General features: G+C 31.4%; 3 protein-coding genes, 1 long non-coding RNA gene and 3 pseudogenes across 5 annotated transcripts; 6 read left to right on the plus strand and 1 right to left on the minus strand.

Annotated features, from left to right (window-relative positions):
• The first annotated feature begins 1,371 nt into the window (after nucleotides 1-1,371).
• Nucleotides 1,372-3,401, plus strand: LOC128180534 (uncharacterized). The gene is made up of 3 exons (XM_052848654.1): nucleotides 1,372-1,414; nucleotides 1,772-1,969; nucleotides 2,214-3,401. Exons 1-3 carry the CDS (start codon nucleotides 1,372-1,374, stop codon nucleotides 3,203-3,205), a joined length of 1,233 nt encoding a protein of 410 aa, XP_052704614.1. The 3' UTR covers nucleotides 3,206-3,401.
• Nucleotides 3,402-10,292: 6,891 nt separating this feature from the next.
• On the plus strand, nucleotides 10,293-13,591 carry LOC128180490 (uncharacterized). The gene is made up of 4 exons (XM_052848613.1): nucleotides 10,293-10,515; nucleotides 11,030-11,107; nucleotides 11,384-11,620; nucleotides 13,347-13,591. The coding sequence occupies exons 1-4, from the start codon at nucleotides 10,293-10,295 to the stop codon at nucleotides 13,589-13,591; spliced, it is 783 nt and encodes a 260-aa protein (XP_052704573.1).
• Nucleotides 13,592-46,116: 32,525 nt separating this feature from the next.
• On the plus strand, nucleotides 46,117-51,711 carry LOC128180489 (uncharacterized). 2 transcript variants are annotated; one of them, XM_052848611.1, is made up of 4 exons: nucleotides 46,117-46,339; nucleotides 46,807-46,884; nucleotides 47,175-47,411; nucleotides 51,457-51,711. In XM_052848611.1, exons 1-4 carry the CDS (start codon nucleotides 46,117-46,119, stop codon nucleotides 51,699-51,701), a joined length of 783 nt encoding a protein of 260 aa, XP_052704571.1. In that variant the 3' UTR covers nucleotides 51,702-51,711. The 2 variants fall into 2 exon arrangements, with proteins under 2 accessions (XP_052704571.1, XP_052704572.1); XM_052848612.1 differs by having other exon boundaries at nucleotides 51,476-51,681.
• A 4,743-nt stretch (nucleotides 51,712-56,454) lies between these two features.
• Nucleotides 56,455-73,039, plus strand: LOC128180535 (uncharacterized; annotated as a pseudogene).
• Nucleotides 73,040-80,546: 7,507 nt separating this feature from the next.
• On the plus strand, nucleotides 80,547-98,808 carry LOC128180536 (uncharacterized; annotated as a pseudogene).
• Nucleotides 98,809-105,254: 6,446 nt separating this feature from the next.
• On the plus strand, nucleotides 105,255-110,179 carry LOC128180537 (uncharacterized; annotated as a pseudogene).
• Nucleotides 110,180-118,356: 8,177 nt separating this feature from the next.
• On the minus strand, nucleotides 118,357-119,507 carry LOC128181713 (uncharacterized). Its single transcript, XR_008243354.1, has 3 exons — nucleotides 119,161-119,507; nucleotides 118,861-118,986; nucleotides 118,357-118,455 (listed from the first exon to the last, which is right to left on the minus strand). It is a non-coding gene; the product is annotated as an uncharacterized LOC128181713 (long non-coding RNA).
• Between the last annotated feature and the right edge of the window lie 20,324 nt (nucleotides 119,508-139,831).

Below are 139,831 nucleotides of genomic sequence, written 5' to 3' on the forward strand. Positions count from 1 at the left end.
TAAATCCTTTGGTCCTTAGGACTTTGTTATAACCGAGTTTTACTGTATAAGACTGATTCTTTTAGGGGAAACATGAAAACCGTTCATAATCACGATGTACTGTGTGCTGTTTGTCTAATTCGCCAACGATCAGTTATTCAGATGTTTCCAGGTGAGTGATGAAAACATGTCTCACATATATGTTGACGATATCTAAGCATTGAATAATTATTTTTGAAAGATGGAGATTTAAGGTTTTTCAAACCATTTTCCTTAGAGGTAGGATTGGGCCACAGTGAGGGGGTAGGGTCCAATTTTTTTACTTTGTAATTTATGGAACAAATCTTCTTTTCAAAAACCGTTTGGTACAACATATGATTAATGTGCCTTCAGAAGCATCCTTATGTTTGTAGATTCAAGTTTGTTCACATCATGATCCCGGGAGTATATATACGGTATTGCAACTTTTTGGGGAGGGGTGATTTTTGGTATATAATAGTATAAGGTGGACATATAGAAATCAATCTATAATCATCGTTTTCTCCAAAACCATTTGACAAGAAATGCTGTAACTTTTGTTGAAGCATTTTCAGGTAATAAAGATTTACGTTTGTTCAAATCATATCACTTCATATGGGAAGCTTTGGGTAAAATGGAAAAGGGATGGGATGGGGGCGGAAGTTATGTAAAGAATATTTAAATAAAACTTGAAAATCTTTACAAAGATAAATCCGATTATATTTTTTCTAGATATTTTGTATTTGATACTCAAAAGAATTTTTTCCGATCAGTAATAGCTATTGTTGCTCATGTGATCAATATACTTCCTGAGCCTATTGATAAATAAATATAATGGCAACAACGTTGCTGAATAAAAAAATGTTTTATTTTTTATCTTTTGAGTTTTCTTATAAATCATTTCTGTTTTTAAAAATCATCTTTGAATAAACGATAGTCTTATTTCCGTAAAAATTTTCCCCTCACTAAGTTAAAAAAAATAGCTATTAAATTCAGATTTCTCTATCTATTTTATAGTCTCTATTAAACTTATAAGATTTTTCAGAAGAAATGTTATTGACTTGCAGTAAATTAGTTAATTAAATTTTTGTTTAATTTATTATTAATGTCTACGTATGTTCTTCCATTTGCGTATTCTATACATGTGTCATAAAACTACCCTGCCACTTTGTTACCGCCTGCAGTGCCTGTTGCTGACCGTAGTTGCTAATTTTAGACCACCCGGCTTTGTTTATTTGCCTCGGGGGGTCCTTTGTTTATTGGGTTGGTCAGCAGCGCTAGTCTCGGGATACTGTGCGGTAATATTACGTAACCATGAGTTGTTAGTTCCATCGGGTCGCCTTGGCACTTTTTCTATATTTAAAAGGGGTCCCGATGGATCTTGGCATGTTGGCATGGCACCAACCAATCAGAGGCCGTGAGGGAATTCTAAATTTGCGCCCACTTCCCTCTCTCTCTTCACTTTCTTAGAATTAGTCGAAGGGCAAGGCCACGCCATTTTCCTTAAAATTTTCTAAGCATCCAAAGCAATTGCAATCCTTAATAGGGAAACTAAACTGGGCTTCATCAGTTGTCTATGGTGGGAGAGTATTCCTTCGCCGCTTGATAAATGCTATGAACTCCCTTAAACATAGTTCCCATAAACTTCGCATAAGTCAGCATATGTCCCAAGATTTGCATTGGTGGCACTCATTTATGGTTCACTTTAATGGTAAATCATTGCTCCTTGATAAGGTCCCTGTTACTGCAGTATATACAGATGCCTGCTCTGCAGGTGCTGGGGGCCACTGGGGGCACAGCTGGTTTTACCTTAACTGGGAAGTAGATTGCCCAGATGCGCTGAACTTGCATATAAATGAGCAAGAGGTTTTAGCTGTGGCCTTCGCTGCACATTATTGGGCACATCATTGGGCCAATAAACGCATTCTTATTTTTTCAGACAATGCAGTCACAGTTTCTGCCCTTAATAAGGGTACATCTCGCAATAATACAGTTATGCGGTTCTTGCGATATATGTTTTGGTTGTCAGCAAAGTATAACTTTCATATCACAGCTAGGCATATTAAGGGTACACATAATGATAGGGCTGACACAATCTCTAGGTTGCACGAGCGCTCATCATTCATAAGATTCTTAAGTAAATACCCCTGCCCTATGCCATTTTCCGAATTTCTACTACATATGTCACCAGCCTCACTGTCATTTCTTTTGTCTAGGCACCTCACCGGAATCTCAAACCCACTCTCTGGATTCTAGGGTTGTGTACCTGAGGACTAATGCCTATGCAGCTTCCACACGTCGTACTTACCTAACATATTTACACTCCTTTCTTAAGTTTTGCTCAGACAATAATATTGCACCTGCGCCAATTTCCTCGGCTAATCTTGGTAGATATATTGCTCATTTATCTCTAAAGTTGTCCTTTAGTTCATTACGGAATTACCTGTCAGTTGTTAGAATTCTGCATTTAGAAGCAGGAAAACCCAACCCCCTTGATTCCTTTTACATTTCAAGCATTTTAAAAGGGGCCCGGCGGGTGTTAGGGGAAGTCTCCAAACCCAAGTTACCTATTACAATTGACATACTTAAGCAAGTGTTTTCCTGCATTGACTTGTCTTCCCCGCATGACATTTGTTTTTGGGCAGCTTGTCTAGTAGCATTTTTCTCATTTTTTAGAAAGTCAAATCTTTTAGCCCCATCATGGGGTCACTTTGACCCTAACAAACACCTGTGTCGTTCCAATATCAAGTTTGGTGCTGATGGGGTTATCATTACTGTCCACTGGTCTAAAACCATTCAGTACAGTCAAAGATCCTTGGAAATTCCCCTACCCCTGATTCCTAATTCTCCATTCTGTCCGAGCACAGCCTTAATGCTGCTGTTTAAATCTACACCCTGCTCTATTCAATCAGTGCCAGCTTTTATATTTAGGCAACAAAGTTCTACCAAATTAATGACATATGGAATTTTTGTTTCACGACTTAGATTTTTTTTGCACAAACTGGGTTACAACCCTAGTCGTTACTCTGCTCATAGCTTCAGGAGAGGTGGGGCATCCTTTGCCTTACAGTGTGGACTGCCTCCTGATTTAATTCAAACTCAAGGGGACTGGCGTAGTGATGTTTATAAAACCTACCTTGACCCCTCTCTCTCCTTCCGACAACAAGTAGCAACCACCTTAGGACAAGCAATAGGCAAAGTACTGTAGTTATTTTAACTGTGTAACTCTCATGTGTTGGTTATTACACAGTTTGGCTGTTTAGTTGCCTTATGTATATACATTTAGTTAAGATCCTCGCAATGTACATTAGGATGTATAATTAGATGTATTTGATCATGCTGCTGGCACCTTGCACTGTATATATGTTACCTTGTATTTTACTATATTTTGTGATATATCTTGCCAAGAGTACACCTTACATATATGTGTGTGTATTTCCGTTGTGAATGTCCTGCGATGGATGTCCACTTGGTGATCTGGTCAGACTTGCAATCAGCCCGCCGCCAACTCTTACACTGCTTGGACACTTTGCGTATACCATGCGCGCACATAGACTGTTGTTCCTCTGTCTAAGTGGCCAGATGATGTCCGTCCGGAAACTGTTCATGTCCTTTTCCGTCCGTGTGTCCGACTTCCTAATTCCCTCCAATGGCAGTGACCCATCATCAGACTATCTTGTAACCATTTTATGTTATCATGTGCCAAGTACTTATTACAACAGTACAACACTTTGTTACTAAGCCATTACTTATTGAATTCTAATGTTTAAGTTATTATTTATATACTACATATATCTACTCCCTACAGGCTTGGGTGATTGGAGTATGGTTTTATTTTACTCATTGGTTTTTTAAATGTAGTACACGTGAACTGTGTGATATTTTACTATGTGTACTAATTTATTACTCATTCAATAAAACCATGGATTTGATTTCACCCAAGCCTGATTTACTGGTTGTTTTTTACTGATGCTATTAAATGCAAAATGGGCAGGGAGTCTCTGGCTTACATGAGTTTAAAGATTAATTAGTTAATTAAATTTTTGTTTAATTTATTATTAATGTCTACGTATGTTCTTCCATTTGCGTATTCTATACATGTGTCATAAAACTACCCTGCCACTTTGTTACCGCCTGCAGTGCCTGTTGCTGACCGTAGTTGCTAATTTTAGACCACCCGGCTTTGTTTATTTGCCTCGGGGAGTCCTTTGTTTATTAGGTTGGTCAGCAGCGCTAGTCTCGGGATACTGTGCGGTAATATTACGTAACCATGAGTTGTTAGTTCCATCGGGTCGCCTTGGCACTTTTTCTATATTTAAAAGGGGTCCCGATGGATCTTGGCATGTTGGCATGGCACCAACCAATCAGAGGCCGTGAGGGAATTCTGAATTTGCGCCCACTTCCCTCTCTCTCTTCACTTTCTTAGAATTAGTCGAAGGGCAAGGCCACGCCATTTTCCTTAAAATTTTCTCCCACCTACCCTCCTCTTAGACATTGATTAGTTTTGATTAGCTTAATTAGTTAAATTAGATTTAGTTCTCGTCCATGGATTTGCACATCTGCACTCGGAGTTTACTGCTATATTGTTATACGCATGATGACCTTTAGGTCACTTTACTTGCTTTGTACGAGTATAGTTTTATTTCACTCATTGGTTTTTTAAATGTAGTACACGTGAACTGTGTGATATTTTACTATGTGTACTAATTTATTACTCATTCAATAAAACCATGGATTTGATTTCACCCAAGCCTGATTTACTGGTTGTTTTTTACTGATGCTATTAAATGCAAAGTGGGCAGGGAGTCTCTGGCTTACATGAGTTTAAAGATTAATTAAATACACAATGAAGCTTCAATGTCTTTGTAGCAAGAAAAACGTGTTACAACGGATGGACACTTGAATATCATGGTTATATTATGGCGGGTTATTATGACAACGCAGCTGTTACAACCCTCACATGTGTTGACAGTCATCCTGACACCTTACACGGTGGTTCTAAAAGTAAAGAAGGTTAGCTTTTTTACTTGGTCGAGGGTACTTTCGAGGGTATATCTTTCTCAGTATCTTCAGATGTCAAGTATAGTGTCTTCTTTGGCAATTGTATTTGCAGCAAAAACACTTCTGAAACTGGCACATCACAGTTAAATCATGTCATATTAAATGAAGCAGGCTAAAATTCCAAGGTTCTTGGGGGCATTGTTTTTTATTTATGTTATTTCTCCGAGCATACAAATACAGTAGCATACGCATTTTCAAAGCGGGATGCAGAACCAGAGCATACTAGACTTGTATTTTTTTAAATTTTGAAGTTAAGCATTTTATTTCATAGATATTTACAAACAATGAAACAGAAAAAATAATAATTTTTTGTTTTACTCAAATGTACATAACATGTTTAAAATTAAAAAAAAGAGGAAAAATAAATGGGATTCTTGAAAATAACGTAAAACTTAAAATTGAATAAAAATACCAATTTTACATAATAGATAATCATATTTAAGAAAACAAAATGTTTTCGACAAGTAAGATTTGGTAGGGGATACGACATTAGTTGAAGGAGGGGGTGATAATCACGTCAAAAGATACCGGGATGCTAAAAAAATGTGTACAATATATTTGCAACACATGACGTGTATTTTAAGAGCAAGAAGCCATTTTCAACAGACACCAGAGATTCACACCTTATGTTTGAAAAAATGACGATACCAGATGCGTTTAATATATTTTCAACACCTGCTATTTTAAAATAATGAAGCCCATTTCGATGGACATATGAGCTTTGCGCCATTTTAAATCACATTGTAATTTTGCCTCAAATTTGATGATTATCAGCACCATTATGTTCAGATATAAACTAGTAAATTTTCATATTTATTAAACTTCAAATAAAATGCTTCATACTTTAATAACATTTTAAATGTCCTTCTCTGTATCTTCTTTAGATGTTGGAACATTATCATTAACTTGGAGGATCATAATAAATACCCTCCCGATGCACTGAGAGGACTGAGACAATCATCAGATTGTTTAAGCAACATGGAGGAAATATTTATGTAACACTTACCTGATAGTCGTCATTTTTCTTTCCAACCTGTCAATGGTCGCAACAAATTTCAAATAGTAAACCCGTTTCTGCTTGCGGCCTATGCAAACAAAAAGCACGTTCTCTATTGGATGATTTATTAATGTGATCATTTGAACATTTAGATAGGCGTGGAATGGTATTTCGCATAAGAAATGCTATTGATTTTTACCTTTCTCTTATAATGTCGAAAAACTCATTATAAAGCCCACAAATTGTTATTTTTAACATATGTTTTTTATTTAAGTGTACTTTTGGCAAGACGGATATTAAAAATGTTCTTACTGATTAAAATAATTGACGGATATTAATCATATTTTAATGACGGAGGACATAATTGAAAAAATTGTTTAAGACAGACGAATGTTTCGTAATATATAAATGCCGACTTTCTGGCTTTTTAATAAGAGGGTTCGTAGAAAGTACTTTATCTTCATATATAAGATTAAATTGCAAAATTATGTTCTACAAAATTGTGACAAGCAAGAATACTTACTAATTCTGCATGGTGTTTGTTTAAATGGAGCTGTTATAATGGCTTGAACAAAATACGATCATGGTATTTAAAAAAAATATGGATTCATCAATGCAACAACGAAATTCATAGAAATATCGACTTAATTTTGCAGCTATTTCGGACTTTGTTTAAATGACGACGGCAAAAGAGACTAGCGGGTCAGGGTTGAACAGCATTATTTGGTTTAAATTGTAGAATCCAGAAGTTGAAATTCAACTAGTGATCGGATGCAATTTTGTTGACATGTATATAATCTGTTGGAAGTGAAAAAGTTGCCACAAATCGAACGATTAGATTTATCACAAAATGTGAAGTTGTGAAATATAAGCGGAAATTTATTAAACAGAAAATGATTTCTTTTAAATCTTCTTGAGTACCTAGGAAAAAACCCAGGATGTTGTTTAGCTTCTGACGTAAATAACTTAAACATTATATATTGCATTGTAATTTCATGGCATACGTTACGACTTATCATACGAGCTGAAGGATGTAGAATTATCATGTCTGTATGTACACTACAAAATAGGCATTAATGTTTTTTGGGAAGAAAAGCAATATATTCGGATATGAGAGAATATTTACAATTTTTATTGTTGCAATGCTGTAAAGGAATAAAGTGAATTAAAACTGCAGATAACATAATTATACGGTTTTAGCGCGGTGCAAAGTACTCAATTTGCGAAAACATATAAGATGCTACAATTACCTAACTGTAAACATAGGATTAATTTTCTGTTGTTTGCAAATGCGCAATTTCGTCTTGTATTAAAATCCAAAAAGTTACAAAAGACTTAGTAACGGTAAATGTAGATTATACAAGAAACTTGCGGATATAAATCTACTTTTTCTCCAAGTAAACAGTTTTCAACCATAATTCTTACTCCTCCAAAAATGTTAATACTAAAACTACGATCGCGGTTATGAATTAACCTGCATAACGATAAAAAGTTAGCTTTGTTTTTATGTCTAAGGAGTTGTCTCGTAAATGCTACTAATTTAAACATGCTTGCAGTTTCTTTCTCTTAAATTGCCCTTGTTTGTGGTTCTGATCAACCCCATTCATTTATTTGAACCAGCCTGATATATAAAAAGGTTCGATAAGTTTGAGCTTTTTCGAATTCAAGCTGAAAGTGCTAAAATATATGCAAGCCATGTAATATTCCTTGTTAAAGCAGTTAGAATTACACTCTCGTATACGACTAAAATGGACAGCGAGGGATAACCTTGGTACACATACATATTCCCTCACGTTCAAGTTCTTAGAATATATAATTATACTATTACGTAATATAATATTTGTCTACAATGTGAATACGTCACACAAGTCGTCGCAGGAAGGCTATACAAGTCAAAAGCCTACGTCAATCTATTAAGATTTCTTTAAAACATTGCCATTGGACAAACAACTGATAATAAACAGCTATCATTTGGGAAGACCTAATTAGATAAGGGCAATTCATGAATAGTAATTAACATTTTCCTCGCAGTTTCTTAATTAAGTTACCTGGCTCCCACTTATTTGTCAAAAGAGTTGTAAATGTGACGACAAAAGTAAAAAAAAATCCCACCAAAACACGGAACGGTATATATAGAACCATGTTTAATTTATTGGATTTAACATTTGCCAGAATAAAATAAAGATAAAACAGTGAACGTATAATAAGTCATCACAATTGATGTATTTTTCTTTCTTTGAGAATAAAGTGGTTTTTAAAAGAAACATTACATCCTAACTTTTTTTAAGTTTAAAGTTTTTCATAAGGCAAGTGTGATTGTATCTATTTTGGGATGCCTTTTTATTTTTTGTACAAAAAAAATCCATATTTTAAATGTGAAAAAGAGAATGCGGTTTTCTATACTACTATATAAAAATAATAAACTCGAATTGTTTGGCTTTAATACCGAGAAATCGGAAGTGTACTGACTTTCATTTTATATATCTTAAACATCATTGGTACTTGAAAAATACCACTTTTTAGTTTATGTTTCCACGATATCACATTTGCATGAATAAACTCAGAAACGATATTACAAATACATGTAAATTTTCATTATGAAAAATCCCGAAAGTTTCGAAAGGGAACATGGTGTATAAATTCGGAGCGAGTAAAAAACGTTCGTGAAAAAGTGTTGAATTATTCATAAATATGAATTAAATTTTGAGATGAAAGATATTTACAACCTCAAAATGGTTTGTTATGAACGTACGGGTTAAAGTCCAGTTAACAGATATGATAGCAAGGTTTTGTATGAGAATCGATAATTGCAATAAAATATTCACATCAAAATAAGTCAGGTGGGCGTGGTTGTTTTGTGCGTGTTTTAACTTGTTTTTATAAGTATGCTAGTGAACATTTGTTTGAATTTATGACAAGCAGCAACTGTATGTCAAATCTGTACCGATGAGCAAACGTGAATCCAATATCCCCTGTTTGAAAACAAAATTATTGTATTTTTTTTAAATGGAATAAGCTTAATTATTATTATTATCGGTTAAGCAATGATAATTTTTTTTGGATTGATCTTAATCCTAAACAAATCTTTATTTAAAGATAAGAATGTACATTAATATATTTTTTCAACTGATGGAGGTTTTCGATTATAATTATCTCGATTTTCAATCCAAGAGCCGTTCATGTAGTAAGGTGATAGAACTCTTCAGTCTGTTACTTTATATATACAATCAAGATAATTATATTCACGTACTTATGTAATTCATTTTAAAGCTTAAAAAAAATGTTTTGTGAAATATGTTTAATAAAGTTTAGGATCTAAAAGAAAACAACAAACTGTGTTCCTTTAAAAAAGTCAAGTGTTTATTTATGATTTGAACACGACATACCACTACTTTCCTTCAAAAACATGTTTTTATTAATAAATGAAAATTACCATGGTTAAAAAATTACAAGCATCTGAATCATCAAAGAAAACGCACTTCACTGCTGGTTTTTATTAGTAAAAACAATCAATATTAGCTGTAATTTAGAACCAGTTTCGTCGTATCAAGTTGAAAATTATCAATCAATTAACGTATTAGAATGACGACGAGAAAAACTGTAACTCAACAAGTCCAAATATGATAGATGTATAAACATCTGAAAACAGTGAAATTGTTTTAAATATTTTAAATTTGTTTGTATATATTCAAAGAGAAAGGTTTTGTAATTAGTGACTTGACTGAAAATCAAAATAATAAACGTTTTTGTATTTTATCTTTTTATATCTAATTAAAATAGTTTAATTGTTTTAGTCAATGCTAAGTATGCGCAAATAAAAACGAACTTGATTGCGAGAATAATCACATCCTTTATATGAACTATTGATAATGTTTCGTTTCACATTTCAATTTGATTATGATATTACGTCTGTTTTGCAGTGTCATGTTTACATTTATGTTTTTCAAATCATATAAATAAATGAAGTGGGTTGAGATTATTTTACTGTAAAACAGACGATAAACAACACTCCTATTAATACGTTCTAAGGTATTATAACCGTTACAGGTTATATATTCTATTTGTTGATAAAATGCACGAATGTCTAAATTGCACAGTTCCATTCAGTAGAAATACTTATTTGCATTATGATAATAATTTAGAAGTTTGTTCCTACTGCATTAGAATTTGTGATATGTTCAGGATATGCACTTTTTTTTTTTATAATTTGTACTTGTTTTTAATTGTTCCCAGGACGATGGCAATCTTACTGGCGTTATTGCTCGTTGCTGCTACTCAGGTTGAGACGAACACCGGAAGTTGTAAGGACATGTTACAGGGTTACCTGTCCGGACAACTGTCGTCTGCTCTTGGAGCGTACGAAGTAAAAGCGTTGAGACGGGAGTTCAAAAGTTTTACTGATGTCATAGAAAAATCGATGAAGAAGTTTAAGAAAACAGTGAAATCCGAAGTAAATGCACTTACGTAAGATAAATGTTTTTATCACATATACATCAATTAATTTTCTATCATAAATATATTTATTTACAAAATCTAGCCAGATTTTTCCGCTTAACATAATGTGATTTTCCGAAACTACATCACCTCTTTCTGAAACTAAAGACTTATTTAATAGTAAATGAAATATGCTTTCCCGAAAGTTTCAAAAGGGTTCCTTTGAAAATTGCCTTGCTTGATAGGTGAACGTTGTAAAATACAATTAATTCCGAAAAGATAATTTATTTAATATTATTATTTCTTAATATAAGTGTATATTTTAAGGGTACTTAAAGAATTGATCATCATAACAGTCACTTGATCCAAATCTCGGGGTTACGCCTTGTTACCAGGCTTCGCGTCTTGTTTGATTTGATGATCCGCGCCTGTTAACTCAACTTGATCCGATCCTTAATTTTGATCGAGATACTTTACTGAAATATATCTAGGAGCCTGATAATGAACTGTTAGAAAATTAGTTTATTTGTAATTTAACAGACACCAGTAACAGTAGTGTAGTTTACACCAGATGGGGAAAGAAAACGTGTCCATCTACTGCCGAGTTAGTTCAATCAGGTAAGGAAAGTTATCGCTGTCCGTTGTTGATAATTCTTAGTCTGGTAGATATGTAAATACATGTATTATTCTCTGTACTTCATTGACTGAAATTAATATTTAAAAATAAACAAGTGTGGACGAAGAACGGGTCTGAATCAATATTTAACATTTCAATTTAATAATTTTAGCTGAATTATTTGCTGAACATATTGATACAGAAATTATTATATAAATAAAATCATTTTTAGATAACCTAATTTTACAAGCTAATTGTTTAAAAATAATTTTTTGTAGGGTTAGCTGGAGGCTTGTATTATACCTACAAAGGAGCAGCTGTAGAACCTCTCTGTTTACCGAGAAATCCAGAATGGGGGATGTACACTGATGGGTTCGATGGATCCAAAAATTACATTTTTGGCACAGAGTATCGAACAAGTTCTTTAACAGGCAACGTCCAAAGAGTTAATAACCACGATGTTCCGTTTGCTGTTTGTCTAGTTCGCCAAAGGTCCGTTGTTCAAATGTTTCCAGGTTAGTAAGAAACTTGAAACTGATGTGTGCCTTATAGATATGTTACACTTTTATATATATCTACTAGAAAATTTTTCTCTTGTATAATAACTGCAAAGAAAATATTATCAAACAATTTTTAATTATCATCTTACGCTTACATAAGTTTTTATCTGATACTATATATGTAGATCTAGAGCATAAGTATGCAGCTGTATTCAAGTTGTCTAATGGCACGAGTAAAAACTGCTTTGCATATCTAAAAGGGTTTCCCAAATATAATTCAAAGCAATATGCATATATTGCTACGGGTGACGAAACGTGGGTTTATTATTTCGAACCAGTAACAAAAATTGGAAACAAAATATCGCGAACTTAACACGGTAGAAGGTCCGTATTTGCCAAAAAAAACCCATATGCATAACCAAGGTTCTTTATTGGATATATTCTACTCATGTGACTCGTACCTAGCGCTTTTGGCGTACCGTGCCGACACTAGAAAAGGCCCCTGAGACCCGATATGTTGTTTATTATTGCAAAATATATTTGTTAAATGAGTACTTCACTGCAGCTCAAATTAGTTAGGTGGCAGGGGACAGTTTTTTTGATACAATTCATTGTAGCCAAGGGATGCATGTCTTTGGAACTCTGTAACTAGAATTTCCTCAGTTCCCATTCAGCACAAATACCTTTAATTCACTCTTTATAAGGCCAATCACCAATTTCTGGAGAAAATTACTAATCAAAACCTGTAAAATTCTCTACATACTGGTTTTTATGAGATTTTGACCCTTTCATATTTTGCAAATTTTTCATGATTTTTCAGCTTTTTAGACCTCCCCCAGCTAATTCCCTGCAGAGGGTTGACCTTCCGTACCTCGTGCATGTTGCACTATCACATGTCACAAACTTACCGGTGTATAGTTTTCAATGTCCCATCCACCTACTTTTCGTGTTATTTTACCTCCCGTCTGTAACTTGCAATTTCACTGTGTAAAGTCAGCACAACAGTCATAGCCGCAGGTTTCGCATTTTACTTCTGATTCTCGTGTACCTAACATAAGGGGCCTACATATTGCATATCAATTTCAACAAGAGACACCCCTCTAACTAATGATAATCATTAAAAATCATTTCATGAATTTTAGCAACACTCATAAGCCTTCAAGTACAGCAACTCTCAATTTTACAAAAATATTGACGGGTACTTTATTCGAAACTGTCCCTTGCTACCTTAATGTATTACACGATACCAATCATGTTACGCAGAGGAGTTTTTTTTTCTATTTGTCTCTTTGTATAGAGATGTGAACCTGATATGTTGTTACTCATTGCAAAATATATTTGTTAAATAAGTACTTGACTGAAGCTTGTTAATTTTTTACACGATACCAATTATGTTATGCAGAGGAGTTTTTTTTTCTATTTGTCTCTTTGTATGTAAAGAAATGTAATTTTCTTCTTATACTAATTTTTAATTATATTTTATAAAAGCACGAACAACCTTAATACATAAACGTTTTATTGCTATAAAACAAAGGGTTGTCTTTTATTTCTGTTTTTGGGGGTTAATTTTACATTTCTAATATGGTTTGCTTGCATATCAATTCCCGTTATGATAGATAAAAAAGACGAAAAAGATCATTTTTATTCTAATGATATAAATCATAGTTTCTGTGTAATAGTCTTTGATTGAAGTTTACGTGTACTGAAGGTAATGTTTCATATTGCTTTAATGCCTTTGTAGCAAGAAAAACGTGTTATAAAGGATGGACGTTGGAATACCATGGTTACCTTATGGCGGGTTATTATGATCATGCAGCTGGAACCACCTACACCTATATTGACAGTCATCCAGACACCTTGCATGGTGGTTCTACCTTTAAGGATGGTAAACTCTTCTATCCTGTCGAGGCTTCTTGTGGATCCTTGAAATGTCCTCCTTATGTAAAAGGAAGAGAACTTGTGTGTGTTGTTTGTTCAAAAGAATAAAATGTATAATTTCTGAAAAAGCACAAAGATTTTGTATTAAAATATTTAAGAAAGTAATTTGTCATGTATTGATGAATTCATAGTATTGTATAGTTGTATAAGGACAATATTTACTGCTAAATCTCCCTTAAGGATGACGTTTACTCAGAATGAAAAAAAAATTCCACTGATGATAATAAAAAACCAACTATTGTGTGTTATAGAACTTTTATTGTAGTGTTATTTTTTATTTTCAAAAAAGTAGATCAATGACCTACTTTTTGAGTTAATGGCCATTGTATATTTTTGGAAAATTAAAGGAAAATCACTTAACATTTCACAGGGCGAAAAACCATCTTTAAGCAAGTCCTTAAAGGTGGCTTAAAGGTGACTTAAAGGAGCTTAAAGGCTATACAACCTTTAAGCCGCCTTTAAGTCACCTTTAAGCAAGTGCTTATAGGTCCTTAATGTCCAAACTTCTTTAAGCTACCTTTAAGCCACCTTTAAGCCACCTTTAAGCATCTTTAGGTGGCATTTACGCTCTCTTTACACTGCCTTTACACTGTCTTTAAGTGGCCTTTAAGTCAATATTGATCAAGCTGAACAATAAAAACATATATTAAATGCAAAAGCTCTTTTATAGAGATGGGAGGGGGTCATCCGAGTGATAATATAATTTCCAAGGAAGGGGGGGGGGGTTCCAGGCGGTTTTAATCGTCGCTCCATTAAACACAGATCGCTATCATCAGCACCGCTCCGATGGACACAGATTGCCGTTATAAAATTCTTTATAATTTTTGGGGGGTTTCAAAATTATTGTAGGGATGAGCGCAGTCTCTGTATCTTAATATGTGCATAAAACTAATTAACGTATGTTTGTTTCCTATTATAAATTAATCGGTGAAAAAATATCTCTCTCTCTCTCTCTCTCTCTCTCTCTCTCTCTCTCTCTCTCTCTCTCTCTCTCTCTCAGTTCATCTGGTTATTAAACAAAATAAAGATAATGAACCAAAAATGCATGATTTAATTTGTTAATCGGTTTAAGGTTTGTATATTTTTTTTTTTACAGTTTTCATTATTTCTAACTCTAGATCTGCTAGATACATGTTAAAGATGAAAAGACTCTCAACTGCCTTTGTTATATCGGGCAGGATATTACTGCTTTGTTTGTCTAGACATAGTTTTGTTCGTTTGTGTATATCTAATTAGAGTCTATTGTTTGTCCAACTTAAGAAAACCCCTGGAACTAACACAGAATATACAAGATATACACAAAAGTTGTGTCGTGTGCCCAGGTGCATGTTTGTGTATATCTAATTAAAGTCTATTGTTTGTCCAACCTAAAGAAAACCCCTGGAACTAACACAGAATATACAAGATATACACAAAAGGTGTGTCTTGTGCCCAGGTGCACGTCAGGGTTTCTAAAGGCGTTGAATCTTAGTATGTACGAGTATACGATAAGTCTAGTGAATAAAAGTTAATTAGGGCTTTTCGACTTTCGGTCGAAAAGACCTATTGTTATTCTGATGTTTTATTAGGGCTTTTCGACTTTCGGTCGAAAAGACCTATTGTTATTCTGATGTTTTATTATTATTATTATTATTATTATTCTTTTTCTCGACAGAATTTCCGTCAGCGATTTTTTGAAAACGGAAAGGATTTCAGAAATAACTATACAATAGTCTTATAGCATTTTTTAATGTTACCAGTATGTAAGGTTTTGGACTTCCGGTTCCGGTACTTCCGGTTCACACAAGCAAAATAGTATAAATTAAATGAATCAATATGTTGTTTCTATTTTTAAAGGAAATTCGTTGTAATTTTAGAGTTAGATCAACCATGTCGAGTTGTTTAAAAAGTAAAGCGGCGGCGAATTTCTATCTTTTATCAGTTTTGAGATTTTAGGCCTCAAACTTGAGAAAAGGGGGAATGAAAAAATAAAAAACTCAGAAAAGCTTAGGAATGTTCTAAGACGGATATATATTGTTCAAATAGATGTAATTAAGATATATTCCAAGTTTCATTGAATGGTATTGAATACTTCCGGTTTTATGAGCCGATGAAAATTGTCTATGGGAGTTTCTATGTTAAATTGAATTCACGCATGTAAGGTTTTCTCAAACAGTTTTCAAGCAAATATTTTCATATTTTGAATTTGCAATAAGGGACCTAATGCACAGACCGGAAAAGGTCTTGGGAAAAAAATTCCGAAAAATAAGGGACCTGAAGGGGTCAATATTCAAAACGGCTCTTTAGCTGTAACTTTTTTATTATTCACCCAATTTTCAAACTCTTTTCAGTTATTAGTTTAAAATAAGGAGTTCAATTTAAAAATTATGGTCCAAAGAGCCAATTTTGACTCCTTATAGGGGTTTTAAGGGCCTGAAAATGATAACTTTATCACATTTTAAAAAAATTAAATTCAAGAGTTATCTCGCTTTGCTCAATGAATGATTAGCATTAGAGCTTTTGGCATACCAAAACTCTTGAATCTTAAATGCGTACTTTCTTATATAAGAACTTTTAGAACTTTTATTTCAGGAAACAAACGATATAGTTGGATAAAAAATTCTGAAGTTGTCTTTCTTTTGGCATTTAATTTCTTAAATGTTAACGTGTGGGTATATGCTCATGATATTTTCCTCATTTTGAATATACAGATTCTGAGAGAAAATATGATAAATTTAAATAAGGGGTTTTGAGGGCTGTCGAAAAGCCCTTCCTTTTTGTTGGAGACAAAAATAGGTCTAGTTATTATTATTATTAGGGCTTTTCGACTTTCGGTCGAAAAGACCTATTGTTTTTGTTCTGTTTTATTAGGGCTTTTCGACTTTCGGTCGAAAAGACCTATTGTTATTCTGATGTTTTATTATTATAAGGGCTTTTCGACTTTCGGTCGAAAAGACCTATTGTTATTCTGATGTTTTATTAGGGCTTTTCGACTTTCGGTCGAAAAGACCTATTGTTTTTGTTCTGTTTTATTATTATTATTTTTCTTTTTCTCGACAGATTTTCCGTCAGCGATTTTTTGAAAACGGAAAGGATTTCAGAAATAACTATGCAATAGTCTTATAGCATTTTTAAATGTCACCAGTATGTAAGGTTTTGGATTTCCGGTTCCGGTACTTCCGGTTTACACAAGCAAAATACTAGAAATTAAATGAATTAATATATTGTTTTTATTTTTAAAGGAAATTCGTTGTAATTTTAGAGTTAGATCAACCATGTCGAGTTGTTTAAAAAGTAAAGCGGCGGCGAGTTTCTATCTCTTATCAGTTTTGAGATTTTAGGCCTCCAACTTGAGAAAAGGGGGGATGAAAAAATAAAAAACTCAGAAAAGCTTAGGAATGTTCTAAGACGGATATATATTGTTCAAATAGAGGTAATTAAGATATATTCCAAGTTTCATTGAATAGTGTTGAATACTTCCGGTTTTATGAGCCGATGAAAATTGTCTATGGGAGTTTCTATGTTAAATTGAATTCACGCATGTAACGTTTTCTCAAACAGTTTTCAAGCAAATATTTTTATATTATGTATTTGCAATAAGGGACCTAATGCGCAGACCGGAAAAGGTCCTGGGAAAAAAATTCCGAAAAATAAGGGACCTGAAGGGGTCAATATTGAAAACGGCTCTTTAGCTGTAACTTTTTTATTGTTTATCTGATTTTCAAAATCTTTTCGGTTTATAGTTCAGAATAAAGAATAAAATATAAAAAATATGGTCCGAGGGGGCACTTTTTGACTCCTTGTAGGGGTTTTATGGGTCTGAAAATGATAACTTCATCACAATTCAATTTTAAGAGTTATCTCGCTTTGCTCAATAAATGATTAGGATAGATATTGTTTAAATAGACGTAATTAAGATATATTCCAAGTTTCGTTGAATAGTATTGAGTACTTCCGGTTTTATGAGCCGATGAAAATTGTTTATGGGAGTTTCTATGTTAAATTGAATTCACGCATGTAACGTTTTCTCTAATAGTTTTTAAGCAAATATTTTTATATTTTGTCCTTGTAATGAGGGACTAAATGTGCAGACCGGAAAAGTTCTGAGGAAAAAAATTCCGAAAAATAAGGGACCTGCAGGGGTCAGTATTAAAAACAGCCCTTTAGCTATAACTTTTTTATTACTCATCCGATATTCAAACTCTTTTGAGTTATTAGTTTAGAATAAAGAGTACAATTTAAAAATTATGGTCCAAAGGGCCACTTTTTGACTCTTTATAGGGGTTTTAAGGGCCTAAAAATGATAACTTTATCACATTTCAAAAAAATTAAAATTCAAGAGTTATCTCGCTTTGCTCAATGACTGGTTAGCATTAAAGCTTTCGGCATAACAAAACTCTTGAATCTTAAATGAGTACTTTCTTATATATGAATTTTTAGAACTTTTATTTCAGGAAATAAACGATACAGTTGGATAAAAAATTCTGAAGTTGTCTTTCTTAGGGCATTTAATTTCTTAAATTTTAACGTGTGGGTATATGCTCATGATATTTTCCTAATTTTGAATATACAGATTCTGAGAGAAAATATGATAAATTTAATTGTTTTCCCTTGGACTGAAATGTCACATTTTCATTGGTTTAAACATAGCACGTGATTGCCTCATATATCTCTATATTTGTTCTGTGAGAAATAATATTAGGCAATATGGCCGTCATTGGTCGACGCTTCGCTTACTCATTTCGACATTTCATAGTATTTTATACATAAACTGCATGCTGTAAGTTCTTAAAGTATTTGGAGTTGTTGCCCTTTGAATTTTTTAAAAAGTAGAGTAGTTGCCCTTAGAATATTGACGTCACGTTGTTTTGTCTGGAGCAGAACAAAATGGCAGCGTCGAAATTTGCTCAAATCTCTGCAGAGGAAAGGGAGAAAACATTTGAAATTGAATAGCAACAAAACATTGTAAGTAAACATGGGTAAAGCAAAGATTTTGAAAGAGTATTTGAAAGGTGAGATTGAAAATTTTGAAGAGTTTAAATGAGTTGGACGAGATGTAAGGCATCTTGTACATGGCTTTGCGTAGATCATCGCTATTTGTGAATAAATATGTCGCTTGATAGTCCTCGAGAAAACAAAACACTTATTAGGTTAGTTACTAACTCACTACGGAAATATATTGGGTTGATCAATCTCATAGAAGGCTCGGCTTCGCCTCGCCATCTATGAGATTGATCAACCCAATATATTTCCGTAGTGAGTCAGTAACTAACCTAATAAGTAATAATAATGGGTTTTAAGGGCTGTCGAAAAGCCCTTCCTTTTTGTTGGAGACAAAAATAGGTCTAGTTATTATTATTATTATTATTATTATTATTCTTTTTCTCGACAGAATTTCCGTCAGCCATTTTTTGAAAACGGAAAGGATTTCAGAAATAACTATACTATAGTCTTATAGCATTTTTAAATGTCACCAGTATGTAAGGTTTTGGATTTCCGGTTCCGGTACTTCCGGTTCACACAAGCAAAATAGTATAAATTAAATGAATCAATATATTGTTTTTATTTTTAAAGGAAATTCGTTGTAATTTTAGAGTTAGATCAACCACGTCGAGTTGTTTAAAAAGTAAAGCGGCGGCGAGTTTCTATCTCTTATCAGTTTTGAGATTTTAAGCCTCAAACTTGAGAAAAGGGGGGATGAAAAAATAAAAAACTCAGAAAAGCTTAGGAATGTTCTAAGACGGATAGATATTGCTCAAATAGATGTAATTAAGATATACTCCAAGTTTCATTGAATAGTTTTGAGTACTTCCGGTTTTATGAGCCGATGAAAATTGTCTATGGGAGTTTCAATGTTAAATTAAATTCACGCATGTAACGTTTTCTCAAATAGTTTTGAAGCAAATATTTTTATATTTTGTATTTGCAATAAGGGACCTAATGCACAGACCGGAAAAGGTCCTGGGAAAAAAATTCTAAAAAATAAGGGATCTGAAAGGGTCAATATTAAAAACGGCTCTTTAGCTGTAACTTTTTTATTGTTTATCCGATTTTTAAAATCTTTTCGGTTTATAGTTCAGCATAAAGAGTGCAATATAAAAAATATGGTCCGAGGGGGCACTTTTTGACTCCTTATAGGGGTTTTAAGGGACTGAAAATGATAACTTTATCGCAATTCAATTTCAAGAGTTATCTCGCTTTGCTCAATAAATGATTAAGATGGATATTGTGTTAATAGACGTAATTAAGATATGTTCCAAGTTTTGTTGAATAGTGTCTAGTACTTCCGGTTTCATGAGCCAATGAAAATTGTCTATGGGAGTTTCTATGTTAAATTGAATTCACGCATGTAACGTTTTCTTAAACAGTTTTCAAGCAAATATTTTTATATTTTGTACTTGTTATAAGGGACTAAATGCGCAGACCGGAAAAGGTCTGAGGAAAAAAATTCCGAAAAATAAGGGACCTGAAGGGGTCAGTATTAAAAACAGCCCTTTAGCTATAACTTTTTTATTACTCACCCAATTTTCAAACTCTTTTCAATTATTAGTTTAGAATAAAGAGTACAATTTAAAAATATGGTCCAAAGGGCCACTTTTTGACTCCTTATAGGGGTTTTAAGGGCCTGAAAATGATAACTTTATCACATTTTAAAAAAATTAAAATTCAAGAGTTATCTCGCTTTGCTCAATAAATGATTAGCATTAGAGCTTTTGGCATACCAAAACTCATGAATCTTAAATGAGTACTTTCTTATGCAAGAATTTTTAGAACTTTTATTTCAGGAAACAAACGATATAGTTGGATAAAAAATTCTGAAGTTGTCTTTCTTTGGGCATTTGATTTCATAAATGTTAACGTGTGGGTATATGCTCATGGTATTTTCCTCATTTTGAATATACAGATTCTGAGAGAAAATATGATAAATTTAAATACGGGGTTTTAAGGGCTGTCGAAAAGCCCTTCCTTTTTGTTGGAGACAAAAATAGGTCTAGTTATTATTATTATTATTATTATTCTTTTTCTCGACAGAATTTCCGTCAGCGATTTTTTGAAAACGGAAAGGATTTCAGAAATAACAATACATTAGTCTTATATCATTTCTAAATGTTACCAGTATGTAAGGTTTTGGATTTCCGATTCCGGTACTTCCGGTTTACACAAGCAAAATACTACAAATTAAATGAATCAATATATTGTTTTTATTTTTAAAAGAAATTCGTTGTAATTTTAGAGTTAGATAAATCATGTCGAGTTGTTAAAAAAGTAAAGCGACGGCGAGTTTCTATCTCTTATCAGTTTTGAGATTTTAGGCCTCAAACTTGAGAAAAGGGGGGATGAAAAAATAAAAAACTCAAAAACGCTTAGGAATGTTCTAAGACGAATATATATTGTTTAGATATATGTAATTAAGATATATTCCAAGTTTCATTGAATAGTATTGAGTACTTCCGGTTTTATGAGCCGATGAAAATTGTCTATGGGAGTTTCTATGTTAAATTGAATTCACGCATGTAACGTTTTCTCAAACAGTTTTCAAGCAAATATTTTTATATTTTGTATTTGCAATTAGGGACCTAATGCACAGACCGGAAAAGGTCCTGGGAAAAAAATTCCGAAAAATAAGGGACCTGAAGGGGTCAATATTAAAAACGGCTCTTTAGCTGTAACTTTTTTATTGTTTATCCAATTTTCAAAATCTTTTCGGTTTATAGTTTAAAATAAAGAGTACAATTTTAAAAATATGGTCCAAGGGGGCACTTTTTGACTCCTTATAGGGGTTTTAAGGGTCTGAAAATGATAACTTAATCGCAATTCAATTTTAAGAGTTATCTCGCTTTGCTCAATAAATGATTAGGATAGATATTGTGTTAATAGACGTAATTAAGATATATTCCAAGTTTCGTTGAATAGTGTCTAGTACTTCCGGTTTTATGAGCCGATGAAAATTGTCTATGGGAGTTTCTATGTTAAATTGAATTCACGCATGTAACGTTTTCTCAAACAGTTTTTAAGCAAATAGTTTTATATTTTGTACTTGTAATGAGGAACTAAATGCGCAGACCGGAAAAGGTTTTAGGAAAAAAAATTCCGAAAAATAAGGGACCTGAAGGGGTCAGTATTAAAAACAGCCCTTTAGCTATTACTTTTTTATTACTCATCCAATTTTCAAACTCTTTTCAGTTATTAGTTTAGAATAAAGAGTACAATTCAAAAATTAGGTCCAAAGGGCCACTTTTTTTACTCTTTATAGGGGTTTTAAGGGCCTGAAAATGATAACTTTATTACATTTAAAAAAATTAAAATTCAAGAGTTATCTCGCTTTGCTCAATGAATGATTAGCATTAGAGCTTTTGGCATACCAAAACTCTTGAATCTTAAATGAGTACTTTCTTATATATGAATTTTTAGAACTTTTATTTCAGGAAACAAACGATATAGTTGGATAAAAAATTCTGAAGTTGTCTTTCTTTGGGCATTTAATTTCTTAAATGTTAACGTGTGGGTATATGCTCATGATATTTTCCTAATTTTTAATATACAGATTCAGAGAGAAAATATAATAAATTTGAATAAGGGGTTTTAAGGGCTGTCGAAAAGCCCTTCCTTTTTGTTGGAGACAAAAATAGGTCTAGTTATTAGGGCTTTTCGACTTTCGGTCGAAAAGACCTATTGTTATTCTGATGTTTTATTATTATTATTAGGGCTTTTCGACTTTCGGTCGAAAAGACCTATTGTTATTCTGATGTTTTATTAGGGCTTTTCGACTTTCGGTCGAAAAGACCTATTGTTATTCTGATGTTTTATTATTATTATTATTATTATTATTATTATTCTTTTTCTCGACAGAATTTCCGTCAGCGATTTTTTGAAAACAGAAAAGATTTATGAAATAACTATACAATAGTCTTATAGCATTTTTAAATGTCACCAGTATGTAAGGTTTTGGACTTCCGGTTCCGGTACTTCCGGTTCACACAAGCAAAATAGTAGATATCAAATAAATCAATATATTGTTTTTATTTTTAAAGGAAATTCGTTGTAATTTTACAGTTAGATCAACCATGTCGAGTTGTTTAAAAAGTAAAGCGGCGGCGAGTTTCTATCTCTTATCAGTTTTGAGATTTTAGGCCTCCAACTTGAGAAAAGGGGGGATGTAAAAATAAAAAACTCAGAAAAGCTTAGGAATGTTCTAAGACGGATATATATTGTTTGAATAGATGTAATTAAGATATATTCCAAGTTTCATTGAATAGTATTGAGTACTTCCGGTTTTATGAGCCGATGAAAATTGTCTATGGGAGTTTCTATGTTAAATTAAATTCACGCATGTCACGTTTTCTCAAACAGTTTTCAAGCAAATATTTTTATATTTTGTATTTGCAATTAGGGACCTTATGCGCAGACCGGAAAAGGTCCTGGAAAAACAATTCTAAAAAATAAGGGATCTAAAGGGGTCAATATGAAAATCGGTCCTTTTGCTGTAACTTTTTCATTGTTTATCCGATTTTCAAAATCTTTTCGGTTTATAGTTCAGAATAAAGAGTACAATTTAAAAAATATGGTCCGAGAGGGCACTTTTTGACTCCTTATAAGGGTTTAAAGGGTCTGAAACTGATAACTTTGTTAGAATTCAATTTCAAGAGTTATCTCGCTTTGCTCAATAAATGATTAGGATAGATATTGTTTAAATAGACGTAATTAAGATATATTCAAAGTTTCATTGGATGGTATAGAGTACTTCCGGTTTTATGAGCCGATGAAAATTGTCTATGGGAGTTTCTATGTCAAATTGAATTCACGCATGTAACGTTTTCTCGAACAGTTTTTAAGCAAAAATTTTTATATTTTGTACTTGTAATGAGGGACCTAATGCGCAGACTGGAAAAGGTCAGAGGAAAAAAATTCCGAAAAATAAGGGACCTGAAGGGGTCAATATTAAAAACAGCCCTTTAGCTATAACTTTTTTATTATTCACCCAATTTTCAAACTCTTTTCAGTTATTAGTTTAAAATAAGGAGTTCAATTTAAAAATTATGGTCCAAAGGGCCAATTGTGACTCCTTATAGGGGTTTTAAGGGCCTGAAAATGATAATTTTATCACATTTTAAAAAAAAAAAAATTCAAGAGTTATCTCGCTTTGCTCAATGAATGATTAGCATTAGAGCTTTTGGCATACCAAAACTCTTGAATCTTAAATGCGTACTTTCTTATGTAAGAATTTTTAGAACTTTTATTTCAGGAAACAAACGATATAGTTGGATACAAAATTCTGAAGTTGTCTTTCTTTGGGCATTTAATTTCTTAAATGTTAAGGTGTGGGTATATGCTCATGATATTTTCCTAATTTTTAATATACAGATTCTGAGAGAAAATATGATAAATTTAAATAAGGGGTTTTAAGGGCTGTCGAAAAGCCCTTCCTTTTTGTTGGAGACAAAAATAGGTCTAGTTATTATTATTATTATTATTATTATTCTTTTTCTCGACAGAATTTCCGTCAGCGATTTTTTGAAAACGGAAAGGATTTCAGAAATAACTATACAATAGTCTTATAGCATTTTTAAATGTCACCAGTATGTAAGGTTTTGGACTTCCGGTTCCGGTACTTCCGGTTCACACAAGCAAAATACTAGAAATTGAATGAATCAATCTATTGTTTTTATTTTTAAAGGAAATTCGTTGTAATTTTAGAGTTAGATCAACCATGTCGAGTTGTTTAAAAAGTAAAGCGGCGGCGAGTTTCTATCTCTTATCAGTTTTGAGATTTTAGGCCTCAAACTTGAGAAAAGGGGGGATGAAAAAATAAAAAACTCAGAAAAGCTTAGGAATGTTCTTAGACGGATAGGTATTGTTCAAATAGATGTAATTAAGATATATTCCAAGTTTCATTGAATAGTATTGAGTACTTCCGGTTTTATGAGCCGATGAAAATTGTCTATGGGAGTTTCCATGTTAAATTGAATGAACGCATGTAACGTTTTCTCAAACAGTTTTCAAGCAAATATTTTTATATTTTGTATTAGCAATTAGGGACGTAATGCGCAGACCGGAAAAGGTCTTGGGAAAAAAATTCCGAAAAATAAGGGACCTGAAGGGGTCAATATTGAAAACGGCTCTTTAGCTGTAACTTTTTTATTGTTTATCCGATTTTCAAAATCTTTTCGGTTTATAGTTCAAAATAAAGAGTACAATTTAAAAAATATGGTCCGAGTGGGCACTTTTTGACTCCTTATAGGGGTTTTAAGGGTCTGAAAATGATAACTTTATCACAATTCGATTTCAAGAGTTATTTCTCTTTGCTTAATAAATGATTAGGATAGATTTTGTGTAAATAGACGTAATTAGGATATATTCCAAGTTTCGTTGAATAGTGTCGAGTACTTCCGGTTTTATGAGCCGATGAAAATTGTCTATGGGAGTTTCTATGTTAAATTGAATTCACGCATGTAACGTTTTCTCAAACAGTTTTTAAGCAAATATTTTTATATTTTGTACCTGTAATAAGGGACTGAATGCGCAGACCGGAAAAGGTCTGAGGAAAAAAAATCCGAAAAATAAGGGACCTGAAGGGGTCAGTATTAAAAACAGCCCTTTAGCTATAACTTTTTTATTATTCACCCAATTTTCAAACTCTTTTCAGTTATTAGTTTAAAATAAGGAGTTCAATTTAAAAATTATGGTCCAAAGGGCCAATTTTGACTCCTTATAGGGGTTTTAAGGGCCTGAAAATGATAACTTTATCATATTTTAAAAAAATTAAAGTTCAAGAGTTATCTCGCTTTGCTCAATGAATGATTAGCATTAGAGCTTTTGGCATACCAAAACTCTTGAATCTTAAATGCGTTCTTTCTTATATAAGAATTTTTAGAACTTTTATTTCAGGAAACAAACGATATAGTTGGATAAAAAATTCTGAAGTTGTCTTTCTTTGGGCATTTAATTTCTTAAATGTTAACGTGTGGGTATATGCTCATGATATTTTCCTCATTTTGAATATACAGATTCTGAGAGATATTATGATAAATTTAAATAAGGGGTTTTAAGGGTTGTCGAAAAGCCCTTCCTTTTTGTTGGAGACAAAAATAGGTCTAGTTAGGGCTTTTCGACTTTCGGTCGAAAAGACCTATTGTTATTCTGATGTTTTATTATTATTATTATTATTATTAGGGCTTTTCGACTTTCGGTCGAAAAGACCTATTGTTATTCTGATGTTTTATTATTATTATTATTATTATTATTATTATTATTCTTTTTCTCGACAGAATTTCCGTCAGCGATTTTTTGAAAACGGAGAGGATTTCAGAAAAAACTATACAATAGTCTTATAGCATTTTTAAATGTCACCAGTATGTAAGGTTTTGGATTTCCGGTTCCGGTACTTCCGGTTCACACAAGCAAAATAGTAGAAATTCAATGAATCAATATATTGTTTTTATTTTTAAAGGAAATTCGTTGTAATTTTAGAGTTAGATCAACCATGTCGAGTTATTTAAAAAGTAAAGCGGCGGCGAGTTTGTATCTCTTATCAGTTTTGAGATTTTAGGCCTCAAACTTGAGAAAAGGGGGGATGAAAAAATAAAAAACTCAGAAAAGCTTAGGAATGTTCTAAGACGGATATATATTGTTTAAATAGATGTAATTAAGATATATTCAAGGTTTCATTGAATAGTATTGAGAACTTCCGGTTTTATGAGCCGATGAAAATTGTCTATGGGAGTTTCTATGTTAAATTGAATTCACGCATGTAACGTTTTCTCAAACAGTTTTCAAGCAAATATTTTTATATTTTGTATTTGCAATGAGGGACCTAATGCGCAGACTGGAAAAGGGCCTGGGAAAAAAATTCTAAAAAATAAGGGATCTGAAGGGGTCACTAGTAAACACGGTCCTCTTGCTGTAACATTTTTGTTGTTTATCCGATTTTCAAAATCTTTTCGGTTTATAGTTCAGAATAAAGAGTACAATTTAAAATATGTGGTCCGAGGGGGCACTTTTTGAACCCTTATAAGGGTTTTAAGGGCCTGAAAATGATAACTTTATCACAATTCAATTCCAAGAGTTATCTCGCTTTGTTCAATAAATTATTAGGATAGATATTGTTTAAATAGACGAAATTAAGATATATTCAAAGTTTTATTGGATGGTATCGAGTACTTCCGTTTTTATGGGCCGATGAAAATTGTCTATGGGAGTTTCTATGTTAAATTGAATTCACGCATGTAACGTTTTCTCAAACAGTTTTTAAGCAAATATTTTTATATTTTGTACTTGTAATAAGGGACTTAATGCGCAGACCGGAAAAGGTTTTAGGAAAAAAATTCCGAAAATTGAGGGACCTGAAGGGGTCAGTATTAAAAACAGCCCTTTAGCTATAACTTTTTTCTTACTCATCCAATTTTCAAACTCTTTTCAGTTATTAGTTAAAAATAAAGAGAACAATTTAAAAATTATGATCCAAAGGGCCACTTTTTGACTCCTTATAGGGGTTTTAAGGGCCTGAAAATGATAACTTTATCACATCTAAAAAAAAAAAATAAATTTCAAGAGTTATCTCGCTTTGCTCAATGAATGATTAGCATTGGAGCTTTTGGCATACCAAATCTCTTGAATGTTAAATGAGTACTTTCTTATATATGAATTTTTAGAACTTTTATTTCAGGAAACAAACGATATAGTTGGATAAAAAATTTTGAAGTTGTCTTTCTTTGGGCATTTAATTTCTTAAATGTTAACGTGTGAGTATATGCTCATGATATTTTCCTAATTTTGAATATACAGATTCTATGAGAGAAAATACGATAAATTTAATTAAGGGGTTTTAATGGCTGTCGAAAAGCCCTTCCTTTTTGTTGGAGACAAAAATAGGTCTAGTTAGGGCTTTTCGACTTTCGGTCGAAAAGACCTATTGTTATTCTGATGTTTTATTATTAGGGCTTTTCGACTTTCGGTCGAAAAGACCTATTGTTTTTGTTCTGTTTTATTATTATTATTTTTCTTTTTCTCGACAGATTTTCCGTCAGCGATTTTTTGAAAACGGAAAGGATTTCAGAAATAACTATGCAATAGTTTTATAGCATTTTTAAATGTCACCAGTATGTAAGGTTTTGGACTTCCGGTTCCGGTACTTCCGGTTTACACAAGCAAAATACTAGAAATGAAATGAATCAATATATTGTTTTTATTTTTAAAGGAAATTCGTTGTAATTTTACGGTTAGATCAACCATGTCAAGTTGTTTAAAAAGTAAACCGGCGGCGAGTTTCTATCTTTTACCAGTTTTGAGATTTTAGGCCTCAAACTTGAGAAAAGGGGGGATGAAAAAATAAAAAACTCAGAAAAGCTTAGGAATGTTCTAAGACGGATATATATTGTTTAAATAGATGTAATTAATATATATGCCAAGTTTCATTGAATAGTATTGAGTACTTCCGGTTTTATGAGCCGATGAAAATTGTCTATGAGAGTTTCTATGTTAAATTGAATTCACGCATGTAACGTTTTCTCAAACAGTTTTCAAGCAAATATTTTTGTATTTTGTATTTGCAATAAGGGACCCTATGCGCAGACCGGAAAAGGTCTTGGGAAAAAAATTATGAAAAATAAGGGACCTGAAGGGGTCAATATTAAAAACGGCTCTTTAGCTGTAACTTTTTTATTGTTTATCCGATTTTCAAAATCTTTTCGGTTTATAGTTCAAAATAAAGAGTACAATTTAAAAAATATTGTCCGAGGGGGCACTTTTTGACTCCTTATAGGGGTTTTAAGGGTCTGAAAATGATAACTTCATCGCAATTCAATTTCAAGAGTTATCTCGCTTTGCTCAATAAATGATTAGGATAGATATTGTGTTAATAGACGTAATTAAGATATATTCCAAGTTTCGTTGAATAGTGTCGAGTACTTCCGGTTTTATGAGCCGATGAAAATTGTCTACGGGAGTTTCTATGTTAAATGGCATTCACGCATGTAACGTTTTCTCAAACAGTTTTTAAGCAAATATTTTTATATTTTGTACTTGTAATGAGGAATTAAATGCGCAGACTGGAAAAGGTTTTAGGAAAAAAATTCCGAAAAATAAGGGACCTGAAGGGGTCAGTATTAAAAACAGCCCTTTAGCTATAACTTTTTTATTACTCATCCAATTTTCAAACTCTTTTCAGTTATTAGTTTAGAATAAAGAGTACAATTTAAAAATTAGTTCCAAAGGGCCACTTTTGTACTCCTTATAGGGGTTTTAAGGGCCTGAAAATGGTAACTTTATTACATTTAAAAAAATTAAAATTCAAGAGTTATCTCGCTTTGCTCAATGAATGATTAGCATTAGAGCTTTTGGCATACCAAAACTCTTGAATCTTAAATGAGTACTTTCTTATATATGAATTTTTAGAACTTTTATTTCAGGAAACAAACGATATAGTTGGATAAAAAATTCTGAAGTTGTCTTTCTTTGGGCATTTAATTTCTTAAATGTTAACGTGTAGGTATATGCTCATGATATTTTCCTAATTTTTAATATACAGATTCAGAGAGAAAATACAATAAATTTGAATAAGGGGTTTTAAGGGCTGTCGAAAAGCCCTTCCTTTTTGTTGGAGACAAAAATAGGTCTAGTTATTATTATTATTATTATTATTATTCTTTTTCTCGACAGAATTTCCGTCAGCGATTTTTTTGAAACGGAAAGGATTTCAGAAATAACTATACAATAGTCTTATAGCATTTTTAAATGTCACCAGTATGTAAGGTTTTGGACTTCCGGTTCCGGTACTTCCGGTTTACACAAGCAAAATAGTAGAAATTAAATGAATCAATATATTGTTTTTATTTTTCAAAGAAATTCGTTGTAATTTTAGAATTAGATCAACCATGTCGAGTTGTTCAAAAAGTAAAGCGGCGGCGAGTTTCTATCTCTTATCAGTTTTGAGATTTTAGGCCTCAAACTTGAGAAAAGAGGAGGGTGAAAAAATAAAAAACTCCGAAAAGCTTAGGAATGTTGTAGGACGGATAGATATTGTTTAAATAGATGTAATTAAGATATATTCCAAGTTTCATTGAATAGTATTGAGTACTTCCGGTTTTATGAGCCGATGAAAATTGTCTATGGGAGTTTACATGCTAAATTGAATTCACGCATGTAACGTTTTCTCAAACAGTTTTTAAGCAAATATTTTTATATTTTATATTTGTCATAAGGGACCTAATGCGCAGACCTGAAAAGGTCCTGGGAAATTTTTTTTCAAAAATAAGGGATCTGAAGGGGTCAATATTAAAAACGGTCCTTTAGCTGTAACTTTTTTATTGTTTATCGGATTTTCAAAATCTTTTCGGTTAATAGTTCAAAATAAAGAGTACAATTCAAAAAATATGATCCGAGGGGGCACTTTTTGACTCCTTATAGGGGTTTTAAGGGTCTGAAAATGATAACTTTATCACAATTCAATTTCAAGAGTTATCTCTCTTTGCTGAATAAATGATTAGGATAGATATTGTTTAAATAGACGTAATTAAGATATATTCCAAGTTTCGTTGAATAGTGTCGAGTACTTCCGGTTTTATGAGCCGATGAAAATTGTCTATGGGAGTTTCTATGTTAAATTGAATTCACGCATGTAACGTTTTCTCAAACAGTTTTTAAGCAAATATTTTTATATTTTGTACTTGTGATGAGGGACTAGATGCGCAGACCGGAAAAGGTTTTAGGAAAAAAATTTCGAAAAATAAGGGACCTGAAGGGGTCAGTATTAAAAACAGCCCTTTAGCTATAACTTTTTTATTACTCATCCAATTTTCAAACTCTTTTCAGTTATTAGTTTACAATAAAGAGTACAATTCAAAAAAATGGTCCAAAGGGCCACCTTTAAACTCTTTATAGGGGTTTTAAGGGCCTTAAAATGATAACTTTATCACATTTCAAAAAAATTAAAATTCAAGAGTTATTTCGCTTTGCTCAATGAATGATTAGCATTAGAGCTTTTGACACACCAAAACTCTTGAATCTTAAATTAGTACTTTCTTATATATGAATTTTTAGAACATTTATTTCAGGAAACAAACGATACAGTTGGATAAAAAATTCTGAAGTTGTCTTTCTTTGGGCATTTAATTTCTAAAATGTTAACGTGTGGGTATATGCTCATGATATTTTCCTAATTTTTAATATACAGATTCTGAGAGAAAATATGATAAATTTAAATAAGGGGTTTAAAGGGCTGTCGAAAAGCCCTTCCTTTTTGTTGGAGACAAAAATAGGTCTAGTTATTAGGGCTTTTCGACTTTCGGTCGAAAAGACCTATTGTTATTCTGATGTTTTATTATTATTTTTCTTTTTCTCGACAGAATTTCCGTCAGCGATTTTTTTAAAACGGAAAGGATTTCAGAAATAACTATACACTAGTCTTATAGCATTTTTAAATGTCACCAGTATGTAAGGTTTTGAACTTCCGGTTCCGGTACTTTCGGTTTACACAAGCAAAATAGTAGAAATTTAATGAATCAATATATTGTTTTTACTTTTAAAGGAAATTCGTTGTAATTTTACAGTTAGATCAACCATGTCGAGTTGTTTAAAAAGTAAATCGGCGGCGAGTTTGTATCTCTTATCAGTTTTGAGATTTTAGGCCTCAAACTTGAGAAAAGAAGGATGAAAAAATAAAAAACTCAGAAAAGCTTAGGAATGTTCTAATACGGATATATATTGTTTAAATAGATGTAATTAGGATATATTCCAAGGTTCATTGAATAGTATTGAGTACTTCCGGTTTTATGATCCGATGAAAAGTGTCTACGGGAGTTTCTATGTTAAATTAAATTCACGCATGTAACGTTTTCTCAAACAGTTTTCAAGCAAATATTTTTATATTTTGTATTTTTAATAAGGGACCTATTGCGCAGACCGGAAAAGGTCCTGGGAAAAAAATTCTAAAAAATAAGGGATCTGAAGGGGTCAATATTAAAAACAGTCCTTTTGCTGTAACTTTTTTATTGTTTATCCGATTTTCAAAATCTTTTCGGTTTATAGTTCAGAATAAAGAGTACAATTTAAAAATTATGGTCCGAGGGGGCACTTTTTGACTTCTAATAGGGGTTTTAAGGGTCTGAAACTGATAACATTATCACAATTCAATTTCAAGAGTTATCTCGCTTTGCTCAGTAAATAATTAGGATAGATATTGTTTAAAAAGACGTAATTAAGATATATTCCAAGTTTCATTGAATAGTATTGAGTACTTCCGGTTTATGAGCCGATGAAAATTGTCTATGGGAGTTTCTATGTTAAATTGAATTCACGCATGTAACGTTTTCTCTAACAGTTTTTAAGCAAATATTTTTATTTTTTGTACTTGTAATGAGGGACCTAATGCGCAGACCGGAAGAGGTCTGAGGAAAAAAATTCCGAAAAATAAGGGACCTGAAGGGGTTAGTATTAAAAACAGCCCTTTAGCTATATATTTTTTATTACTCATCCAATTTTCAAACTCTTTTCAGTTATTAGTTAAGAATAAAGAGTACAATTTAAAAATCTGGTCCAAAGGGCCACTTTTCGACTCCTTATGAGGGTTCTAGGGGCCTGAAAATAATAACTTTATCACATCTCTAAAAATTAAAATTCAAGAGTTATCTCGCTTTGCTCAATGAATGAATAGCATTAGAGCTTTTGGCATACCAAAACTATTGAATCTTAAATTAGTACTTTCTTATATATGAATTTTTAGAACATTTATTTCAGGAAACAAACGATACAGTTGGATAAAAAATTCTGAAGTTGTCTTTCTTTGGGCATTTAATTTCTAAAATGTTAACGTGTGGGTATATGCTCATGATATTTTCCTAATTTTGATTATACAGATTCTGAGAGAAAATATGATAAATTTAAATAAAGGGTTTTAAGGGCTGTCGAAAAGCCCTTCCTTTTTGTTGGAGACAAAAATAGGTCTAGTTATTATTCTTTTTCTCGACAGAATTTCCGTCAGCCATTTTTTGAAAACGGATAGGATTTCAGAAATAACTTTACTATAGTCTTATAGCATTTTTAAATGTCACCAGTATGTAAGGTTTTGGATTTCCGGTTCCGGTACTTCCGGTTCACACAAGCAAAATAGTAGAAATTAAATGAATCAATATATTGTTTTTATTTTTAAAGGAAATTCGTTGTAATTTTACAGTTAGATCAACCATGTCGAGTTGTTTAAAAAGTAAAGCGGCGGCGAGTTTCTATCTCTTATCAGTTTTGAGATTTTAAGCCTCAAACTTGAGAAAAGGGGGGATGAAAAAATAAAAAACTCAGAAAAGCTTAGGAATGTTCTAAGACGGATAGATATTGTTCAAATAGATGTAATTAAGATATACTCCAAGTTTCATTGAATAGTTTTGAGTACTTCCGGTTTTATGAGCCGATGAAAATTGTCTATGGGAGTTTCTATGTTAAATTAAATTCACGCATGTAACGTTTTCTCAAACAGTTTTGAAGCAAATATTTTTATATTTTGTATTTGCAATAAGGGACCTAATGCACAGACCGGAAAAGGTCCTGGGAAAAAAATTCTAAAAAATAAGGGATCTGAAAGGGTCAATATTAAAAACGGCTCTTTAGCTGTAACTTTTTTATTGTTTATCCGATTTTCAAAATTCTTTCGGTTTATAGTTCAGCATAAAGAGTGCAATATAAAAAATATGGTCCGAGGGGGCACTTTTTGACTCCTTATAGGGGTTTTAAGGGTCTGAAAATGATAACTTTATCGCAATTCAATTTCAAGAGTTATCTCGCTTTGCTCAATAAATGATTAAGATGGATATTGTGTTAATAGACGTAATTAAGATATGTTCCAAGTTTTGTTGAATAGTGTCTAGTACTTCCGGTTTCATGAGCCAATGAAAATTGTCTATGGGAGTTTCTATGTTAAATTGAATTCACGCATGTAACGTTTTCTTAAACAGTTTTCAAGCAAATATTTTTATATTTTGTACTTGTTATGAGGGACTAAATGCGCAGACCGGAAAAGGTCTGCGGAAAAAAATTCAGAAAAATAAGGGACCTGAAGGGGTCAGTATTAAAAACAGCCCTTTAGCTCTAACTTTTTTATTACTCATCGAATTTTCAAACTCTTTTCAGTTATTAGTTTAGAATAAAGAGTAAAATTTAAAACTCATGGTCCAAGGGGCCACTTTTTGACTCCTTATAGGGGTTTCAAGGGCCTGAAAATGATAACTTTATCACATTAAAAAAAAATAAATTTCAAGAGTTATCTCGCTTTGCTCATTGAATGATTAGCATTAGAGCTTTTGGTATACCAAAACTCTTGAATCTTAAATGAGTACTTTCTTATATATCAATTTTTAGAACTTTTATTTCAGGAAACAAACGATATGGTTGGATAAAAAATTCTGAAGTTGTCTTTCTTTGGGCATTTAATTTCTTGAACATTAACGTGTGGGTATATGCTCATGATATTTTCCTAATTTTGAATATACAGATTCTGAGAGAAAATATGATAAATTTAAATAAGGGGTTTTAAGGGCTGTCGAAAAGCCCTTCCTTTTTGTTGGAGACAAAAATAGGTCTAGTTATTATTCTTTTTCTCGACAGAAATTCCGTCAGCGATTTTTTGAAAACGAAAAAGATTTAAGAATTAACTATACAATAGTCTTATAGCATTTCTAAATGTCACCAGTATGTAAGGTTTTGGATTTCCGGTTCCGGTACTTCCGGTTAACACAAGCAAAATAGTAGAAATTAAATGAATCAATATATTGTTTTTATTTTTAAAGGAAATTCGTTGTAATTTTACAGTTAGATCAACCATGTCGAGTTGTTTAAAAAGTAAAGCGGCGGCGAGATTCTATCTCTTATCAGTTTTGAGATTTTAGGCCTCAAACTTGAGAAAAGGGGGGATGAAAAAATAAAAAACTCAGAAAAGCTTAGGAATGTTGTAAGACGAATATATATTGTTTAAATAGATGTAATTAAGATATATTCCAAGTTTCATTAAATAGTATTGAGTACTTCCGGTTTTATGAGCCGATGAAAATTGTCTATGGGAGTTTCTATGTTAAACTGAATTCACGCATGTAACGTTTTCTCAAAGAGTTTTCAAGCAAATATTTTTATATTTTGTATTTGCAATAAGGGACCAAATGCGCAGACCGGAAAAGGTCTTGGGAAAAAAAATCCGAAAAATAAGGGTCCTGAAGGGGTCAATATTAAAAACGGCTCTTTAGCTGTAACTTTTTTATTGTTTATCCGATTTTCAAAATCTTTTCGGTTTATAGTTCAAAATAAAGAGTACAATTTAAAAAATATGGTCCGAGGGGGCACTTTTTGACTCCTTATAGGGGTTTTAAGGGTCTGAAATGATAACTTCATCGCAATTCAATTTCAAGAGTTATCTCGCTTTGCTCAATAAATGATTTGGATAGATATTGTGTTAATAGACGTAATTAAGATATATTCCATGTTTAGTTGAATAGTGTCTGGTACTTCCGGTTTTATGAGCCGATGAAAATTGTCTATGGGAGTTTCTATGTTAAATTGAATTCACGCATGTAACGTTTTCTCATGCAGTTTTTAAGCAAATATTTTTATATTTTGTACTTGTAATGAGGGACTAAATGCGCAGACTGGAAAAGGTTTTAGGAAAAAAATTCCGAAAAATAAGGGACCTGAAGGGGTCAGTATGAAAAACAGCTCTTTAGCTTTAACTTTTTTAATACTCATCCAATTTTCAAACTCTTTTCAGTTATTAGTTGAGAATAAAGAGTACAAATTAAAAATGAGGTCCAAAGGGGAACTTTTTTTACTCCTTATAGGGGTTTTAAGGGCCTGAAAATGATAACTTTATTACATTTAAAAAAATTAAAATTCAAGAGTTATCTCGCTTTGCTCAATGAATAATTAGCATTAGAGCTTTTGGCATACCAAAACTCTTCAATCTTAAATGAGTACTTTCTTATATATGAATTTTTAGAACTTTTATTTTAGGAAACAAACGATATAGTTGGATAAAAAATTCTGAAGTTGTCTTTCTTTGGGCATTTAATTTCTTAAATGTTAACGTGTAGGTATATGCTCATGATATTTTTCTAATTTTCAATATACAGATTCAGAGAGAAAATATAATAAATTTGAATAAGGGGTTTTAAGGGCTGTCGAAAAGCCCTTCCTTTTTGTTGGAGACAAAAATAGGTCTAGTTATTATTTTTCTTTTTCTCGACAGATTTTCCGTCAGCGATTTTTTGAAAACGGAAAGGATTTCAGAAATAACTATGCAAAAGTCTTATAGCATTTTTAAATGTCACCAGTATGTAAGGTTTTGGATTTCCGGTTCCGGTACTTCCGGTTTACACAAGCAAAATACTAGACATTAAATGAATTAATATATTGTTTTTATTTTTAAAGGAAATTCGTTGTAATTTTAGAGTTAGATCAACCATGTCGAGTTGTTTAAAAAGTAAAGCGGCGGCGAGTTTCTATCTCTTATCAGTTTTGAGATTTTAGGCCTCCAACTTGAGAAAAGGGGGGATGAAAAAATATAAAACTCAGAAAAGCTTAGGAATGTTCTAAGACGGATAGATATTGTTCAAATAGAGGTAATTAAGATATATTCCAAGTTTCATTGAATAGTATTGAATACTTCCGGTTTTATGAGCCGATGAAAATTGTCTATGGGAGTTTCTATGTTAAATTGAATTCACGCATGTAACGTTTTCTCAAACAGTTTTCAAGCAAATATTTTCATATTATGTATATGCAATAAGGGACCTAATGCGCAGACCGGAAAAGGTCCTGGGAAAAAAATTCTAAAAAATTAGGGATCTGAAGGGGTCAATATTAAAAACGGTCCTTTAGCTGTTACTTTTTTAGTGTTTATCGGATTTTCAAAATCTTTTCGGTTAATAGTTCAAAATAAAGAGTTCAATTCAAAAAATATGGTCCGAGGGGGCACTTTTTGACTCCTCATAGGGGTTTTAAAGGTCTGAAAATGATAACTTTATCGCAATTCAATTTCAAGAGTTATCTCTTTTTGCTCAATAAATAATTAGGATAGATATTGTTTACATAGACGTAATTAAGATATATTCCAAGTTTCGTTGAATAATGTCGAGTACTTCCGGTTTTATGAGCCGATGAAAATGTTCTATGGGAGTTTCTATGTTAAATTGAATTCACGCATGTAACGTTTTCTCAAACAGTTTTTAAGCAAATATTTTTATATTTTGTACTTGTGATGAGGGACTAGATGCGCAGACCGGAAAAGGTTTTAGGAAAAAAATTTCGAAAAATAAGGGACCTGAAGGGGTCAGTATTAAAAACAGCCCTTTAGCTATAACTTTTTTATTACTCATCCAATTTTCAAACTCTTTTCAGATATTAGTTTAGAATAAAGAGTACAATTTAAAAAAATGGTCGAAAGGGCCACCTTTTAACTCCTTATAGGGGTTTTAAGGGCCTAAAAATGATAACTTTATCACATTTCAAAAGAATTAAAATTCAAGAGTTATCTCGCTTTGCTCAATAAATGATTAGCATTAGAGCTTTTGACACACCAAAACTCTTGAATCTTGAATGAGTACTTTCTTATATATGAATTTTTAGAACTTTTATTTCAGGAAACAAACGATATAGTTGGATAAAAAATTCTGAAGTTGTCTTTCTTTGGGCATTTAATTTCTGAAATGTTAACGTGTGGGTATATGCTCATGATATTTTCCTAATTTTGAATATACAGATTCTGAGAGAAAATATGATAAATTTAAATAAGGGGTTTTAAGGGCTGTCGAAAAGCCCTTCCTTTTTGTTGGAGACAAAAATAGGTCTAGTTATTATTATTATTATTCTTTTTCTCGACAGAATTTCCGTCAGCGATTTTTTTAAAACGGAAAGGATTTCAGAAATAACTATACAATAGTCTTATAGCATTTTTAAATGTCACCAGTATGTAAGGTTTTGGACTTCCGGTTCCGGTACTTCCGGTTTACACAAGCAAAATAGTAGACATTAAATGAATCAATATATTGTTTTTATTTTTAAAGGAAATTCGTTGTAATTTTAGAATTAGATCAACCATGTTGAGTTGTTTAAAAAGTAAAGCGGCGGCGACTTTCTATCTCTTATCAATTTTGAGATTTTAGGCCTCAAACTTGAGAAAAGGGGGGATGAAAAAATAAAAAACTCAGAAAAGCTTAGAAATGTTCTAAGACGGATATATATTGTTTAAATAAATGTAATTAAGATATATTCTAAGTTTCATTGAATAGTATTGAGTACTTCCGGTTTTATGAGCCGATGAAAATTGTCTATTGGAGTTTCTATGTTAAATTGAATTTACGCATGTGTAACGTTTTCTCAAACAGTTTTCAAGCAAATATTTTTATATTTTGTATTTGCAATTAGGGATCTAATGCGCAGACCGGAAAAGGTCTTGGGAAAAAAATTCCGAAAAATAAGGGACCTGAAGGGGTCAATATTCAAAACGGCTCTTTAGCTGTAACTTTTTGATTGTTTATCCGATTTTCAAAATCTTTTCGGATTATAGTTCAGAATAAAGAGTAAAATATAAAAAATATGGTCCGAGGGGGCACTTTTTGACTCCTTGTAGGGGTTTTAAGGGTCTGAAAATGATAACTTCATCACAATTCAATTTTAAGAGTTATCTCGCTTTGCTTAATAAATGATTAGGATAGATATTGTTTAAATAGACGTAATTAAGATATATTCAAAGTTTCATTGGAAGGTATCGAGTACTTCCGGTTTTATGAGCCGATGAAAATTGTCTATAGGAGTTTCTATGTTAAACTGAATTCACGCATGTAACGTTTTCTCAAACAGTTTTAAAGCAAATATTTTTGTATTTTGTACTTGTAATGAGGGACTAAATGCGCAGACTGGAAAAGGTCTGAGAAAAAAAATTCCGAAAAATAAGGGACCTGAAGGGGTCAGTATTAAAAACAGCCCTTTAACTATAACTTTTTTATTACTCATGCAATTTTCAAACTCTTTTCAGATATTAGTTTAGAATAAAGAGTACAATTTAAAAATCATGGTTGACTGGGCCACTTTTGGACTCCTTATAGGGGTTTTAAGGGCCTGAAAATGATAACTTTATCACATTTCAAAAAAATTAAATTTCAAGAGTTAGCTCGCTTTTCTCAATGAATGATTAGCATTAGAGCTTTTGGCATACCAAAACTCTTGAATCTTAAATGAGTACTGTGTTATATATGAATTTTTAGAACTTTTATTTCAGGAAACAAACGATATAGTTGGATAAAAAATTCTGAAGTTGTCTTTCTTTGGGCATTTAATTTCTGAAATGTTAACGTGTGGGTATATGCTCATGATATTTTCCTAATTTTGAATATACAGATTCTGAGAGAAAATATGATAAATTTAAATAAGGGGTTTTAAGGGCTGTCGAAAAGCCCTTCCTTTTTGTTGGAGACAAAAATAGGTCTAGTTTACCTTTGTAATTCATTTTCAAAGTATTATTTCCTAGCTCTGGGTTTTAAATATGTTACGTCTACAAATTAACGATACATGTATGTAAGAGTAAAATCTTGAGGCTAATTAATTAATGTACCGGTGATCATAAATAGGGGTTGATTATTTAAATATATGTATAAGGGTAAATATGTCAAATATACCCGGCCTGGCACATCATACAATTGTATGTACAAGTCATTTGCAATTGCAACATGCAGTAAATACGTCACCGGTAATTGTAATTTTGTTTGTTATAGAATTGATAGTTTAAAAATCATGTACATACAATTACATGTAAATATTTAAACATATTGGAACGGCGCCGCGATCATGAAAACCGGGAAATTGCGGGAAATTGAACAAATACCCTAATAGTATCAATGCATTTAATAAAAGAAATGATTTCATTTTCTTTCTTACATTTTTATAGCTATAAATTAGATGAATTACGTATATCTACTCGGTTTAAATTTATTAACTAAGAAAGCCTACTATAGTGAACCTAACGGTTTCCATTTAGGTATAATATAATTTTGTTCACTGAAGACCAAGTTCCGTATTTCATTCTAAATACATGCCTGCATGTAATTTATAAATTAGATATAATTGATTGTTACAAACTGAATGGTTTGTCAAAATCTTTTCAAGTAAACACATTCAATACAGTGATTCAATATCCACTGATATATAGGATATAAAAACGTTTAGTAAAATGTAAGTTGCCGTGGCGCAGAGGATGTGTGGTGATGCTAGTAAACTAAGGGTCCCGGGTTCAATTCTCACCGAGGCCGTTTTTTGGGGGTTTTTGTTTTTCATTTTTCTTTCTAGAACAAAAACCGTTTTAATACCTTTTCTTTCATAAAGTTAATACATTTTGTTGGAAATTAAGCACAATATTGAATTAAATTTTTTTAATGGCTTAAAGGTGGCTTAAAGGTAGCTTAAAGGTGGCTTAAAGAAGTTTGGACATTAAGGACCTATAAGTTGTCCTTAAAGGTGGCTTAAAGGTGGCTTAAAGATAGTCTTTAAGCTGCCTTTAAGCCATCTTTACGCTTTCTTTAAGCCACCTTTAAGCAATACATATAGCTTAAAGGTAGCTTAAAGGTGGCTTAAAGATCGTCTTTAAGCTACCTTTAAACACCTTTAAGCTATCTTTAAGGAGGATTTAAAGATGGTCATTCATCCTGTGTTTTACACTATGATTGAGATTTTCTTAATTGTGAAAATAATAATAATTGCTCGACACTTTTGAAAATGAAATACAATTTATGAATGGCAGTGGCACTAAATACATACAAAGCATTAATTTTTCCTTCACAATTTTTATGAATATTCCAGTCCGAATTTCCTCTATCACTTTTCAAATTCCTTCCCATTTTTGATCCAATTTTACAAAAAACTGAATGATGATAATACAAAAACATTTATAGTATTAAACTACTTATATTGATCTTATTCTGTTGGCATGTAATTTATATGTGGTCAATGATAAAAATTTTGAGATATGGTGTCTTTTCTCGTTTTCAAGCATATTTCAATATTTTTTAAACTCATGCCATACGGTTATTATAATGAATAAGTGAGGTAAAACTACCAGAAAATATGCAAAATTATATTGACTAAAATATATAATCTAAACTCTTAATATTAGAGTACTTCCAAAAATGTTTTAGCAGAAAACAAAATTTGCAAAATTTAGTCCGAATTTCCTCTGTATGGCTCAAAGCATATTTTTGTTTTGGCATAATTCGATAATATAGTAGAAATATCGAATGTTATGTCAATAATAATTCATTTCACAGATATTTTTTGTGTTTAGAACAAAGTTTACTCATGACATTGAACTTTATAACAATCCGAATTCGAGAACTCAAACCCTGAGTAAACAACACCCTTAAGTGTAAAAAAAAAAGTATTATTTTCCTAAAAACAGAACTTTCGTGACAGCTTAACAAAACCATAATAATTACAAAAACATGTTGCAAACGATTGCAATTTATCCATACACACAAAGATAAACTTTATTTAAGAAATAAAGATAATAATTTTTCTATTGATTGACGTATTAAAGAAAAAATTGACCGGAAAAGTTCATCAATGCCACACTAAGCGGCGCGTATGAATACTAAACAACAGATCAGCATCAACGTAATTTATACCTTAATTTTTATTTTTTTCTGTCATTTTGTTCAAAATTATTAAAATGGCCGTGCTTTCAAATTAAAAGTACATCCATTCAATGTCTTTGTAGTGAGAAAAACGTGTTACAATGATGTACACTTGAATGTCATGGTTACGTAATGGCGGGCTATCATAACCACGCAGCTTAAAACAACCTTCATCTGTGTTGATAGTCACCCAGACACCTTAGAAGGTGGCTCAACAGATAAAGGTATTTACCTTTTTTTAAAAAGTGGAATCTTAAAAAATATTTTAAGAGATATATCAAATAAACTTAAAAACATCTAAATATTCTTTTATCAAATAAGCATTTTTCCTTTGAATAAAAGGATTGTTTAAAAAATCCTTTGTCACAACTCTACTTCAATGGATATGGTACACACACGTTTTGTTATATATAATAACTGATAAGCCAAACAAATATTTAACTACTTTTGAAAAATGAGTTCAATTTAGAATAAAATGCATATAGTTATTTTAACTCGAAAAATATATGCATACTGCATTAAACCAAAGTTTTATGTGTTCATCAAACTTTTTTTGGACAAAATGAAATAAATGATTCCACATAATAAAGAAATCGATACACACGTGTCCATTAGATATTGTATTGAAATCCACAGCTGTATGCTTCATATGTCTTTAATGAAACTCCCCTGACATGATACACCCTTGAAACGAAAAACATTCAGCTCATTTGGCTCTAAAACGGATTGGACTGTTTTGCCGTTAAAACAGCCAATCTCCATCTATCTATCAATAGGTTAAGGAAGATGTGCAGTGATCTTGGCCGTTCGCAAAACTTGGTTACTTACTGGATATTACTTCCAATTTGGTATTATTTTCCGACGATCTAAAAAAGTGTCTTAGGTTTCCAATGAAAAAGACGAGACACTTGTACAGAACACAAGATGGCTATACTTTTAGAACATTATCGAGGACTAAATAAAGAGTACGACAAGTGTTGTTTTTTTCTGTTGTAAGAACAATCTTGATATTGACAATTCAATAGATCTTGCGCTCTCTGGAGTCCTTATTCTGACTATCAGGACGACAAAACTAATTCGCTCTGCAGTTATATCGCTATACCAAAAGAAGTGATTCTTTCGAAAATCCAATGCTCAATATTACGCCACAAACACTTAAACAAAATGAAAAAAGCGATATTTAGCTGTTTTACAAACACAAACTTTATATAAAACAAATAGAACTTGGTCCGTTGTCCTTCAGTATTCGTATTCAAATTGAGAATGTTACTTAAAACCTATGATTACCGCAAACAGTTATATTTGAAATTAAATCACGTGCTGCATAATACTGATTTCTTATTTGAAGGTATTGTCACGAGAAATTGATTTCAACCGATATTTATTCATCAAAGTAATAATGATATTTTATGCAAAAAAACCAACCCCTTTAAACATATGGATGGAAAACGCTTGTTTCAGACACAGAGATGCGAATGTAGCGTAGGATAGGTTTTAGCAAACCTATAAACAAATGAGAAACGGGTACAATAAGTAATTGTGGGATATGAACAACTATTATCAGTAATAACGTGACAAATAGCACTAGACAATAACAATTCAAAATTTATCTCTTCAAACGAAAACCGATATCATTTGCTGATATTGACGATACAACATTGTTTGAATGTAAGTTATTTCTTCCATAAAACACATGTAATGGAAGCCAACACCACACCATGAGGCGGATTGTGACCAACATCAATGAAAAAATCAATATTTGCTGTCATTCAATACCAGTTCATTCATAAAAATGTAGAATGTATTGACCGGTTAGTACCTCTACATTTATACACACAAGTGATGTTTAAATGGAGTTGATATTATCAATCACGACAAAAACAGCAAGAGTTCTATTTAAATTTCACGTAAAATAAAGTTTACAAGGTAACGGCTTTATCATTATGTTTATTGTTTATTGAATTTTTCCTTCACATTCATTTAATGATTTCAAGTAAAACATGAAAAAATAACTTATTTCATTGATTTGACAACCAACGACACTTTGACACTCTCTAACATTTGACATAATAGATTTACAGGTTCATCATTGTATACATTAAAATTTAAGTAGATTAATCAACGTTCTACGCATCATATGGTCAATTGAAAACAATTTTTTTTTGGTTGATACTTTTTTCTTTTACACTCTTGCTTATATTGTTTTTCGTCTTGTTTTACGAGGGTTGTTCGATATGTTATTTGTATTGTAGCACAACACTGTTCGCATGATTTTGTGAATGAAGATACTGTCAAATAGCTTTATACAGTGCTGCTATTGTGAAAGTTGACAAACCTTTCCTATCCTATCTCCTGTATCCTGCATCCTATCCTGCAATAAAGCTCTATCCTATCCTATCCTATCCTATCCTATCCTATCCTATCCCATACCATCTATATTTAGGAATAAGAGTTAGATAAAATAAAATTTAAGAAAATGATTATATAATTAACAATCCATAAAATCTATCAAATAATGTTATAATCTAAATAAAACATAAACCAAAAATCTTTAGAACGAGGTAACTTATTTTTCTGTACATCGCTGACATTGGATCGTCCACGGAGTGTACTTAATTACGTTAACGAACAGGTAAGCGATTAAGGAAGGAGTCTTTTTATTATCAAACATACTTCTTATAATAAGAAATGCATGAAATTTTGACACAGTCAAACGGATCATATTACTTAATGATTCTATCAGTTTAATTAAATTTGACCTTTTTGTTTTCGGATAAAGGTCAGGTCAAGGTCACTACCTTTTTCCTCAACGTAAAGAGTGATAAAAATAAGTGTAGCTCTTTATAGTTCTGTAGAGATTTGTTTAAGATTTGAAGATTCAAATCTTCAATGAAATCATAGACCATGAGAGTGTCTATCAGCTTATACTACTAAATTGGAATAAATATTTATACTAAAATTGATATTGCTTAGCCCGCATTTCCTCTAATTTTCTTAAATTTTGAAGAAATTTTGATTATTTTTTTATGCTTCCAATAATAAAATATTTCTAATTTTTATGTATTATGAAGACTTTATATAAAGATATAAATTGACAGAAAAGCTAATATATTGACCGTTTCATAAGAGAGAAAAACTGATTTTAGTGATTTTTTCACAAAAATCAATGTATAGAATGGGCGCTTTAAAAAGCTTATAAAAATATTATTTGATAGGCAAATCATATTTTAAAAACATATTCTGAAACCCAAGTATCATATTATTAGTTCACATTAGTAAAAAAAAATCCAACATTATTGTTATTGTTTTTAAAATGCTAAAACAGACTCATTATATATATATAATCTGCAGCAATTCTGAATTGCGCAACATGTGATATTTTCCTACGCCAAAAATATAGTCCTTGTTCCATTCTAAACATTGATTACATTTTTCTATGCCAAGTTGTATGATAGTAAAAAAGAAAGAAAAATATACTATTTTAATTTCCTTTCATCTTGATTTAATGAACAATTAATCAAATTTACGTTTGACAAGTCGAAAACCAGAAAAGACTCCTTCCTTAAAGTTTAGATTATATTAGATACTACGTATTATCATGTTTAAAAAGAGATGAAGATTTTTATCTATTGCTTAACCAAACATTGTAATCAAATTCTATTCATTATAATATAATATCATTACATTTCTATATTTGATCTGCTCAGTATATTATCGGGCCTTATACGTCCTTGTGATCGGACATCAAAGAAATTATATGAAACGTGATATGAGTACAAAATAACGTTCGTTTTTGGTAAAACACATGTCTACTTATATGGCAAATTGATCGTAGACTGATTACTTCTGTTTTTATACTGTTGACATCTTTAGATAAAGCAACAAAACTTTAATTATGTATACATTTTACGCTGCATTGTGCAGCCTAAAGTTTTACCTTAATTCCATACTTACGCTGTTTCCGAATTGACAAAAATGGAATCGGGTTCGTTTGCCATATCGACCTGTTCGCATAGGTGCGTTCGCCCTAGGTCTGTTCGCTCTAATTATCTAATTATCGTTGGAAATTATCAATCAGTTAACGTTTTTAAATAAGTGCGTATATTTGATATTCATCTTAGAGAAATAGAAACCTCGTTGACCACGAGAAAAACTTGAACTCATAGCGTCTTATTTTAATAATTGGATAAAGACATTTATCGTGCATAATAAAAATATTTTGTTCTTTTTTTTCAAATTTCTATTTTACTGTATCTGATATCATGTTTTAGAAAGACAAGGATAGCCTCTTTAATTATGGTCAAATTTAAAACAAAGAGATAATTATTATATTTTTTGGGGGGGGGGGGGTTCGATAAACATAATTATACGCTTCGTAATAATTGACTGTCTTGACTGACCAAAAAAACCCAACAACTATTATTTTATTTATAAATTTATGGTGAGGTTTAATGTATTTTATCTACTTTATATCCAATTAATATAATTTAATTGTTTGTGTCAATGCTGTGTAAATCGAAGTAAATCACGACAATAACCACAACTTGTATGAACTATCGATAATGGTTAGTGTCACGTTTCAATTTGATTATGATATCTCGTGTGTATTGCAGTATAATTTTTACATTTATGTTTTCAAATCATATAAATAATTGAGGTGGGTTGAGATTTTCCATACTGTAAAACAGACTATAAACAGTCCTCAGGTTAATACGTTCTGAGGTATTATAACCGTTACAGCTTATATACGTTACTAGTATTCGTTTATAAAATGCACGATTATCTAAATTTCACAGTCCCATTCAGTAGAAATACTTATCTGCATTATGACAATAATTTAGAAGTTTGTTCCTACTGCATTAGAATTAATGATGTTTGATCTTTGATATGTACAGAATATGCATTTTTTTTAATCATCCGTACTTGTTTTTAATTGTTCCCAGGACGATGACGATCCTACTGACGTTATTGCTCGTTGCTGCTACTCAGGGCGAGACGAACGCCGGAAGTTGTAAGGACATGTTACAAGGTTATCTGACCGGACGACTGTCGTCTGCTCTAGGAGCTTACCAGGTAGAAGCTTTGAGGCGGGAATTCAAAAGTTTTACTGATGTGTTAGAAAAATCTATGAAGAAGTTTAAGGAGACAATGAAATCCGAAGTCAATACATGTAAGATTAATTTTTTTTTTAAATATATATCAATTTTCTTTCATAATTATATTAATTTACAGAGTCTTATAATTTTTTTTCGATTAACATGATGTGGTTTACCGAAACTACATTTTTTTCTGAAACTGAAGACTTAGTTAAAAGTAAATAAAATATGGTTTCCCGACAGTTTCAAAATAGTTTCTTTGAAAATGGCATTGCTTGGTATACAATACAATTGATTCTAAAAAGATAATTTAGTTAATAGTTTCATGTTTTAATAAAAGTGTATATCATATGGCATGTAATAAGTTGATCATTATAACAGTAACCTAATTCAAATATCCGGCTTTACGTTTTGTTTGATTTGGTGATCCGCGCCTGAACTCAACTTGATCCAATCTTTTTGATCATGATACTTCACTACAATATGTTCAGGATCCTAATAATAAATTATTAGAGAAATAAGCTTATTTGTATTTTAACAGACATTGGTAACAGCAGTGTAGTTTACACCAGATGGGGAAAGAAAACGTGTCCATCTAATGCCGAGTTAGTTCACTCAGGTAAAGAAGGTTATAGTTGTCCATCGTAAATCATTCGTTGTCTGGTTGATATTTTCATACATTTATTCATCGCTTTTATTTAGAATGATTCATTGAAGGAAAATAACATTATAAAGTAACAAAAGTGTGCACGAGGAACGAGTTTAAAACAATAATTGACACTTCAATATTTTAGCTGAATTATTAGCAACATTTTGATAATTAGAATTTATTATTGAAAAAGACCACTATTCCATTTAGTTGATAAGTTTATTTTACAAACTGATGTTTTAAAGTAAGTTCTTGTGCAGGGTTTACCGGAGGCTCTCATTATACCCACAAAGGAGCCGCTGTAGAACCTCTTTGTTTACCGAGAAATCCAGAATGGGGGTTGTACAATGATGGGTACGATGCATACAAAAATTTAGTTTTTGGCGGAGAGTATCAAACAGGGTCCTTTACAGGCAACATTAGAACAGTTGATAATCACGATGTTCCATGTGCTCTTTGTCTGGTTCGACGAAAATCCGTTGTTCAGATGTTTCCAGGTTAGTAAAAACCAGGTTTGTTACAGATACTAGATGATACCCCGCGCAAGTGCAGGAATTAACTCTTCACACATTATTATCATATAATGCTTATCATATAATGCAAAAATGTTGAACAGTCAGTGGCGTAGCTTGACCAGAAACGAAGTGCATGCTTAAAATGACAGGGACTCTGGGGGCGGCCATGAGGCCCCCAGTGGGTCCAGCGTGAAGCATGATGGGGACCCAGGGGGCGAAGGCCCCGGAAGCTTATGGATTCTGACAAATTTTAACACTAAAATCATCGCAGAAATTGAAAGAAATGCTCACTATTTAAGCATATTTTAAGGCAGTTAAAATTGTTTTGGTTATAGTTTAGGCATAAAATAAAATCACAAAACTTATTAAAAGCTTAAAGAAGAAAAAAACCGTTGACGTTTGTTTTTGACCCACTCAAAGCTTTTATCCTTAAGTTCATTTTCACCTAGTTTATCGTAATGAATATCTTAAAAAAAGCTGTGGTATTCTATGGGGGAAATTTAAAATAATGTGTAAAACTCAGTTCAAATGCAAAATAAATCTCTGCTTTATTAGGTACATGCATTGTGTTCTGTTGCTTTAATATGGTACTGGAAGGCCACCGTGACAATGCGTGTCTATATATGGTACTTAAGACGTCTTTGTGTAGCATTCAATTTTGATATTTGTCGATGGAAACGGGTTGATGGAATATAAGCATACATGGTAACAACGCCACTGACAGTTTTTTGCTTGATTCATTTTTCTATATATATTGTCCGATTCTTTCTTTATCTTATTTTTTAACATTATTGAAATAAAACCCGACTGCATTGTTGGATATTTAACAGAGCGGACAGGGATGAAAAATCTAAACTGAAATGGATAATATACACATGTACATGTAAGTGGCCTCAATCCGGTTTGTTGCAGATAACTTGAAAAAAATAAAACCTTTTTGTATTCTGCATGGACTTATTTTAAACAAGTGAATAGTTATTTAGTGTATATCTAAATTTGGTTCTTTAGGTCAATTTTCAACATAATTTCTATAACTGTAGCAAAGAAGAATTTCATAAAAAAAATCTGGAGGGGAGCATCCCCAATAAACTTTCCTGTTTTATGCATACATCATTCATCCATCCAGTATAGCAATCCCAACTTCCCGAGAAGTTACTATAGGCAGTATATAGACATACAATACAAACATGAATTATCTGTTCATTTATGTTTAAGGTGTACAACCAATCTGTCGTGGTATGAAAATGTGTGAAGTTAAAACACGCTAGGTTATGCATTATTTCCGCCATGATGTCAATTAGTCAACCCGTTTTAAGGTACCCCGTTTTGGAAAGTTCTTTCCATTAATATTAAAATCTTATTGGTTGTTCTATTTTATTTATTAACTTTTAGTATTATCGAAGTCCGATCCAAGGTATCTGTCCGCGATGCATGATAAACTCGTCCTTCACTTTTCGTTAATCAGTAAATCCGCGTTCTTGGTTACCCTGTTCTGGAAAGTTTTATCCTATTCTCTCACCAGAGGTCGTGTTTCGCAAGCGAATGAGTTTCAAAACTAAAATCGCCCAATGAAGAAGAGAATTGACCTATTTTATGATTTAAACTTTAATCATTTAATGTTTAAATCATTAAATCACTTAATTATTAGTGATTTAATAAACATTTAACATTTGTCAAAGCTTAACTTTTATATATTCTCTAAATAGGCTCACAGTAAAAATATTCACGTTATACGTAATCGTTCATAGATCATTTTTTTTATTGCAAGTATATATTTTGATCAAGACTATCCCTGATTTAGATCCGCCAAAGCGTGTCCGCTATTGTACTCTCATTTTTGCTATTTCGGACTTGTTTATCGAAAATGAAAGTAGGATTTTGATTAATTTCACTATAATTACTTATCAGTTAAAATTCAATTATACCTTACAGACATCATCTCACATGTGTTGATAAACCAAATGGTGTAGGAAAGTACTCTGATGCAGGCATTTATTAGTTTATTTGCAAAATGTCTTAATCTATAAGTATAGATGTTACCGATTTTTTTTATATCTACTAGGAAGTTTTTCCTTTTTTAACTCACCGGAGCTGAAAGCTGAAAGTTTGTCTGTCGTATGTTTGTCCGTCTGTCCGTAAACTTTTCACATTTTCAACATCTTCTCCAGAACCGCTGGGCCAATTTCAACCAAACTTGGCACAAAGCATCCGTATTCAATGGAGAATCAAAGTTGTAAAAATTAAGGTTTAAAACCTTTCTATAAGGGGAGATGATTAGGAATTATTGAACATTTTTGATAAATCCTCAAAAATCTTCTTATTAACTTTTGAGGAAGCATTTTCAGGTAGTGTACATTCAGAGTTGTACAAATTATGATCCATGGGGGTACGGTGGGGCTACAATGGGCGGGGGGGGGGGGGCGAATTTTAACAAAGGAATATATAGAGTAAATCTTTAAAAATTTTCTTCTCAGAAACTAATCGGTCAGGAAAGTTGAAACATGTGTGGAAGTATCTACAGTGAGTGTAGATTCAAAGTTGTGAAAATCATGAACCCCAGGGGTACAGTAGGATGGGGCCACTATTGGGGGGCAAAGTTGAACATAGGAATATATAGAGTAAATACTTTCTTTTCAGAAACTAATCAGCCAGGAAAGCTGAAACTTGTATGTAAACATCCTCAAGTAGTGTAGAATCAAAGTTGTGAAAATCATAATCCCTGGGGGTTGGGTGGGGCCACATTGGGAGGGGGGTTTTCGTTTGAATTTAACATATAAATATAGAGAGTAAATCTATTAAAATCTTCTTCTCGAAAACTAATCAGCCAGGAAAGATCAAACCTCCTGAGGTAGTGTACATTGATGTTGTGAAGATAATGACACCCCCGGGAGTAGGATGAGGCCACAATGGATGGGGGGGGGGGGGGTCAAAGTTTTACATAGGAATATGTTGAATAAATCTTTAAAAATCTTCTGCTTAGAAACTAATCAGCCAGATGATTCTTTATAATTGTTAAGACTTTGGCCCTTAGGATAATTCACAAGAAGGTTCAGAGTTTGATGTAGGTTTATATCCCATATATAAACAATTGTTAAGGATCTTGTTGAGAACTGCAATACTCAATATGTGATATGACTATAAAATCATCCTGTTAGAAAAGGGACTTATAATTATTAACATAAGAATATCCAGGGGGGGGGGGGACATATTTTATTTATACAGAATAAACATGTATTATTGTATACTGTCCAGATACTTTGTATTTTGACTCCATTAAGCTGATTTTATCATACCTATTGTTCCTCAGTTGAGCGATGTGGCCCACGGACCTTTTGTTATAATAAGTACAATGTAAAATGTTATCACACAATCTGTAATAAACATTAAACCTTACATACAAGTTAACTTTATTCCGTATATGATGCTATATAGCACTACAGCATTTGTATGCAAATGTACAAAAATATTAACGTTATAATGACATTTGTAATAAAAAAAATTCTGGTAGTTGATATATTACTTTAATCGTTCGATTATTGTAAAAACACAAAATGATAAAAAAAGTTTATGAAAAACGTGATAAAGTGTAGTAAATTATATAGACGCGATAAGCACATCGCCTTTCCCCACAATTATATCAAAATGTGGTCTAAGCACTTAAATAACTTACTACATGATGCAAGCCAATATATAAATTTGTAAGTGCTGATGTGATTTTGTAGATGATGTTCTTCTTCAATAGCTCTATTCTTTCAAATGGTTAAAAAACGAGCCTCAGCTCCACATAGTTTTAAACTTATGGTCATTTCAATAAAGGCATTCGTTGACCACTGTTGTAAACGTGGTTGTAAAACTTCTTGCAAATACTGCTGTTAATATAAAAGTATGCTCAAAACCGGGCCATTTGGAAACGCACATTTTTACCGATATTTTTTTTATTCCATTGATTCTGTGCCCATAATAATACTCTTTGATTTTTATATGTACGAATCCATAATGTTTCATAAGCGTCAATGCCTTTTTTAAGCAAGAAAAACGTGTTACAGAGGATGGACATTGGAATACCATGGCTACCTTATGGCGGGTTTTTATGATCATGTTGCTGGAACAACCTTCACCTGTGTTGATAGTCATCCCGACACTTTGCATGGTGGTTCTAACTTCAAGGGTGGTAAACTCTTCTATCCTGTAGAGGCTCATTGTGGTTCCTTGAAGTGTCCACCTTATGTAGCAGGAAGAGAACTTGTGTGTGCTGTTTGTTCGAAAGATTAAAACATTATAATTAAAAAAAAAACACAAACTAATGTTTGTAGAAAAAAAATTAAATAAAATTTCTGAAAAAGCACATGAATGATTTTTACAGATTGTGGTTTTGATACGTTTAAAGAAGTATTGATCATGCATTAAAACATTTGCAGCTTAGTATTGTATTGTTGTATACGAATTTTTTTCTGCTTAATGTTACTAAAATGTTAAAAAGTATGCTTTTTTTCTTAAAACGAAACCCCGAAAAAGCTTAAGAAAGCCATAAAAATTACAAAAACAGGCTGCAGGTGATTGTATTTTATCTATATACATACATGAAAAATGACAATAACAAACCGAGAACCACCTCAAAAATCCATAAAACGAAATACAAATTCAAAGCAGATCTACACGGACATCCAAATTGATAGGGGTAGAAACAGGTCCCTAGGAGAAGTAAGCAGCCTCTGCTGACCGGCCACATCTGCTGTTCGCTCAATCTTATATCGGTAAAAATGACATACCTGAAAAATGTCGTTATTTGGGAAAATATCTTGATAAGGAAAAATAGAGAAAATCCGTTGACAATTCGGTATTCAACCAATAGTCAAGAGCAGAGCAATCATTGACCTCTGGAGAACCCCAGAGGCAGGATTAGGTGTCTAGGATGAGTGAGCATCCTCTGCTGACCGGTCACACCAGCGGTGTCTTCTTTGTCGTAATAAAAAAACCTGGAAAAGTCCGTAGACAATTAGGTGATTAATTATCTTCTAACAATTAGTATGGAATACGTCAGTCAGCATGCAACCCAGTGGAAGATTGTATTTGCTGACAAGGTCGTTGAATCGGCCATAGAACTTACGGAAAGAAGACTTCAATCGAGACTATTATTAGTCCTGTTTTATCTACTTCTTTGTCAGTAGCTTGCCTCGTCATAGAAACTGTTCATATGAAGAGCATGCCTTTGCGTATCGAATTAACTGAGAGACAAAAACACCATATGTAAGTGATGAAGTTTTATTGCTACATTAGTACGGAAAGTTTACTATAGAAAAATTGAAGTCATTGCGTTTTTCATAATATTTTGTTGTTAGGTTACCATCAATTTCATTTCCTCTATATTTTTATCGAGTATTCAAAATTAAAAATTGCAATTATGATATACCAAAAACACCCCCCCCCCTCCCCCCCCCCCAAAAAAAACCCTTTATAAATGTTAATTAGCATATATATTATACGACAATAAAACCAATGTTTGGTGTAGCCAGTGGTCGGAATAAGCCAAGCTTGGGTCGTTGTTAGATATTTATTAAGACAGAATAAACCTGAAATTTTGTAATTAAACGCCACAGAATAAACACAAATGACAATACATTTAGACACAGACAAACATACATATTAGAAATTGAAACGAAACAATAATATTACAATTTAGAATGAACTTTAATTCATTACATTATTTCTTTCCGGGACAAACAATTAAGTATATTGCAATAAAGTTCTGACCCGTACATGGGCTAGGCGGAGGGTGCCAGTCCCGTGTAAGTTTTTGGCGGGGAAGGGTGCGTGCAGAGTTAGTCATGTGATCCTATTATCTAGTCTTGTCATTGTCCACGTTACAAATATTAAACTTTCATACAAAATCATTCATTCTAATCACGTATACCAATCAAACACGCTAGCGCTGTAATTATATATACACATTTTTTGTAACTGGCTACATTGGTAACAGGATAGTTGGAATTGAGCTGTAGGCCAGCTGTGTATCTAATTTTTGTAAGGTTGAGCGTAGTTTTCTATAATTTAAGAAGAGTGTGAGTGTCTTCCTTAAACATCGTCTTATGTCTTGCTTGGCAACTGTATCCTTAAGGTAACATTTGAATAAGAGATATATACTTGGTCAGTCTTATACAGGTATATCGCGTTTATGATAAGTTGAAACTGGAGAAAAAGGGAAATGTCAGAAGCTGACATTTTTTTGATTTCATGATTTATTTCCTCGATTATAATAATAGTTATATTAGGAGAAACAATATTTACAGTCTTTAATACGAAACATAGCTACATTCATAGTGTCCATGAATAATGTTTCACTTTGGATGAGTAAAATGTTATTCGAAAACTGTACACTAGCTGTTTACTGAAAGTAAAGTGTATTTTTTTTAGAAAAAGTACGTAGTATGCTATATGAGGTATGTTGTACTTTTCGGCATAACATTTCATTATGTTGACAGTTAATATCACATACCGATCATTTATTTAAAAGAAATACTTTTCGAACTGTTTACCAACAACTTTAGAATCAGAGGGCCTTCGAACTTTAATTTACCCTTGGCATGTGGCATGGAATCCTGACCCCAGTTCAGATAAATGTTTGCTAATCTGGTTCCTTGCTCTACCAATAATAACGTACAGGAACCAAGCCAGGTCATGCGCAAGCTGAATTCTCTAATTTGGGTTTTCCTCGCTTATATATTTTCCATGTGGACCTCAAGATCCATGCAATCAGTGTGTTAATACAAGCTACACAAACATTGAAGTCTAGCATGCGAAAACGTGCAAATCTCAATTGCTTCCATTTTAGTAACGGGGTGCACATTTTAATTTATTATAATAATAAATATTTACATTTTCCAGTGCCTTTTCCTGTGATAACACTACGAATCGATTTTGTACTTCAAAAGACGTAATTGGGGTGCCAGCGGGGTTTTCTTATTTATATTTAAATTGTAATCGTACAATGGCTTAAAATTATATAACTATAAGTAATAGAGAATCATTCTTTGAATATTATGAGGTGATAATTTCGGTCAGGGTGTGATTAAATCTATCATAAAGCCCTTCGGGCTTTATTTGATTTAATCACGCCCGACCAATATTATCATATTATAATACTCAAAGAGAGATTCCTTATTCCTTAAATGTATATGTGCAACTTATAATGACTTATTAAGACTGGTTGTAAGTTTTGAAAAAAAATTGAGCCAACTACATGTATATAGGGACTATAATATTAAACAAGTACCTGTGAAAAAATGACAATAACAAATCGTATAATACAATAAAGCGATACATTCAGACTCTAGCCTTAAAAAAGGGTCATTAAAAATATCCCGGCGCAGAAAAAAAGCTTGCAATATGTGGAAAGAATATTAAGTTAAAAAAAATGTTCAAAACTTATGTTCATAAAAAGTTGCATTTTGATAGAATGCACAGTAAAACACGTTAACATTTCCCTGTATGTGTGTATAGTTCGCGGGCATGTTAAGGCTTCCCGATGCGATATGTAGAAAGTCACTTGTCTGTACTTCATACGATATGACGTCATAATTAACTTTGACGTCACGATCTGCATTCCTGTCGATAGTTCTCAGGGAATGTATCTTAACGTTAAAAGTGAATTATATCAAACCAGTATAATACCGCATGTTTCCTTTATATACATGCTGTAGTTAAATCTAGACGTACAGAATTCATTCATATTAAAAACCAGTATCAAATAATCGACAGTTTTAAAGCTTCGTTTTAAGTAAAAGACTATTTATAAACTAGAGGTTTGGAGACTCTCCCTGCTATATGTAAACAACTGAATGAAGAAATTTTAATGCATGTAAAACCAGCTTGGCGCAGGTGAAAGATCAACACAATTTAAGAATATTTTACGTAAAATTGGTAGAGAATATAAGTACCAATGTGAATCGTGCTGCGGAAACCTACGGATTTACCCAAATTTTTGATTAGTAAAAATGTGCCTTATTTTGATGATTTTGTGGAATGTTTCAACAATATCTTCTATAAACGAAAAATATATTTCTTTCCCGAGCAAGAACTTCAAAGTTTATGACTTAACAAAGGATTTTTCTTAAAAATATGTATGATTTAATGTCATTAATCACCTGCGCCGATGCGTTTTAACTAGACCATTTGCAATATTATGATTCGCCTGTCACGTGATTATGAAGTACATATGACGTTACAAAAATGCATCAAATATAATGTTTAACATCGATGTCAATAAAAGTAACATAGATTTAAAGAAATACTCCCGGTAAAATTATTTTTGCCATGATTCAAATAATATCGTTTTCCAGCCGTATTTTAGCATCGGGACGCCTTAACAATGCTGCGTTTGCTTGTTCGTATATAAAATGATATTTTATTCAAATGAATCCTACCTTTTAATATTTGTACAAGAAAAGCATCATAATAACCTTTTTTTATCTTTCAAATAGATACGGAGAGCTAACGATTGAAAAAATTGTGAACGTTTGTCAAAATTATATATCTGCCATCTCATTTGTATACCTACCAAATAAAAATTAAAAAGAAAATAAAAATTAAAAAAATCATCAAAATGTATAAAAAATGATAGTCTTGTTCGTGCTGCCCATACTGACGATATGTATATATCACCGTTAGGTCCCTTTTCCATGAAAAGATAAATCTTCACGAGATATTTAGGAATGTCCAAATTAACACTTTATAGTAATTGTTCCCTTAATACGACGCAAGTACATTTTAAATCAATAATTCCTATTTTATACATATCCTATTGTATGTTACTGACAACGCAAGATTGTGTATTTCTTTTTTTTTCAAAGATGAACAAGAGCTATAACCAAGCCCGTCAAAATTAAAAAATCGTCACGTTGTCGTGTATATTGAAAAATCTATTAAAATCCAAATAATAAAAACATATTGAAAACACTCATTACAACCACAATGCATTTTGTTTGACCATCGTATACTTCCTACTTCAAAACCTTCTTTTACTACTTGTAAAGACATGTTACGCTGCTATCTGACAGGACAATTGTCGTCTGCTCTATTAGCATACCAAGTAAAAAGCGGGAATTTAAAAGTTTTTCTGAAGTCATCGAAACATCAATGAAGGAGTTTAGGAAGGCAGGAAGTCTAAAGTCAATACATGTAAGTAAAATCATACCTTTTTATCATAAAATTTTCCGAAGCCTGATTATAAATTATAACATATTTGAAAATCAATTGAAATCTTAACAGACACCGTTAACAGTAGTGTAGTGTACACAGAAAACATGTCCTTCCAATGCCGAGGTAGTCCATTCAGGTAAGGAAAACTATTTCTGTTTGTCGTATTAGTCTCGTAGACACATTTGTATACTTTTTTTAATACATTTTTAGCATTTACCCATCTCTAGTATTTATTATAACCCATTGAAAAAGAAATAGAAACAGTACACAAAGGATGAGCTTGAAACAAGGGTTTACATTTTACTTATAATCTTGCAGAAGGTGTTGCTGTATAATGTTGTTGTAGATACTGAAGTTATTTTTGAAAGATTTGGAGGATTTTATGTTTTTCCAAACATTTTGAATTTTCCATAACCTTTTTTCACCGGGTTTAATGGATTTTTCCATATATTTTGCAAGAAACAAATGTAAGTCTATTCGTGATAATATAAAATTGATTGAAAGGAAAATTGACGCACTAGAAACGGGTCCAACTGAAAAATTTAACTACGCGGAACTGAAATCACTCGAAGCTAGATTAAATTTACTTTATGATGAAAAAATAAAAGGAACAGATAAGATCAAAAGCGAGATGGATTGAAAATGGTAAAAAAAATTCCAAGTATTTTCTAAATTTAGAAAAACATCATCAATCTTTGAATGTTATTAGAGAACTAAAGTCACACACCGGTGAAACGGTAAACAAAACAAACTCTATAATAGGGGAAATGGTAAATTTCTATACAAGTCTATATTCTTCTAAAAACATTCCTAATAAAAATATTATTGAATATTTATCAAATATAGATGTTCTAGAAATAAACGCTGATGATAGAAAGATGTTAAATAAATTCCCTTCATACGAAGAATGTAAAGACGCAGTATTTCAGATGAAAAAAGATAAATCTCCTGGCTTTGATGGTATATCTAGCGAATTTTATCAAATGTTTTGGTCGAATATTGGGCCATTATTCTAAGCAGCTTTACAGGAAATATATGATCAGGAGGAATTTACAAGTACCCAAAAATTATCCATAGTATCTCTTTTGTTTAAGATGGGTGAAAGAAACCTATTAAAAATTACAGGCCGATTAGTCTCACCAACACTGACTATAAAATTATTGCATTTGTATTTGCCAAAAGATTGCAAAATGTTTTATCAAAAATAATTAATGAAAACCAAACGGCTTATGTGAAAGGGAGATATATTGGGGAAAACGCTAGGCTTATTCTAGATATTTTTGACTATTGTAATGCAGAAAATGAAGATGGTATACTAGTGTTCTTAGATTTTGAAAAAGCTTTTGATCCTGTCGAATGGAATTTTTTATTTAAAGTGTTAGAAAAATACAATGTTGGTAATAATTTTATGAAATGGGTGGAAATTTTATATAGGAATCCAACATTTAAAATGAAAAATAATGGTTGGCTATCTAAAACATGTAATATGTCACGTGGCATTAGACAGGGTTGTCCTATATCGGCACTCTTATATCTCTCTGTAGCTGAAATTTTAGCAATGAAAATTAAAATTGATCCAAACATAAAAGGTATTAACATAAACTCAAATGAAATTAAAAGTATTCAGCACGCAGACGATTTGACAATAACTGTAAGAGATGATATTTCTTTTATAAACACTATGAAAATAGTACACGAGTTCTGTGATCACGCAGGATCCAAAATAAATGGTAATAAAACGGAATTTTTATTGCTAGGTGGACTTAAAAACACACTTAGAGAAATTAATGGAATAAAAGTCGCTGAAAATACTGTAAAGTGTCTTGGTATATATATAGGGCATGACAAAGAGGAATGTTACAACAAAAACTGGATGAAAATATATAATGATATGGAAAAACTGTTTGAAGCATGGAAACGAAGAAAATTAACATTGTTTGGAAAGTCTTGCATAATTAACGCACTAGCTATATCAAAACTTATATACGTAGCGTCTATTTTATGCCTCCCAGGGAAGGAATTCTTAAAGAAAATTCAACGTCTCATATTAAATTTCGTATGGAATAAATCAGAAAGAATAAAACGCAATACTCTTATCGGCGATGTAAGAAATGGTGGTCTGGGTATCATTGATGTAGAAAGTAAACCCAAAGCTTTAAAAGCGGCCTGGTTACCAAGAATATTGAAATCAAAAGGAGTTCTGTACACTAACTGAACGGTTTTTGTAACAAATATAATAATGATGTGTTGTATGTTTTGCAATTTTCGAGTAACGTTGACAATCTAAAATTTCCACTGTTTTATAAAGAAATACTTTGTTCTCTAAATGAATGTAAAATTTCCCGATTAGATGTAATGTCAAATGTCGATATAGTACGACAGCCGATATGGAACAATTGTAATATGCGATACAAAGGAAATGCATTATTTTTTGAAAATTGGGTTAAGAGTGGCATCCTATTTGTGAAAGATATACTGGATGATAATGGAAAAATTCGAACTTTAGAAAGTTTAACCAATGTTTTGAAAGATAGATCTAATTGGTTATGTGAATATAAGACTATTATTTCTGTGTTAAAATCAGTGGTGAGAAAATATGATTTTGCAAATACAAAATTTGTGGATAAGAAAATTGGTTTAGATTTTCATTTTCAAACTGGCTATGATAACTTGCATGAAAAAAAATGTAATTTTTTTTTACAAAAATTTTATAAAGAAGTTTACAAAACCTTGCTACCAGACAAAACTATCGAAGGAGTTTGAAATTCACGATACTCAACAATGGGAAAAAATATATGTCTGTAAAATTTTAGAAGTTGAAGATAAACAATTATCTGACTTCAATTACCGACTGCTTAATAATATATTGTGTAATAATGCATATTTATGTAAATGGAAGGTAGATGTGAAACCAGAGTGCAGGATGTGTAACAAGATGGAAACAAGTTATCATTTGATTTATGAATGTAAAAATGTGCTATTGATATGGAGGTTATTAAGTGAATTTCTTTCTTTTGATGTTAAATGGAAACATATTATTATAGGTTTTTACTTAGAAAACAATAGAAAAACTGCAACATTAAATTTTTTAATATCCTTAATAGCATTGAGAATATATAAGTATAAAATGTATTGTAGATTAGAAAATATAGATGAAAACGAAGAAGGTCTTAAGACGCATATTAAATCATCTCTGTTAAATTACGCATCTGTTTTAAATTTGACGTACAAATCTAGAGCAAGTTATATCACAGATTTTGCTCGTATGTTGTAAAATATTACTATATGTAAACTTATATTATATAAAATTATACATTTATAGATAAAATATCTACTGCGAGGAAACCAGTCCTCCAGTAGCGCTGTCTATAGGGTATGTGAATGAACTGTTACGAAGAAGTGGTGATCCCTATAGACGGCATATATCTACGTTTTCTGTTAGAATTCTTCAAATTTATTTAGTAGTACTCGGATTTACATATATGAGTTTTGTGATAAACCCTTTTATTAATATTATTATTATTACCACTATTTTCTTTTTTTAAAGCAATATACATGTACCGTAAAATGTAACTTAAAAAAGAATATGTCTATCATTTCATAAAGATGTATGCATACGACCTAATTTAAATATTTTATATTATTACCAGCACATGTTCTGTGGCTACTTTTGTCAATGCTAATATTATCATTATTATCGCATCTATTATATTTTGATTGATAAAATGTTGTTTATATGTTTATTTAATGACAAGAAAAAATAAAATTTACAAAAAAAAAAAGGTTTAATGGAGGCTCATATTATTTTCATTAAGAAGCAACTGTGCACTGATGGGCACGATGGCGCCAAAGCTTATGTTTTTGGCGCAGAATATAAGAGACTTAAAGCTTTATAGGTTTCGATCTAACACTTTAGGAGCAAGATGTTCCGTGCGCTGTTTGTCTTGTTCGCCAAAGAACAGTTGTTAAAATGTTTCCAGGTGAGTATGGCAAATGAAGATAAAGATGTATGTAACACTTGTATGCTTATTCTATCTTTGTATATTGGCAATATTTTCGTTTGTCATAAAAATGAAAATATTATGTTTTGATGAAAAAAAGACAATAACAAACTTTGAACCATCTCAAATATCCATTAAAACGAAATACAAATTCAAAGCAGAGCAACACTGACCTCCAAATAGATAGAGGTAGGGTCAGGTGCCTAGGAGGATGATTAATTATCGTCTAAAAAAGGGTGTAAGATAGATAAATAGATAGAAAAAGAGTACAGTAATTGCATTTTCCTAATATTTTAAGTAAATTTTATATGTCCTAACCATAATTTTTCTTCAATGTCTTTGTAGCAAGAAAAACGTGTTACAAAGGATGGACACTAGAATACCATGGTTACCTTATGGCGGGGTGTAATAATCATCTAGCCGGAACCACCTACACCTGTGTTGATAGTCATCCAGACACCTTGCAGGGTGGTTCTACCTACAAGGGTGGTAAACTCTTCTATCCTGATGAGGCTCATTGTGGTTCCTTGAAATGTCCTCCTTTTGTTGCAGGGGGAGAACTTGTGTGTGCCGTTTGTTCAAAAGAATAAAATGTTGAATTTTGAAAAAATCACACGAATGATTTCACGGATTTTTGTTTTGATATGTTTAAGGGATGTAATTTGTCATGCATTGAAGAACTGACAGCTTAGTATTGTATATAGTTGTATAGGGAAATATTTGTCTGGTAAATGTTCCTTAAGTGTTAAAAATATAATTTTTCTTTAAACAGAACTTCTGTAAGGGCTTAAAAACGCTACAAAATTACAAAAACAGGTTGCAGACGATTTCATTTTATTCGTATATACACAGGTAAATTTTTTGAGCAATCAAAATAAAAAATAGCAATTATGATACCAAAAAGCAGAAAACACTCAAAACAATTTATTCATGATAATAAAAATATTGATACGATAATTAAACCAATTTCTGCCAACAGGAGAGTTTGTACTGAGCTGTATGTGATCCGTGTATTTTAATAATGGCTAGCTAACATTGGCACAATTATTTTGCTAACTTTTGTACGATTGAGTGGGTTTTTCTTTAATTAAGGACGAGTGTGAATGTCTTCTCTAATCATCTTTAGATTCTAGAGTGTACATATGTATGTCTTGCTTGGAAACCGTATCCTTAAGAGTAACGTTTGAAGTAGGAATGTATATGTACACTAGGTCAGTCGTATATAGATATAGGTATATCACGTAAATGGTGAGTTTTAGCAAGTTTGGAGGTAAAGGAAATATCAGAAGCATGAATTTGGGTTCATCATTAATTTCCGAGATAAGAAAAAAAAAACAATTTGAAATTCATAATAAACTTATGATCAAATTTTCATGGGGTTATAAAATGTTTTGATTTTTATTTAAACAAACTCAAGACGCAATACTTGTGAATAATAACTGTGTATTTTCCGTATGAATATTAGGCTGATGTTCAAGACAATTAGCGGTTGTATTTTTAGCCGGGCTCACTGCGTTAGCAATGAATAAGCTACAGTTACTGTGCAAGGTACCAGATGTTGACTGGACAACCGCACAAAAATGTACATGTAGTTCCAACTTAAAAGAGAACGAAGAATGTATAGCATGAATCTTGGTCATTTAAGTTTACAGCAGATAAATTTGAACATCACATGTTACTCAACTTTTCTGTAATTTTATAAATACTTTCTAATAAAATAAATTCAGTTAATTCATTAATGATGACTCAATGTGTCTATTTAGTCTATAATAATGCCATAGCATAAAAAGTTTTTCAATCCATACCAATTGAGCCTGTACTTTGATATCTGTACTTTGAGTACTTGAATTTTGTGAATTATTTTTAGAATAGGTACATGTTTGTTTGCAGAATTTAATGTTTGCGGTGTCTTTCTGATTTATTATTTTATCATGCAGTGAACTTCGCTTATTGTAATAGTTATCTTGTCAGGAAAAACAGATAATATTTACAGTCTTTATTACCAAACCTAGCTAAATTTATTTTGTTTATGTATAATATTTGATGTCCGCTCATTCACATTATGTGTCCTATCAATTCTTTTTCTATGCATGCTGTTTTTTCCTACTAGAATTGATGATTTCTTCTTAAAACTTGTCTTTGAAAACGGTTATTTTTAAACATATCAAACCAAGAAACGTTCAAGTTTAGGAATTTGATGCATTCAATTATTCAAACAGAAATAAACATCAATAAATGTATAAAGCAATGCCACCTGAGGATTGCATAGGTAAAATACCAAAAAAAAACACGTGCAGTAAGTGACGATTCCTGTTCAGCCAGCACTGCCATTAAATTAATAGTGATTTGTAATAAAATAGAGTGTTTATATAGACTATATATTCATGGGGGTCTAGAACATGAACACGTGAAATTTAAAATGTTTCCATTATTTTAAGCGGGTTGCACATTTTAAGTTATTATGTTGTAAGTTTGGAAAAAAAACACAAAAAAAAACAACGTAAAAATGAGACCACAAATAGGGAACATTAATATTAAACAAGTGCATGTATTACACAATAAAGCATTGCATTTTATCTCTGCTATGTTACCTAACAGGGGTGTTATAATAAGCCATTTTAATGTATTTTTGAATTTCAAATTATAGCAATTGAGAGATAAAAACGGCATTTTGCAAAAACTAGCCCTGCGCAGAAAAACATTTGGAAATATGTGGAAAGAATATTAATCTTATATGTTGTCACTTAAGTTTTCAAAAGTATTGTTCCTAAAAAGTTAGTTTTTTAAAATGGAAAACAAATTTAGAATACGTTAAATGTTTCCGTATGTATGTATAGCTTGCTTATTTGTTATAGAAATAATGACATTTCATCTAAATGAATCTGACTTTTAAAGATATGAACCAGAAAAGCATCATGATTACTTCTTGTTTTAAATTGATAGGGAGAGCAAATTACAGTTAGATTGGAAACAAAAATGTGAAACCATATTAACAATTATATATCAACAATCTCATAAGTTGAATGCATTTACATAAAAAACAACCCCAAAACATAATTATTAGAATGCATCTAAAATGATAACCAGGTTCATGTTGCTCATATTGATGATACAACATTTTTTGAATGTGAACCCCTTTTTAATTTTAGGAATGTCAAAATTAACCCTTTATAGCAATTGATTGTTTTACGATGCAAGTCTGACATTTTGTCGATAAATTCCATAAATTAATGTTATATACATACCCTATTGTATGTCATTAACAACGCAATATTGTATATGACTTTTTTTGAAAAGATAACTAAGAACGATAACCAAGCCTGTCAAAATTTAAAAATCGATATGTTGCTTTATACATTAAAAAATCAAATCCAAATGATTAAAACATACTGCAAAACACTCATTACAATTTTAATGGGTTTTTTTTTAAGATCGTATACTACCTACTACAAATTCATTAAGTATGTGGCAAATTAATTTCTTTAAAATGTTTTACATTCCTTGTAAATTTCACCTTCCAAATTACTGCTTACTGCTTGACTCATTATTTATCTGTCATACTAACTTACTTTGCCCGACACGTTTAAATTATCTTTTATTTGAATAAAAACAAGTCTGAAAACGATTGTGATTTAAGAAAAATTCATTGAAAACAAATGTGATTTTAAGTAAACCGCAACGTGAAGTGTTCTGTGACCTACATAAAAACATATCAATTTTTGTCGTTTTTATACCAGTTGTGTCATAGAAAGGAAGACTATTGAACAGCGTGCATTCTAGAATTCCTTTCATGATAAATAATCATTTGGGTTAATTCACACGTTTTTACAATTAGGGAACCGCGATATTACTATCAGCATGGGAGTATTAAGTTTCAGATTTCAATTTAATCATGATATTGCGTGACAATTGAGAAAATGTTTACATGTATGTTTAACTTTTCAAATCATATATATATAGGAAGTAAGGTAATTCATTTTGTTAAATAAACACCTTTCCTGTTACAACGTTGTATGTATTGTATGATTTTTGCTGATAAAATACAACAAAAGATAAATTTTACCGTTATATTTATTTAAACAGACTAATTTGCATTACCAAACAAATAATAGTTTGTCTTGTTGCAATACAAGTACAGTACTGATGGTCGATCTTTAATATGTTCATAGAATGTCTCTTTTATAATTGTCACTTGTTTACAATTCGACTCAAGACAATGGAAGTCCTAATGCTGTTGTTCCTTGTGTCTGCTACATAAGCTGAGACGAACACCGGAAGTTGTAAAGACATGTTACATGGTTATCTGACCGGACAATTGTCGTCTGCTCTAGGGGCATACCAAGTAGAAGCTTTGAGGCGAGAATTCAAAAGTTTTACTGAAGTCATCGAAACATCAATGAAGGAGTTTAAGGAAAGCATGAAGTCTAAAGTAAATACAAGTTAGTAAGATTGTACTTTGTATCCTAACATTTGCAGAACCTGTTTATGATTATAACATATTTTAAAATTAATTGTCATTTTTACATACACCGGTAACAGTAGTGTTGTTTACACCAGATGGGGAAAGAAAACGTGCCCCTCCAATGCCGAGCAAGTCTACTCAGGTAAGGAAAAATATTTTTGTTTTTCGTAAATCATTATTAGTCTCGTAGATACTTTTAGATACCTTATTTTGTACATTTTTATCATATACCCATCTCAAGTATTTATTATAATTCATTGAAAAAGCAATAAAAAGAATCCAAAAAAGGTGAGTTTGAAACAAGAGTTCACATTTTACTTAATATCTAGCAGAATTAATGTTTTGCTGTAAAATGTTATTGTTGATATAGGAGTTATTTTTGAAAGCAACATTTCGTTCGGATGATTCATTAATTTTCCAAACTGCTATTTTAAATTTTTTCTTAACTGTTTGCGCAGGGTTTACTGGAGGCTCTCATTATACACACAAAGGAGCTGCGGTAGAAACTCTTTGTTTACCGAGAAATCCGGAGTGGGGGAGGTACACTGATGGGCACGATGGAGCCAAGGCTTATGTTTTTGGCGCAGAATATGAGACTTCTAGCTTTATTGGTTTCGATCAAACACTTCAAGAGCACGATGTTCCTTGCGCTGTTTGTCTTGTTCGCCAAAGAACAGTTGTAAAGATGTTTCCAGGTGAGTGTTGCAAATATTAAAGAAAGAGGTATGTTACACGTGTATGCTTATTCTATATATGCATATTGGCAGTTTTTCTCATAAAAATCAAAATATTATGTTTTGATATCATACAATTTAGATAAAAACAAAAAATAAAAAGAAGAAAAAGAGTGTTTGTTATTTTAAGTTTTTTTATTTGTTTATTTGAAACAATATAATAATTTTCTAAATTTATTTTTACAATGTAATGCATATATCTGGATTATAATATTCGTTGCTTGCATTTAGATAGTTCGATTCAGGAAACATATTTTATGAGGATATATTACCATTGTAGCAAGAAAAACGTGTTACAAAGAATGGACGCTGGAGTATCAGGGCTACCTTATGGCGGGGTATCACGACCACGCAGCTGGAACAGCATGCACGTGTATTGACAGTCATCCAGATAACTTACATGGTGGCGCTACAAAAAAAGATGGAAAACTGTTTTACCTGGTAGAGGCTTATTGTGGGTCCTTGAAGTGTCCACCTTATGTTGCAGGAAGAGAACTTGTGTGTGCTGTTTGTTCAAAAAATTAAAACAAAATGACTTTTTTTGAAAAAAACTAACGTTTTCAATCTTTTATATTTTTGTTTTGATTTTCTGGGAAATTTTGCTTCTGCTTTGTTTTAAAACAATACCGGCTATGATTTTTTGTTGTATGTATGAAACGTTTTCCATAAAATTTTTACAACGTTAAAACCTGCATTTCTTGGCTTAAATAAATCATTAAAGAAAATTGCAAATACTGAATGTTTTGACCTATACTCTCGATAGTTCGAAAGCTAGTTAAACAATTTTGAAACATTCAAATAGACGTGAAAAAAATGTCATGTATTTAAGTTTATAGAAGTCAATTCGGTTTCAAAGAAAAACATGATACTAGAAAACCGTCTAGAAATATAACAACATACTGACGTGTAAAAAACAATCTTTGTAAACAGTCGATTGAGAAATGTGTTTGTGAATTGCCAACATTAATAACAAGCAGCACTTATTCACACAAACTATTTTTGCGTTATAGCAGGATTTAGGACGAGTTTAGAATTCTTCGACAACATCTTTAGATAGTGTCTGTTTGGAACTTTATTTTAATAGTAAAGATACATAAAAGAAAGAAAGACAATTTTTATTCTTAGAATTGTTTTTTTTAAACTAAGCTAATCGAAGTGAAAAGGAATGAATAAATTTAAAGAGAAAAAAGGAAAGAAGAAAAAAAGAATCCTGAAATGGTTAAAATATATCTTAATCCGACGAATACAATTGAAACAAGCATTCTGAGAGTATTGCATAAGCAATACACGTCCCTTACCGGTTCGTAGAAATTTGTGAAAACAATGCACTGCTATGCAGAACATAATTTCTTACCGTCTTCTATACCCCGATTAAGCAGACTAACCCGATAACGAACACGATTATAATAATACAAAATACCCGGTCGATTAAATTTATAACACAATGCTTGACACTATTTTACAGAACTTATTTGTTAGAAACAATAAAATGAAAGGTCCACACCGAGCTCGATAACGAACCCAAACATTAAAGAATTGGAATATAAAAAAAATAATTTTCTCGAAAATATGTCAACCAGACGCTACAAAAGTGTAAACTTGATCTGTAGTTTGACATTTTGAAGCTGTTCAGCAAATTTCATATTATTCCTCAAACGCATAAAGGAAAAAAGTGTGGAAAACTGAAGTGGGACTGACAGACGGACAGACGGACGGACAAACGGACTGACGGATGCAGAGGAAAGCTATAGTCCCCTCCGGTGAAAACCGGTAGGTGACTAATAATCTATGAATACTGTACTGATAACGATCAATGAAGAGGCAACTTGTTGCTAATGCACATCTTTATTCAATCATTGAAAAAGCTTATATAATCTGATGTAACAACATGTGATGTGACTTGATGTGATTAACAACTTAGAAATTTTCTCTCATAGAAACGAACATAGCGAACGTGGTAGATGGTATTAAGCACACGGACAAGGAAAAATCTTATCTCGTGTATCGACGAAATTCTTAAAACAAAACCAAATTCGGAAATCCGAAATATTTTAAAAATCAAATCTCAGTCCGGAAAAATTGTGTATAATGTTAAATTAGCTATAACAAATAATTCAAATAAAATAGAACCGTCTTATTTTTAGATGAGGTTTGCAGCTACAGGGAGATAACATTGTGATGTAACACCAGCAACCTTTTATTTCAATAATGACATTAAGATTTATTTGACGTAATCATTGATTTTAGTTGTTTATTTCGCTGGGTTTTGCTATTTACATGTACCGTAAAAAGTAAACGGTCACAAGTATTTTATCAGTTTTCCCAAAAAAATCAAATATGTCTAATATATTTTTATTAAAAAGTAAAATGTCCCGTTTGTTATGTAATACTCATAACATAAGTAGAAATTAAATGTATTCCTTATTATTTAATTTTCTACAACTATCTTCAGAATTAAGTTCATAATTTAATAAATGACGTTATTTTGTACAAAATTTAAATGAAAAGTGATGCAGACTAGTTTGTTTTAAACGGTCAGCGTATTGTGACGCAGAGAAATTATGTAATATATATATAGATAAATTTGTTAAGCCAATCAAGTAAGTCATTATAACCAGAATAAAATTATTTACAATATCGATCTATGCTCGTTACCTTGTAATCTTGTGGATTTAAAAACAAGTTAAATAGTCAAATAAATGTGTATTTAAATTATGCAATAATCTGAAGTCAATGGAAATATCTTTCATTTGAACAAAATTTGCTACCAAATTAAAAGTGTGCAATTTTTTCTTTCATCAGAGTATGTTTTTAACTTATCAACTTTTAATATGAGTAGGTCTTTCTCCACTTCCAGTCGTCACTGGAAGTGATTCCAAAATTTCGAATTCTAATTTCGAATTTTTAAAGCATATACGTTTTGTAGACATGTTTGTACTGAATACAAAACTTAAAACCGTTTTAAAATCGGACAACGCATTGCTGAGATATTGTAGTTTAAAAAGACTTTTTCCGGAAATCTCAATATTGCAATGTAGGTCCAAAAATTAGTTTTAAAAGGAAGTTGATATAGTAGCTCGTACCAAATGTCAACATTTTGATTTAACCCTATCATTCATTCATAATCAAATGGAAGACCCACTCGTTGCTCGCAACGAGATCGTGTCTAGTTTGATTAATTTTTCTTCTGATTGATCGAACATTGTTTGAATTATTGACTTATTTATTTTGATAAATTGATTTTTTGTTGTTCATTGATGATCTAACAATAAAACTACCCAAACGGCAATGTTGATCATTTAATTTACTTAAATGGCATCTTACATACAAATTAATGTTACTGATGTATTGATTGAACAACACAACACCATGCCAGATATTGCTCATACGGTGTTGTTGATCTGTTCAATTGAAATAACCCAAATTTGAAGTGCTATGAAGCAAAGCAAATGAAAATAAAAATTCTAGTATTTGCTATTTAGGAATTATAAAAGTCAATAGCAGAAATTTATGGAAATTGTAAACCAAATATTCTTTGAAGTTGCAGTGTTTATAATTGTTTTCCACGAAAGCAATTATTGCTCACCTATCCACACTAAGATGTGACGACATATGTACATTCCCTCTTGATTTATTTTTACCCCTTTGCTTTGAGTGAAACTAGAAATCATAGTTCAGACTCTATGCATAAATTTTCAAGTATTTGTGAATTGTTAAATGTCTTTTCATTTATATATGCTCTGAATTTAAGTATTGTTTTATCTATAACTAGTATAATATGTTAACAAAAAACATTCATCTATAAAGATATGAGTTAAGAACTGTTCAGATATTTGAATAAAATTAGAATATATATAATAGACAAAGACGAATATAGGGAAGTCTGCTGAGGCCAGCTAAGAAGTAAAAACGCCCAGAAAGCTTATTCGAGATTAAAGATTCGAAATACGAGGTTCGATAAACGAAATTGGAGATTCGAAATAGGAGATACCTTACATTAACCAATAAAGAGTAATGCAAGGGTAACTTAGAATAGCGGTAAGCAAAACTATTAACAAATGAACAGGATACAATAAATAGTTATGGGTTATGAACAAATAGTATTAGTGACAACATGTTTAAAAAACACTACAATATAAGAATTTTAAATGTATATCTGAAAAAAGAAAACCCATATCATTAGCTCACATTGACGATACAACATTACTTAAATGCTTTTTCCATAAAACACATGTGATGAAAAGCTACACCGCAATTTAAAGTATTATGTGACCGACAGCAATAAAAATCAATATTTGTTGATATTCAGTATCAGTTCATTCATAAAAATGCATATAGTAGACTGTAATATTCATTTGCAAATGTTTTTTTTTCCTTTTGTGAAATTTTAGAATACATGTAGCTAACTTTTTGATGACGTCACAATGATTACTGATACCTTATCGCTCGACGGTTTCATTATCGTAAGCAATAAAAACACGGTTAATTAATAAGTCCAAACGGATGCTTTTTATTCATTTTTTTCAAACGAAAATATAGGTAATAAATAGCATTGTCATTTAGTTCACTGGGATAAGAATTTAGTTGATACTAATCCTCTTACAAGCCCTTCAGTCTTTACAGAATTTGATCAATTGACCAATCAAGTTCATATCCTGGTGAAGTTTTAAACTGATATTTATTTCTGAATTTTAGATTTGTGCGTAAGTTTAAAATCCATTTAAAGGGAATTGAAATTAAGCATTATGACAACATCAATAAGAGTTCTGTTATAATTGCACATAAAAAAAAAGAAACCTGACGAGCGAAAGTTTTAGCTTTTCAAGATCTGAGGACTGTATCTAAAACTTTATTATATTGGACATACTAAATGTACAGGTACATGTACATAAATGTATACATGTAAGTTTGAATAAATTAAAGTTTAACACTTAATATAATAATTGAATTTACTCTATATGCACGTGTCGTTCTAAACTGTTTTTAACGACTACAATGTAATCAACATTTTGTTTTTATTAATTTTTCTTCTTTCAAACAGTATTAAAAAATTCACCAGGTTTTAAAAGTGTTCTAGAGCGCAAATGTTTGTAAAAATTAATATAAAAACCAATTAATTTTAAAATTTCTGAAAACGTTTTGTTATATTTGTCAAAACTTATCTATCAACTTAAATTACCGCGTGCTTACATAGAAAGATAAAATAATATCATTAAATAGCTGGTATTGTTATTTTTTATTTTTAATTTTGAGCAAACGAAGATATGAAATAATTAACTTTTTACAATGATTTCGATCACGAAATTTGCAGCAACATACTAACCTACATTTCGATTTTAGTGTCTCATTTCAATTAAATAAAGATATTTCGTGAAAAGTGAGAAAAATTTTAACAACTTTATCTTATTATCATATAAATATAAGGTGCCGAACAAACGATAGACAACACTTCTGCCAATACGTTTTAAAGGTAATCCTTGCATATATTAAATTCATTATGTTCATGAAACGCAAGGAAACATAGATTTTACTGTTCCGTGAAGTGGAAAGACAAGTATACTTTTTGAATATATTTGTTCGCATTAGAACTACATATAGCCCAATTAAATTTTTAACATGTATAATAAAACAATTTCTTTCATTTGACCCGGTTTTAATTTTTAACTAGGACAATGGACATCCTTATGTTGTTATTGCTCGTTGCTGCTACACAAGCTGAGACAAACGCCGGAAGTTGTAAAGACATGTTACAGGGTTATATAACTGGACAATTATCGTCTGCTCTAGGAGCATACCAAGTAGAGGCTTTGAGGCGGGAATTCAAAAGTTTTACTAACGTCATCGAAAAATCCATGAAGGAGTTTAAAGAAAACATGAAGTCTAAAGTAAATACACGTAAGTAAAATATTAATCTTCATTATATCATTTTCAGGAGCGTTAATATAATTATAAAAAATCCTAAGTTATTGGCATTTTTACAGACCCCGGTAACAGTAGTGTAGTTTACACCAGATGGGGAAAGAAAGCATGTCCCTCCAATGCCGAGTTAGTCTATTCAGGTAATAAAAAATATTATTGTGTATTGTAAATAATTCTCTTCTTGTTGCCATTTTCATTTATCTATCTCCAGCATTGAATTATTTTTAGTTTTATAATGATCAATTGAAAAAGTCATAGAAAGAGTACACGAAATGTTAGTGTAAAGCAATACTCCATATCTAAATACTTGTTATTATTAAGTTGAATTTCATGCCATGCAATTTCGAATTTTGTTAGAGATATAGGAAGGTGTTTTAAAAACAACATTTCATTTATAAGGTTTATTGATTTTCCAAACTGCTATTTTTAATTTTCCATAAATTCTTACGCAGGGTTTACTGGAGGCTCTCATTATACGCACAAGGGAGCCGCTGTTGAACCTCTTTGCTTGCCGCGGGATCCAGAATGGGGACTGTACAGTGATGGACACAATGGGGCTAAAGCTTACGTTTATGGCGGAGAATATGAAACTTATACTTTTACAGGTTATATTAAAACAGTTAATGAGCACGATGTTCCGTGCGCTGTTTGTCTTGTTCGCCAAAGAAGAGTTGTTAAGATGTTTCCAGGTTAGTATGACAAATAAAGATAAAGATGTTTGTGTTACGTGTATACTTATTCTTTATTTGAAATATATTCTTTTTTGCAATATTTTTTTCAGTCATAAAAAAATGTGTTTTGGTAGCATGTATTTTAAATAAAAGGAATAAAAGTAGAAAAGAAGTTAATAATAGTTGAACGAGCGAAGTTTTATTTATAAAGACAACAAAATCAAATAATGCACTTTATAAATATTGAGATTTTTTTTTAATCTAATTTCAGGTAAAATTGCAAATGTTTAGACTATAACATTCTTTGCTTTTATTCTTTAATGAGTATTCATTTTCATTGAAGCAAGAATAACGTGTTACAAAGGATGGACGCTGGAATATGATGGCTACCTTATGGCGGGGCACCCTACCCAGGCAGCTGGAACATCCTACACGTGTATTGACAGTCATCCAGACACCATACAAGGCGGCGCTGCCAATAAAGATGGTAAACTGTTTTACCTGGTAGAGGCCCGTTGTGGTTCCTTGAAGTGTCCACCGTATGTGTCCACCTTATGTAGCAGGTAGAGAATTTGTGTGTGCTGTTTGTTCAAAAAGACTAAAACATAATAAATGTTTTCAAAACTAATGTTTTCAATCATTCAAACTAATTTTGGTTGTATATAGGGAGTTTTAGTTTTTCTTTAATTTGAAAAATACGGCAACATTTTTCAATTTTATGTGTAAAACTTTCCCCATAATTTTTTACAACGTTAAAAAATCTTTTCTTTGTCAAGAAGATCGTTATTATTGATTGTTTGGATCAACTCTTTTGTTTGCTCAAAAACGTGTTATTTTAAAAGAAATATATATCCAAATACTTGGAAAACAAAATAGTCGTCTAATTAAGTTTATAAAAGTTAATTCTTTTTCAAAACAAAACATTATCCTAGAAAATCTTGTAGAAATCTAATCACGTTATTTTATACGTGTAAAAAGTTCCTTATTGAAAAGTGTTTTTGTGACATGAGTTGGAAATCTAAATAGCAACCAGCACAAATTTGCGCAAACTTTTTTTTTTTGCATTATAGGAGGATTTAGGAAATGGAAATTCTTCCACATCTTTAGATTCTGAGCCTTGTGTAGGATTTGGAACTGCACTTTGATAGTTAAAATACTTGTTAAAAATGTTTAATTATATATATTTAATTTTAGAAATGAACTGCAGCAGAGTCTGATAGAATGGATTAGTCATAAGCATAAAATTGATTTTCAATTATCTTTAAGGTAAAACAAGTGTTTTGCTAAGATCATTTTCCTGGTTAGCTCAGTTAAAAGTTATTCAATTAATTAAACGAAAAAAAGACGGTTAAAATTAAAAAGTTAAAAGTTAGGAGTTGTTTTATTTTTAGAATCTTTATAAATTGTTGATCTTTATATGCATTAAGTGGTCAATTATTTCTTAAATAATTTTTCGAAGAAATCAAGTAAATGTCATATTTTTTCTCTATGTAACAGAGGAAATTGACAGAGAAGAGAACAGAAAATGAAGAAAAACATACAACTATAATTAGAACTTCATCAAAAATTTAAAATTAAATGCAAAAAAGATAATATTTACATTCAGTGTTAATTTCTCCTTCTGTTTGCCATGGGAATCTTCAATCTAATCTGAATACACTTAGCTAATTCATGTGCCATGAGCACAAATATAAACGTAATTTATACCTTAATTTTTATTTTCTTGCTGTCACATTTCATTTTAACTATGATATTCCTCAGAACGTTTTAACATGCTGTTAATTGTCTATATTTACGTTTGAGAAAGCAAATTGTTCAAAATTATTAAAATGACCGTGCTTTCAATTTAAGTGTACATCCATTCAATGTCTTTGTAGCAAGAAAAGCGTGTTACAATGATGTACACTAGAATGTCCTGGTTACGTAATAGCGGATTATTATGACCACGCAGCTTAAAACAACCTTCATCTGTGTTAAAAGTCATCCAGACACCTTAGAAGGTGGCTCAACAGATAAAGATATTTACCTTTTTTTTTAAAGGTGGAAGCTTAAAAAATATTTTAAGAGATATATCATATAAACTTAAAAACATCTAAATATTCTTTCATCAAATAAGCATTTCTCCTTCGAATAAAAGGATTGTTTAAAAAATCCTTTGTCACAGCTCTATTTCAATGGATATGGTACACACACGTTTTGTTATATATGATAACTGATAAGCCAAACAAATTTTTAACTACCTTAGAATAAAATGCATTCAGTTATTTAAACTCGAAAAATATATGGATAATACATTGAACCAAAGTTTTTTGTGTTCATCAAACTTTTTTTTGGACAAAATGAAATAAATGATTCCACATAATTAAGAAATTGATACACACGTGTCCATTAGATATTGTATTGAAATCCACAACTGTATGCTTCATATGTCTTTAATGAAACTCCCCTGACATCATACACCCTTGAAACGAAAAACATTAAGCTCATTTGGCTCTAAAACGGATAGGACTGTTTTGCCGTTGAAACAGCCAATCTCCATCTATCTATCAATAGGTTAAGGAAGATGCAGTGATCTTGGCCGTTCGCAAAACTTGGTTACTTACTGGATATTACTTCCAATTTGGTATTATTATCCGACGATCTATTAAAGTGTCTTAGGTTGCCAATGAAAAAGACGAGACACTTGTAACAGAACACAAGATGGCTATATTTTTGGAACATTATCGAGGACTAAATAAAGAGTACGACAAGTGTTGTTTTTTCTGTTGTAAGAACAATCTTGATATTGGCAATTCATTAGATCTTGCGCTCTCTGTAGTCCTTATTCTGACCATCAGGACGACAAAACTAATTCGCTCTGCAGTTATATCGATATACCAAAAGAAGTGATTCTTTCGAAAATCCAATGCTCAATATTACGTCACAAGCACTTAAACAAGATGAAAAACGCGATATATAGCTGTTTTACAAACACAAACTTTATATAAAACAAATAGAACTTGACCCGTTGTCCTTCAGTGTTCGTATTTAAAATTAATTGAGAATGTTACTTAAAACCTATGATAACCGCAAACAGTTATAATTGAAATTAAATCACGTGTTGCATAATACCGATTTCTTATTTGAAGGTATTGTCACGAGAAATTCAACCGATATTTATTCACTAAAGTAATAATGATATTTTATGCAAAAAAACCCACCCCTTTAAACATATGGATGGAAAACGCTTGTTTCAGAAACAGAGATGCGAGTGTAGCTTAGGATAGGTTTTAGCAAACCTATAAACAAATGAGGAACGGGTACAATAAGTAATTGTGGGATATGAACAACTATTATCAGTAATAACGTGACAAATAGCAATAGACGATAACAATTCAAAATTTATCTCTTAAAACGAAAACCGATATCATTTGCTGATATTGACGATACAACATTGTTTGAATGTAAGTTATTTCTTTCATAAAACACATGTAATGGAAGCCAACACCGCACCATGAGGCGGTATGTGACAAACATCATTGAAAAAATCAATATTTGCTGTCATTCAATACCAGTTCATTCATAAAAATGTAGAATGTATTGACCGGTTAGTACCTCTAGATTTATACACACAAGTGATTTTTAAATGGAGTTGATATTATCAATCACGACAAAAACAGCTAGAGTTCTATTTTAATTTCACGTAAAATAAAGTTTACAAGGTAACGGCTTTGTCATTATGTTTATTGTTTATTGAATTTTTCCTTCACATTCATTTACTGATTTCAAGTAAAACATGAAAAAATAACATATTTCATTGATTTGACAACCAACGACACTTTGACACTCTCTAACATTTGACATAATAGATATACAGGTTCATCATTGTATACATTAAGATTTAAGTAGATTAATCAACGTTCTACGTATCATATGGTCAATTGAAAACAATTTTTTTTGGTTGATACTTTTTTCTTTTACACTCTTGCTTATATTGTTTTCGTCTTGTTTTACGAGGGTTGTTCGATATGTTATTTGTATTGTAGCACAACACTGTTCGCATGATTTTGTGAATAAAGATACTGTCAAATAGCTTTATACAGTGCTGCTATTGTGAAAGTTGACAAACCTTTCCTATCCTATCTCCTGTATCCTGCATCCTATCCTGCAATAAAGCTCTATCCTATCCTATCCTATCCTATCCCATACCATCTATATTTAGGAATAAGAGTTAGATAAAATAAAATTTAAGAAAATGATTATATAATTAACAATCCATAAAATCTATCAAATAATGTTATAATCTAAATAAAACATAAACCAAAAATCTTTAGAACGAGGTAACTTATTTTTCTGTACATCGCTGACATTGGATCGTCCACGGAGTGTACTTAATTACGTTAACGAACAGGTAAGCGATTAAAGTTTAGATTATATTAGATACTACGTATTATCATGTTTAAAAAGAGATGAAGAATTTTATCTATTGCTTAACCAAACATTGTAATCAAATTCTTTTCATTATAATATAATATCATTACATTTCTATATTTGATCTGCTCAGTATATTATCGGGCCTTATACGTCCTTGTGATCGGACATCAAAGAAATTATATGAAACGTGATATGAGTACAAAATAACGTTCGTTTTTGGTAAAACACATGTCTACTTATATGGCAAATTGATCGTAGACTGATTACTTCTGTTTTTATACTGTTGACATCTTTAAATAAAGCAATAAAAATTTAATTATGTATACATATTACGCTGCATTGTGCACCCAAAATATTAGCTTAATTCATACTTACGCTGTTTCCGAATTGACAAAATTGGTATCAGGTTCGTTTGCTATATCTACCTGTTCGCATAGGTGCGTTCGCCCTAGGTCTGCTCGCTCTATTTATCGTTCGCCCTAATAATCGTTCGCCCTCTCATTAATTATGATGGCGTATTCCCCAGTTTGAAGAGAAAATTAATGTATGTTTTTTTTTCAAAATGGATTAATATTATTATCTGTTAAGCAATGATAAATTTTTCGACTTGAATTTCTTTCCTGACAAATTTGTTTTTAAAGATAGAAATGTACATTAATATATTTTTTCAACTGATGGAGGTTTTGATTATAGTTATCCCGATTATCAATGCAAGAGCTTTTCGTGTATTTAGGTGATTTAACTCTTCAGCCTGTTACTTTACAAATATGATGGAGATAATTATATTCGTGTATCAATGTAATTCAATTTAAAGCTTAAAAGAAGATTTTTTGCAAAATATGTTTAATAAAGTTTAGGATTAAAAATAAACAAGTTTTGTTTAAAACAGTAAAGTGTTTACGAATGATATGAAAATGATATATCATTACTTTTCTTCAAAAGAATGTGTTTTTTTTTTCATAAATAAACAAGAGGCCCATCGGCCACATCGCTCACCTGAGCAACAATAGGCATGATACAATCAGCTTCATGGAGTCATAATACAAAATATCTGGACAATGTGGAATAATAAATTAGATCCTATGCAAAAAAATCTTTTCCCCATTGGATGTTCTTATATTCATAATCAAGTTTCTTTTCTAACAGGGTGTTTTTATAGTCATATCACATTCAGCATTGCAGTTCTCAAAAAGACCCTTCACAATTGTTTAGATCCAGAATATAAACCTATATCAAACTCTGAACCCCTTGTGAAGTCTAATAATCGTCCAAGGGCTAAAGTTTAAACAATTTTAAAGAATCAGCAATATATAAAAATGCTTGCTTTAAGTAAAAGCATATAGATAAACATTTCAGGTTTTGTGAATAATTAAAATGTTTTCCTTTTTACAACTGAATGCCCAATATGGCCCCGCACTATTCCTAAAAATTGTATTTTGAACAAATTTGATCTATACTATCTGAAGTTGCTTTCACTTAAGTTACAGTTTTTCTAGGAAAATATTTTTTTTGAAAAATATTTAAAGATATTTTTCTATATATATCTATGTACAAATCTGTCTCCCCCACCCTCTTGTGACCCCATTCTACCCCCCCCCCTCCCCCGGTGAATCATGAATTGAATAAAATCTCACTACCTGACGATGGTCCCAAACAAATTTTAGCTTTCCTTCAAAGCGGCTCTTCAGAAGAAGAGTTTGAAAGATATATATTCCTATGTAAAAGGTCGACCCCCATCGAACACCCCTGGGGTATGATTTTTACAGCTTTGAATTTTCACTACCTTCCATACAAGTTTCAGGTTTCCTGGCATAATGGTTTCTGAGAAAAAGGCTTTTAAAGATCTACTCTTTATGTATATCTATGTAAAAATTCGCCCCCCCCCCATTATGCCACCTTCCTACCCCAAGGGTCGTGATTTTCACAACTTTGAATCTACACTACCTGAAAATGCTTTTAGACAAGTTTTAGCTTTCCTGACATAATTGTTAGAAGAAGATTTTTAAAGATTTACTCTATATATTCATATGTAAAAATCTGACCCCCCCCCCATTGTGGCCTCACCCTACCCTTTGGGTCAATATTTTCACAACTTTAAATCTACACTACCTGAGGATGTGTTCACACAAGTTTCAGATTTCGTGGCCAATAGTTCTTGAGAAGAAGATTTTTAAATATTTACTCTATTCCTATGTAAAGTTTTGACCCCCATTGTGGCCCTACCATACCTCTGAGGGTCATAATTTTAACAACCTTGAATTAACGCAGCTAAGGATGCTTCCATATAAGTTTCAACTGTCCTTTCTAAATGGTTCTTGAGAAGAACATTTTTAAAAGATTTTCGCTATGTATTCCTATGTGAAAATGCAACCCCCTCCCCATTGAGGCCCCACCTTACTCCCAAGGGTCATGACTTTGAATCTACATAACCTAGGGATGCTTCAACACAATTTTCAGCTTTCCTGGCAAAATGATTTTTAGAAGAAGATTTTTAAAGACTAGCTCTTTATGTTCCTATGTAAAAAGTTGCCCCCTCCCTCAATGTGGTCCCCTCCTACTCCCAAGGATCATGATTTTCCCAACTTTGAATTTACACTACGTGAGGATGCTTCCATATAAGTTTCAGCTTTCCTGGCCAAATGGTTCTTGAGAAGAAGATTTTTAAAGATTAACCCTATATTTTTCTATGTAAAAATTAGCTAAAATACCATGATTGAAAAAATACAAACATCCGAATCATCAAAGAAATCTCGCTTCACTACTGGTTTTCATCAGAGAAAACAATAATTATTATTCAACATTTGTTGTAATTCAGAACCAGTTTCGTCGTATAAAGTGTAAAATTATCAATCAGTTAACGTTTTTAAATAAGTGGGTATATTTGATATTCATCTTAGAGAAATAGAAACCTCGTTGACCACGAGAAAAACTTGAACTCAAAGCGTCTTATTTTAATAATTGGATAAAGACATTTATAGTGCATATCAAAAATATTTTGTTCATCTTTTTCAAATTTTTATTTTAATGTATTTGATATCATCTTTTAGAAGGACAAAGATAGCCTCTTTAATTATGGTCAAATTTAAAACAAAGAGATAATTATTATATTTTTTTTTGGGGGGGGGGTGTTCGAAAAACATATTTATACGCTTCGTAATAATTGACTGTCTTGACTGACCAAAAAAAAAACCCACCACAACAACTATTATTTTATTTATAAATTTATGGTGAGGTTTAATGTATTTTATCTACTTTATATCTAACTAATATAATTAAATTGTTTGTGTCAATGCTGTGTAAAGCGAAGTAAATCACGACCATAACCACAACTTGTATGAACTATCTATAATGGTTAGTGTCACGTTTCAATTTGATTATGATATCTCGTGTGTATTGCAGTATAATTTTTACATTTATGTTTTCAAATCATAAATAATTGAAGTGTGTTGAGATTTTCCATACTGTAAACCAGACGATAAACAGCCCTCAGGTTAATACGTTCTAAGGTATTATAACCGTTACAGCTTATATATGTTATTTGTTTATAAAATGCACGAATATCAAATTTTCACAATTCCATATAGTAGAGATACTTATTTACATTATGACAATAATTTAGAAGTTTGTTCCTACTGCATTAGAATAACTGATGTTTGATCTTTGATTTGTTCAGGATGTGCATTTTTTATGATTTGTACTTGTTTTTAATTGTTCCCAGGACGATGACGATCTTACTGACGTTATTGCTCGTTGCGCTGCTACTCAGGGTGAGACGAACACCGGAAGTTGTAAGGAAATTTTACAGGGTTACCTGACAGGACAACTGTCGTCTGCTCTAGGAGCATACCAGGTAAAAGCTTTGAGGCGGGAATTCAAAAGTTTTACTAATGTTATAGAAAAATCGATGAAAAAGATTAAGGAAACAATGAAATCCGTAGTAAATACAGGTAAGTAAGATTATATTTTGTATCCTAACATTTCAAGAACCCCGATTATGATAAATGGTTTTATCACATTTACATCAACTTTCTGTAATAATCAATTAATTGTATTTATTTATCGAGTCTAATCCGATTTCCCAATCCAAACATAATGTGATTTTCCAAAACTATATCACCTCTTTCTGAAACTAAAGACTTAGTTAATTGAGGAACAAGAAATAAGGTGATAATTTTGGTCGGGGCATGATCAAATCCAATTAAGCCTGAAGGGCTTTCTGATAGGTTTGACACGCCCGACTAAAATTATCACATCATAATATTCAATGAATGATTCCTTATTACTTATAATTACATAATGTTAAACCATCGTATAATTTAATGTTTAAATATAAATAAGCAAACCCCACTTGCGCCTCAATTTGGCGTCATTTTTAGTTATGGTTTATACAAAATTGATATGTAGTGTTATCACAGACAAAGACACTGGCAAATGTAAATATTAGTAAATAAAATATGCTTTTCAGATAGTTTCAAATGAGTTCCTTTGAAAATGGCATTACTTGAAAAGTAAACGTTGTACAATACAATTGATTCGGAAAAGATAATTTAGTCAATACTTTCATGTTTCAATATGAGTGTATATTATAACGGTATGTAATTAATAGATCATTATAACAGTAACTTGATTCAAATATCCGGCTTTGCGTCTTGTTTGAGTTGATAATCTCTGCCTGGTAACTGAACTTGATCCAATCGTTTTGATCAGGCTACTTTACTACAATATGTTCTGGAGCCTAATACTGAATTATTAGAAAATGTGTTTATTTGTAATTTAACAGACACCGGTAATAGTAGTGTAGTTTACACCAGATGGGGAAAGAAAACGTGTCCCTCCAATGCCGAGTTAGTCCATTCAGGTAAGGAGAGTTTAAACTGTCTGTCGTTGATAATTCTTAGTCTGGTAGATAGGTCAATTAGTGTTTTATTCAATAGTATCTACAATGATTCATTGATTGAAGTTAGCATTTAAAAAGTAACAAAAAGTGTGCACGAGAAGGAGTCTGAATCAATAATTGACATTTGAATATAATGATTTTATTTGAATTATTTGCAGACTATTTTGGTATAGAACAATTAAAAAAACCAAAAACATTTCATTTATTATGTAATGTAATTTACAAACTGATATCTTGAAAAACTTTCTTTTGTAGGGTTTACTGGAGGCTCTTTTTATACACACAAAGGAGCAGCTGTAGAACCTCTTTGTTTACCGAGGAATCCAGAGTGGGGACTGTACAGTGATGGGCACGATGGAGACAGAAATTACGTTTATGGCGCAGAATATCATACAGGAACTTTTAAAGGCAACATTCAAGCATTTCACAATCACGATGTTCCATGTGCTGTCTGTCTGGTCCGAAAAAAATCCGTTATTAAGATGTTTCCAGGTTAGTTAAAAATCTTCTGATACTTATATTTATCTTTTTGGAAGTTAAAGTCATTTAAAATACACAAATTTAATAAACTGTAACCACTTAGATAAAACTGAAATCTATTTATTATTCTGTATTATTGATTGACGTGTTGATATGATGTTATTAGGCTCTCCGAGATAGGCATTCAGCTGTTTTTACGTTTATTAATATGACATTGACGTTTGTAAATAAATAAGTTTCTGTTTGTTGAAATATCTTAAACGTGAAATAATTGGAAAGAAGCACAAAACAACATTAAAGAATGACAAACGTGAGGCAAAGTACATTAGATAGACGCATAAATCACATAGCTTTTCCCTAGCTACAATAATATCAGAGTGTGAACAAAGCACTTAAATTACATACTACATGTACATGAAATAAGCCATTATGGACTTGTAAGATTTGATATGTACTCGGAGTACTGCAATTGCTTTTTCACTAATTTTTCAAGTAAATTTTTTATGCACTAAACATAATTTTTTTCAATGTGTTTGTAGCAAGAAAAACGTGTTACAAAGGGTGGACACTTGAATACGATGGTTACCTTATGGCGGGTTATTTTGACCATGCAGCCGGAACCACCTACACCTGCATTGACAGCCATCCAGACACCTTGGCTGGTGGTTCTACCCACAAGGGTGGTAAACTCTTCTATCCTGTCGAGGCTCAATGTGGTTCCTTGAAATGTCCTCCTTATGTTGAAGGGAGAGAACTTGTGTGTGTTGTTTGTTCAAAAGAATAAAATGTTGAAGTTTTGAAAAATCACACGAATGATTTCACGGAGTTTTGTTTTGATATGTTTAAGGGATGTAATTTGTTATCCATTGAAGAATTGACAGCTTATTTTACTAGAAATTGGGCTTAACGTCAACTGCCGTTCAGGGTTATCCTCACTGTAAACTAAGAGATACACGTTTAAAAAATGAAAACTTCGAAGAACTAATTATGATTCTCAAACAAATTTGTGCAAATAAGATGTTAAGTGGTTCAGTGCCATTTTAAATTGTAAGGAGAAAAGCACAAGAGACTAAGGGTGATATAAAGATGGTGTTTATTTATAAACTGTGCGTGTTTAATTTTGACGTCATGTTTTGAACGTTACCGAGCGCCGAGGTGACAAAACATGTTGTTTTTAAAAAGGGGTAACAAAAATACCGTTTCATCAAATGGACTAAAACTTTGCATATCAATAACATAAGTGTTGGTGCACAGATTCATCTGTTAAGCATGACTTTCATGAAAAATATATGATAGACACCTACATTGTCCTCATATTTTTCATTGACCCTCGAATGTCGGCTAAATGTTCCTCAAGTGTTAAAAAGTGTAATTTTTCTTAAAACAGAACTTCCGTAACGGCATAACAAAGGCATAAATATTACAAAAACAGGTCGCGGACGATTGCATTTTATCCATATACACACATGTAAACTTGAGTATTCGAAATTAAAAATAGCATTTTTGATACAAAAAAAGAACAACCAAAAACCACAAAACCTTAAAAAAAACTTTATAAATGCTAATAAGCATATTAAAGGAAGTGAACATGAAAAAATTATATGTTGCTTAATAAATTTTAAAAGCCTTTTGAAACTTAAAAACAAGGTCTGTTACCTTTTTGTTTATTTCTATCAAGTGATTTTATCAATTTAACACTCTCAGTGAAAGGTTTATGGAGGTAATCCATTATTCCCAAGCATGCATCTGTTCTCTGACGTAGATAAGCCACATTGCTGCTGGTGACTGGGTCAATGTTGGAACTATAGGCCAGTGTTTATGTACAGAGTTGATAAAAGTTAAGAAGAAAAAATATGCCTTGATGTAAAGAAAAATTCTGTGTACTGTCATGAGAAGACAAGGATTTAGTACATTTCTATAAATGAACCTCAGATAACTATACTGTATATGATTTGTGCAACAAATGAATAGATATATTAATTTGTGAAATATGAGACCATCACATTCCAGATGTTTTTACGGAGATGTGGCAGTCAGTGTTTACATAAATAAAATGCTGTTTGTAGATTTCAATTTAAATTAATATAAAAATGTTATTTCATTTTTCTGTGGGGTTTCTTACCGTTACTTTTTATTTAAATGCCCTGGAAATTTTTCTGATTTGTTTTTATCTATTTTGATAGAGAAGATCTTGATGATATATGTACGCCGGTTCTGTTTATGCTGTCAGAAGAATAACTGGACTAAGACACTTTTTAAAAGTCAGGATGCTGAACAATGCACCTTGTGTGCTCATTTATGTAGCATACATACTGCAGTAATGTTCAAACTCATAAACAAGAAATTCCCGAGTGCAAGAAAAAATAGGTCACAATAACACTGATCCACGGACATTCCATTCTAGTTACATGTCACATTAACTGCTGGTTGGAATGCATCATTCTGAGATCCAAAATCTTCCTCTATAAACACTGTTTAAAAATGACGACTCTTTACATCCATTTCAAGTTTCAATTCACATTTTGATGATGGCATTTTATCTCTGTTACTAAACGTGCGTAAAAATGCAATGTGTCTCACTGACGTCAGCATCAGTGCTGCCCTCTCTAAGATGCTTATAGATAACCCAGCAGGGAGGTAATGATTTTAACAATATGGCAGCGCTCATGGATTGCAAGAATTAGTTATTCTAAGTGGTATATCTTCGTACTGAAGAAAGCTCTGTCTAAACGGTTTTCAGATATCATTATACACATCAAACAGACAAATTTGAGCCCTTGATAATTTTTTCATGTTCACTTCCTTTAATTAAATAAAACCAATTTCTGCTAACAGGAGAGTTTGAATTGAGCTGTATGTGAGCTGTGTATCTTATAATTGCAGCTATCTAATATTGGCACAAATTTTTTTGCTAAATTTGAAATTTTGTATGGTCAATCTTCTTCAGATACTAGGTCTCGCTTGGCAACTGTGTCCCTAAGAGTAATGCTTGAATAAGGAATATACACTACGCGGGGGTGTTAAGGAAGCATATGGAAACTGGGTTACATGTAATTCCGTGAAATCACAAATCTTACTAATTATGTACATGTTCAAATATCTAAGCAACGAGACGTAGACCAAAAACTAATTTAAAATACTGAAGACAATTTTTTTTCAGAAATTAGTTTGTATTACGTAGATTTACACATTGATGACGTCATGACTAAAAGTTGAATGTCGTGTGAATTTGATCGGAAAGCATTGTAAACATAGTCAAAATATAACTAATCTAAGAACTCTAATAAAGTATTGTGATGTGATTTATTGAGAATTGAACATAAGAATACTGGGAAAGAAGTTAGTGTTATCAATCATTCGCTAAAAGGTATGTAAATTTGCTTTTATTTCTCGGCCAGGCTTTCCTCTGTCGTTGTTTACGATATAAAAATCCGCCTAGAACAACACTACCCCGTATATATTGAACTTGAAATTTTATACGTATCGTTAGTTTGATCAATGCTTTATTTGAAAAGTGCTGCTAGAATCCCATGTTTTGTGTTGTTTTGATGGAACATACCGTTTTCCGTGCAAACTTTATAAAAGATGGCAAGGTTTTACGAGAGCCGGATGAATAACTATTTAATCAAGAAGAACATAGAATTCTAGCAGCGGTTTTGATTAAACTGAGATGATTTGCCTTCACTTGGTATGTTTATTTTATTTTAGAAACCGCGGGGTAGTGTTGTTCTATCACATTTTATGTTAAGGAATATACGTAAGCTATTTATAGTTGTCACGTGATAATGTACCAATGTGGCAGTAATGTACTACCCGATGTTATTGCATGGACATCTGTTTTAAAGGATAATACTAAGTTTTTGATCTTATTCAAAATATTTATTTAATTTCACGATTTTGAATATAACAGTCAAAATAAGACGCGAAATTGTCCATATGCTTCCTTAACACCCCCGCGTAGGTGAGTTTAATATAAGGTAATGATGAGTTGTATTTGGATAAAATGGAAAAGTTAGAAGCAAAAAGTTGATTTCATTATTTATTTCCGAGTTAAGAGAAAAATTTAAAACAATTTAAAATAAAAGGGGGATTTATGTAAAGAATATGTGAAGAATAGTTACAAATTTTAACAAACAAGACCTATTCTATAATAATTTTTCTGGATATTCTGTATTTGATACTCTAAAGAAGGTGTTAACTTTCCGATCAGTAATAAATTAGTTGCTCAGGTGAGCGATATACCTCCTGGGCCTCTTGATAAATAAACATGATGACAACAACGTTGTGGAATAAATAACATCTACCATTTTCTATCTAGAAGTTTTTAGATCCCATATAAATCATTTCTGTTTTAAAAAATTATGGGTTAAATAAACTATAGTCTTCTGTTCAATTAAGATTTTCTACTCCCTACTTTAATTTAAAAAAAAACCCCAGCTATTAAAATTTCTCTATCTATCTAATTTATACTCTCTTTTAAAATTAAAAGAGTTTTCGGAAGAAATGCTATTGACATGCAGTATATTAAGTATACAATGAAGCTTTAATGTTGCTGTAGCAAGAAAAATGTGTTACAAAGGATGGACATTGGAATACCATGGTTACCTTATGGCGGGTTATTATGACAACGCAGCTGGAACAACTTTCACTTGTGTTGACAGTCATCCCGACACTCTACACGGTGGTTCTAATAGTAAAGAATGTTATCTATTTTACTTGGTCGAGGCTACATGCACATTCTTGAAGTGTCCACCTTATGCTGAGGGTAGAACTTGTGTGTGCTGTTTGTTCGAAAGAATAAAACACTTATATTACCAATGTCTCGTGTTTTCAATAGTTGATATTTTAGTCAAAATAAACCGAAATGTTTCTTTTCTTGAGGAATATACTGAAATGTTTTTCCAGTTGACTGTAGAAGGTGTTTGTTAAATCTTTTTAACTTTTTGAAAAGAATCATTTTCATCAAAACTTTGAAAAGCAGTCATCAACAAAGCCATTTCCACTTTTGCAAGTACGAATTTTTGTAAGTTTGAAAACAAGTTTTAAACATTTAATATACTCATATATACAATATATTAAAATAAATACAATAAAATAATATCGGGCAATTGCATTCATAGACAACACTTCCTTTGTTTTAAAGGAAAACGTTTTGCTAAAAATTGTAGAGAATTTAAATAGTTTCACTGCTAACGGCTGCGTATTAAGAATTTTTGAAAAAAAAGATGTGTGAACTGCGTAATAGAGTCATAACTAGTATATATACCTTTTTTTTTTAAGAAAATGAATATGGCAGTAAAGCGTTATTGTAGTTTTATATTTGTATATAAATGACCGAATGGAACATTTATGCTATAAAAAACACTTTAGGAACATGTATGCACACATATATATTTATAAATATGATCGAGATTATTAAATGCGTGTACCTATGTATTTCATTTTCAAGCTTAAAAGAAGATGTTTTGAAAAATATGTTTAATAAAATTTAGGACCAAAACAAAAACTAGTTTTGTTTAAAAAAGTAAAGTGTTTACGTATGATTTGAACACGAGATACCATTACTTTTCTTCAAATGATTGTGTTTTTATCAATAAATGAGAAATACTATTAATGAAAAAAAATACAAACTTCTGAATCATCAAAAGCAACTCGCTTCACTACTGGTTTCTATCAGTAAAAATAGTTCATCGATGTTTGCTGTAATCCAGAGCCAGGTTCGTTGTATAAAGTTGGAAATTATCAATCAGTTAACGTTTTTAAGAAAATGCGTATATTTGATATATATATCTTAGAGAAATAGAATCATCAATGACGACTTGAACTCAAAACGTCTTATTTTGATAAATATATAAAGACATTTATTGTACACATTAAAAACCTTTTTTTTTTTTTTTCAAATTTCTTTTTTACTGTATTTGATCTCATATTTTAGAAGGATAAGGATAGCTTCATTAATAACGGTCAAATTTTAAACAGTGATATATTTTAAAAAATGGTTTTAATTCTTTATATCAAAATATTGATTATACACTTCGTAATTTGTGACTGTCTTGACTGACATAAACTATTATTTTATAAATTTATGGTGAAATTTATTGTATTTTATCTACTTTATATGTATTATATGTAATTAATATAATTAGAGTGTTTGTGTCAATGCTGAGAATGCACAATGGAAAGCGAAGTAAATCACGACAATAACCAAAACTTGTATGAACTATCAATAACGTTTAGTGTCACGTTTCAATTTGATTATGATATCTCGTGTGTATTGCAGTATAATTTTTACATTTATGTTTTCAAATCATGTAAAAAATTGAAGTGGGTTGAGATTTTTCCTACTGTAAAACAGACGATAAACAGCCCTCCTGTTAATACGTTCTAAGGTATTACGACCATTACGGGTTATTTCTGCTTTTTGTTGATAAAATGCACGAATATCTAAATTTCACAGTTCCATTCAGTAGAAATATTTATTTGCATTATGACAATAACTTAGAAGTTTGTTCCTACTGCATTAGAATTACTGATGTTTGATCTTTGATATGTTCAATATGTGCATTTTTGTATAATTCGTACTTGTTTTTAATTGTTCCCAGGACGATGGCAATCTTACTGACGTTATTGCTACTCAGGGTGAGACGAACACCGGAAGTTGTAAAGACATGTTGCAGGGTTATCTGACAGGACAACTGCCGTCTGCTCTAGGAGCGTACCAGGTAGAAGGTTTGAGACGGGAGTTTAAAAGTTTTACTGATGTCATAGAAAATTCGATGAAGAAGTTTATAGAAACAGTGAAATCCGAAGTAATTGCACGTACGTATGATAAATGTTTATATCATCAATTTTCTTTCATAATCAAATGAATTTACAATTAATCTAACCTGATTTTCCCGCTAAACATAATGATATTTTCCGAAACTACATCACCTCTTTCTGAAACTAGGACGTAGTTAATAGTAAATGAAATATGCTTTCCCGTAAATTTAAAAAGAGTTCCTTTGAAAATTGCATTTCTTGATAAGTAAACGTAGAACAATACAATTAATTCCGAAAAAGATAATTTAGTTAATATTTTGATTTTTGAATATAAGTTTATATTTTAAAGGTACGTAATGAATTGATCATCATAACTGTAACTTGATCTAAATCTCCGGGTTACACCTTGTAACCAGGCTTCGCGTCTTGTTTGATTTTGTGATCCGCGCCTGTTTACTCAACTTGATCCAATCCCTTTGATCAAGATACTTTACTGAAATATGTCCAGGAGCCTAATAATGAATTATTAGAAAATTAATTTATTTGTAATTAAACAGACACCGGTAACAGTAGTGGAGTTTACACCAGATTGGGAAAGAAAATGTGTCCTTCTACTGCCGAATTGGTCCATTCTGGTAAGAAAATTTATAGTTGTCCTTCGTTGACAATTCTTAGTCTGTTAGATATGTAGATACATGTATTATTCTCTGTACTTCATAGACTGAAATTAATATTAAAAAATGAACAAGTGTGAACGAGGAACGGGTCTGAATCAATATTTAACATTTCAGTTTAATAATTTTAGCTGAATTATTTGCTAAACATTTTGATACAATTAATATCATTTATAAAAATATTTCATTCCGTAGAAGACTTAATTTTACAAACTAATTGATTTAAATATTTTTGTAGGGTTTACTGGAGGTTCTCATTATACCTACAAAGGCGCAGCTGTAGAACCATTTTTGTTTATCAAGAGATACATAATGGGGGATGCACACTGATGGGTAAGAAGGATCCAAAAATACGTTTTTGGCGCAGAGTATCAAACAAGTTCTTTAACAGGCAACTACCAAAGACTTTACAACCACGATGTACCGTGTGCAGTTTGTCTTGTTCGCCAAAGGTCCGTTGTTCAAATGTTTCCAGGTTAGTAAGACACTTGAAACTGATGTGTGTCTTATAGATATAATACCCTTTTATATATATCTACTAGAAAAAAATATCCTCTTGTATAATAACTGCGAAGTAGATATTATCAAGCAATTTTTAATTATCATCAAACGCTTACTTACGTTTTTATCTGATACTATATATTTAGCTCTACAGGATAAGTATGCAACTGTATTTAAGTTTTCTAAAGGCACGAGTACAAACAGCTAAGCAATTTCTGAAAGGGTTTCCCAAAGATAACCAAAGACAATATGCATATGTTGCTACTGGTGAAGAAACATAGGTTTATTTTTTCGAACCAGTAAGAAAAATTGGGGAAAAATATCGCTGACAAACACTATAGAAGGTCCGTATTTGCCAAAAAAAAAAACCATATGCATAACGAAGGTTCTATATTGCATATTCTATTCATGTGACTCGTACCTAGCGCATTTGGCGTACCGTGCCGACACTATAAAAGGCCCCCGATACCCGATATGTTGTTTATTATTGCAAAATATATTTGTTAAATGAGTACTTGACTGAGTTCTTATATTTATTAATTTTTTACACGATACCAATCATGTTATGCACAGGAGTTTTTTTTCTATTTGTCTCTTGGTATGGAGATGTAATTCTCTTCTGATACTAATTTTTAGTTATATCTTATAAAAGCATTAAACAATCTTAATACATAAACATTTTAATGCAATAAAACAAAGGGTTACCTTTTATTTCTGTTTTTGGGGGTTAATTTTACATTTCTAAAAGATTTGCTTGCATATTAATTCCCGTTAAGATGGATAAAAAAGACAAAAAGATCGTTTTTATTCTAATAATATAAATAATAGTTTCTGTGTAATAGTCTTTGATTGAAGTTTACGTGTACTAAAGGTAATGTTTCATATTGCTTTAATGCCTTTGTAGCAAGAAAAACGTGTTACAAAGGATGGACGTTGGAATACCATAGTTACCTTATGGCAGGTTATCATGATCATGCAGCTGGAACCACCTACACCTGTATTGACAGTCTTCCAGACACCTTACATGGTGGTTCTAACTTCAAGGATGGTAAACTCTTCTATCCTGTCGAGGCTTATTGTGGATCCTTGAAATGTTCTCCTTATGTACAAGGAAGAGAACTTGTGTGTGTTGTTTGTTCAAAAGAATAAAATGTACAATTTCTGAAAAAGCACAAAGATTTTGTATTGAAATATTAAAGAAAGAAATTTGTCATGTATTGATGAATTCATAGTATTGTATAGTTGTATAAGGAAAATATTTTCTGCTTAATCTCCCTTAAGTTTAAAAAAAAAAACTATTATTTTCATAAAAACAGATCTTCCTTGACAGCTTAAAAAAACCATAATAATTACAAAAACATGTTTCAAACGATTGCAATTGATCTATATACACACAGATAAACTTTATTTAAGAAATGAAGATAATAATTGTTTTATTGATCGACGTATTAAAGAAAAAGTTGACCAGAAAACTTCATCAATGCCGCACTAAGCGCGCGTATGAATACTAAACAACATCAGCAACAATATTCAAAATGGATTCGCCTTCAGCTGATGCAGAGCTTTTGATCTGAATTTAATGGGTTAAACTTAAATAGTGAGTTAAAATATGAACCGGCTGAATTGAAAACGAATTTCAAAGGAAAATACATGCGATAGCTTGTGGTATTATTCACAGTGCAGAAAGATTCGTAATAAAACTAATTTTCATGTGAGATCGCTAGAATACGCAACTGGACATAACCATCCAAGGAGAGGCGATCGTGGACGAAAATAGTTGATATGTCGATAAAGAATAGTATGTATAAGCGACTTTTGTAAACGTTTTGGTAACTAGATAGCCAGTGAAGAACTAAATGATATATCTGCTGCTTGGTATGCGCCGAAGGAGCCTATGCATGATGCATTACTCATAGCTTTGCTTTCCGATGCTTTATCTGATCACCGATCATGTACGTGTGTAAATTTAAAAATCATCGTTACAAAATTTGAACAGCAGTGTTACCGTGAAAGTGTATAGGTCTATATGTTCGTTATGATTATTCTGGAAAAGGAACAGCCAGCCTCGCAGTAATGTTGACTGATATCAAGCAGACGAGATCGTGAGAAGACGCTTAATTTTCTATTTCGTGAATCAAATAATGTGTTTTGTTTATTTTTGAAGATTAAACTTCCAAGTGTCTATGTTTATAAAGTTGTATTTTGTTTGCTGACAATAAAACAAACACAACTTTACATTTATTGACAGTGTTTTTTTTTTTAAATTCCTGTTCTATAAATAGTATCAGATCAGAACAGTTGAGAAAAGTAGATCCTGCGAAATTTTATTGATGCAGGTATCAAAGAAAATTTTCGACCAATCAGAAGCGCAAATATCTCATCAAACGAAAAAATATTAAATAATTTAGCATTTCAAATTTAAAGAAAAAGCAATTCTGATAACAAAAGAAAACCCAAAGAAAACATTATAAATATAAAAAAACCCATATTGATACGACAATGAAACCTATTTGTGATAACAGGAGAGTTGTTATTGAGCTGTATGTGAGCCGTGTATCTTAATAATAGCTATGTAACATTGGCACATTTATTTTGCTAATTTTTGTAAGGTTGAGTGGGCTTTTCTGTAATTAGATGGAGGGTGAATTTCTTCTTTAATCAACGTCAGATTCTAGGGCATAAATATATATGTACACTTGGTCAGTCTTAAATAAGTATATCACGATTATGGTGAGTTGTAGCAAGTTTGGAAAAAATGGAAATATCAGAAGCATGAATTTGATTTTATTATGTATTTCCGAGTGAAAAGAAAACACTTTAAAATAATTTAAAATACACAAAAAAAAAACTGTTGATTAAATCATCATGGGGTTATGAAGTGTTTTGATGCTCATTATTATGAAAGCGGTTATATTTTCAGCCGAGCTCATTTCGTTAAACTTGACTAGGCTATAGTTATGACACGGTACCTGATGTTGATGTTGACTGAACAATCGTTCTCCGCACAAAAATGTACATTTAATCTCAACTTAAAAGAGAACATAGAATGTATAGCATGCCATTTAGTCATTTTATGTTTACATCTGATATATTTGAAAATCACATGGTACCCAATCTCTGCGTAATTTTCTAAATACTTTCTAATACAATGAATGCAGTTAATTTATTAATAATGAATCAATGTGTCTATTTAGTCTATAATAATGCCATACCATGAAAACGTATTCAATCCACACCAAATGAGCCCGGATATCTGTACTTTGAGTACTTTGGTATTGTGAATTATTTCTAGAATTGGTACATGTATGTTTACAAAGTTCATTATTTGCGATGTCTTACTGACCAGTTATTCTATTATGCAGTGAAACTCGCTTATCATAATAGTTATGTTATCAGGAAAAACAGATAATATTTACAGTCTTCATTACCAAACCTAGCTAAATTCATTTTTCTCATTTATAATATTTGATGTCCGCTCATTCACATTATGTCCTATCAATATTTTTCAATACATGCTTTGTTTTCTTCAAAGAGGTATAGCACCTTTTTGTTATTATTTCGCCTACACATGTGTTTGGACGGAAAGTACCTTTTACTGAAAATGGCTTCATGTACATAGCTGTGGCAATATGATTTCCGAACCAGGATACACTGTATTGATTTTATAAAAGTGTCTTTAACAACTGATTTGTGATAAATTCGGGATATTCTGTGTATAAAAGTAGTTGATATTCTGAATCGTGATAGGTTCAAGCAAAGTGCAATGGGTCTAAGTGTAAATAGAGTACATGTACAGTGTTAATGAAGAGAACAGTTTATATTGAGTGCACTCATACTCAGACTGAATTAAACAAGATAATTTAAAAAAAAAAACCCAGAAGATCAGGTACGTGTAACCTATTCTCTCTATTCTGTTCATGTTTCAATTTGAGTGAAAACAAATTACAACTTAGTGGATTAGATCCAGCGACCACAAAATCAAAAAGACCTCTGCGTTACCACGCATCTAACATTTTCAACATAGTCATTTTCAATATATATGGCTATATACATAATTGCACTGGAAAATACACTAATTGAAATATTTGTCTAATTTTCAGTACGAAGACCACAATTAATGAAGACTAATTTAATGTAAACGTGTACTACAATACCTGTAGAATTAAGCATTGAATCATTATTTTTTGAAAGATGTGGTCTCATAACTGCAACAGTGTGTGCAAACAAATTGAAAAACGCGTGCTAGCGCGTTATGAAAATTTGTTTGCACACACCGTTGCAGTTATGAGACCACATCTTTCAAAAAATTAATGATTCAATGCTTATATTTACGTTTTTAACATTTGTTCTCTTTCCGCAAATATGATTTATTTTAAAAAAAATATTTGCCTTATTCAACGAGTTATGCGCAATTAACGGAAGAGCCATCGGAACAGCCGAATTGTGCTGACAAAAATAGTGCCCAGCGTTTTAGATTCTAATAACACAAGTTTATTTTCCATTCTGTAATTTGATGAATTCATTTTTGGTTTACCAAGAAATTATTCAATTGAATTCATTTCAATCTATAAAAAATATTTACATCCATGAAATATTAATCAGCCCAAGTATAATATCAGGTCGTGATCCGGTTTGAAGTCGGGAGGAGAGTCAGTCATGTTCTGAAGGAAGACTGAATGTATTCATACGCACCAGATTTGGTGATTGGGTCTTCTGTGTTATGCGTAAATATCGCTCAAATCTATCAATGCAATTTAATAGGAGGAAAGAAAGTGAATGTAAATATCATAATTTTAATCGGATGTCTTTGGTTTACAGTGGTTGAAAAAGTCAAATATCCAATTTTTTTATCATCTACTCACTACTTTCCTATATATCCATAAGAAACCCTGAATATTTTAATGATGTCGTGTAAGATAATTAAGACTCTTAGAGCATGGCGATTGTTTAACTTCCGTTTCTTTGAATATATTTAAACTAAATATTGTCAAATATTGAATTGTCTGATGTTTGCAAAAGGCTATATTTGAGACAAAATCGTATATTAAGTGCGCTATACCTCATTGATTATTCCTTCTAAAAATTTGTTGTTTGTCTTTCAAAACGATTATTTTTTAATAACTTAAAATAGAAATGTTCAGGTTCATTCATGCGTTCAATTGTTCAAACATAGATAACCATCAATACATGTATAGAGCGATGTCACCTGGTGGTTGCATAGGTAAAGTTCCAAAACCACGTGCAGTAAGTCCTGATAATTCCTGTTCAGCCAGGACTGCTGTTAAATAATAAAGTTATTTGTAATAAAATAGAGTGTTTTTATATGGAGTCTATCACGTGCAAACGTAAAATTTCAAATGTTTCCATTATAATAAGCGGGGTGCACATTTTCAGTTTTTATATTAGGTGTTACATATGATGACTTATTAAGAATGTTCTAAGTTTTGAAAAAAACAAAAACGCTGAGCCAACAACTAGGGAACTATAATATGATATAAGTGCCTGTATTACACAATAAAGCATTACATTTGGTCTCTGTAATGGAGCCTGATGATTAATGAGTTTTAAAATTGAGCAATTGAGAGTTAAAAATTGCATTTTGCAAAAGAGCCCTGCGCAGAAAAAGTTGGAAACATGTGGAAAAAAATATTAATTTAATATATTGTCTTTTCATTAGTTTTCAAAAGTAATGTTCCTAAAAAGTAGCATTTTTTGAAATGGAAAACACACTTAAACACGTTATATGTCTCCAGCATGTATGTATAGTTTGTTTATTCATTATAGAGATAATGATAGTTTATCTAAATGAATCAGACCTTTTAATAAATGTACAAAAAATCACCATGATTACTTCATGTTTTAAAGGGATAAGGAGAGTTAACAATTGAAAAAAATTGTGAAAGGTTTATATAAAATTATATATCAACTATCTCATTAGTGAACTAACAAAAAAAATAATCATAAGAATTTATCAAAAATGATAACCCAGTTCATGTTGCTCATATTGACGATACAAAATTGTTTGAATTTAAACTCCCTTTTCCATGAAAAAAATATTCCTTCACGAGATATTTAGGGAAGTCCAAATTTAAATTAACCCTTGATAGTAAATGTTTATTTAAGCACGCAAGTCTTACATTGCAAGACTGTGTATGACTTTTTAAATAAATGAACAAGAACGAGAACAAAGCCCGTCAAAATTTAAAAATCAACATGTTGTTTTATACATTAAATATTCCATTCAAACCCAAATGATTAAAACATTCTGCAAAACACTCAATACAATCACAATGCGTTTTATTTGAACATCGTATGCTACCTACTACAAATTCATTGAAGTATATGCCAATACAATTCCTTTATAAATTCTTATATTCCATGTAAAGTTTACCTTCGCTTAAAATTACTGTTTACTACTTACTAGCAATTCATTATTTATCTGTCATACTAACTTACTTTTGCCCGACATATGTAAAAAAAATTATCTTTCCTATGAACAAAAACAAGTTTTGATAGTTCATTGAAAATGATAATTGCAAAGATCAAAGCAAATTTGATTGAAATCTACCGCAACGTGAAGTCCTCTTTGACCTACATAATAAACAAATCAATTTTTGTCGTATTCATACCAGTAATATCGTATATCAGTGATGTCGTAAAGAGGAAGACCATTAAACAGTGTGCATTCTAGATTTGCTTTCATAATAAATAATCATTTGGGTCAATTCAGAGTATACACTTTTTACAATTACGATGTTACCATTAGCAAATAAGTATTAAGTATCAGATTTCAATTTAATTATTATTGCGTGACAATTGAGTAAATGTTTACATGTATGTTTAACTTGTCAAATCATATTTATATATAGGAAGTAAGTTAAGGTATTCATTATTGTTAAATAAACAATAAACACCTCTCCCATTATATGTATTGTAAAGTTTTTGTTGATAAAATGCAAAATAACACATTTTACAGTTTAATTATGTACAGAGACAAATTTGCATTACCAAAAAAAAAAAAAAAACCCAACTAATAATACTTGTCTAGTTGCAAAACAAGTACTGATGGTCAATCTTTGATATGTTTATAAAATGTCTCTTTTATAATTGTTACTTGTTTTCAATTCTACTGCAGACAATGGAAGTCGTAATGCTGTTGTTCCTCGTTTCTGTTACACAAGCTGAGACGAACACCGGAAGCTGTAAAGACATGTTACAGGGTTATCTGACAGGACAACTGTCGTCTACTCTAGGAGCATACCAAGTAGAGGCTTTGAGGCGAGAATTCAAAAGTTTTACTGAAGTCATCGAAACATCAATGAAGGAGTTTAAGGAAAACATGAAATCTGAAGTAAATACATGTAAGTTATAAGATTATACTTTGTATCCTAACATTTACAGAAGCATGATTATTGATTATAAATGTTTTCAAATTAATTGAAATCTTAACAGACACTGGTAACAGTAGTGTAGTTTACACAAGATGGGGAAAGAAAACGTGTCCATCCAGTGCCGAGTTAGTCTATTCAGGTAAGGAAAAATATTATTGTGTATCGTAAATAATTCTCTTCTCGTAGATATTATCATTTATCTATCTCCAGCATTGAATTATCTTTAGTTTTTATAATGATCAATTGAAGTCATTTAAAAAGTACACAAAATGTTAGTGTAAAGCAACACTCCATATCTAAATACTTGTTATTATTAAGTTGCATTTCATGCCGTGCAATTTGGAATTTTGTTGGAGAAATAGGAAGGTGTTTTAAAAACAACATTTTATTTAGAAGGTTTATTGATTTTCAAAACTGCTATTTTTAATTTTCCATAAATTCTTGTGCAGGGTTTACTGGAGGCTCTCATTATACGCACAAGGGAGCCGCTGTTGAACCTCTTTGCTTACCGCGGGACCCAGAATGGGGACTGTACAGTGATGAACACAATGGGGCCAAAGCTTACGTTTATGGCGCAGAATATGAGACTTATACTTTTACAGGTTATATTAAAACAGTTAATGAACACGATGTTCCGTGCGCTGTTCGTCTTGTTCGCCAAAGAAGAGTTGTTAAGATGTTTCCAGGTGAGTATGACAAATGAAGATAAAGATGTACGTGTTACGTGTATACTTATTCTTTATTTGTAAATGTATTCTTTTTTGCAATATGTTTTTCAGTCATAAAATAAAAATATATGTTTTGATATCATATATTCTAAATAAAAGGAATGAAAGTAGAAAAGAAGTTAATCATAGTTTAATGAGCAAAGTTTTATTTATTAAAACAACAAAATCAAATAATGCACTTTTTAAATATTAAGATTTTGTTTATTCATTTTCACGATGAAATTGCATATGTTTAGATAATAATATTCTTTGCTTTCATTCTTAAATGAAAGAAACATATCTTATGAGTATTCATTTACATTTTAGCAAGAAAAACGTGTTACAAAGGATGGACGCTGGAATATTACGGTTACCTTATGGCGGGGCACCCTAAACAGGCAGCTGGAACATCGTACACCTGTATTGATAGTCATCCAGACACCCTACACGGCGGCGCTAGCAATAAAGACGGTAAACTGTTTTACCTGGTAGAGGCTGTTTGCGGATCTTTGAAGTTCCCTCCTTATGTAACAGGAAGAGAACTTGTGTGTGTTGTTTGTTCCAAAGATTAAATCATAAATGTTTTTGAAAACTAACGTTTTCAATCATTCATATTAGTTTTGGATGTATAGGGAATTTTGGTTTTTCTTTTTATTGAAAAATACTTTTCCGTTAATTTCAACGTTAAAAATCTTTTCTTTGTCAAGAAGATCGTTATTATTGATTGTATGGATCAAAACTTTTGTTTGTTCGAAAACATGTTTTATTATTTTAAAACAAATATATCCAAATATATGGAAAACAAAATTGCGTCTATTTAAGTTTATAAAAGTTAATTCTGTTTCAAAGCAAAACATTACACTAGAAAATCTTGTAGAAATCTAATCACGTACTTTTACACGTGTAAAAAAGTTCCTTATTGAGAAGTGTGTTTGTGACATGAGTTGGAAATCTTAATAGCAACCAGCACCAATTTACGCATACTCTTTTTTGCGTTATAGCAGGATTTAGGAAATGGAAATTCCTCCACAACATCTTTAGATTCTGAGCCTTGTGTCGGATTTGGAACTGCATTTTGAGAGAAAAAAATACTTTTTAAAAATGTTTAATCATATATATTTATTTATAGAAGTGAATTGTGGCAGAGTCTGATTGAATGGATTAGTCATAAGCACAGAATTGATTTTCAATTATCTTTTAGGTAAAACAAGTGTTTTGCTAAGATCATTTTCCTGGTTAGCTCAGTTAATTAAATTAATTAAAAGAAAAAAAGTCGGTTAAAGTTAAAAATGAGGAGTTGTTTTATTTTTAGAATCATTATAATTTGTTGATCTTTATATTCCTTAAGTGGTCAATTATTTCTTTAAATCAATTAAATCATTTTCGAAGACATCAAGTGAATGCTATATTTTTTCTCTATGTAACAGAGGAAATTGACAGAGAAGAGAACAGAAAATGAATAAAGAAAACATACAACTATAATTAAATCTTCATTAAATATTTGATTGTAAAAAAAACTTAGAAATAGTGTTGCAGATAATCAGAAAATAAATACAATTTATGAAATTAGGTTAATAAAGACCCTGTTTCAAACTTATTTAGAAGTTGAAAAACATTTGAAACATTATGTTTGCGTATAATCAGCAACGTTCATGTATGTTTGTAAAATTAAATGGAAAAAAACCCAATATTTACATTAAGTGTAAGTTTCTCCTTTTGTTTGCCATGGGAATCTGCGACTTTCAATCTAATCTGAATAGACTTGGCTAATTTATGTGCCATGAGCACAAATATAAACGTCATCATGCCTTTTGAGTGTATTTATTTTTGTAAGATTAATTGAACGTTCAATGTTCATGAAATGTATATGAATGTTATTTTATGTTCCTAACTTTTGACTAAAGTAGGTCGACTGTTTTGTTCAGTTCAGAGGATTAACTTCATGTATTTACAATGGAGTGGACCAAGAGATCAGCATCAGCGTAATGATATACCTTTTTATTTTTGTGTGTCACATTTCAATTAAACTATGATATTTCTCTGAACGTTTTAACTTGCTGTTTATTACTTATATTTACGTTCAAAATTATTAAAATAACCGTGCTTTCAAATTAAGATTATAGAAACCGTCACACAATAAGCGCGTGCTATGATTATTTTTACGTCATTAGAAAGTTCACACAGAATTGAACTTTTACGCTATTCTACAGGTTCAAAATAAGAATCATACTTGCAAATGTATATAATTTAATTTCATACAAATTGAAGCTTTTGATTGGATTAGCCAGTCACATGACAGTGTTTTATATTGTATAAAGAATGTTGCCTATGGGGCCACGCCCCCTTGACAACAATGAGCCGGAACTACTTTTATCATTACTTCCTGTTTACATTAGAGATCATATAATACACATTATATACAATCTTAAACCTTGAAAAAAAAAATTGTTTGTATTGTTCATTTAAACAATTAAGACAAGGTTTATACCAAATATATTATTGAGACAAAATTCAGATGGAACTATAGTTGTTTGGTTTCTTGTCGTCTGCTATAAACAACATGGCAGATTTTGAGATGCTGGGTGTAGGGGAGACTGTAGATATTATAGATATTGATTGGGACACACTGCACCAATTACTGGATGGTGAGTTTGATGTCTCAACATCAAGAAATGAAGCAGAGGAGGAGCTTGAGAGGGTTTTAAGCCCTATAAAAACAGAAGAAACAATGCTGCAAGAGCCATTCTATAGCAAGAGATTTAAATCTGTCAGTGATGCAGAAATTCAGGATCTTAAAGAAAGAAGACAGTCAAAAGGCACAAAATCTAACACTAAGTGGGGATTAAATTTGTTTCAAGGTAAAGAACAAGTGCACTTAAGCTATAGAGAATGGGCCCTTTTTCAGTGCCGTTTGTATGTAGAAAATATCATCAAATTGCTTTTTTCTCATAATAGTTAAGCACTCATGGATACTTCTGATTTATATGCACGCTTAAATTTACCAAAATTAGAATACAATTAAAAAAATTGAGGATTTTTAAATGCCTATAAATAATCTAAATCCGGAAAAATCGAACCGAACCTACTTGAATAGTGTCTATTGAAATCAGAGGGAGGAGACATTTAAATCAACATTGCTCTGTTGGTGGATCGATTGGCGCGTTTGCTGAATTATACTTTATGCATTATTTTACGTCTGAAAAAAAAAATCGAATGAAGCTTTGAAGTTGCATATTACCATAGTGACAAACAAATATTCCTGACCATACAAAGATGAAGGAAAGCGATCTAAAACGTGTCAATGTTTTACAGTGAGCACATTTGACAAAACTTTACCTGGATAGAAACCACGTGATTGTTTGAAATAATTTATTCCATGCGTGAGTTCAAACATGGGTCACGCAGGTAATAGATTTCGCTTGCTATAGGAAAAACCTTGAAATTTTCATACGTTTTTCATTTTTTAGGTACCAGCCTAACCGAGTACAATCTTCTTACTTTCACAGGAGTTTACTAAATGTATAATGCGTATATTGTCTTTTCCACAAGTTTGTACTCGGTTAGGCTGACAGTAAACAAAGGCTTTAAAATGAATGCCTGTCCTCCATTTACTATTCAAAATCACGAATGTCTGCTGACCCCTACTATGTTTTAAAGCTTCGTGCTTTTCATAAACAATAATTTCAGCGCTAAAACTTGTTAATTCTTATGGAATAGATATCAATAGATAATGTTAAGGAAAAAAATATGCTTAATTTGATTCTTGATTTTTTCACTTTTCACCGGGGCCCATAAGTGCACTCGTCCTTTATGATTTAAATATTTAATGAAATGCTAAAATTGAAAATATCAAGTCATCATCACTTACATTTTGTACATCCAGATTGGGACTTGAACCCAAATTCCCCACACAAAATGCATGGTTGCTTTAACATAAAGCTATCTGGATTTATGTACATGTAAATAAGCATGATAAATAATTTGATATGTTCAAAACAAAAATTTCAAATTTCATTACAGAATGGAGTGTTGAGGCTCTTGGGCAGCCAACCAACTTTCATTCAATTTCTGCACCTGAGCTCAATAGCCATCTTGAAAAGTTCTATGCAGAGGCTGCACCAAGGCCAAATGAAAAAAGATCTCAATCTATGACCAAACAACAAGCGTCCAAATATCATAACAATACATTCAAAAGCATAAGGTCAGCATTAAACCGTCACATTCATGATATTGGACGACAATTTGATATCGTACGTGACCGAGAATTTAGAGAAAGTATCAATGTTCTAGATGGAAAACTAAAGAAAAACCTACAAGATGGCATCTCACGACCAATCAAACACAAAGAAATCATTCCTAAACAGGACCTAGACAAAATTTCTGCCTATGTTTTCGGGGAACCAACACCAATCTCTTTAAGATTCCGAATCTGGTTACTTATTGCAATTTAATTTATCAGCAGGGGGTTAGAATTTCATGAACAACTAAAAACTGATTCATTTGAATTTCATGTTGATTAAAATAAACAGGAATATGTTGCTTTGTCACATGAAACGAAACAGAAAAATTGGCAAAGGGGAATTGATGCAAATGAAAACCCAAAAGAGAAAAGAATGTATGAGGTACCTTCTGCTGGGGCAAAATGTCCAGTAGCCTCTTTGAAACTCTACCTCTCGAAGTTGGACCCTAAGGCAACATTTTTATTCAACAGATGTTCAAAGGAAGCGCTTAAATCTCCAACAACTGAGGAAATTTGGTACACAGATGTTCCGATAAAAAAATACCAATTCACTCGGTTCATGGCCGACATTTGTAAAAATGCAAAATGCAGTAAAACTTACACTGCACATAGCCTACGTGCAACCTCAATCCAAGGAATGAACGACGCAGGATTTGAGGTTCGACACATTATGCATATGAGTGGCTATAAAAATGAATCTTCTGTGATAAGTTATAGTAGAGATTGTTCTACTTACCAAAAGGCTTCAATGAGTAAAGCTTTATCAAATTTGGTAGTTCCTCAAAACGAAACAAGCGACCCAATTTCAGCCAACCACGCCGTTAGTAAACCATGTGAAGTCTCAGCTACAGCTCCAATGACATCTGCAGAGATCCCAATTGCTTTTCAGTCATCTACCTTCTCCTCGGGATTTATAGCGAATTCTGCCTTTCACCAGTGTGTGTTTAATTTCACTTCTAAGTAGATTAATCCAACACATCTCGTTCTGTGATCGTTTACATTCCAAACAAACATGGCTGTCTTTCTCCGCTTCGAAATTTAGGTCAATCCGTTACTATAGAATGACGTATTCTTGCGCGGTTAATTTTAAATTTAATGTTGTAATGTACGAAATAAACATAAAACTTTGAATCTTTTGTTGTTGAAAATTAAATTATAAGGAATGAATTTAAAATTTATTAGTTTTTTACGATATAAAATGGTTTGGGGCAGTTTACGCTTTTTTATAAACCGCTTCGCGGTTTATAAAGCGTAAACTGCCCCAAACCATTTTATATCGTTTAAGCGTAAACTGCCCCAAACCATTTTATATCGTATAAAACTAATAAATTTTAAATTCATTCCTTAAAAAAGAGCGAAAAAAAGCATATATTTCTTGTGAATAACTGTAAGGGCTGTTACACGGCTTGACGAGGATACGCCTCAACCGAGTTACAATCAAGTCGATTTTTTCAGCTTAGTGGACGTTTTGGCATTAATTTTTTTTTAAATCCCGTATTCACGGAAGAACTTAATACATAACTAAAAATAGCTTGATCCTGTTCTTTTTTCAATAAAAATGGTAAACAAAATTTGTCAGATACAAAAAACTTTATCTCTGTAACCATTTTTGTTTCTTATCAATCATAGTAGAAAAAGCAGGCTGTTCCAAGTTACCGTTCCCCCTTCTTCAGCTATTGTTTGAGAAATCAAATTTGTTTTTTAAGTAATCAACAACCTCTATATAAATAATCGTTGTTGGAATTTGCACAATTTCTAGATTGAAACATATTCTGTAAGGATTCTATGTCATAGTAGCAAGACAAACGATGTTACAAAGAATTAACTAAGGAATGTCATGGTTACGTTATGGCGGTTTATTATGGCCACGCAGCTTAAAACAACCTTTATCTGTGTTGATAGTTATCCAGACACCCTAAAAGGGGCTTAACAGATAAAGATATTAACTTTATTTCAAGGTAGAGGATACATGCATCTCATTAGATTGAACTCCTTATGTAAAAATAAGAAAACTTGTGTGTGCCGTTTGTTCTTAAGCATTGACTGCTTATTTTTGGATGTCGTCGGTCCAACAATACACATATATAAGCTCATTGTGTTCATAAATGATGTTTGATATATGCCTAAATACGTCATGTTTCATATTAACCTAATCTGCAGGATCTGGAGAAAATGCATGATCTACAAATGCTATTCACATGGGTTGACATGATTTTGTATTTTCCTTTAATACTTCCGTTTTTTACTAATTCAACTCCAACAGAGCACTCATAAAATTATTTGTTTTATTAAAATATGCTAAGATATTTATCAAATAAACTTTAAATAAATCAGATATTCTTTTAGCAAATTAGAATATTTCCCTTGAATAAATGAATTGTTTAAAAGGTACTTTGTCACAACTCTACATCAATGGATATGGTACCCAAACATATTGTTATGATAAGCAAAACAAATATTAAACTATCTTTAAAAAGTGAGTTCAATTGAGAATTAAAATCATCCAGTGATTTAAAAAATCTCTGCATATTCTCTAAAGCAAAGTTGATTGTGTTCATCAAACCCTTAGGGATGGGTTTTTCTCATCGTTTTTTACCTCAAGTGGGTCTCCATATATGAACATGTCGTAAAATTTAAACTGTTGCAATTCACAATAAAACTACATTAGTAATTACATTTCAAAAAATAATACCTTATTAAATGTGTTGAGATCGAGGAAAATGTGAAATTATGTCGTTTTCGACATGCCGTATTCGGCGCAAATAACAACAAAAACAAATGGAGAGGGGGAGGCCGAGATTGAGGGGTCGTTTTGTGTCAAAACGACGGGAACGCAAATACGACTCCATAAAAAGGGGAATTCGACAGAGATGGGAGAACACAAAAATAGCTGAGACACATAGCTATTCTAAAATCTCTTCCACCAATGAAACAATTGAGTCAGATGACTGTCACCCCGCTGACAATGTTCCAGTAGATCTCGAAGAAGTTGAGATTGTTTACACTGAAAATGTAAGTTCTAACTGCTTATATATTAAGTATATTTGAGAAAAATGATATTTACGCATGATATGTTCACTAGTATTATAACATACACATTGCAAACTCTAACATCGCTCATACTGTAACGTTATTCGTATATCGGACATACCGGTATATCGCCACTGCACTGGCAGACGACAGAGATAGCATCATTTTTGTTGTTAATATCTAAAAAGATTGCAATATGTAACACATACCAAGTTTATTTCTCTCTGTTGATTTTGTAAAAAGGTAATAGTTATCCAAATTATTCCTAGAGAAAACGATTAGAAAATAATTTCCCACTGTTTACACTAAATATCATAAACAATGGCGGCCTATACGGATAAAAAACATGGCATTGTAAAAGAAAATCCCAATAAATCATGCAATACTTTGTATATATTAAGAGTCTTAGGTGTATATTTCAAAGTCACAGAGATACATTATCATTTACAAAAAATCATTTACAATTGTTATGATGGTTTTAGTAATATTAAACGAATTTTTTTAACTCTTCATTTATTCCTTGTTTGTTATATAACCCCCCTTTTTGATTTTATAGTCAAAAAACTTTAACTAGCACAGTAGAAACTCTCTTATATAGAATTACCTTAAGATATCAGGAGATTTGTATCAAGATGCATTAAAAAAAATAGATAAATTTGTAATTTTTATTTTACTATTACAATTGTTTTAATTTTTTTTTCTTTTTCAAATTTAAGTCAGGTCGCATAAGTTTATTTTTTAAGCTATAGCAATATGGATTTTAAAAGTTTAAACCTTCACTAATACAAAATAAAGATGGATATCAAGTCAGTATTTTAAATCCATATATATCTATAAGAATTATTACATTAACAATTAAATATCAAAAGAAAAATGCATACAATGTAGAATTTGAAAAAAAAATGACAAAATACAACATGAAAAAAAGAATTTTAACCAAGATCAGAGTTTTTGCATTAAGAAATCTCAGAACAAGAATTTTCTTCCTTTTTTTCAATTAAGGTAATAGACTCCCCTCGTCTTGAAAAGGACTGGAGATGTGGCCGTAGGTTAATTAAGATTCGGGTACTTGCTGATGGCTTGTCTGCCTGCAAGAAATGTGGCTTACCCTTACAACTTACCCACTGCCAAGGAATAACAAACTTTGGTCTTTCAACTTTGCTGAAAATACCTTGCATGAATTCTGAGGACAAGCGCCAGATAAAAGATTTGTAAGCCTCGTTGTTTATTAAATAATTCATTGACAAGCTAATTAAAATGATCGTTTTCCTTGCGTAAACTGATGTCTAATTACACCTAAGCTACTGGTATATGTAACGGTACATGATCTATTTATTTATGACTGTTTGCGTCTCTGAAAATAATTATCGGTAATTATTTCACATTAAGGAAATCGTGTAAAGGGTTTCATTGTCCGAATTTTTCATTACAAAGAGCGACAATTTAGATACTTTTCCCCTCTTACCTCACAAGTGAAAACAATCGTGAATTAAATTTTCAATGTGACTTTGAAATAGCGAAAATTTGATTTGCGTAAATTTCATATACCGTTCCCGGCTCCGATTCGCGAAAAAAAAACATGACGCTGAAAAAAACCCTGATATATGATATATAGGTATATCGTCATAAGTAATTTGAAATAAGTATGAATTGTTCCCACCCCACCCCAGCCCCATGTACCCTTTTAAAACTACAATTAAGAGCAGGATAAAAATTCTGAGTTTTTAATAATATTATGGATGTTGCATTATTAAGAAATGTTTATTATATATACCTATATCTTCCCACAAAAGAAACAGTTATCCAGCATAAGTGTCAGTGTAGATGGGGCTTGGTAAAAGCGCGGAAGTGGCCGATCATATGATAGCCTTACAGGTAATATTACACAATTATGGAGTCGTTAAGATTAGCATACAATAATGAATTCCTTACGATTATCATATGGTTTGATATTCAAAAAAAAATTACTGGGTCAAATGTATTATTTATATCATACCTGTATTCGTAATTGATTATTACATAATATCGCTTTTTTCATACAAGAATAAAGTATGAATTTTTTTAATTTATTTCTTGATGAATACTTGATTATTATTATTTATTTGAAAGTTTATATAAAGTTGATATATGTTATATACATACGTACTAGCTATAAAGAGCTTTACAGAAAAATACACCACCTGCTCCTCGTAATTGTACAATAAATTGGACAGGTAATGTCACTTAGAAAGCTTTAGATTTAAGCAATGTGAAATACTTTTCTTTAAAATCCTATTCTTTTTCTAAAGTCTAAGGGAAAAGAGATGTTAATATTAAAAAAAAATGTTAAACTTACAGGAAGCTCAAAGTCCATGGAACCTGATATAATAGTGGAGATGGTAGGAAAGACACTGAAAAAAGGAGTAAGGATGAAGGGCTGGTTGGCGATGACGACACAACTACTATTACGCAAATCAACAAACAATTAGATCCAAATATCCAGAAACAGTCCGACAAGAACCATGTAAAAAGGAACATTGCAAATTCCCTGTACAATCATCAAAAAATGCATAAAAGCCTCTCCACTAAAATTATAAGATACATTCAGAAGTGCTTCAACTATATGGCTTCTCAGAACCAGGGTAGCCCAAGTGGAATTGAAAAAGGCCTCCCTGCTCTGTCCTTTCATCCCTTTGATAATCACATAGAATGTAATAAACTTTGGTGTCACCATAAAAGAGACTCAACCAGAAAGTTTACATCCCTCCCTTATGGTCGACCATTGGAGAATAAAGCTCTGCAGCAAGACCTGGAAGGCATTTTTAACAAGTTAAAGAAGCATTCACAGAAATTAGCTAATCTTTGAAGCACGCAATCGAACGAAAGTTTTAATAAAACTGTGGCATCCAAAGCTCCAAAGAATCGCCTCTTCAGCAGAACAATAACCTACAGGGTAGCAGCTAGTGTGACACAAATAAAATGTATTTGTATATACTAGTGCAAGAATTAAACATATGAATTTAGCAATTCATTCTTTATAAAGTCCCTGTTATTATCAATAGGTCGACAAGAAGATAGGCTTTTCCCCGGGGACCTAAACAAGGAGGCTAGTTGTTCTCAAGGACAGAATAAATAGACGGAAAAAGCCATGTCCATATCCAAAGAAGCAAAAAGAAAAAGACTGCAGAGAGGTTTGAATGAAAGACCTTACCATTATCATAATGTTAATGTATTGGATTTTTTTTACAAAATAGAGGTTGCATAAAGATACGCTAATGCATGCCAACCAGTGTCTACACCTACTATGATGAAATAATAATTTATGCTGACAATTATATGATTAACAGTTTACATATACAGTACGTAGACTCTTAATAATAAGTGATTATCTGATCATACCTTAATTCCCATAGAGTATAGATTTCTTTTATTCATAGAAAGCAAATGACAGCAGCAAGGGAGATTAAAGAAGATCCTACCTATTGCTCTGAAACTGCCTTGCATAACCCTACTGGTATTGGTGAAATACCACCACCTTTGAGTAAACCGTCCTTTCAGCCAATTGAAAATTTAGGCATTTACCATCACGTCTACTTTGACCTTGAAACAACAGGTTTGTACTGCGTGTTTGCATAAACACAAAAACAAGTACAAAAGAATTTCAAGCACATGCAGTCCAATATAAGATCTTTTTATCATATGATTCTAATGTCTTTTACCATTTCCTGAACTGATGTCCAATATCAAACGTTATTTTATTGTCTGGATGATATGCTTTGTATACATGTACATAAAGATTATAATAATATCAATATTGGTGTATTGAATTTTATATGATAATGGTAAATCATGTAGCAGACATGCTTTGTCAACTGTAACCATTGTTTAAACCTTTCAGCCAGAAGCTCACACATCACACAAATTGCTGCTGTGTGTGGATCAGACAGATTTTCCCAGTACATTTTACCAAAGATCCCAATCACAGACAAGGCTACTGAAGTCACTGGATTAAGAGTTATGGATGCGAAAATGTTTCATGATGGTGAAGAAGTGGATGCTGTACACTTGGTGGCTGCTGTTGATGCACTTTTGAATTTCTTCACAAAATTCCAGTCAAAAGTTGTTTTAGTTGGACATAATGTCAAGTCCTTTGACTGCCATATATTTCTGAACTCTCTGCAAAATTGTAGTAAAACACAGGAAATTGGTAACTGTGTAAAACTGCAGGGTTTGTTGACACAAAACAGTTGTTTAAAATTTTTGATCCAAAAGTTGGTTCATTTTCCTTAGAAAATTCGTACAAACGCTATGTGTGCGAACCTTATAAGGCTCATGATGCACTAGAGGATGTTTTAGCGTTACAAAAATTAGTGACCTCTGTAGGTGTGGATTTAAGTGTTCCAAAGTATTTGTCTTCTTCATTCACAATTTCAAATGCAACTGTTTGCCACTCTTATAGCAACAACTTGCCCTCCTTAGAACATTTGATTTCAGAAAAGATAGTAGACACATTGCTAACAGGACTGCAGGGAGTGAACTTTGTTTTAGTTTTGTACAACTTGCTTGTAACAGAAAAAGCAAAGATGGAATATACAATCTCTTTTCTGTAAATGAAAAATGCTCCACGTGTTACAAAGTCTTTGAAGATATGTTTATCTTTAAACAAATATTTTTCATCAAGTTGTGAAAGTTAAGATTCTAGACTAGTGTTTTGAGTGTACATGTACGGCATGGTTAATAGCAGTTACATTTAGCATTTGTTTAGCATGTCTTACACTGATAGTCAAATCAGCCAAATTTCATTTCTAACATGAAAATATGTTCATTGAATGTTTTGAGATTTGTGATTAAAATAGTTACATGTATATGTACAGCTAACATGTCATATATTAATTAATACATTTAGTATTTTTAGCATTTTTTTATACTGATATCTGTTAACCACGTCAGCCAGAATTTCATTGTAAACAGGAAGATATGATTTAATTCATTGTACATTTTGAGATTTGTGGTCAATATATATAGTTTATACATGAATAATTGTACAGCTAACATGCCATATTTTAATTAATACATTTAGTATTTTTAGCATGTTTTACACTGATATCTGTTTACCACATCAGTGGTTATGATATTTAATGAAATAAACCTCCTCTTTAAATATATGTATGAAAAAAAAACTTGCTTCAGACAGAGAGATGCAAGGGTAACCTGGGATAGGTTTTTGCAAACCTATAAAGAACTGAGTAATGGATACACTAACTAATTATTGGCTGTGAACAACTATTATCAGTAATAACGTGATTAACAGCACTAGACGATAACAATTCAAATGTATCTCTTAAAAAGAAAATCCATATCATTTGCTGATATTGACGATGCAACAATGTTTGAATGTAATTTTCTGCTTTCATGAAACACATGTAATGAAAAACACTACACTGCAACATAAGGCAATATGTGACCGACATAATACAAAATCAATTTGCTGTCATTCAATACCAGTTAATTCATAAAAAAGGTAAACTGCATTGATCGGTTAGTACTTCTAGATTTGTACACACTTTCATTTTTTAAATGGAATTGAAATTATTATTCATAATGACAACTTACGACGCTCTTATTTCGCTCTTGACTTTGACGTGTGTTTGTTAGTATTTAATGATTGTTTGATTTTTCCTAATTTCCTGTACAAAATGCATACTTTTACTTAAAAGTCAAAACCAAAACAGTGATTGATTTTAAAACTAGACAATATTTCGAAAGGCAATGAGATAATTTTAAGTAATAGTATCATAAAAAAGAAGACAAATCAAATAAAAAGAATGTTCAGATACAATGAAAAGCAAAAATATAAATTGCTATTCAAAAACATTTTGTGATATGAACATCATTTATATTTTCTGGATTTAAAGATACATTGTTACATTCCCAAAGGTCAAAAATAATACAAGTTTAATATGTATATGACTTGAAATACCAAAAATCTAAGTTCAAATGACTGAATATTTTTTTTTAGAGAAAGTGACATCTGACTTAATGCTCAATCTATGTAACTTAACATTATTGTTCTCTTGAAATGTTAAGTTTATTGTTTATATATTATTCCTTAAAGGAAGTTAACATGAAACAATTATGAAGGGCTCAAATTCGTCTGTTTGATGTGTATAATGATATCTGAAAACCGTTTAGACAGAGCTTTCCTCAGTAAGAAGATATACCACTTAGAATTACTAATTCTTGCAATCCATGCGCGCTGCCATATCGTTAAAATCATTACCTCTCTGCTGGGTTATCTCTAAGCATCTAAGAGAGGGCAGCACTGATGCTGACGTCAGTGAGACACATTGCATTTTTACACACGTTTATTAACAGAGATAAAATGCCATCATCAAAATGTGAATTGAAACTTGCAATGGATGTAAAGAGTTGTCATTTTTAATCAGTGTTTATGGAGGAAGATTTTGGATCTCAAAATGATGCATTCCCACCAGCAGTTCATGTGACATGTAACTAGAATGGAATGTCTGTGGATCAGTGTTATTGTGACCTATTTTTTCTTGCACTCAGGAATTTCTTATTTATTAGTTTGAACATTATGTGTGCTACATAAATGAGCACATAAGGTGCATTGCTCAGCACCCCGCCTTTTAAAAAGTGTCTCAGTCCTGTTATTCTTCTGACAGCATAAACAGAACCGGTGTAACGAAGAATTTTGACCCGGGTTGAAAATTGACCCGGGGGTCATTTTTCAACGTTGAATAATGAGACGAAAGGTGTTGAATAAAGACCCTAATCCGTTGAAAATTGACCCCCATCGTGGAATTTTGATCATGAAACCGGTTCAAAATTCAACAGCAAAGAAGCACAAAATAACGAATCAATATTATAACTTGAGTTTATTTAATTAAAAATTATCAGTTTATACATATTTATTCTTAATATTTATATGTTTCAAGGGGGGGGGGGGGTTAAAAATTAGACTTTATAAATGAATATTTTTTAATTTACATATTATCACTTTAAATATGTAATAACTTTTCGCGTATAATTGCTGTTTTGTGTGATATCTACATATTTCTTTAAAAAATATATGTTTTTTTAAGAATATTTGTATATGTCAAAGGATTAATTGTTTTAGTTAATTATTATTCATATTTGTGTTCACTTATTTCAACATTTCATGTTTTCATTTCCCATTGTTCATTTGTTTACATTCACACCGCTTCATTCATTCATACAATCATAGTAGTACGAGAGGTCACATGGTTACGTTTGGCGGGTGGATCAGTGAATGAATGGGTGTGTTAGGCTGGTTTTACGGGTTTAAGTGAGTGAGAGCGCATGTCCGTTTGCATTATCGAATTTTTAGCCCGAACTTTGATTTAATGTCACGACGCCACCCAAGACAGACGGTTGAATTATTAAGCTTCATAGCTTGTCAACCCGACTATTATCTCAGTTCATATTGCTGTTATACTTGGTGGGTTATTTTAATCAAATATGTGTAATTTAAATATTATATAACTAAAAATAAATTTAATGAGTGAATGTAGAGAATGAGAGTGTTTTAGTAATGTTATAATTTTATATGATTATAGATCACCTAGCTGTACTTGAGGAAACCATTTATTCAATATACAAATACAACAATAAATATATAGCGTCATTTCCACAAAAGGACTTGGAGTTCTTAATTGTTCCCAAATGTAGCCCAGAATATTATATATCAGCTACCCCTTGACATATACATAATTACACGTTAAAATATTCAATGCAGTTAAACTCCAATTTTTAAATTCGCTGGAGAAGTGTACAAATGTAAATATTTTAAAAATTACAATACATCATATTGTTTAATTTTGGTTTTACGTTCATCCAGTAAATTGAAACTTTGATATTGTTCATTGTAGATTTTCTGGGTGTGTGCAAATACAAAATTTAGAGTATGTCATATTGAGATTTTTGTGCTCGCACCCACTCAGTTTGTTAAAACTGTTATTATCTGAATTTTGTATTCACACCTATCCGGCCAATAACAGTGTACAAAATGATGATATGCTTACATGTTCTCTTTCATGAACAATGCTGTAGTAACTTTATCTTGAAAGCCATTTTTTTAAAAAATGTTATTTGTTACGTGGTTACTAAGGTAACTAAATATCATCAAATCGCTGATTTTTTTTTAGGTGTAAAGAATTCTCCTTCATGGAATCTGTAGCAAGTTAGCAACCTAATTTTTGTACAGGATGACAATAAAATAATTTTGCTTTAATAGTTTCTAAATTGCTTTGATTACAAAAATTTATCATAAATACTAACAGTAATTGTTTTCGTCAATAAATAGGTAAATTGCATTTTTTGAATAGAAATATGAAGAAGAAGATCATACAGCAGCGTTGGAGTAGATGATTGATCTTCCTATCACAGCCACCTACATTATTAAATCAATTAAAACGTGTTTTATTGAACGGAATGATCAAATTATTGAATGGATTGGATAAGAGTCTTAGCCTATGTAAACCCTTTCAAACATACAAAGTCAAGAAGAAATTATCTATAGTCATAAGAATATAGTATTACAAGTTTACAGAATATTATTGATATAACATGTATGTGCATATAAGACAGGGGATACTTGAATATTAAATAATTATCTGAATATTTATGATATATGATTGTATGACTTATTGTTGGTATACATGTTGACTCGCACCTACATGAACAAACCTATCACCTTCATTTATACTTGCAGGGATATAAACATAAGAATGACATTTTCATGATCCAACCCATTTGAAAAGAACAGTTAATAAAAGGCGGCTATATATTAAGTAAATGTACATTTATAATTCTTAAATAGGTTTAAATCGTGTAACCTAAGAGAATCAAAAACGCTTTGGAGCTCTAATATAAATATAAACATGGGAAACAATTTTACAGTTTTATCTATATGAAAAATCAGAACTACCATAAAGTATATAGTACACTAATGTCAATAAGTTGTTTAAAAAGTTCGTCTCCTTGGATATCCAGGGGGAAAAATCACATTTCCTTCAGATTCAGACCTACACTATAAACATCGACTCCCATCAGTTTAAAAAATCCTTAAAGAAAGCTTTACTAGCTTTATTCCGTAATTGACGTAAAATAATATTTCCTATTGCCTTAACTGACATTTTTGTAAGCTTTAGGTATATTTTGTTTTTTAATTAAGTTTTGACTTAAAGAAAGATAAAGTTGATGGAATTTTCTTTCCTGCATGAAGATTTTTCCATAATTTACATGTAGACGGAGCAAAGCTATTGTAATAAGTATATAGTGGTAGATAAAAAAAAAGCTCATTTGACCTAAGAGTACATGTATGTTCAGTTAGAAAATATGATTGAATTCAATCTAACATATTTTGTGGTGTTTAACCATTTATAATCTTGGAGAATATAATTAGTTTATGTTTATCCCTTCGAGATTGTAAGGTTTCCAAATCAAGCTCACTATATAAAATGATTTTAGAAGAATTAATTCTGATCCCTGTCACTGTCCTGGTTGCTTCAATTTGCACATGTTTAAGCAATTCGGATTTTCCATGATACAGCTGCTCAAAACAACATCACCATTTTCCAGTCTAGGTCTGATAAAAGCCGAATTTTAACAAGTGTTTATCTATCAATTGTATGCTTAATAATCTTAATATATTCAACTTTTTGCATGCCTTTTCATGTATACCATTAATATAATTAGATCAACCATCCTCCGACTGTATATTTAGATGCAAACCTACTTTATTTTTTTTAAATTGATAACGTTTTTGCTGTATGCTATATGTTTTTAATTTTGAGGATATATATTACGTCAGTTGCCTGTGTATCTAATTTGATGGAATTGAAAACTCAAAATGATAGAAATAAATTCATTTTTTTAAAAGAACTATGACTCTGCATATGCAGAAAATTGAATGGTGCTTCAATAAAGTTAATCCGACAATTAAGTTTATGAAAAATTATTGTCAAGTATATATATGTATAATTCAGTATATATAAAAAAGATAAAAATATGACAACCATTCATTTATTTTTTTGTCAGGGGTGTTGACTTCTTCAAATTAATCTGATCTGACATTATATCCTTTTGTCTTGATATAAATGTATATACCCTTTACCCAATAAAACAGTATAGAGGTTATATTTTCAATTATTAGAAAATACAACGCCAGGTGCCTGTCGAATAGGGCTCTGTTGAATTGCCTTAAAATTGACAATAACGGGCAATACATTTGTTAGATATATTTATCAGAGATTATGACAAGTTGAAACTTAAAATTCTGTCACATGAGGGAATGAAAACCATGTCACTATGTCAAAAAGTATTCTAGCCCTACTCGCCTGTTCCATTCCGAAGCAAACGGTCATCTTCTTAGCTTTATTGACATAGTATAGTAATAATAAATGGATATCATATTTTCAGTCTCAAAATTAAATGATAAATTGGACCTATCAACCTAAAAGAAATTAGCCCGTCCGCATATGTATCGGACAATATGAACATTTTAAAACTAAGACTTTCAAATATGTGCATGATTGTACATTTAAACTGTGTAGAGTAAGTTCCAGTTCAGATCAAAACTCTGAGGTTGGGGTCAATTCTCAACAGGATCAATTTTCAACGTGTCGAGGTCATCAGAGTTTAGAAAAATCTTTCTCATACCGTTGAAAAATGACCCCGGGTATAAATTTCACGATTTTGGTCTCAATTTTCAACGTTGAAAAATGACCCGCCGGATCAATATTCAACGTTGAAAAATGACCCCCGGGTCAATTTTCAACCCGGGTCAATATTCTTCGTTACACCGGCGTACATATCATCAATACATGTATCTTATCTATCAAAAAAGATAAAAACAAATCAGAAAAATTTCCAGGGCATTTAAATAAAAGGTAACGGTAAGAAACCCCACAAAGAAAATGAAATTACATTTTTATATTAATTTAAATTGAAATCTACAAACAGTATTTTATTTATGTAAACACTGACTGCCACATCTGGAATGCGATGGTCTCATATTTCACAAATTAATTTATCTATTCATTTTTTGCACAAATCATATATAGTTATCTGAGGTTCATTCACAGAAATGTACTAAATCCTTGTCTTCTCATGACAGTACACATAAGTTTTCTTCACATCAAGGCATATTTTTTCTTCGTAACTTTTATCAACTCTGTACATAAACACTGGCCTAGTTCCAACATTGACCCACTCACCAGCAGCAATGTGGCTTATTTACGTCAGATAACAGATGCATGCTGGGGAATAATGGATTACCTCCATAAACCTTTCACTGAGAGTGTTAAATTGATAAAATCTCTTGATAGAAATAAACAAAAAAGTAACAGACCTCATTTTTAAGTTTCAAAGGTCTTTTAAAATTTATTAAGCAACAAATAATTTTTTCATGTTCATTTCCTTTAACAATTTTACATGTCCATCCTACTTTTTAAGCCGCTTTTTCCAATGATATAAATATTTTTAGATTATAAGCCTTATTGGTCTACATTCTGTATCCATTTTGTTATATTCAGGAAACCTAAAAGACAATATACAAACTGTCAACTATTTTATCACTAGCTTGATCTTAGGAGTGTTATGGAAAAAAGGACTTAAAATGACTATTTAGATACTTTTATTTTTAAAAATGGATCTCCTTTGGGTCTTTTTTATCCTTTATTGTTACCAAATGAATAAATACAGTCTTAACCAAGTCACCGTGTCCCTTATCCTTAGTGAAATTAAATCAAATAAACTCATGCTAGTTATTTTCCATTTCATTGTACAACTAATATTATGCATATGGATAATCAGCTTAATGGTATACATTTCGAGATATATATATATATATATATATATATATATATATATATATATATATATATATATATATATATATATATATATATATATATATATATATATATATATATATATATACACATATATATATATATATATATATATATATATATATATATATATATATATATATATATATATATATATATATATATATATTATAAATTGTCATTGTAGCTAGAAAAACGTGTTACAAAGGATGGAAACTGGAATACTATGGCTACCTTACAGCGGGCTACCCTGATCACGAGGCTGGAATATCATACGTTTGCGTTGACAGTCAGCCAGATACCTTACATGGCGGTTCTTCGAATAAAGATGACCGATTATTTTACATGGTGAAGGCTCACTGCAGTACCTTAAAGTGTCAAATTTATGTAGAATGAAGAGAATTTGTGTATGTTGTTTGTTCAAAGGAATAAAAACGATATTTATTAAAGCCATTTTATTTTAATTTTATCCAAGTTTTCCTTGTTTTGAAGGGTTTAAAAAATTTCTAACTACATATTAAAGATTTTTTTTATGTATTCGAATAATCGATGGTAATTAAGTTACAGGAAAGCGAAATTTGATATTGTACAATTTTTTTTTAGAATGTTAGTAATCAATATACGTGTGACATACTTTTCCATGGAATCTAAAACTTTTAATTTTACGGACGGTAGATCGGATTAGATGATTTCTACTTCTTCGTGCCAAGTGTGGATGCATTTGTTAAGGTGGATCTCTACACCAAATAAGTGTAGGAGATTTTTGTTGCATGCATTTGTTACCAATACTAGGCACAGTATTCAACAATAATACACCTCAAAATACAATACACTATTTTCTAGAGAATTTTTAAAATATCAGTCTGGTTCCAGATAACCCCTTATTTATCAAATTTTTAAACATTTCTGTTTTAAAATTCTTATGAAAGTGAAATGTTATTAAGTTTAGAAATGAAAAACAAAAAAATCATGAATGAAGTTTGTATGATTTTTATTGGAATCCACATAAATATGAAACTAAAATATAAAAAAATTCTGTTAAGGCAAACTGCTGGACAAAATCCCACAAAAACCTGAAAATATAAACAATATTCGTTGGTGAATGGGATAAAGAAAAGAAATTGAATGAAATTGAAAAATTAAAGGAAATACTTAATTATTGCAAAAATCTTGGTATGAAAGATCCTGTTTAAGAGTTGTCTTTCTTTATTTTACATGTTCTCAAATATCTTGGGATCAATTTTTTAATTAACAAAAATCACGAAGAAAAATTAAAAAAAGAACAAGTCTATGCTAAATATGTAGATATAAGATAAGTAGTGCTTATGATAATGTTTGAAGCTGAAAAATTATATTATTGATGAATGCATTATATATATTTACAAAATATTAGTAGTTAATTATATTATAAATTGCCTTTTACTTTTTTATATACAATAGCAATTATAAACAACAACCATACGCATATTAATACATACATTAGATGTCCATAGTGATACACATGCATGTGTGGAAATGAAAAACATGCTCCTTTTCAGAATCCTGTCTTTCCCTCATTTTGCTTGCAAATCCGGGCTTCCACTGCTATTGCTACCTAGCTGTATCTATCTAAATCAAAATACATTAGTTTAATGTCAAAGTTTCAGTGAAAGTCTTTTACTGCAAATTTTTTTTTTAATTTGGGAAGTTAGGATCAATTCAAGAGATCGTACTACGGTACTTTCGTTTTATATTCATCATACATATATAGTTTAAATGAAAATTTGACATCTGCTTACCTATATCGATAATCCGCCACATATGTATGATCGTCTGTTGCAGATGACATGACAAAAATGTATTGCCAATGGCAGCAGAGCAGGGAAACGGTATATTATTTAGAGTCCACGTTTTCCGTACAAAACAGCTGATAATCAATGTTAGTTAAAAGCTTTAAACAGGAAGGAAATTGACATATTTTCTAAGCGTTTTGGTGATTTCAGTCCTATCTCGTCTCCTTAGTTAGAAGAGTTCAATTAAACGGTGTATAGCTATTTTGTACCACGACATAATGTTATCAATCCGGAACACAATGGCGTTTCGAACGGAAGTCAGACATGTTTGTGACGATGTAGCCTTCCACCTTAACATTTCTACTCATAATTTAGTTCCATGGCTAGCTTGGTAACTACATTTGGGGGAAAAAAGAATACTTCAGAAATAGGAATATAACGTCATCAGTATTCTTAAACTACGTTTTCAGTATGTATTACTAGAAGTTTAAGTAATTAAAGAAAAATATAATCATAAAGTTATCAAATGCTATATAAAAAAAAATCTCATTCAAACCAAACCAAAAATGGGCCTGAATTACTTGGAAATAATGGATTTGGAATATTTAATGAAATTCAAGAGAAGTTAAAAATAATTCAATTCTTTAGTCGGACAATAAAACCTTATTTTTTCTATTTACGAAAAAGGCATTGTTTAAGAAATAAATATATCACATATTTTTTAACTGCTTTTTAGGGTCACAAAAGTATACCTTGGATTTGGTTCACTTCTTCTGTTTGACTACATCTAGTGTGCTTTGAAACATTTTTTGCGATGCACGGGAAGCTAATAGCGGTCAAACATAAAATATAACGCTAAACTGGAGATGACATTGTACCTGAGGTTTCAGTGATTTGAATTTTTAATCTAGAGTACATGGATATTGATAATAATATAAAACAAACCTAGGACAACTTTTGACCGAATTGAACAAACCATGCCACATTTAAAATATAAGACTGTGATTGCAATTGATTCATAAAAAAACAGTCCTACCAACCGCACATGTGGATATTCAGATGCGCCACCGCCAGTATCTGTGAAATTGACTCCGAAGTTGCAATTTTTCCACTAAAGAGGTCTCTCTCTCTCTATATATATATATGTATCTCTCTCTCTCTTTTATTTTAATAAAAAACAATTTTAGACAATATTGTAATTAAACTTACTGTTCTTTCATGATTGTCTCTGGGTAGTAAACTTTCATCAAAAACCCATTCTTTTGGATAAGTGAGATTTATTGTCATATTGCTGTGGCTTTACGGCATTCATGATGGATTACTGATCAGTTAAATATTCACATTTGGTATTTTAATCAATTAATATTTATCAGCTTAATAAAATATTGGCGCTTCCGATTGGTCGATAAATTTCTTTGATACCTGTATCAATTATATTTTTGTCGGATCTACAAGTTTGGGAGTTTTTATTTTTTTGACTTATGACATATATCTTTACTGTAAAATGCCTACTGTCTTTCAGAAACGGAATGAAACAAGTTCTTAGCCTCCCCTTTAAAATGATCTCAAATTAAATATAGTTATCGGGGTTTTCCCCACGTTTAAATGTAGAATTTGGTTTTTTTTTTCTACATTTAAAACATAACTAGTAGCATACATTTTGTTCCAATACTGATTACCAAGTTAAAGCAACTACAATGATATTAAGAAATGATTATCCAAATATCAAAATACAAACTTATCTAAGCGATATGAAAACAATATTAAAGCATAAATGTGTAACAAAATGCATATAAGCTCTTGAACACAAAGGCTGTTGCAAAACTTGTATTTACCATAAATGAAATAATTTATCAAATTAAAAATGAACCTGAAATTACCAAGACTTTATACATATAAATAATAAACATATAGAAATCTTCTTATTACCAATCACGAACATATAAACAAATAAGACGAAAAATGACATGATACTCATTTGCAATGAGTTTATATGAGCCCCGAATAACATTTACAACCTTTGATACATTTTTTAGGAAGATATTTTGTAAAACCATACGTACCCTGTTCAAAGATTCTGTTTCTACCACTTTTTTCCAATCATTTCAATACACATCCATTCCTTTAGGCCTAACTACGTTAACTCTCTAGAATAAAAAAAACATGATAACCTCCCTTACCTCTTTAGATTCGGATACAGAACCAAAAATATAAAGTAAACGACATTTTGCATTGAAAACAATTTTGAAAGTATTTGATAGATAGCGATAATAAACTCCTTTAGAAAGTATAATAAGTGTTATTAAAGACATTTTGGATTTTTCGCCCTGTATCTTTTTCATTTGTACTTCTTTGACTGCTATGTTCATTTTGTTAAAAATAAAAAGTGACGAAAAAAAGTAATTGGAAAAATTAAAGTATAGAGCTGCAAAGGTGGTTAAGGTTACCTATTCAGTTCATCTTGAAAAAAAAAATGAAATTTGTATTAATCACTAGTATACAAAAAAATGACTGATTTGAAAAGGTCAATGAATACTTAGAGACATTGAAACCTAATGCAGGAAATAAAAGAAAAATATTATTCCAGAATCTATCTTTTGTTCAAACGTTATCACAACTCTGAATTGGACTACTTACTTGTCAATATTAAGAAGATATCCGAATTCTAACCCGTGTAATTTAGTACAATTCATCCCCGCCCCTTATATATATATATATATATATATATATATATATATATATATATATATATATATATATATATATATATATATATATATATATATATATATATATATATATATATATCGGGGCTCATATAAACATTTTATAAAGTCACTAAAACCTTCGTTAAATAGTTTGATATAGAATGCAATTGAACGAAGGGAAAAAGAAAAACATTTTATAAAGTCACTAAAACCTTCGTTAAATAGTTTGATATAGACTGTTTCATCGTCTCTGATTTTGTTTTACTGTATATAACGCTATATAACTTTATTCTATGATTGTTTCCTTCAATAAGCATTATGACGTCATAGTATTATTGTTGACGTTATCACTTGGTAACGTAATTACGTCATAGTTTTAACGACTGTAAAACGTCTGAAGATTTTTAACAATGAAAGCGCTTATGTTTTGCAGTTAGTGTTGCTTTTTTCTTTTATTATATTTTTACCGGACACTGAGAAAATACTTTTGTGATTTGAATATATATATATATATATATATATATATATATATATAGTTAAATCCAAAAAATATCGCAGTGTCCGGTTTTATATATAGAAAATTTGAAAAACGAAAGACAACACAGAGTAAAACGTTAGCGCTTTCATTCAATCTTCAGACGTTTTTAAAAACGTCTGAAGATTGAATGAAAGCGCTAACGTTTTACTCTGTGTTGTCTTTCGTTTTTCAAATTTTCTATATATATATATATATATATATATATATATATATATATATATATATATATATATATATATATATATATATATATATACGACTACCGACTTGACTGTACCTGAAGTATGAAAAACATACGGCTTAGCGCCGTCTCGGTATTGCAGGCTGTTTTTGGAACAGCCTGCAAGTCCATGCTCTTTGTATTTAAATGTCGTTTAGTTATCCGTAAATCTTTTAAGCGAAAAAGAAACTACAATGTTTTAGCTTTCAATCGGTGTATAAATTATTCATATAGACAATATACAAGAACAGTAATTAGACATCAAAGGTGGGTACCCTCTCAAAGTGTATATCGAATAGGGTAAAAACACAGGATTACTGGACTATGCTGGTTTTTGTTAATTTTCTTTATTAAATGACATACATAAGAAGATGGTTGCACTATCTATCCATGCCAGGACTGCCTTTACATCTCTGATTGAAAGATATTGCGTTAATTCTCCTGCTTTTATTCATAATCATTGTTTTTCTATTTTACCTGTGCAACTTTTGCAGTTTGTTTTGATGTATATAACTACGCATGCTCAGTGCATCGAAAATGTTACAATATAGGTCATTACAAAATGGCGTCTTTGTTCGCCTCGAAATGTTGTGCTAAGAAGTTTTTGATTATTTGTTTCTGAGTCAATTAATATGGGAAATTTGTTTGTGGCGTCTAGAAATTTGTTATGTATCATACGATGGATAAACTTAAGGAGTTAAGAAAGGCAAGCCGAAGGCTATTCAACATGTAAAGATAAGTATTCAATTGTTTACATAAAACGTGGTTTTTTACGGTACAGTGATCTAAAGATATGATGTGTATATGCTGTTTATGGAGAAGGATATTTTCATATTTAATATTTTTTATTGTTCATAATAGTATGGGTTTATTAATGTACGGTGATATAAATGAAAAAAATAATACCCGAGTTTGTAAACGCTCTAGTCCTTATAATGAAAACGAAGTTTTTTTCTTAAATTTGATGCTTAATAGAAAATATAGTTTTGATTCAGTCACTTTATAATGTTTATTTATGCATTTAACAAACTAACAATGGAGACATTTGCTTAAAACAGATTATTAGTACCTGTAACAAACGTAAACAAATTCATGACCCAATCCTTGTTTACATAATAAAAATGATAAGTACTTGTGAAGAGAATTGGATTTTATTTAACCAATTCACTATCTACAAAAAATAGATAATTCTCTCATATTTAAAACAAACAAAACAAAATTAACTGAAATATATCTATAAACATAAAAAGAAACGGCAATTTTTGATTAACATCCAGATAGCTTAAGGAAAAGCAGCCATGAAAATTGAAATCATCATGGATTATCTGGGTTCAAGTCCTAGTCTGGATATATAATCTACCAAAGTTGTTCCGTTTTATTTGAGTCTTTTCAGTCTGAGTTGCCGAAAAACCGCATTCCAATCATGCACTTTACGTGAACCGATGACCCAGATAACATTACCTCCCTTCCATTAGGATTTTGCGTCTCAGCACAGAGCATAAACAGATGTCTACATTATAGATCATTTTCCAGTAGCAGAATGTTTGGCTTTTACACTTGTAAATACTAGATACTTCTGATATTAAAACAGAAGGTGTACTTTTAGTTTGTATTACCACTGATCCTTCCATCATCCCTAGCACACGCTAAATATATGTATGCAATGAAAAAATACATTTCAATTTATCGTAGAATGTCCAAATTACTCTCTGGACATAATTTACAAAAATCCTTTACGGTAACTTAACACAATGTACATGTATTTTTCTAATAAATGGCAGTGAGTACTGAAACAATATTTTTAGATGAAAATCAATTGTGCGTGTATCTTCAGCTTAATTTGATAATGAATGAATTATTTATCTGAATTTTGCACATTTTGTTTTGCAATTTATATGCAAACAAAGCAGATATGTTGTCGAATTGTTAACATTGATTAAGCATTTCTTATTGCACCTGCTTTTGAGCGACTAGACAGTAAACAAAACTGAGCAATCACAAGAACAATAATAATAATAATAATAACTGTGTCCATAAAATCTGAGGATTTTATCTTTACAAATTACTCAGAACATGCAATAACAAATAACAAAGACGCCCTGTCTCAACACTTCAAATCAAGTGTTAATAATCAATATCTCATGTTTTGTCATATAAGAGCATTAGCAAAATCCCTTTTGCGCTCTCTTTTTTACAATTGAGGTAATGGAGGTCACGTCCTATCATATCTTAGGATTTCACCATTATAAAAACATCCGAATAAACTGAACTTAAGAGATGAATAATAAACAGGTCCTGTTTAACCACTTTAAAACAAGTATTATTGATCAATATCTTATATTTTATGACATAAATGTTGTAAAAAAAAACAGTTTGTACTCATTGCTTTTATAATGAGTGGTTCACAGGCCGTCCACTATACCATAGATGTGTTCCAGTCTATGAACATATCTTGGAAATTTTCTCATTCACTCCCCATTTCCAAGCACTATCCGTGTATTCATGTGCCAAAAATTAGAAGAAAATTGTGTAAGTGCAATTTGTAACAACATTTTCAGTTTGCTCTTGAACTCCTTCAGAGTCTTCATTTCTAACAAGCAACATTCCTCTGCAATATAAATGTGATCAAGATCACACTTTTCATTCATCGTCAATAATTATTACTCTGATTTGTATAACTCATTGCGATAAACACTAAATAGCTTGCAGGTCCCCTCGCTAGAGCTCAAGTACATTGTTTATATCAAATCTTAGGATTTCATCATTTTAAACTCATCAGAGTAATTTAAAATTAAGAAATAAATAATAAACATGTCCTGTTTAAACACTTTAAAACAAGTGCTGTTGATCAATATCTCATGTTTTATCATATAAATGGTGTAAATTATCATATAAATGGTGTAAAATATCCAGTTTGTGCTCATTCTCTTTATATCGCATGGTTCACATGCCTTTCACTACCATGAATATGTTCCATTAAAAGAATACACCTTGGAAATTATCTCATCCACTGCCCATTTCCAAGCACTATCCATGTGCTTATTTATGTGCAGATGGCAATTTAGAGGAAATTTGTGTCAGTCCAATTTGTAACAACATTTTTAGTTTGATCTACACACCATCAATAATAATTCCTCCCAATCAAATACTCCATTGCGATCAACATTAAATAGCTTGCAGGTCTCCTCCATAGAGCTCAGCTACCTAGTTTCTATCATATCTTAGGATTTCACCATTAAAAACTCATCACTGTCAGCTGAACATAAAAGATAAAAAATAAACATGTCCTGTTTAAACACTTTAAAACAAGTGCTATTTATCAATATCTCATATGATCATGTTTTATGATTTAAATGGTGTAATAAAAACCAGTTTGTGCTCATTATTTTTATATTGAATGGTTCACATGCTTTTTTCTATTATAAGAATAAACCTTGAAAATTATCTCATTCACTGTCCATTTCCAAGCACTATCCATTTGCTCATGTGCAAATGGCATATTAGAGGAAAATTGTCAAAGTCCAATTTAAAACAACATTTTCAGTTTGCTCTATAAGTCCTTCAGAGTCTTCATTTGTAACAAGCACCATTCCTCCGCATTATAAATATGATCAAGATCACACTTTTCATTCATTAACGATGACACATAATCAATAATAATTCCTCCCAATCAAATACCCCATTGCGATCAACATTAAATAGCTTGCATGTTTTCTCCACAGAGCTAAGCTACATTGTTTCCATCATATCTTAGGATTTCACCATTATAAACTCATCAGAGTAAGCTGAACTTTAAAGATAAATAATAAACATGTCCTGTTTAAACACTTTAAAACAAGTGCTATTGATCAATATCTAATATGATCATGTTTTATCATATAATTGGTGTAAAAAAACCCAGTCTGTGTTCATTATTTTTAAACTGAATGGATCACATGCCTTTCACTACCATGGATGTGTTCCATTATAAGAATACACCTTGGAAATTATCTCATTCACTGCCCATTTCCAAGCACTATCCATGCGCTCATGTGCAGATGGCAAATTAGAGGAAATTTGTGTAAGTCCAATGTGTAACAACTTTTTCAGTTTGATCTTTAAGTCCTTCAGAGTCTTCATTTCTAAAAAGCACCATTCCTTCGCATTATAATTGTGTGCAAAATCACACTTTTTATTCATTAATCATTACACACTAGCAATAATTATTCCTCCCAATCAAATACCTCATTGCGTTCAACATTAAAAAGCTTGCAGGTTTCCTCCATAGAGCTCAGCTACCTTCTTTCTATCATATCTTAGGATTTCATCATTATAAACTCATCAGAGTAAGCTGAACTTCAAAGATAAATATTAAACATGTCCTGTTTAAACACTTTAAAACAAGTGCTATTGATCAATATCTCATAGTTTATCATATAAATGGTGTAAAAAAAAACCCAGTTTGTGCTCATTATTTTTATATTGAATGGTTCACATGCCTTTCCCAACCATGGATGTGTTGCGTTATAAGAATACACCTTGGAAATTATCTCATTCACTGCCCATTTCAAAGCACTATCCATGCGCTCATGTGCCGATTGCAAATTAGAGGAAAATTGTCCAAGTCCAATTTGTAAAAACATTTTCAGTTTGATCTTTAAGTCCTTCAGGGTCTTCATTTCCAACAAGCACCATTCCTCCGCATTATAAATGTGATCAAGATCACACTTTTTATTCATTAATCATTACACATCAGCAATAATTATTCCCCCAATCAAATACCTCATTGTGTTCAACACTATATAGCTTGCAGGTCTCCTCCATAGAGCTCAGCTACCTTCTTTCTATCATATCTTAGGATTTCATCATTATAAACTCATCAGAGTAAGCTGAACTTCAAAGATAAATAATAAACATGTCCTCTTTAAACACTTTAAAACAAGTGCTATTGATCAATATCTCGTGTTATATCATATAAATGGTGTAAAAACCCGACTTTGTGCTCAATATGTTTATATTGAATGGTTCACATGCTTTTCCCTACCATGGATGTGTTCCATTATAAGAATACACCTTGGAAATTATCTCATTCACTGCCCAATTTTCAAGCACTATCCATGTGCTCATGTGCAGATGGAAAAATCAAGGGCAAAAATAATAAAATGAGAGAGGAAAAGTAAATTCTATATGTTTTAAATTTTTTGTAAATGAACGTTATTATTAGCTATATTGAATTACCTATTTAAGATATACTAACCTAGTATCATATAAAGGAATGTAGTTTGAAGTTTCATTTAACATCCGTTACTTTTTCATTTTGTACCACTCAGACATATAGATGTTTCTCACATTAAAGTAACTATCTTTGAAATTGATCTTTGTATGTTAGCAATTTTCATGCGTGCTGGGCATTCATTTTTTTTTGCAGTTTTATAAAAATTGTCCTCGGTGAATTTTTAAACTATTAATCTTTTTATTGCTGAAAAAAAAACACACAGTGTTTATAAGATTAACATCCGTTACTGTGATTTCAACCACTCACCCCCCCCCCACCCAATGCAAAGAATCTGAGCTAGATTTGTAAATAAATAAAAATTATGAGTGGAATATTTTCAGAAAAGGTATCATAGATGATGTTCTTTTGAAAAACCAAATTATCAAAACAATCTGGCGAACTTATTTTTTTAACAACGTAACCAGTGTAATGGAGTAGCAATTCTGAGAATGACTGTTATACGTTTAGTAAAAAAGTGTGTCCCTTTTTGTATTTAAATTTTATCTCCCATTTCAAAAATCAGCAAGGCTTGGTCACCTTATTTAGAATCGAAATCGTCCGAGACCCGAGACAGAGTTTCAAAACCTCCAACAAGTAATGATAAGATACACATTTTAAACTCTTGTAACTGTATATATTATATTATATGCCGATCAGGTATAATTTGCCGCATATTATTATCTTAATAAAGTACAAATTACAAAAAAGGCTAATTTAGATCTACATGTAAATATATAAGATGGAAAACTTTCTGGAAATATAGAAAACGGATTTTATACTCAAAGGATGTAACATGAGCCATGTGTGGATTGGGGGAGAATCACATATTCAGTTTAATGAAAATAGGCATCGCACCCCGCTGAAAAGCAAATGTAAATATTATTAGATATTATCTCTGGGTACTAACCACCCCCTCCCGCAAATATTTCTGAAAATAATTCATTTATATGTTGTTTGCATTATATTTAGACTCAAATACAAGTAAAGAAAAATGTATACATGTAGGTAGGTGTATTCAGTGAATCTATCAACTGTATCTCTTAATAATATTAAAATGCATGTACATCTAGATTTATTGTTTGTGTGCTTATTTATATCCCAAAGTACTATGACATGATGTATATTTTAGTTTATTTTAGTTTTAGAAGTGCTGGTTCACAATCTACATGTTTACTTTTGAGTTTATTGAGATTAAGACAGCTGGTGGGATGTCTTAAATAAAGTGGATTAGATATAAAGGTTTACATAATATTTTGTTCTGATATACGACGCAAAAAGCATTTTTCCTGAATTAATGCCTAAATGTATATATTGCTACTGCAGTATTTATTTCAATGCAGTTTACATTTCTACACCGATTTGATTTGAACATATTTTATTGTGTAATTACACAAGAGGATTGGAAACAAGTTCTTACAACTTACGTGTTCCTCTCCTGATGATAATACATACAATATACACAATTATCCTTTTTATGTTACATGTTACTTATAGTTATTAACTTTAAAGAAGTAATATTCATAAATATTCATTTATAAAGTATTTGCAAATATATAATAAATATTCTTGACATAAAGTATAAAATAACATAAACAAGAAAAATTAGTTAAATCCTCCAGACTTTAATAAAGGTTTGAACTGCTGAAAAAATAAAGCAGTTTGTATTACAAGACAAATTGTCACTATCCCAATAAATCAAATGTGAATTAATTAAGATTGTTTCTTCAAGCCTATTAAAAAAGTAGTTCAAATAGATTGTTTCTAGCATTTACATAATTCTTGCACACATAGAAAAAATGTTAAACATACTCCTTTTGACCACAAATACAATTAGGTGATTCAATAATGTTTCTTCTGTACAGACTGACAAGAGGTTCCCAGCCAGTTTCTGTGTAGATGCTAAAATGGGTAACCCAGTAACTATCCTTGAAGCACTTAATTGAACTTTTTCTAATCTCTCCATGTCAAACATATTACAATCGCCCCATACTACAGACTGGTCTAATAAATGTGATATGCATTTTTTAATAAATTTGATTTACCGTGAGTAAACTTTAGTTTTTTCTACACTGGAAATAAATGTGCAAGTTAAAACTTTTTGTTAAAAATATGATTGTACTTTTTTAAAAATAATTTTACAAATGCTTATTTATTTATTTATTAAACTTTCATTTGATTTATTTATTTAATTTATTCAAACTATAGTAGCTGACACCAGTCTCTGAAGTAAATGACATCTTTTTCTTAACTTCGTGTTAGTATTCAACATCGTCCACTTATAAAACACCGCTTGCATTGGATTTTAGTTACATGTAAGAACATGCTATCGCTTCATATTTCACTAAAAATGTATAAAAAGAACGAAGATAACTAGAAAGCAATAAAAATATCAAAAATTAGCAAATTATCAACATGAGAACTTCGTGTCTTTTTGGTCACCGTCATGTTGGAAGACGGTAGCTGTGGTAACGGCCAGTCTTCAATACCAGTAACTATTAAAACACAGGTTGTGTTGTCTATAGTTCAATTTTAAAATTCATGAGTAGTTTTTTTTTTCAAACTTACTTATTTTCAGTTTGGTATAGATATCTTTATCATAAGCTAATTATTTTGTGTTTAATATATGCTAAATATCTTTTGTACAAGTTATCTATTTAGTTTTGATCAAGCACTCACTTCCTGTCAGCCTAACTAACCAGTTCGGTCACACATTTGTCAATTCTCTTCCATCCTGTTTGATGACTGACTCAAACATCTATGCTAGTCTTTTCAATTTTGATTTTAGTTTGTCGGTATTGAATCATACTTTGAAAGAATAATTACGAGTGTTGATCAAAAAGTAATGTCACAGATGCCATAAAATCGTGAAAAATCCGTGTAAAGTGACAAAAAACTTGTGCTCTGAGATATCTACCTTTTTCAGTTCAGATCTAAAAATGTTGATGCATTATGATCAATATTTCTGAAGATAATGTATATTTTAGAGTGTTAAGCAAGGATAGTCGCTGCACGCTAGCGACGTCATTTCTAGTTCTTTGGCGTTCTTGTAGAATTTCTTAATTTGGTACTCTATAAAAATTGGACACAATGCTCTATTTAAATTTCTTTATCCATTTTTATTCTTCAAGTAACTATTTACTCTTTTTGTAATCGATGGGGTAATATGATGGATATTATTTAATGTGCAATCAGTTTGTCGAAGTCTCTTCAAGAAGTCATGAATGTAGCTTTATGATACAGCTCATGGCGTATGAACCTAGTTTTAACTTTCCTTCAGAATACCTTCTGTCTATTTAATTTATTTATTAACGTGACATATGCTTTTATTAAAAATTGGAACCACTTTAAGGGAACCCTTTTCATTCGCTCTCAATTTTAGATTGATATGTCAGTTCCAGTACATTTTCTAATGATTTCTATCCATCGAAGCAAAAAATGCCTCGTATCACTATTCACATGTCCAGTATTTTAATTCCTTGATATAGAGACAAAGGGCATTGCGTATATGTCCGAAATGGACGGTAACGGTCCCTAAATTTTTAAAACAGTTAGAAAAAGTATATGATATATCTGTTTCAAAATATTGTGTTGTTTGGTCTTTTTCAAATTTTGGAAGCATGTAGTTTATGCATAAATAGAAACCTTTAAAAAGACGAAAATTCATGACGCAGCGATGTCACGTATATATCATCATACAAACATCAATATCTTGTTAAGTGTTCAACGAAATTTAATCAAAATTTTACTTTAAATCAGAATTTTGATAGAGAAAGTTTTGATGTATCATTTTATACAATACAGCGCCAGCGTGAATGGTGCATTGTGTGACATTACTTTTGGATCAACCCTTGTAAATACGGAAATGGACGTATCATTTGTACAATACAGCGCCAGCGTGAAACGTGGTGCATAGTATGACATTTCTTTTGGATCAACCCTGGTACATATGGAAATATATTATACAGATAAAACATTCTTAAAAGTACGGCACGTCATTATGGTTTTTCATGGTAATTCACATATTTCATATCAAAGTCCAGGCTTTTTAACATCATCGATACCTGCTTTTTCAATAAAAGGGATCACGTAAATTTACTTACCTTGTCACATCGGTCATTTGCAAAATTACTTTGTTTAAAACCATTCGGATTGTGTACATAAGCACTCTGAAGTGGATATTAAAAAGATGCTTGAGTTTCTGAAAGACAACATCTATGTATTTTTTGGAAATCAAGTCTTCCAACAATCTGTTTGAATTCCCATGGGTACTAGTTTCGTCCCATTGTTAGCAGACCTATTTTTGTATTCATATGAAGCAGAATTTATTTAAAAACTTGAAAAAATAAAACACTCACTGTGGTCTTCAACTCAGCATTCGGGTATATCGACAATCAGTTGTCATATCAGTTGCTACTTCCATACTTACATCGACTCGATATATTCCAGTGATTTTGAAACAAAAGATACCACAGAGTTTGCGTCACCTGTTTCATAATTGGATATTTTACTGGAATGGAAAAGGACATTGATGGTAACTTAACAACAAAACTTTATGATAAACGTGATGATTTCAATTTTTGTATAGTCATGCAACTTTCCTTACTTATTATGAACAGGTTCTTGGGCAAGGCAAGCTACTGACAAGTAAGTTGATAAAACAGGATTATCAACAGTCTTGTTTAAAGTCATCTTTTTGTAAGTTCTATTGTCGATACAACGACCTTGTCAGCAAATACAATCTTCCACTGGGTTGCAGGCTGGCTGACGTTTTTCATACTTATTGTTAGGCCATAATCAATAACCTGTCAACGGATTTTTTCCCGTTTTTCTTGATTACGACAAACATCAACCGATGGATGTGGCCGGTCAGAAGAGGATGCTCACTTCTCCATTGTACCTGACACTACCTCTGTTCCGTGTTTGCTCTGCTCTTGTACTTTTCCATTGAACTTTTGATTTTGAACATTGTTCGTTATCACCACATGTCATTTCTTAGGTATAAAGCAATGAGTCTACATTTTCCTGTATTGTTTGTTTGTTAACGTAGAAATGAGATGTTTAAACAGATTAAATTGAGTGTTAATAATTAATTTCTCATGTTTTTCATATATAAATATATGGTGTTTATTTGTTCATTTTTAGACGGAGGCTGTATAACATTAGCTGTATAACATTAGCCTCCGTATATTGTGATTGCCTTGCCCGTGACGTCAAATAATGAGGATTTCTTAAGCACCATCTAGCGGTGGACGAAATCATGAATAATTTTGGGATTCAATGAATAAACATGATGTGCTTCTTTGTCTCAGTCGTATATTGTTCGGGTATTATCAATCAATCTCCCGCGGAGACGTATCTTTCTTAACAGTTGCACCCCCCCCCCCCCCCCGCAAGTGATTTGGGAAGTCACTTAATGTATTTACATGCTGAAAATTCTGTCGCGCGTGAAAAAAAAAATTAGCAAGAATAGACAAAAAAACGGAAGCAAACAATTGCCATAATATATATCATTAACACTGGTATCATATAATTGAACTTGAGTTCTCTGGAAATTCAAAATAAATAGCAAAAATTAAGAAAAAAGAAGTATACGAATTAAATTCAAAAACACAGTATATCAATCTTTACATCAAACATCACAAACAGTGTATAATACGTTTTTGTTAGGCATACTTCTTTTCTCCTTACTTGATATGAAAACTATAAGAACGAAACTTTATTCCCTTATCTTGGAAGGAACACGAGGTGCATCTCGCGCGTTGATTTGATTAACAGGGGTAACACGTGGACTCGGACTAAAACTGCATGCTGGATTCAATCACAATGTACTATATTCTTTTGTACTAATTTTTTGAATATATAATATTATAATTAGTATATTTCAAATGAATGTAAAATACGTCTAAAACGTTCTCTCTCTCTCTCTCTCTCTCTCTCTCTCTCTCTCTCTCTCTCTCTCATAACGATACGATCATAATAAGAGAATATCTGGATCGACAAAACTCGTTAATCAAGAAACCTCTTCTGTAAGAATGAAAAGGGGGGGGGGGGGGTGTTGTACGGTTAGTCGAAGTAGTTTGCAATTTAGAGGTTATCTTTTGTCTTGAACGGTGTGAAAACTTCTTGGACATGCCGTTTTCTACCTTGGGTTTGCAAGTCACTAAACACAGGAAATAATATCGACTTAAACTAAATATAAGCAAGAAAAGAAATGTGTACATAAATAGTTTGCATTGTATTTTTCGAGTAATTCGAGTTGTATGCATTTAATAACATGTGCAGTTTCCCATGTTGTTTTGTGATGCAAAATATTTTCCTCCTTCCTTTTTTGGTAAATAACAAACATATTTAAGTAGTAATATAACAAGCTTATAAGTTTAAATAAGAGAACAACACTAATTATTTTAATATTATCTACCTAACTTTGGTGTCAACCTGAAAAATATCCTCGCGACCTTAAATTGCCATAATACTAAACCGCTTTGCGAATATTCTAACATGATAAGCGGTAAGCGCGCTGTTTTTTTTTTTTCTTAAATAAAAAAAAATCATATATTGTCATTAGTTTAATTTCCTCCAAAATGATGCCTCCGTCTATCAGTACTTCCAGTACTTTGATTTGAACAGTGAGTGGTTCGCATACCATAAACACATCTGAGGAAAATATGACCTAACAATTTATTAACGATCCAAACTTTATCTACACGATCTATGCAGCCGGCATGGACAATACAAGGTCCAGTCTCCAACTGATGATCAATGTGAATAACGACCACTTTATAGGCAAGACATACATTAGTGATTAAGGAGAGTTACTCTTGGCATAACAGATAATTAATTAAAAGGATTACTCCGGATTAAGTATTGCTTTCATAACAGGTGGCATCTTAATGTCCGGCGGTCAAGGTCTAATTAGAACTAATTAGCACTGAATTAAAGAAACAATATGTCACTCTAAATAAGTATTTTTCACACGGTGACAAATATCTCATACACCGCCTGTTTACATGTACTATCCATGTGCTCACATGCAGATTGGATTTTTTTTATCAATTCTCCCAGATTCTTCATTTCTTCCCCTGCATTAGAAAAGTGATCAAGATGAAACTTTTCAATCACCATTATCATCATCGTCATCATCATCATCATCATCATTAAACATCATCAAAACGACTTCCTCCAAATCATATACCACATTCCAATTAACACTATATAGCTGAAAGGTCTTTTCATTATTCTATAGAACAACTGTTTCTATCGAATCAAACGGTTTAATCATCACAAACTCATCAAAATAAGATGAATTTCACAAATCAATAACAAAAATGTCCTGTTTTAACACATTGAATTATTAACGTCGGTCGCGTGTTTAAAATGTTGAGCCCCCTACGCAGGGTATTGCTCATTACAGTCGTAAAACGCAAATGCAGAGTAAAGTGTTCAAATGCAACGTTTTAATTTTAAAAAGATTGCTTATCATAATTTTGTTAGTGAAATGAATCCTTAGAATAATGTTCAGGGCCTGGTTTTTCGAAAGGTGGTTAAATTTAAATCCTAATCAAGTGATTAGCTATCGCAGTAGTTAAATTCTGTTGATCAAAAGCAATTTAACGCATTGGTTAGCTAACACTGTGTTAACTGAGTTAACCACTTGGTAATCACTTGGTTACCCATCATTCATTTTTGCTGCCTATAGCTAGATATGAAGAAAAAGGATTTTGCTTTGGGATTTCAATAAGTCTGAATTTAGTGAAATATTATTAATATAATTATATGTTGACCATCTATATCATTTTCAGGGTTCCATCCTATAACGTCTGCAATTTTCCAAAACCTTTCTTTTCTTGTTGTCTATATAACACTGTTAAAGTACAATGTAATAGCTTCAAAATACCATTATAAATTCCTTTCAATATGTAAATTAATGAGGTACATGTATCATAAAACACAGTCCAAAAGTGTTTCTAATTAATTTATAGGGTTTACCTTCCCTAACATTCTATGAAAAGACATCCTGTCTTAGAATAAGAAGGCTTATGCAATTCTGAAAAAAAGTATACCCCATATTGCTAATTCCATTGAGGTTTAAGAAATATATGGTCATTTAAGGTGGTATGGGACATCTGTCGATATTAATGTGTATTAAAGTACTAAATAATTGAAAAACTTTCATCGGTTTAGAATTTTCAAATTTTACAATATTTAACCCAAAAAATAGCTTTTACAAATATTTGATAAGGAAAATATTGTAAAACCTCAGTGGGACTTGAACTCATAGCTTACAGGTTCGTAGTAAACCCTCTAACCCACTACGCTACGGAGTTAGGTGACCATATTTTGAAGAAAAAAAAACCTACTTATATATTACACTTTATTTTATTATTTATTTCGATAAACAATACGTCACAACATGGAAGTGTCCCATACCACCTTAAGTGAACCCACCATTTCCACTTTACTCTATTTAACATAGATTCATATGGTTCTTCTTCTTCAGCAAAACAGCTTTACTTTTAGAGTTCAATTGTTGTTCAAACTCTTTTAATAAGAAACCTTATTCAGTACTGTATGTATCTACACGATATTATCATTATAAAAGCACCACAACACTTAGAAATACCCTTGCATGTATACCCTCCTCCTATGTATTGATTTTCATTAAAAATGGTTTGAAATCTTTCACTGACTTAATATTATGAAACTTGTGGCAATTTTCTTGTGTCAGTTTTCAGACATATCTAAAAACAAGTATCACAGACACTAAAATTTGACCTATTTTGATAAATTGGATGAATTGTAGCATTTTTAGTGACAAATATACATACCGTCTTGCATGTAAATTCTTGTTTTTATTAAAAAGTAAGCTTAACAATCATATCTAATGAAAATCTTATTTATTCTGGTTTTAATTCTATTCCCTTTTCAACCATGATAAAAAAAAAATTAAGACCTACCGGTGTGATGCCTGCCTTTAATCAAAATCAAAATAAAATTCAAACACACCCGGGTAGCTGGAGACGGATAAGAAATCCACGAAATATGTTCAAATTTTACATGTTTTTTCTACTTATTTGATTCATAAGTACAACACAAAGATAAAAATAGTGTTGCTTCTTGTTCATTTTAAAAGTAGTTATTTTAGCAGATGTTATTTTAATTTATTTAAAATGTACATTTACATATCCTACTTGAATGTAAATTGAGACAATTGGAAGGAGTGGGTGATTTTTGGGAGTTGATTTTAACCAACTCTCCTATGCACTTACTCGGGCAAAGCGAAAGTGAAACAGTGTTTGGACCTAAGCACAAATCAATACCACTGACAACACTTAGTTCTTGAAAATAATCGAAAAATTCGATGCTATGTATTCTGAAGCATCGTTTTTCAAGAAAACTTATTTATTAATACCATGAAAATAGTAAGATTTTAAATTGTACAAACAGTTTAGATATTTTTTTATATATATACATATATATGTATTCCTACGCTAGAGTTCAATGTAGTCTCGTTCAACCAGACGCTTGGCTGTCTCCGTTTATATCCGACAAAACAGAGTCTCTCTTGCTTGTCGGAGATAAACGGAGACAGCCGAACGTTTGGTTGAACAAGACAAGAGTTCAATCTTGCCTATATTCATACAATTTCTCAGAAATATTTCGATTACTGATACTACGTGTACTTGCCATGCAATATCACATATCGTTGATTTTGAATAAATAATAATCGATAAAATCAACTCTCGTCAGTACTTCAGTACTTTGATTCAACTATGTAAATATATATAAAATTTCACCTTTGGACAGGAAGGAGCTAAAAACTTGATGTTTTACATTTTGTATTCAATGATAATTGCATTTGTCTCAATGTAAACTTAATTTGAAAGAGAAATATGCCTTAAATAAAAGGGTAACTATAACAGAGGCTTACTAGTATTATTGCATATTTTTATACAAGGACATTATAGAAAAAAAACATACAAAATAAATGTATCAAATATTTAATCTAACATGGGTAATTAAAGACTACTATTTGTCATTAAAAAACCCCACAACAATATAACATTTACACCTAAAAACTGTGATAAACAAAAATTAAGTCATCTATATGTAACATTTTGTATATTCTTTAGTTTATTTATTTGGTATTTCATATTTGGATGAAAATCTTAACTCTTATATTATAAAAGTACAAATATAAAGTATCCAACATACTGTTTTACAGGAGAGAGAGAGAGAGAGAGAGAGAGAGAGAGAGAGAGAGAGAGAGAATGCAAAGGTTTACATTTGTATTGTTTTACGTACTTTAATGATTATCATTTCCAGTTTACAGTACTTTAAATAATATCATGATAAGAACATGTTAGACATGTCAATAGCCCACTTTTTTTGCAAAGTTAGACCTAACCATTAGGCACATAGCATCAGGGAAGGTCCAGCTCCCCCCCCCCCCCCCCCCACTTTTTCTCGCAGCAAACATAATTGTTCCTAAATTAACCTTAAAAGATTGAAATATTAATAGCGATATTGAAAATTGGAGTCATTGATATACTAGCTCCCCCCCTCCCCCCCCCCCCTCACACACGCACACACGCATTAGGATTTTCATGATTTTGGGAAATAAGGGTTTTGTTGTTGTTGTTTTTTGTTATTGTTTTTTTGCTTGCCAGGATTTTTGATGATTAGTCTAGTCCCCCCCCCCCCACTTTGAATTTGTTAACCTTTTACTGGAAAAAAACATAGGACAATGTATGTTTGAAACATTCTCCCCAAGACTAAGGATTAACTACCCTAATAGATGTGTTCCATTCCATAAACACATTTTTTAAAAATATTTTATACACTGCAAGTTTCCATGTCCTCCTTATGTGCAGATGGGAGTTTAGACTTAACGGGAAAATGTTAAAGTCCTAACTGATTCAAAATTTTAAGTTTTTGGGTCAATCTTCATTTCTAATAAGCACAATTTCTCTGCATTGGAAAAGTTATCAAGATGACACGTACTTTACATTCACCATTTATTACACATCATCAAAATTTATTCCTCAAAAATGACATCACATTCCAATCAACACTAAATAGCTGGCAGGTCTCTTCATTAATCCTAAAGGGAACTGTGTCTATCAAATTATACAATTTAATCATTACAAACTCATCTGATTAAGATGAATAACACAAATCGACTATCAAATATCATTATATTTTATCACATTGAATTGTATGTTAAGGATCATTTAATTAATGGCTTTTTTCTTATAAACGACATGCAAAATCCCATTTTGAATTTATATTTTAGCAATGAGTGGTTTACAGGCGATTAACTACACACAGAGTGTTGCATTCTATGAACACCTTTTGGAAACTATCTCATACACTGCCTATTGCCATGCACTAGCCGTGTGTTCACATGCAGATGGGAGCTTGGAGGAAAAATTTTCAAGTCCTATGGACTTCAAAGTTTTCAGTTTTTTTTGGTCAAATCCTTCAGATTCTTTATTTCTTATAAGCACAATTTTTCTGCATTGGAAAAGTGATTAAGATAACATTTTACATTTACCAATAATTACACTTCATCAAAATTTATTCCTCTAAATCATATACCAATTAAAGGAAATTGTGTCTATCAGTGTTATAAGATTTAATCACTACAAACTTATTAGAATATTAGAAGATGAATTTCACAAAGTGACTATAAAAATATCATATTTTATCACATTGTATTGTGTGTAAAGAATCATTCTCTCTTGTTTTTTTTTCATATAAATGACATGCAAAATCCCATTTTGTGTTCATGTTTTAGCGACCAATGGTTTTCAGGCGATTAACTATACCCAGAGTGTTCAATTCCATGAACACATCTTGGTGGAAACTAGTACATGTATCTACTGACTCTTTCAATGCTACATCTGTGTGCTCATGTGCAGATGGGAGTTTGCAGGAAAAAATGATCAAGTCCTATC

The sequence above is a fragment of the Crassostrea angulata genome, chromosome 4 (assembly GCF_025612915.1).
Source record: "Crassostrea angulata isolate pt1a10 chromosome 4, ASM2561291v2, whole genome shotgun sequence".
Taxonomy (NCBI): Eukaryota; Metazoa; Mollusca; class Bivalvia; order Ostreida; family Ostreidae; genus Magallana; species Magallana angulata.

What these genes read in the sequence shown, in the direction of transcription:
- LOC128180534 (XM_052848654.1), top strand. Translation starts at nt 1,372, where the DNA reads ATGGATCTTGGCATGTTGGCATGGCACCAACCAATCAGAGGCC. An exon ending in GCACCAACCAATCAGAGGCC is followed by an intron (nt 1,415 to 1,771) that starts GTGAGGGAATTC and finishes CCTGCTCTGCAG; the next exon opens with GTGCTGGGGGCCACTGGGGG. An exon ending in AGTTTCTGCCCTTAATAAGG is followed by an intron (nt 1,970 to 2,213) that starts GTACATCTCGCA and finishes TCTTTTGTCTAG; the next exon opens with GCACCTCACCGGAATCTCAA.
- LOC128180490 (XM_052848613.1), top strand. Translation starts at nt 10,293, where the DNA reads ATGGCAATCTTACTGGCGTTATTGCTCGTTGCTGCTACTCAGGTTGAG. An exon ending in TGCCGAGTTAGTTCAATCAG is followed by an intron (nt 11,108 to 11,383) that starts GTAAGGAAAGTT and finishes AATTTTTTGTAG; the next exon opens with GGTTAGCTGGAGGCTTGTAT. An exon ending in CGTTGTTCAAATGTTTCCAG is followed by an intron (nt 11,621 to 13,346) that starts GTTAGTAAGAAA and finishes ATGCCTTTGTAG; the next exon opens with CAAGAAAAACGTGTTATAAA.
- LOC128180489 (XM_052848611.1), top strand. Translation starts at nt 46,117, where the DNA reads ATGACGATCCTACTGACGTTATTGCTCGTTGCTGCTACTCAGGGCGAG. An exon ending in TGCCGAGTTAGTTCACTCAG is followed by an intron (nt 46,885 to 47,174) that starts GTAAAGAAGGTT and finishes GTTCTTGTGCAG; the next exon opens with GGTTTACCGGAGGCTCTCAT. An exon ending in CGTTGTTCAGATGTTTCCAG is followed by an intron (nt 47,412 to 51,456) that starts GTTAGTAAAAAC and finishes GCCTTTTTTAAG; the next exon opens with CAAGAAAAACGTGTTACAGA.